Raw genomic sequence first — 143221 nt, 5'->3', positions numbered from 1 at the left:
GCCAAGTATGAAGAATACTTTGGGTACTCCTAGGTTTTTCTCTAGGGTGTCTAGAGAGGATTCTTTTCAAGGTTTTTAGAGAGTGAAAGAAAAGTATAAATTATTAGGAATTTAAATATATGAGAGGATATATACGGGGATCATGCTTGAGTGGGGATAACTCAAGGTGTAATTGATCTCACATGGTGAAAATTTTAATTTTCTCCATGGATACAAGTGAAAATTATGAAACCATGTTAAATCTTGTGTGAGCTTTCTAATATATTTTTTATTGTTGATCTCTGGGTTTATCCTTTTGGTTTTGAGTTTTCAATTCTGTCCCTCCCTAATACTCTCCTAGGGGTCATTGGTAGGCAAGATCAATGAAGGATATAAGGACATGTGGTTGTGGAGAAAGAAAGGTATTTAGTACAGTTCCATAATCAAACTTAATGTTCTAAATAGAGGAGGGATGAGAGAATCGAAGATAAGGAGAGAATAATGTTTAAGAGGGAAAAAGAAAAAGGGAGAAAACGAGAGGAAAAGACGAAGAAGATAAAAATGGATTGATATATATTTTTTATTAATATAAAAATGATATTATTAGTAATTTTTAAATATAGGATGTCATCCGATAAAAATAAATTGGGGAAGGGTGGTGGGACTTTTTTTCAAATAAATTATCCCTAAAATTTTATGTTATATATAAATATATATTACAACGTTTTATAGTATGACATATAGGCAATCATTAATATGTCACTTCCACTTATTCGACATATCAGATGAGACTCGATCTCACAAGGTTGGCAACATGGCATCAATGAGGATGTCAACTCGACCCATTAGGTTAGCTATATAACACTAATGGGAAAGTTGACTTGACAAAACTATTACTCCATAATTACTAGGCCCAACACATGATCTCACGGTCTATTGATTGTCAAATAATAAGTATAATTATTCATGATATTTATCAGAGCCTCAACCCAATAATCGCTCATCCATAATAAAAATGCACTTGTGGTGCATTCTTAAGAAGTTGCGCTAGCTGAATATACTCATAAACTTCGATACTCTACCAAAACTTTTGAACTCATACTGGTTTAAGCATCAGAGAGACTCTTTGAGCATGACTCTAACGTAGTTGTAGAGTTTTTAGCCTAGTCCCTCGATTTTCCAACACCTCAACCCAGGGTCTGCCGTACTGAACCGTACCGCCCGATACGGGCGGTACGTACCGGTCCGACAGGTTGTCGGTACGCGGACCGTCTGTTACCGGTCCGAAATGCACTGTAGCACTATAGCAGTGCTACAGTACTCGACACACCTGGGTGTACCGCTCGGTATACCGTACCATACCGGTATCGAGCCCAGGTCGAAATACCGGTACGATACGGTATTATGAACCTTGCCTCAACCTAAGGCAGACTTAGAAGTGGACCCTAGTTAGCTTGGGATCTTTCACCACCTCTCCCCTTAAGTAGTCGAGGAGTGCTTAGGATCTCAGGAGCTAAATACTTCCTTCGTCCTCTTCCTCCTACTCCCTTACAAGGATTCTTGATTCATTTGTCATTGTCGAGGACCCAACCTAAAGTCTATTTTTCTTCCTCAATTTAGGGATCGGACAACACCTTTCGTGGTTCACGGGCTACTCTTATTATTGTCGTTTTTCTCATTACTATTGCAACTCCTGTTATCACTTCTTACGCTTTCTCTTGTCGATGGTATAAGAAAGTCCACTAGTAAGATTTTTTTTTTTTTGAAAAGCAAAATTAAGAATAGTAACAACAACTAAAAGGATATCAAACTCATAAATAAAGGTAAGAAAGCCTTAATTACCAACCCTGGGGTGAGACGATGAGTTCGACCTCTATGACCTAGCAGACTTCTAGATGGCCAAGTAAGGCTAGAAAGCCATCCTTTAAAGAAACATAAAAAAAAAATATTTCCTCCCAACACTCATCGAAGCTCGAGGGCCCCTAAACATTACGTCCACTTCAAGCTAAAAGGATATAGACCACACACTTGAAGCACATATTGTAGCATATAATAGGATTAGTGTTAGGTTGATGTTGAGACCATGATATTACGAACATTATAAGATAATATCATAAGTTTGACACTATCTGAGTAGGAAAAATCTCTAAAACCTAGAAGATCTTGACAAAAATAAAGAGAACTTAAGCTTGCCTCTAGTGCATTTATATAAGTGCAGAATTAATGATTTGACATATAGGATCGATCACTAGATTGAGAAACTATAAGCTCAAACTTGAGTGGGATGGAGTACATATACCAAAGATGTTTCAAGTCTTCGAAATTGGTATCCGAGTCAATATTAAAGGAGTCATTTATAGACTACTAAGATCCACCATCCAAAGAAATCACACTTGGAGGGGCAACCTCCCTTGTCATAGCATCTTCGACCTCTTTGAGGAGAAAGTAGGGCTAGTAAGGATCGAAGGATGGGAAGGGATACACAGTAATTCGAGACCATGGAAAATAAAGAGGAGGACATCTCAAACCTTTGAAAGCGAAGGTTTGAGAGTTCACTAAACATTCTTAAACTTACATATCCAAAAGTCTTAACAAAAGGTTCATAAGAGTGCATAAAGTGAAAGGTAAAAAGTCATCATATATTTATAGAGACAAGGTGACTCTCAAACTCAACCCTTAGTTGAGAGTCGACGTGTAATTTTTTAATTGGACCATGAATGTAATATGTTAAGCAATCATTATAAATTTTTAAAAATCAAACCAAATTAGATCAGACAATATAATTAAAACATTACACCCAAAAAAAATAAATGCAATGGTGAAAGACCATAAGAGAGGATCTAAGTCATTGTAATATTTATTATGCAAGCCAAAGCCCCAAAGTGACAAAAGTTGGCAACGTGAGTAACATATACAATGAAGAGCCACCATGATATAGTCAAATCCGATATAAAGCATCCCTCGATGACAATATGTCAAATATAACCATGAAGTGCCCCTTGATGACAACATGGCCAAACCTGACTTTGAAGCATCATTCTATGATGACATGATCAAATTGACTAAAAAAGCTTTCTCTAACAACGATGTAGTCAAACTCGACTAAGAAGCATCCTTTGACAATGACACAATCAAATCAACCATAAAGCATTCTATAATGATGATACAACCAAATCCGACAAGGAAACAACCCTCAACGATGCGACTAGCTTAGCTATGGAATATCAATTAATAAGTATCTGATCACAACATATTAGCACATTGTGTCTTGATCCATTTCATATGCCCAAACATGATGTGGGCATATGATATAGGAGGCATGACATATAGGAAATCATTGACATGTCACTCACGCTTGAAGAACACGTCGTATGAGACTTGGTCCTACGAGCTCAGTGATGTACAAGGATGTCAACTCAACCTCATGAGGTTAACTACATAACGTTGGCTAAAAAGCTAACTTGACAAATCCCTTACTATGTAACTATCAGGTTTGACACATGACCTCATAATCAATATGGTTAAATGATGGACATAACTGTTTTCGACATTTACCATATCCTTAACTCAATATGCTACAAAAAAAGCTCCTAGCCCTCAAGTGCACTCTTAGGATACTCGACTAGCTGAACACACTCATTAACTTTGATGAATCATCTGAATTCATATTAACAAACATTAGAGGGACCTTATCAGGCAATCCCACGACAGTTTTTGTAGAGTCTCGATCTAAACTCTCCGATTCTCCGATATCCAAGTCTAATATAAACTTGAAAGTAGACCTCGATTGTTTTTGAAATCAACCTACATATCAAACAATAAGAATTTAAGTCTCTTTTTTCTTTTCGATATCATTATCTACACAAAGATGAAGAGAATGGATAAGATGCTTAATATTGATAATAACCTGATGTAGTTATGACCTTATCGCAAGTAAAACCTGATGTAGTTATGACCAATTCAACAGCTCCCAAGTGTGTTACAAACATCAAGGTGAAAATTTGAAATAACCTTGGTACAATTCATTATTAATATCGATAATGAAATTTGAAACCTAAAAATAAACAATAAATGCAATTTCAACATATTTTTAAAGCCTTTTTTTCTTCTTTAACTATATTGGAGAGGAGTGCTTCCATATAGTATACGGCATTAGATGTAATAAATAGCTGGAGTTGCATCAAATAGCTACCAGAGATAGCATGATTTGGTGGACGTTACTCTTTCCACCCTTTCTATTTCAGAAAAGGATTTATACAGTTATTGATATAAAATATCACAGAAAAAATAAATACAATCTTCACTTAATGAATAGAAACTGCAGACCAATCTCTGTTATTATTGAAGCTATATAAGAACATCTTATTCACAGCTTAATGTAATAAAAAGATATTAGAAAAACTGCAGACCTTAATTTCAGTCATATCCCATCATTGTTTGGTAGATCATAAAATGTAAATGAAATTGTAAATGTTTTCCAACCATGATAGACAGGAATCAAGACCTAATTGTGTAAGAGGAGAAAAGCTGGAGCTGCAGAGATCACTATGACTGAGATTGTTGTCTCCGCAGCAGCATTTTGGGAATACAACAACAATTAAAATATCCTGAGGAGCCAGCTACTTCATTGCTGATGAGCAATCCCTATGAGCAATCCCTAATAGTCCATGTTCCTTCTCGCAAACATATATGTAGTGTGAGTCTGGATCTTCAAGAACAAAACCTGATGGTAGCTGACCACATTTGGTAAGTGGGACAGGTTCCATGATCGACCTTTGCGAACTACACCCTCCATGGCTTTGGAATCCTGGCCTGGCTGGAAAAGAGCAGTTATATTGCAAGCAACAATAATAAAATACTTTTATGCAATTTCTTTGTCTTGGTGAGTTAGTAGATGCTGATGCATAAAACAAATCTTAGTATACCAACAAAGAAAAATATAAATCAAATGGTTAACTGCAGGGACACTTCTAGAAGATAAGAAAATGAAGATATTGTACACCAACTGTATATTTTACCCTTCAGATACCTGTGAAAGCAAATTTAAAAAGGTAAAAATATGTAGGCATGCGTATTGCACATTCTATTTGAAAATTCAATGTAAAACAGAAGGTAATACGATGTATACAAGGTAAATACTGAGTTGATAAGTGCCATTAATGTGAAGTCAAAAAGAGAACAGGATCAACTATAGGCAACATTATCTGGCACACTCATATATGCCCAAGAATTTACATGATACATATTTGCAAAAAAGATTAGGTAAGTACTTTGGATACTTCAATATGAATTTATGCAATATCGAAGATTTCCAACATGCAAAAATGCTTCAAGAATAGACTAGCTAATCCGGATAGGTACGAGTATGACAATAACGATCACAAGAGACTGCATGATGTATAGTTTCTCAAAGTGGCAATCCAATTTATAATGAGACTAATAGATAGATGTGGATCATAATTTCGAATCAGCAATCTACCACTAAAATAGCCGATCAGATCAAAAGCCTCACTTACACAATGGAAAAACTGCAGGTAACTTGGCTGTCAGTTTATATTTGAAAGAAGCACATCAAATCAGTTGATGTTGAGATTCAAAATTTGTACTATGTCTTGCTGAAAAGTTGAAATAATTCTCAGTCATTATGGAGATGAAGGACACAATAAAAAGATTCCAAACACAAGGAAAACAAGAGAGAGAGAGAGAGAGAGATGAAGTTTCATAGGAAAATATCTAATGATCTTGCACTAGAATAAAAATAGCACTCCACTGCAAGTGACACCCAGTTGAAATATCAATAAAGAGAGAAACGAGCAATTAACTATCCTACTTCATTTGTAACCAAAAATTGGAGTTGTATTGCTAGCTCAACATAAGCGGTTGCCGTTTGGCCAGGTTGAGGATGATGCAAGCTACTTTTGTCAGGTTTGGTGATGCTATTGATGACTTCTGAGTGTGTGATGATTATTAGTAAGAGCGATGGCCCCGCTCTAATTACAAACAATAACATGCATTTGGGAACACATTTGAAATGTGTATTGATGGCCCAATACAGATTTTAAATGTGAATTAGTGTTTGGTAAATTTTTTAAAGTTGCATCTGACCAAGATGCTATACTAGAAATGTTCAAATGTTGATGTTACATCAAGGTAGTATTAGCATTTCAACATTTGTAGGATGCTAATATAATTTTTCAAATTCCAAAAGTACTTTATGACTTTATCTAAAATTATAAGATTACTACAATGATTTAGTAAAAAACCAACATCATTTATATTTTCTATAATATGATATTTTTATTTATTTAGTTTTAAAGATTATTTATGATTATATTTTTTATATATTATATATTTGGGCCATACAAAATTTTTTTAAGATTTTATTTATTTATTTAAAAATATGTATTCATTTTAGAATAAATATTAAAATTATTAGAAGAGTAAATTTATCACAAAATATTCAATGAACTTTTGAAATATAATTTTACCAAACAACACTGACATCAATAGACATTTAAAATACAGTTTTCATCTATTGTTTACCAAAGACTCAAAGCATTCTAGAACCACATATTCACTCAAACCCCTTTCTTCAACTGCATATTAAAAATACGAATGTGTTTCTAAACACAACCTAAGTCCTTGTCAGACCCAATGCTCTAGTGACTGAAGTGCACAATAACAGCAACAACCTATCCAAGTCTTATTGTTACTATACCTAGATATACTAGTAGTGCAAGATACGAGTCATGGTTGATAATCAATAATACAAGCTAGGTTATACTAACCATAAACACACATACAATAGATATCAACTGATGTCCACGATAAAAATTTTCCCCACCTTTCATTTCTTCTCTCAGTTCTGATGTTTTCCTTGCTTTCACCCAGATATATCATTACTTCCAGTCTCCACCTGTCTTTGTTCTCCTTAAGTTTGTCAGGTTTAACATTTCAAAAGAAGGCACAACTTAGTCAAATGAGTCAAACCCAAACCCAATAAGGTACTCTTATCAGTCAAATCCATATTATAACTTCAAAGGTCAATTAAAATTTAGTTGCTCAACTTGAACCAGAAAGTTGAGAAAGATTTGGGCCTCTCTGCAAAGTTGACTATCAAATACACTTGGAAGATGTTCATATATTGTCTAATAGACATCACTGGGGACATGGAGGAGCAATGGCCTCAATCTATATTTCGCCTCATCTTACTTTTCTAAAGGTTTTTTTTAAGGTTAATTTAGTAAAAATATTTGAATAATATAAAGGACTTTCTTCATCAAGATAAAGGAGCAAATGAATGTGTGACTAAAAAATCTAGGTAATTTTCAAATTAACTAGTTCTAAGTATATTGGTTGAGGACATTTACTAAAACAACCAATCATCAAAACTTTAAAATTTGCCTTAAATATTGTTTTGCTTAAACAAGTTATGTATGCTCCTCATAAGGATGGTATTTATTTTCAATATTTTCAAACTAAGGAAAATACACAAAGGATATGAAATGCTCCATACCTTACAAGCTTTTGTAAATTTGTCTTAGAAATTATAACACAAACTGGAGTTAAAAGTAATAGCTAAATGAGATATATATATATATATATATATATATATATATATATATATATATATATATATATATATATAATTTTTGCCAATTCAAAGGGATAAACTGGTAGTCTATTCCTTTCTAAGGCCCTGTTAACACACCAAACTTCATGCACAACCAGAGGTCCGATACCATTTGCAACTTGCCTAAAAGTATAATAGAAAGAACAGAAAAAAAATGTGGACACAGACATTGAGAGGAGACTTTCGAACTTACGTATAATATACAATATAATATTCCAACTGCATCCTGGTTGGTTTAAACGAGGAATTCGAACTGATGGATCACCATAAGTTATCTGCCAAGATTAGCAAATTCTTATGCTGGATTCATACGTCATGCATTGGATTAAAACTGTCAGATGTACTCAAGAACCAGGATTTACCAACATATAGATCCCGCCAGGTCTGAGAAGCCTAACTTCAAGGAAATAACAAATGTCAAAGTAAATAAAACATACACACATAATATTGGATAAATATTAGACATTTTACAATGATTGAACTTGTAGAAAAAAAAAAAGAAACAATTGCTGGAGCCCAAACCTGTTCACTTCTTCTAGCATCCGGGAGGCACTAAGTGTAGCATCCACACCGCACTAACATCCAGATAAAATTACAGTTAACCCAAAGAATGACTGCCTTTTAATGTTTTTATAAAGCTTAACACAGAGCACTTACCATTAAAGAATCCAAAGTCCCTAAACAAAATCATTATGGAGATAAGTGACTAAAACAACAACAATTAAAAAGAAAATTTTGTATAATGTATTTAAACCTAACTAGAAATAACATAGCAATAAAAAGATAGTTTAGTACCTTTATCAATGACACAGTCAAATGATTCATCATCAAAGAAGCTCATGTCCCTTACATCCATTTGCATGTCTGTTGATCATAAGGATAAAAGACTAGATCCATCTGCTTATCCAAAATTACTAGCTGTGGTACATAGAATACCGAATATGAATAACTAAAAATAGGATACAGCGTAGTTGTGGAATATGTGTGTATTTCTTTCTCATCATTTCTGTCACAACTGATGAGATGTCAATGTTCATGATGTCTATGTAACCATCCTTCACCATATCCTCTGACATAACTGCAAGGTCAGATAGATAGATTGAATCAACTTGTCAGCAATAGAAATCCATGAAGAACTTAGTAAGTATCATATATAAACTAAATAGCATTTATGCTAACATGTCACATGAAATATTAGGCAATTCTTTATCGAATAGCATGAAAAAAGACAGAAGATATAAGCTATAACAAGCATGCAAACATGGTAAATAGTATTTATAATGCTTGCCTATGTGCATGCACAATGCTATATCTAGAAATGATGAACTTTGAATAATAATTTCACAACCACATGCAGCAGCTAAGATATTAGCTTTTTTCTTTATATGAAAAAAACAATTGAAATGATTGATAATTTACCAATTATTAACTACTTTGAATATCCTATACTATCTAGTAGTAAGCAGCTCATATATGTCACCACTATTTCCTGTCTTTAACCACTGGATGAGTCTGAAACGTTCCTCTTAGCTTAAAATGAAAATCCAATCTGTACCCTAACTAAATGAGCAAAATCTAAGTCAAACATGCAAAGGCTACAAAAAGGCCTAAATGTGCCTCTAGAATATGTCAATAACGTACAGGACACATTTAGATCCGATTGATCATCCAAACGATTGCAAAGCGTTCAATCAGCTAACAGAGTTTGAACTTGATGATCGAACACCCAGTACTAGCCAAAAACTACCGAAAGCTTTAAAACTGAAGATCACTATAATTATAGAAAAAAGTTCGAACCAGACCAAAAACAGGTACAATGAAGACGTATAATATGCAATTCATGATTAGGTTCAGCAATTCCAACTTAAATTCATAGCTCAACATTGACAGAACAACCTTTTTTCCCGTGATAAACAAGTCTATGAAGAAGAAAAATGAAGCATTCCTGCCCAGAACAATGAAAGCCTAACCTAAACTAACACAAAATCTAAAAAAAGGAACACGTAAAAAAAAGCCGACAAAATTATAAGTTTGAGCGAGACGTGGTTCTCGTTAATAAGTTCTCAATTTCGAGAAGTGACGACCACATGAATGAACCGGATGCCACACGGAATAACGGTAAAGGTGGGGGAGGAGGGAAGAGGAACGAACCAGCGTTGCCGCAGCCGACCATGAGGACGCCGGCAGAGACGGGGACGTACTTTCTGACAAAGGGGCGGAGGGCGGAGTAGCGCTGGTACCAGTCGAAGGAGGCGCTTCCGTCGGCGAGGTAGCGGGCGTCCCAGTAGAGGGCGTCCCCGTAGCTGTACGCGTTGCGCTGCGACGACGACATCATCATCGACTTCCGCCTCTCGGGTTCCCCTCCTCCTCTTCCTCCTCGCCCACTTCCCTACCTTTGTTGTCGTCATCGATCCTTCCTATCCATCGATCCATCGATCTCGTGCGTGCAACGCGAGGAGCCGCCGCGGCCCGTCGCCATCACGTCCCCCTTTTACTCTACCCGGCCTTCCCCTCCCCCACAAATGCCTCGAAAACGACTCCCGACGGAGAGAAAAATCGCGGTTCTTTTGTTTCAGCCGAACGGGCCCCGCCTGACGCTTGAAGGCAGAGGGGATTGCCATCGCTCAACCAATCAAGAGAGGGGTAGTATGCTCGAGTACTCTTGTCGCCGTGGTCTTCGTAGTTTTGCTGTACTATGCGGCACTGTTGGTGACTAAGGCGTACCACCCGGCCTAGCCGAGTCAGCCGCTGGGAGCTTCTCGGGTGACGTCGCCTCCAAGAAAACCGCCCGCCAGAGGGCATGAAGGCGGCTGTGGTCCCCACTGGACGGTTAGCCTCGAGCGAAACGACGTCTTATGACCGCAGCATCACCACACTGGGCGGCACTGTTGGTCACCGAAACCGGCCTATTGTTAGCCGAGTCAGCCGCTGGAAGTTTCGTGGGTGACGTCGCCTCCAACAAAACCACCTGGATGAGCTGGTGGGTGAGACCCATCACGGGAGACAGCCCGTCGACCGTGAGACATCACGGGGGTGGTTCGGTCCGACCGAGTAGCTCTCGTTGTCGATGCCAAAGCAGGTCGAATCAGTAAGGATGTGAACGAGACGGCAAAAGACGGTGTGTGCTTTTCCGATCCGACCACGTCTTATCCGCATCCTCGTTTCATTCCTAGTTTGAATGAAGCGGAGACGAAGACGAGGAATCTCCATCGGCGGCGAGGAACAATGGATTCTCGTTATTTCTCATAATTAATTTATTTTAAAAAATATCAAAACTAATTAATATTATTAAAATTTATAAATAATAATAATAATGATGATTGAATATTCGTTCCACACAGCCGTACTAATTTAATTAAATCAAATAATTCATAATTAATTTCTAATTAACTCGGTCACTATTTAATCTAATCTAATTTGAACCAAGCGGATTAGACGTTCGGGCTCACCCACATATTGATGGATGAGAAATGCTCTATTTGTCCTCGCCTCATATTCATTCGGAGAATAATCTCATGTTTAAACACTTTAAACTCTTAGCATGAGCAAATAACCTCTTTAAACTCTTCAAGCAAGGCCAACTCCATGATCACCAGAAACACCTCGTCCTTGCAAGGACTGAGAAGTGTCATGCAGAAACAAATCCTTGAATCGTGAAGGCCATGCTGTAGATCATTTAAAATGATATAACTCCACTCCTGACGATCCATCATGGCCTTACTCGAGCTTTGAAGTCTCTTCTGAGGAAAAGAGCATAGAGGAGTTCGTTCCATGCGTCAGGAACCCCAGGCAAGCACCAATGGCTGCAATCCTCCTTATGAAGCCTTGCATCGCTCAGAGGACCAACATGATACAGTGACTGATGCCCATCTGTTCTCTGGGCTGTCATCTCGGTCACGTTCAACACATCTATTTCTTTCAATGCAGATCGAGTTGAATTCTGCATGCGTTGTTCTGTGAATGGGTTCAGGAAATGGCTCCATGATTTTGATAAGGAATACGAGGATCTGAAATCTGGGACTGTCTCCGAATGACATTTTCCTCCACTCTTCCCATCACCTTCACTGCAAAAATGTAATGCATATAAAAGTTCCAGTAAGTGCGATCTTCGCATTTACCCGAAACATGCTGGAAACCGTGATGGTTTTGAGTCCTCACAAAGTAAATGCATATGTAATGCGTGGTTTAGTCTTAGACAAATGATTTGAATGAGTCTATTTGTAATATCTTAATTACTGATTTGAACCAAACGAAATCGATAAACCAGTTAACTCATCAAGCTCCAATCGTGATATCTACCATCATTAACTTGAGCTTAATGATCAATAATCTAAGTATATTGATTGATTTTTTTGATATATATATATATATATATATATATATATATATATATATTTTCGTTTTGCGAATTCTTCACTCCCCCAACAAAAATAATATGCTAAATAACAGTCTATGACACCAAGGCACTAAATTTGAAGATGTTGCAATGCGTGCAGTCATAAGATCAAACCAACCTGGAATGTGCAGGGGAAAAAGTACGGAAGACGACCTGAGTCCTGCTTGTGTTGATCTCCTTGTCAATCCAATCTAAGAATGTCTTCATCGATCTCTCATAAGCGCTTTCCACGCTCATCTGCAGCTCCACCTTCCCCCCTTCCTCGAAATAGCATCCACTTCACAGCACACAGCACAATGGAGGGCATTCAAAACTACGTTATTCTCCCGTAAACAAAAGCTTATTAGACATTGCGTACGTACCTTCCGATGGTCTTCTCATGGCTCCACCAGTGGCCGGTGTTGACGACCAGCACGTCGGCATCCCTCCACCCGGCGGACTTCCGGTCCATGACGTCCAATCTGAGCACGCTCTTAACAGGCGACGGCGCGTCAGGGGGTGGCCGGCTTCGCAGCACCAGGTGGGGGGCTCGGTAGTACTCCACGGTGCAGTTGTAGTCCCTGAACCGGAATATCAGGAACCCCTTGTGCTTGGTGATGGGCTGCCCGTTGACTTGGTACACGGAGTCGTCGTTCGCAGAGGCGGCTGAAGACAGCATGCAGAGGAGAGACTCCCACTGGTTTCTCCCAATGGAGTCGCCGGCAAAGACCAGCCGACGGTTCCGTAGCTTCTCCAGCATCAGCTTGGCATCGAATCTGCACGCATCAACGACAGATTGGAATTCAATGTATTAGATGGAGTTCATCGTGTCGACGGAATGGTGTTGACTCGGCAAACCATTCGTTGGCTTCCCTTCCACCCAAACCAAATCATTCTTCACCGTAGAGAGAGACGACCTGGGGAGATTGCAACGGGCGGGCTGCCACCGCCACTGTGTGTAGAGTCGATCGGGCCTTCCGTTCTCGGCACACCGGAATCCCTCGTCGATGAACGCACAGTTCTTGGATTCATACAGTGGGTAGCTCTCGTCCTGCACCCACTTTCCATCGAACAGATCGCAGCCATCGGCACCTCCTCCTCCTCTTGCTTCCTCGCCCTTCAGCACTTCCTGTACTCCCCAACCCTGCGACCTATCGCCGCCCACCAGGGCCCCACCGGCCACCGCCTCCCAGAAGCGGAAGCAGAGGGAGCACAACAGGAACAAAGACGAGGCAGCGAAGGCGGCACAGGCCAACACCACGAGCTTCTCCACGGTCTTCATCCACTTCTTGACGGCCACGTCCATACAAATCTTGCTTGTGGTGGTTTCTGCATGCATAAGCACAAGCGTAGCGGAGAAAACAAGTCGAGGGTGGCAGCGAGCCGGCGACGAGGAGCATATAGGAAGACATATCGATGACAGGATGTGGATTTATTTATACAATAGGAGCAAAAGCAAACTTATAATATTCTTAGTTGCTTCGGGCTTCAGAACGTTCTTATCTGAACAACTTATTTCTTAATATATCTAAACAATTTATCACTATAAAGTTTGATATTAGAAGGAAAAAAAAAAAGAACCATTTAAGGAGTGGCTCATATGATAATCGACGAAAATCAACTTATGTGGGAAAGTGACTAAAGATATAGTTTGATAAAGATACTATTAACTCAACCCTAAATATCATTTTACCAATTAGACTATTTGACATTTCCAAAATTTTGTAAAATGAACCCTCAACCTCTGACCTTCGAATTTGGTATTTCAGCTGTTAAAACACCAATCCGAGGTTTCGACTAAAGCTTTAAAGCAGGCACAAAAAAGCATTAAAAAGAAATTTTGGGAGAGAGAAAAGGCACTCAGTGTGCAACCTTATTTGTACTTGATGAATGACATAAATTAATTTTTTTTATAAATAATATATTTTTTATTTAAATTATTAATTTTCTTATTTGTATAGTATGATTAATAAAATAATTAAAATTAATTTCTTTAATCATATGAATAAGTTAAGAATTTTATCAATTAATTAAATTATTAATTAATTTATTTCTTAATGAATGATGTGATTTTTATTAAATAAATAGTTTATATTCCATTTTTATGTGTGAACCATAAGAAATATATATATTATATATCAATCCTTGTATATGAAAATAAAATAAAATTTAAATTATTACTTATTTATTCAGATTTTTATGGTGCATGATAATGTTTTAATTTTTAAAATTTTATGATTAATATATAATGATAATTGATTTGTGATGTTAAAATGATTATTTGATTTATAATGATCTCTTAAGCTTAATTGAATTTCAAGATTCATTTAATTATAATAATTTTTATTTTTGAATTAATTTAGTAGTTCTATTTTATTTAATTAGATATATTTATGTTTTATGAATTTTTATGATTTAATTAGTTTCAAATTTAAGATCATGAATTTAAATTATTTAATTTATAGATTTAAGTTATTTTTAATAATTTAATATATTAAAATCTAATTTAATAAGAGGAGTCTAATTATGGTATGATTTGAGTCAGGTTGATCGACTAGATCGGGTCGACCCAACCCTTGTGGCCAGATATGACCCATCCTATGTGGCCAAGCAAAACCTAGCTCATGTGGCCATGTACATCCCAGCCCATATTGTTAGGTGCGACCCAACCCATATCACCAAGTCTGGTCCAACTCATATGACCAAGTACAACCCAATCTATGTGGTCAGATATGACCCCAACTCATATGTCTAGGCACAATCCAACCTGCCAGCTATGTGTGACTCAGTTTAGATGTAAAGCTTAGCCCAATTTGTGAGGGAGGCTCATCCTAGTATGCGAAGTTAGGCCCATCCAGCTATGTGATTAGTGTTAGATATATCATCACTCCTCTATCCAACTTGGGACAAGCACATACGACGTACATGACTCATATAATACTCATGTGAGTTAGTTCAGTTTAAACTAGCATTATACGATATAGTTTAATTTGTTTTTAATTGATTTAATCAAATAGGTTTGAATGGTTTAACCTACTTTAGGGTAATTGCAAATCAACTTAACTACTTTAAGACCTAATCAAAATCAATAAAAACTAAGTGATTCATGATCGATTCTATAAGAATTTGATATTGATTCCGTTAGATCCTAATCAAATATTATTTGGGATAAGCATGTGCAGCGCACATGACTCGTCTAAGACTCTAGTAGGTCAATTCAGTTGGGCTAGCACTATATGATATAATCTAATTTTCTCTCACTTTATTGGTTTGAGCTCATTAATTCAAACTGGTTTAGGGTGATTCTAGACTAACTTGACTAGTTTAAACCCACTTGACATAATCAAAATCAATCAAATCTAAATTAGACTAATCTAAGGTGAGTCCAAACCGATTCTATAAGGATTTGAGATTAGTTCTGTTAGGTCCTAGTCGAATTGAATTTGGTTAAGTCAATTGGAGTATTTCAATTAGGGTTCTAATTGATTAAATACTATTGAGAGATTAATGTCTCATGTCTTACTGATTTGATAAACTTACAAATTTTATCTGAATGTTTCATTTTGAAAATGATTATTGGTTTTTTATTTTTTTTAAAATTTATGATATTGATATGACTGTTATCATATAATATATGCGCTTATACTAGTGGTCCACATTATAAGTGTAACTTATGAAAGGAGTTATGATCCATCACCCTGCAAAATCACCGAGGGACATAGTCGAGCGAATTATACATCAAACATGGTACCTCAGAATACTTTATTATACTATTTTTTGAATGTATGCGTGAATGAATGGATGAATATAAACGAATGATAATAGTTGTTTATGTATCCATGTCAAGGGCATATAGGGTGATTTCGAGGATTAGTGGGCCATCAAATGTGATGATTAGACAGTTCCTCCACTTATTGTTGTGAGGAACGTGTCTCCACTTGAGCGGATGAAGGATACCACTCCATCTGTTGTTGGGAAGAATCCATCCTGTGGAGTATGACATCCATTGTTGAATGAGTACACCATTAGATGTGATATATGTGTTTGTTATCTGATTATTATATATGTATTGCATCTGACTATATGTAAGATCTTATTTATTACATAAAAATTATAATTATTTTTTATACATAAGTTTTATAATAATTATCATTTCATATTAAATTATTAATATATATATATATATTTTTTATAAATATTAAATATTATTTTTATGTTGATATATATTTATATTATATTTATTTTTAAAATAATCTATTACTTTATAATAGATATGAGGTGTAGGATGAAAAAGATTTTTCGTCACTTATGATATGATTTTTTTAGTTAATAAAATATTTAATATTATAAATATAAAGATTTAAATTCATAAATATTTTTTATATAAATTATAAATAATAAAATATTTTTTTTAAAAAAAAATAAATCTGGGATGTAAAAGATAACATCCAAAAGAACACACACAAGAAAACAGCCTAAATACCTCCTCCTCGGCGGGTATTTAGGCTGTTTTCTTGTGTGTGTTCTTTTGGATGTTATCTTTTACATCCCAGATTTATTTTTTTTAAAAAAAAATATTTTATTATTTATAATTTATATAAAAAAAATTTATGAATTTAAATCTTTATATTTATAATATTAAATATTTTATTAACTAAAAAAATCATATCATAAGTGACGAAATATCATTTCGCCCTACCAATCCCCTGTTTAATTACAGCTGTCTGGTGGCTGAGAGTTCCCGGACAATCACTGGTTTTAAGAAAACCGAGTGACGGGGGATCAATGGATTCAGTGGCCTTAAGAGCTTCTTTGTAGGATTCGGTACTCCTTGAGGATATGTGGCTCATCCAAAAATTTGCTTTTCTATTTTGGATAGTAAGATTTCAATTCTTTGGAGTTTTTGATCGAGGTTTCGTGAAAGCCGTAAGGCTTCTTCTTCAATAAGCCTAGATTGCTTAGTTATTTCAAGCAACAGTTTCTGAACTTCAGTTTGGGTGAGAGGCTTATTTTCAACAAATAAGGAGGTTAATGTTTTTACTGAGGATTCAAGCCTTTTAATCCTATGCTCAAGGTTTTGGTTTTCTTCAAGCAGGAGCTTAAAGTTTCTTAGATTTACTCTACTTGAGAGACAAGTTCGGTCGTAAATAACTGAAATGTTGTGGGCTAGTTCCTTTTGGGTAGGTTTTGAAGTCTCGGCTAGATTTAAGTAATCAAGATGGGAGGTATGAGAGTCGGTATACCACTTCTGAATAGATTCTTCCCAAAGCTTAGACATATACTAGATATGCATGAGCTTAATTCTACTTACTTTCTTAACTTTAGAGGGCTTGCGTCAAAGGTCTTACTGCGGTTCCCTGACCTAATTGCCTTCCTCGGGCTCCTCACAAGTTTAGATTGCAAGAGAAATCAATTTCATGTATATATAGCATTAATATCATAAGCAAAGTAAGAGACTATAACAAAACGGTAGGCTCTGATACCAAATAGAGGAAGCGGAATAGAACTAGAACATGAAATTGCTTGAAATTGAACGAGAAGAAAACTTAAATTGCTTACAAAGGATTGCTGAAAGGCTTACAGATTGGTTTTTACTCAAGTAAGGCTCTGGTTTTTCGACCGATGCCTTGCAAGAGTCTGGGCGAGGGTTTATATAGAAAGGAAGGATAAAGTCGGGTGCTCATTGGGCCCCATCGCACTTACATCCATTCCTTTTATATTCCTTTGTCCAGCTGTTGCCAGCTTTCGAACTGAGCGGCTCCCCGAGGCTCAGCTCGTTTTGCTTAATCTCTAAGGAAAGTAAAATGCATCCAGCTGTTACCAGCTGGTAGACACTACGAGCGGCTCCCCGAGGCTCAGCTCTTTCTTACTTAAACACTAAGGAAAATAAGTACATCCAGCTGTTGCCAGCTGGTGGATACTACAAGTGGTTCCCGGAAGCTTCACTTGTCTTTATTTGGCGGCGAAGAGAAAGTGGATTCCTTCAGCTGATTGTAGGGGTCCGCCATTCCCTAAAGGCTGAAGCTGGTTGTTCTTTGTGAGACGTCTTTTACCAGAGATAGGGCCTCTTCCAGTTGTCGTTGTTGTTGAAGAACGACTGGTAACCAGTCTCTGTACCAGTTGTCTTTTCCACCGCTCCTTCTCTGATACTCTTTAGTCTTGATTAAGTGGATGTTGAAGAATTGTTGCAATGCCTCAAGTGCTTGTCTGGAGGCTTCCTTTTGAATTGCTCCGAGCCTCCTTTCAGATAATCCCATTTTGCTGAAAGAGAGTCCTCCACGTGTTCCGGATGTGAGTCTATCCATCTCCTGTTGGTATTGTAGGAGGAGGTCACTTGATTCATTAGTTGATTCAAATGAGTAACGGCCTTGGGGTTGGGTTTGGCTTGAACTTCCTGTGTCGCTTCTAGAAGTAGGCAGAGTGATTCGTTTGGCCATCCTGCAATCAAAATATTTATTAGTCGAGATAAGGAGTCGGCTAGGATGTTACTCTCTCCTTCAATGTGCTCGAATTTGATTTCAACGCCGCTTCCTGTTATGTAGTCTACGAAGGCCATCCATCTCACCCTAGATGGTTTGTTCTGAGAGGATTTGTTGAAGAAGCTTATGATTGCCTGGCAGTCAGTTCTTATGATAATTTCCTTTTTATCCAGGAAGTAAATTTTTAATGCTTCAAGGGTCTTCATAACCGCATGCATTTCGGCATCTATGGTGGACTTGATTGGGTTGTACCTTCCACTGGCGTATGCGCATATTTTTTCTGTATTTCTGGGGTCGTATTTCTGTTTCTTCCATTTGCAAATTCCTCCCCAACCTTCCATACATCCATCTGTTTCTAGGATTATGAAACATTCCTCAGGGGGTACTTCCAAGTCAGGAAGGTTCTGTACCAGGTTTTTGATCTTCCTGACTAGCTTCCAGTCCTGCTCATTCATTCTTTTCTCACCAGTTGGGCTTGTTTTTGAATACAGCGGGCCTAATAGTTTGCCTAGGTTGGGTATATAGCTTCTTGCGTAATTCAGAATTCCCAACCATGATCTAAGACCCTTCTTTATCATGAGGTCTTTTTCTTGATACTCAGCGATCCTTTTGATGATATGGGGTTGCAGCTTGATTTTTGAATTTCCTAGGACTGCTCCAAGAAACTCGATTTCTCTTACTGCAATCTTCATTTTTGTTGGGCTTAGAATAAGACCGTTTTCTTGACATATTTCCAACATTTTGGTGAGATGTTGCCCATGCTCCTTCTCATTTTTTTGAGAACACAAGTATGTCATCTATGTACACAGCAATAAATTGTTCTGTACCTCTGAAACAGTTGTCCATTTTCCTTTGGAATATAGCAGGGGCATTCTTAAGACCGAATGGCATTGCAAGCCATTCGTATAATCCTTCGGGAACCCAGAATGCGGTCCATTCGATTGAATCCGGGTGCATTGCGACTTGATGGAAACCAGATTTTAAGTCAAATTTTGAATAAATTTTGCTGTTACTAACCTTCTTGAGTATTGTGTTGATACCGGGAAGGCTGTATTGGTCCTTTTCGGTAATGTCGTTAAGCCTCTTGTAGTTGAAGACCATCCTTTCCTTCCCCTTTCTTTCTGCTCCTGTTATGGGGTCCACTGTAGTTCCTGAGTTGACAATTATAGCCGTAGTTCTATGCTTGCTTTTACTTGGTCTAATGATTCCGATCTCTAGTAACGCTTTCACATGTTTGGAAAAGGCTTCTTTTGCCTGTGGTGTCAGATGCCTAAGAGGTTTATCTTCTACCACAAAGTCTGGATTCTTAATTTCCAGCTTGCATGTTATTTTGTTCTTTTTCCAGTATTTGAGGGGATCTTCTCCAATATATCCTTGGGCCTTTAATTGATCCAATAGGCTTCCAAACTTGGCCTTTATGCTTTCATTGCTTTGTTGAGTTTCTGCTGAATATAGCACTGATTCCTGGATCTGGATATAATCATCCTCTTCCAGATCTAGCTCCTCTATTGCTGCGGCTGTTGAGATGTAGGGCAGAGTATTAATAGTTGTCAGGTTTTTATAGAATGTGACAGTGTTACCTTCAATCCTTACTCCTCCCTGCATTGCCCTTATGAAATTACAGCCTATTATCATTTGAATGTCATCCCCGAGCTTCATTGGAAATGCATAAGTGTATGGTATTCTGAAACTGTTATTTCCAATAGTCATCCTTCCTCCCCTTAACTTCTTGTTTGCTGTTGTTTTAGAGGTAATCCCACTGAAGTGCACTACATAGGGATTTTCCTCTATTGCAGCTTTTGGTACAGCCCTTTCGTCTATACAGCAAGTTGTAGCTCCTGTGTCCAATATAGCGTTAATTTCAAAAAGGGGAATATTTAGGATTTCCATATGTACCTTTAAGTTGAAGAGCATGTTCTTAGATTTTCTTGATCCTCCAGTTTCTTTTGTCTCCATAGAAAGAACCTTTTGAGTTTCTTCCTCTAAAAGAACAAGAGCTTCTTCATCCTCTTCACTTTCTTCAATTTTTACCTTCCCGAGCCTTTGTATTTCTCTTAGGAGGTCTGCTTTTTCCAGTCTCAACCTGTCTACTTCCAGGATTTCTTCTTCCAGTTTACTGTATTTTTCTTTTAGTTCCGATAGTTCATTTCTGAGGTTGAGATTTTCTTGTGCTATGGCTATGGATTGAGCATGTGCTTCTTCTAATTCCTTGGCCTTTTGTTGCTCGAATTCCACGGTCATTTTGAGCCTTCGTATCTCAGCTTCACAATGATTAATAAAATCTTGTTGTGTTTGAAGCAAGTTTCTAGGTTCATACCTCGGAGGTTCTTCCATCATGACAGGTGTTCTTTTGTCAAAATAGTATATACTGCACATTCCGCAAGAGGTGATTTTGCATAGAGGACAATGCCTCCTATGTCTCCTTTGTGATTTTCTTTTACAGCATTTGCATTCTTCTAGTACTGATGGTAGCTTTGTGTTGATTTCCCATATATGCCTGCATTCCGCTTGTTCTTGGGAGACTTGTATCCTTGCCCTGTATCCTGTCTCAGGACCTATCCACCAAGTTCTACTATCTTCTACTAGAGCAAAAATTTTGTGGGTGAAGGAGTGAATACCGTGTTGTAGGTCTTCCGCATCTTCTCCTTCAGATATTGAGTAGATAGCATCGCTTTGGTTTTCTCCTTCCTGGACAGATAGTATTTCATATTCTTCAGGGATATCTAGTTGTTCAAATATAGCTACCCTTTTGATATTTTTTTTGTCATTAGGACATTCTCTTGCATAGTGTCCTTCTTCCCCGCAGAGATAGCATTTGCATTTTTTATTTCTTATCAGATGCTTTCTCTTTTCGATTCTTGCATGAGATGAGTGGGGTTTGCCTTTGTATGTTGTAGATCTTTTCACCCCGTATTTCCTTTCTGGTTTACTGTAATATCCTGGGATAGGAATTTCACTGCAAAAGGATAAATCCTTTAATGCTCTTCTAAACGCAGCATCCTTGCATTCTGATTCCAAGTATTTATAGGAGAAAAGGATCCTTGGGATTACTCCTATAGTATTTCCTCTGTATTTTGCTTCGAATGCAGCTTTAATTCTTTTTCCCAATTCTCCTGGCATTTTGGACCATAGTTTTTCTGATAATTCAGGTCCTAAAAACATCCTTCCGGTTTTGGATGCTAACCTCATATAGTCATTTAGAAATTGAATAATATGCTTGAGGTTAGTACAGGATAACCTTTCAAGATCTCTGTAGGCCTCTTCTTGTGCTGTAGTTGATCCTTGAAACGGGTCTTCAAGTATAAAGATGGTCCTTAGTTGCGAGAGGATGTTTTGTGTTCCTCCTGTTCCATCTGCATTGGCAAGAAGCAGTTGGTATTCATCTGGGTAGGCCATTCGCCATTGAATCCACGCCAGTTTTTCTGCTTCTCCAAGTAAATTTTCAATAAACTCCATTTTTGCCAATGGGTCAGTAAATCCTTGTAAAGATACTAGATTTTTTGTTATTGATTCCCACCTCATAAATACCTCATCAAACATCCCTAATTGAGATGGGATGATAAATATTGCCCCCTGTTGTTGGAATGCTGAAGGAAGGTTCCAGGCTTCAGAAAAGTTTTTCGCTTTGTACTTCGGTTGTTGCCTTGAGTATCCTTCATACTCTGGCCTTTGACTTGTGGATTCTATGTTTACTGCTGGGGGGTAGTTTATTGGCCCCATAGTTGAGTCCGAAGGAGGCCTGTAATTTGAAATAGCAGATGATGAATATACCTGATGGGATAATTTTGCTAATTGGGGGTATTCCATCACTAATTCTTCTTCTAATCCTGCTGCGATTAGTTCTCGTCGAGGCCTTTGAGGATATGGCATTTCTACTTCCTCCCTTGAGCCATTAATATTTTGGAAGTAAAAGTTTAGATCCTTTTGTAGTTCTTCCGCCTCGTTTTCTTCATCACTGGAAAGTTGAATGTTGACGGCTATTGTGTGACTTCGTATCTCTTCTTCGTCACTGAACGTTTCATCGTCAACGTTGTTGTACTGGATCCTACTGGATGTTGATGCAGCTTTGTAATTTTCAAAACTGATCGAAATTCTCCCATCGATCAAGTTTCGGCTTCTGAGCTCAACAGGTTGCATGGGAATCGAGACCTGCGTAGGCCTGATCATCCAGTCTCTTCCTCGAATTTCTGTTGTGGAGTACCTCCTACCTGGCAAAGCTCTTACGCCATGGCTTGTTAGGTAGTCCACCACCCCTGAAATTTCATATGCAAAGGCGACATTCGGGGTATTTGAAAGTCGCCCTACCAATCCCCTGGTGATTAATAAATTGGCCTCTCCATTTTGCCATGTATCATAACCATGGGTTAGTATTGAGAGTTGTCCTCTCAATAGTGTATTGAACACACACAAGAAAACAGCCTAAAACAGCCAAAAGAATGACAATTTCATGTTCTAGTTCTATTCCGCTTCCTCTATTTGGGAAAAAGAAGGAACACTAGCACTATTGGTGTTCCGCGACAACAGATGGGCTGACGACAGGTCCATCATTGCAACTATGGAAGTAGACCTGACTAGAGGGAGTCAATTAGTCTACGTGGTACCAGACACCATGATGACGATAGGAGATTTCTACCGTAACATACAACTCTCAATACTAACCCATGGTTATGATACATGGCAAAATGGAGAGGCCAATTTATTAATCACCAGGGGATTGGTAGGGCGACTTTCAAATACCCCGAATGTCGCCTTTGCATATGAAATTTCAGGGGTGGTGGACTACCTAACAAGCCATGGCGTAAGAGCTTTGCCAGGTAGGAGGTACTCCACAACAGAAATTCGAGGAAGAGACTGGATGATCAGGCCTACGCAGGTCTCGATTCCCATGCAACCTGTTGAGCTCAGAAGCCGAAACTTGATCGATGGGAGAATTTCGATCAGTTTTGAAAATTACAAAGCTGCATCAACATCCAGTAGGATCCAGTACAACAACGTTGACGATGAAACGTTCAGTGACGAAGAAGAGATACGAAGTCACACAATAGCCGTCAACATTCAACTTTCCAGTGATGAAGAAAACGAGGCGGAAGAACTACAAAAGGATCTAAACTTTTACTTCCAAAATATTAATGGCTCAAGGGAGGAAGTAGAAATGCCATATCCTCAAAGGCCTCGACGAGAACTAATCGCAGCAGGATTAGAAGAAGAATTAGTGATGGAATACCCCCAATTAGCAAAATTATCCCATCAGGTATATTCATCATCTGCTATTTCAAATTACAGGCCTCCTTCGGACTCAACTATGGGGCCAATAAACTACCCCCCAGCAGTAAACATAGAATCCACAAGTCAAAGGCCAGAGTATGAAGGATACTCAAGGCAACAACCGAAGTACAAAGCGAAAAACTTTTCTGAAGCCTGGAACCTTCCTTCAGCATTCCAACAACAGGGGGCAATATTTATCATCCCATCTCAATTAGGGATGTTTGATGAGGTATTTATGAGGTGGGAATCAATAACAAAAAATCTAGTATCTTTACAAGGATTTACTGACCCATTGGCAAAAATGGAGTTTATTGAAAATTTACTTGGAGAAGCAGAAAAACTGGCGTGGATTCAATGGCGAATGGCCTACCCAGATGAATACCAACTGCTTCTTGCCAATGCAGATGGAACAGGAGGAACACAAAACATCCTCTCGCAACTAAGGACCATCTTTATACTTGAAGACCCGTTTCAAGGATCAACTACAGCACAAGAAGAGGCCTACAGAGATCTTGAAAGGTTATCCTGTACTAACCTCAAGCATATTATTCAATTTCTAAATGACTATATGAGGTTAGCATCCAAAACCGGAAGGATGTTTTTAGGACCTGAATTATCAGAAAAACTATGGTCCAAAATGCCAGGAGAATTGGGAAAAAGAATTAAAGCTGCATTCGAAGCAAAATACAGAGGAAATACTATAGGAGTAATCCCAAGGATCCTTTTCTCCTATAAATACTTGGAATCAGAATGCAAGGATGCTGCGTTTAGAAGAGCATTAAAGGATTTATCCTTTTGCAGTGAAATTCCTATCCCAGGATATTACAGTAAACCAGAAAGGAAATACGGGGTGAGAAGATCTACAACATACAAAGGCAAACCCCACTCATCTCATGCAAGAATCGAAAAGAGAAAGCATCTGATAAGAAATAAAAAATGCAAATGCTATCTCTGCGGGGAAGAAGGACACTATGCAAGAGAATGTCCTAATGACAAAAAAAATATCAAAAGGGTAGCTATATTTGAACAACTAGATATCCCTGAAGAATATGAAATACTATCTGTCCAGGAAGGAGAAAACCAAAGCGATGCTATCTACTCAATATCTGAAGGAGAAGATGCGGAAGACCTACAACACGGTATTCACTCCTTCACCCACAAAATTTTTGCTCTAGTAGAAGATAGTAGAACTTGGTGGATAGGTCCTGAGACAGGATACAGGGCAAGGATACAAGTCTCCCAAGAACAAGCGGAATGCAGGCATATATGGGAAATCAACACAAAGCTACCATCAGTACTAGAAGAATGCAAATGCTGTAAAAGAAAATCACAAAGGAGACATAGGAGGCATTGTCCTCTATGCAAAATCACCTCTTGCGGAATGTGCAGTATATACTATTTTGACAAAAGAACACCTGTCATGATGGAAGAACCTCCGAGGTATGAACCTAGAAACTTGCTTCAAACACAACAAGATTTTATTAATCATTGTGAAGCTGAGATACGAAGGCTCAAAATGACCGTGGAATTCGAGCAACAAAAGGCCAAGGAATTAGAAGAAGCACATGCTCAATCCATAGCCATAGCACAAGAAAATCTCAACCTCAGAAATGAACTATCGGAACTAAAAGAAAAATACAGTAAACTGGAAGAAGAAATCCTGGAAGTAGACAGGTTGAGACTGGAAAAAGCAGACCTCCTAAGAGAAATACAAAGGCTCGGGAAGGTAAAAATTGAAGAAAGTGAAGAGGATGAAGAAGCTCTTGTTCTTTTAGAGGAAGAAACTCAAAAGGTTCTTTCTATGGAGACAAAAGAAACTGGAGGATCAAGAAAATCTAAGAACATGCTCTTCAACTTAAAGGTACATATGGAAATCCTAAATATTCCCCTTTTTGAAATTAACGCTATATTGGACACAGGAGCTACAACTTGCTGTATAGACGAAAGGGCTGTACCAAAAGCTGCAATAGAGGAAAATCCCTATGTAGTGCACTTCAGTGGGATTACCTCTAAAACAACAGCAAACAAGAAGTTAAGGGGAGGAAGGATGACTATTGGAAATAACAGTTTCAGAATACCATACACTTATGCATTTCCAATGAAGCTCGGGGATGACATTCAAATGATAATAGGCTGTAATTTCATAAGGGCAATGCAGGGAGGAGTAAGGATTGAAGGTAACACTGTCACATTCTATAAAAACCTGACAACTATTAATACTCTGCCCTACATCTCAACAGCCGCAGCAATAGAGGAGCTAGATCTGGAAGAGGATGATTATATCCAGATCCAGGAATCAGTGCTATATTCAGCAGAAACTCAACAAAGCAATGAAAGCATAAAGGCCAAGTTTGGAAGCCTATTGGATCAATTAAAGGCCCAAGGATATATTGGAGAAGATCCCCTCAAATACTGGAAAAAGAACAAAATAACATGCAAGCTGGAAATTAAGAATCCAGACTTTGTGGTAGAAGATAAACCTCTTAGGCATCTGACACCACAGGCAAAAGAAGCCTTTTCCAAACATGTGAAAGCGTTACTAGAGATCGGAATCATTAGACCAAGTAAAAGCAAGCATAGAACTACGGCTATAATTGTCAACTCAGGAACTACAGTGGACCCCATAACAGGAGCAGAAAGAAAGGGGAAGGAAAGGATGGTCTTCAACTACAAGAGGCTTAACGACATTACCGAAAAGGACCAATACAGCCTTCCCGGTATCAACACAATACTCAAGAAGGTTAGTAACAGCAAAATTTATTCAAAATTTGACTTAAAATCTGGTTTCCATCAAGTCGCAATGCACCCGGATTCAATCGAATGGACCGCATTCTGGGTTCCCGAAGGATTATACGAATGGCTTGCAATGCCATTCGGTCTTAAGAATGCCCCTGCTATATTCCAAAGGAAAATGGACAACTGTTTCAGAGGTACAGAACAATTTATTGCTGTGTACATAGATGACATACTTGTGTTCTCAAAAAATGAGAAGGAGCATGGGCAACATCTCACCAAAATGTTGGAAATATGTCAAGAAAACGGTCTTATTCTAAGCCCAACAAAAATGAAGATTGCAGTAAGAGAAATCGAGTTTCTTGGAGCAGTCCTAGGAAATTCAAAAATCAAGCTGCAACCCCATATCATCAAAAGGATCGCTGAGTATCAAGAAAAAGACCTCATGATAAAGAAGGGTCTTAGATCATGGTTGGGAATTCTGAATTACGCAAGAAGCTATATACCCAACCTAGGCAAACTATTAGGCCCGCTGTATTCAAAAACAAGCCCAACTGGTGAGAAAAGAATGAATGAGCAGGACTGGAAGCTAGTCAGGAAGATCAAAAACCTGGTACAGAACCTTCCTGACTTGGAAGTACCCCCTGAGGAATGTTTCATAATCCTAGAAACAGATGGATGTATGGAAGGTTGGGGAGGAATTTGCAAATGGAAGAAACAGAAATACGACCCCAGAAATACAGAAAAAATATGCGCATACGCCAGTGGAAGGTACAACCCAATCAAGTCCACCATAGATGCCGAAATGCATGCGGTTATGAAGACCCTTGAAGCATTAAAAATTTACTTCCTGGATAAAAAGGAAATTATCATAAGAACTGACTGCCAGGCAATCATAAGCTTCTTCAACAAATCCTCTCAGAACAAACCATCTAGGGTGAGATGGATGGCCTTCGTAGACTACATAACAGGAAGCGGCGTTGAAATCAAATTCGAGCACATTGAAGGAGAGAGTAACATCCTAGCCGACTCCTTATCTCGACTAATAAATATTTTGATTGCAGGATGGCCAAACGAATCACTCTGCCTACTTCTAGAAGCGACACAGGAAGTTCAAGCCAAACCCAACCCCAAGGCCGTTACTCATTTGAATCAACTAATGAATCAAGTGACCTCCTCCTATAATACCAACAGGAGATGGATAGACTCACATCCGGAACACGTGGAGGACTCTCTTTCAGCAAAATGGGATTATCTGAAAGGAGGCTCGGAGCAATTCAAAAGGAAGCCTCCAGACAAGCACTTGAGGCATTGCAACAATTCTTCAACATCCACTTAATCAAGACTAAAGAGTATCAGAGAAGGAGCGGTGGAAAAGACAACTGGTACAGAGACTGGTTACCAGTCGTTCTTCAACAACAACGACAACTGGAAGAGGCCCTATCTCTGGTAAAAGACGTCTCACAAAGAACAACCAGCTTCAGCCTTTAGGGAATGGCGGACCCCTACAATCAGCTGAAGGAATCCACTTTCTCTTCGCCGCCAAATAAAGACAAGTGAAGCTTCCGGGAACCACTTGTAGTATCCACCAGCTGGCAACAGCTGGATGTACTTATTTTCCTTAGTGTTTAAGTAAGAAAGAGCTGAGCCTCGGGGAGCCGCTCGTAGTGTCTACCAGCTGGTAACAGCTGGATGCATTTTACTTTCCTTAGAGATTAAGCAAAACGAGCTGAGCCTCGGGGAGCCGCTCAGTTCGAAAGCTGGCAACAGCTGGACAAAGGAATATAAAAGGAATGGATGTAAGTGCGATGGGGCCCAATGAGCACCCGACTTTATCCTTCCTTTCTATATAAACCCTCGCCCAGACTCTTGCAAGGCATCGGTCGAAAAACCAGAGCCTTACTTGAGTAAAAACCAATCTGTAAGCCTTTCAGCAATCCTTTGTAAGCAATTTAAGTTTTCTTCTCGTTCAATTTCAGCAATTTCATGTTCTAGTTCTATTCCGCTTCCTCTATTTGGTATCAGAGCAGAACGAGAAGGAGGTATTTTTTTTGTCATTAGGACATTCTCTTGCATAGTGTCCTTCTTCCCCGCAGAGATAGCATTTGCATTTTTTATTTCTTATCAGATGCTTTCTCTTTTCGATTCTTGCATGAGATGAGTGGGGTTTGCCTTTGTATGTTGTTGGAATGCTGAAGGAAGGTTCCAGGCTTCAGAAAAGTTTTTCGCTTTGTACTTCGGTTGTTGCCTTGAGTATCCTTCATACTCTGGCCTTTGACTTGTGGATTCTATGTTTACTGCTGGGGGGTAGTTTATTGGCCCCATAGTTGAGTCCGAAGGAGGCCTGTAATTTGAAATAGCAGATGATGAATATACCTGATGGGATAATTTTGCTAATTGGGGGTATTCCATCACTAATTCTTCTTCTAATCCTGCTGCGATTAGTTCTCGTCGAGGCCTTTGAGGATATGGCATTTCTACTTCCTCCCTTGAGCCATTAATATTTTGGAAGTAAAAGTTTAGATCCTTTTGTAGTTCTTCCACCTCGTTTTCTTCATCACTGGAAAGTTGAATGTTGACGGCTATTGTGTGACTTCGTATCTCTTCTTCGTCACTGAACGTTTCATCGTCAACGTTGTTGTACTGGATCCTACTGGATGTTGATGCAGCTTTGTAATTTTCAAAACTGATCGAAATTCTCCCATCGATCAAGTTTCGGCTTCTGAGCTCAACAGGTTGCATGGGAATCGAGACCTGCGTAGGCCTGATCATCCAGTCTCTTCCTCGAATTTCTGTTGTGGAGTACCTCCTACCTGGCAAAGCTCTTACGCCATGGCTTGTTAGGTAGTCCACCACCCCTGAAATTTCATATGCAAAGGCGACATTCGGGGTATTTGAAAGTCGCCCTACCAATCCCCTGGTGATTAATAAATTGGCCTCTCCATTTTGCCATGTATCATAACCATGGGTTAGTATTGAGAGTTGTATGTTACGGTAGAAATCTCCTATCGTCATCATGGTGTCTGGTACCACGTAGACTAATTGACTCCCTCTAGTCAGGTCTACTTCCATAGTTGCAATGATGGACCTGTCGTCAGCCCATCTGTTGTCGCGGAACACCAATAGTGCTAGTGTTCCTTCTTCTTGTCGGTGGAGTGTTTGGATCCTTGCTTGAAGGATCCCTAGATGAATGTATCTCATCCCACTCCGGATCAGTTGGTCAAAACTTCGTTCTTGTATAAAAGCCCTGTCTTCCTGGTTATTTGTGACCAACATGGCTTCTTCAGACCTGTGTGTGTAGACCCTATGATGTACATCATCTCTTCTTGAATGATATAGCACCTCAGCAGGCGCTATTGTAGCCCTTTCCCTCATAGATAATTGTAGTTGTGCTTGAGGGTCTATCTGTTGTTCCAGAATTTGTATATTTGAGTCCGTATTTCTGGAGATAAGCTGCCCGAGTCGCCTTCTGGCGTTGAATATTCTCCTCTGGTTCCTCCGGTAATTCCTGATTTGGTCTTCCACAAGAGGAGTTGATGTAGACACCTCTTGAGTTATGGTAGTCATTTCCTTGCTTCTTGGAAAATTTTTATGGGGTCTTTAAAGACCAGAATTTTTCCTTTTGCCTCTTTAGGTCTTTCTGAAGGACCTAAGTTGAGGTTTGCTAGTCTGGAGATGAGTTCGTCCGGTACTACTTGGGATTGTATGGGTTTTGATTGTTGCAACTCCCGTATTGTCTGTAGTTCCGTTCGTATTCCTTTTATGTCCTCAGCTATCTGTATTAAAAGCTGTATTTGCACGTTGTGCTGTTTAATTACAGCTGTCTGGTGGCTGAGAGTTCCCGGACAATCACTGGTTTTAAGAAAACCGAGTGACGGGGGATCAATGGATTCAGTGGCCTTAAGAGCTTCTTTGTAGGATTCGGTACTCCTTGAGGATATGTGGCTCATCCAAAAATTTGCTTTTCTATTTTGGATAGTAAGATTTCAATTCTTTGGAGTTTTTGATCGAGGTTTCGTGAAAGCCGTAAGGCTTCTTCTTCAATAAGCCTAGATTGCTTAGTTATTTCAAGCAACAGTTTCTGAACTTCAGTTTGGGTGAGAGGCTTATTTTCAACAAATAAGGAGGTTAATGTTTTTACTGAGGATTCAAGCCTTTTAATCCTATGCTCAAGGTTTTGGTTTTCTTCAAGCAGGAGCTTAAAGTTTCTTAGATTTACTCTACTTGAGAGACAAGTTCGGTCGTAAATAACTGAAATGTTGTGGGCTAGTTCCTTTTGGGTAGGTTTTGAAGTCTCGGCTAGATTTAAGTAATCAAGATGGGAGGTATGAGAGTCGGTATACCACTTCTGAATAGATTCTTCCCAAAGCTTAGACATATACTAGATATGCATGAGCTTAATTCTACTTACTTTCTTAACTTTAGAGGGCTTGCGTCAAAGGTCTTACTGCGGTTCCCTGACCTAATTGCCTTCCTCGGGCTCCTCACAAGTTTAGATTGCAAGAGAAATCAATTTCATGTATATATAGCATTAATATCATAAGCAAAGTAAGAGACTATAACAAAACGGTAGGCTCTGATACCAAATAGAGGAAGCGGAATAGAACTAGAACATGAAATTGCTGAAATTGAACGAGAAGAAAACTTAAATTGCTTACAAAGGATTGCTGAAAGGCTTACAGATTGGTTTTTACTCAAGTAAGGCTCTGGTTTTTCGACCGATGCCTTGCAAGAGTCTGGGCGAGGGTTTATATAGAAAGGAAGGATAAAGTCGGGTGCTCATTGGGCCCCATCGCACTTACATCCATTCCTTTTATATTCCTTTGTCCAGCTGTTGCCAGCTTTCGAACTGAGCGGCTCCCCGAGGCTCAGCTCGTTTTGCTTAATCTCTAAGGAAAGTAAAATGCATCCAGCTGTTACCAGCTGGTAGACACTACGAGCGGCTCCCCGAGGCTCAGCTCTTTCTTACTTAAACACTAAGGAAAATAAGTACATCCAGCTGTTGCCAGCTGGTGGATACTACAAGTGGTTCCCGGAAGCTTCACTTGTCTTTATTTGGCGGCGAAGAGAAAGTGGATTCCTTCAGCTGATTGTAGGGGTCCGCCATTCCCTAAAGGCTGAAGCTGGTTGTTCTTTGTGAGACGTCTTTTACCAGAGATAGGGCCTCTTCCAGTTGTCGTTGTTGTTGAAGAACGACTGGTAACCAGTCTCTGTACCAGTTGTCTTTTCCACCGCTCCTTCTCTGATACTCTTTAGTCTTGATTAAGTGGATGTTGAAGAATTGTTGCAATGCCTCAAGTGCTTGTCTGGAGGCTTCCTTTTGAATTGCTCCGAGCCTCCTTTCAGATAATCCCATTTTGCTGAAAGAGAGTCCTCCACGTGTTCCGGATGTGAGTCTATCCATCTCCTGTTGGTATTGTAGGAGGAGGTCACTTGATTCATTAGTTGATTCAAATGAGTAACGGCCTTGGGGTTGGGTTTGGCTTGAACTTCCTGTGTCGCTTCTAGAAGTAGGCAGAGTGATTCGTTTGGCCATCCTGCAATCAAAATATTTATTAGTCGAGATAAGGAGTCGGCTAGGATGTTACTCTCTCCTTCAATGTGCTCGAATTTGATTTCAACGCCGCTTCCTGTTATGTAGTCTACGAAGGCCATCCATCTCACCCTAGATGGTTTGTTCTGAGAGGATTTGTTGAAGAAGCTTATGATTGCCTGGCAGTCAGTTCTTATGATAATTTCCTTTTTATCCAGGAAGTAAATTTTTAATGCTTCAAGGGTCTTCATAACCGCATGCATTTCGGCATCTATGGTGGACTTGATTGGGTTGTACCTTCCACTGGCGTATGCGCATATTTTTTCTGTATTTCTGGGGTCGTATTTCTGTTTCTTCCATTTGCAAATTCCTCCCCAACCTTCCATACATCCATCTGTTTCTAGGATTATGAAACATTCCTCAGGGGGTACTTCCAAGTCAGGAAGGTTCTGTACCAGGTTTTTGATCTTCCTGACTAGCTTCCAGTCCTGCTCATTCATTCTTTTCTCACCAGTTGGGCTTGTTTTTGAATACAGCGGGCCTAATAGTTTGCCTAGGTTGGGTATATAGCTTCTTGCGTAATTCAGAATTCCCAACCATGATCTAAGACCCTTCTTTATCATGAGGTCTTTTTCTTGATACTCAGCGATCCTTTTGATGATATGGGGTTGCAGCTTGATTTTTGAATTTCCTAGGACTGCTCCAAGAAACTCGATTTCTCTTACTGCAATCTTCATTTTTGTTGGGCTTAGAATAAGACCGTTTTCTTGACATATTTCCAACATTTTGGTGAGATGTTGCCCATGCTCCTTCTCATTTTTTGAGAACACAAGTATGTCATCTATGTACACAGCAATAAATTGTTCTGTACCTCTGAAACAGTTGTCCATTTTCCTTTGGAATATAGCAGGGGCATTCTTAAGACCGAATGGCATTGCAAGCCATTCGTATAATCCTTCGGGAACCCAGAATGCGGTCCATTCGATTGAATCCGGGTGCATTGCGACTTGATGGAAACCAGATTTTAAGTCAAATTTTGAATAAATTTTGCTGTTACTAACCTTCTTGAGTATTGTGTTGATACCGGGAAGGCTGTATTGGTCCTTTTCGGTAATGTCGTTAAGCCTCTTGTAGTTGAAGACCATCCTTTCCTTCCCCTTTCTTTCTGCTCCTGTTATGGGGTCCACTGTAGTTCCTGAGTTGACAATTATAGCCGTAGTTCTATGCTTGCTTTTACTTGGTCTAATGATTCCGATCTCTAGTAACGCTTTCACATGTTTGGAAAAGGCTTCTTTTGCCTGTGGTGTCAGATGCCTAAGAGGTTTATCTTCTACCACAAAGTCTGGATTCTTAATTTCCAGCTTGCATGTTATTTTGTTCTTTTTCCAGTATTTGAGGGGATCTTCTCCAATATATCCTTGGGCCTTTAATTGATCCAATAGGCTTCCAAACTTGGCCTTTATGCTTTCATTGCTTTGTTGAGTTTCTGCTGAATATAGCACTGATTCCTGGATCTGGATATAATCATCCTCTTCCAGATCTAGCTCCTCTATTGCTGCGGCTGTTGAGATGTAGGGCAGAGTATTAATAGTTGTCAGGTTTTTATAGAATGTGACAGTGTTACCTTCAATCCTTACTCCTCCCTGCATTGCCCTTATGAAATTACAGCCTATTATCATTTGAATGTCATCCCCGAGCTTCATTGGAAATGCATAAGTGTATGGTATTCTGAAACTGTTATTTCCAATAGTCATCCTTCCTCCCCTTAACTTCTTGTTTGCTGTTGTTTTAGAGGTAATCCCACTGAAGTGCACTACATAGGGATTTTCCTCTATTGCAGCTTTTGGTACAGCCCTTTCGTCTATACAGCAAGTTGTAGCTCCTGTGTCCAATATAGCGTTAATTTCAAAAAGGGGAATATTTAGGATTTCCATATGTACCTTTAAGTTGAAGAGCATGTTCTTAGATTTTCTTGATCCTCCAGTTTCTTTTGTCTCCATAGAAAGAACCTTTTGAGTTTCTTCCTCTAAAAGAACAAGAGCTTCTTCATCCTCTTCACTTTCTTCAATTTTTACCTTCCCGAGCCTTTGTATTTCTCTTAGGAGGTCTGCTTTTTCCAGTCTCAACCTGTCTACTTCCAGGATTTCTTCTTCCAGTTTACTGTATTTTTCTTTTAGTTCCGATAGTTCATTTCTGAGGTTGAGATTTTCTTGTGCTATGGCTATGGATTGAGCATGTGCTTCTTCTAATTCCTTGGCCTTTTGTTGCTCGAATTCCACGGTCATTTTGAGCCTTCGTATCTCAGCTTCACAATGATTAATAAAATCTTGTTGTGTTTGAAGCAAGTTTCTAGGTTCATACCTCGGAGGTTCTTCCATCATGACAGGTGTTCTTTTGTCAAAATAGTATATACTGCACATTCCGCAAGAGGTGATTTTGCATAGAGGACAATGCCTCCTATGTCTCCTTTGTGATTTTCTTTTACAGCATTTGCATTCTTCTAGTACTGATGGTAGCTTTGTGTTGATTTCCCATATATGCCTGCATTCCGCTTGTTCTTGGGAGACTTGTATCCTTGCCCTGTATCCTGTCTCAGGACCTATCCACCAAGTTCTACTATCTTCTACTAGAGCAAAAATTTTGTGGGTGAAGGAGTGAATACCGTGTTGTAGGTCTTCCGCATCTTCTCCTTCAGATATTGAGTAGATAGCATCGCTTTGGTTTTCTCCTTCCTGGACAGATAGTATTTCATATTCTTCAGGGATATCTAGTTGTTCAAATATAGCTACCCTTTTGATATTTTTTTTGTCATTAGGACATTCTCTTGCATAGTGTCCTTCTTCCCCGCAGAGATAGCATTTGCATTTTTTATTTCTTATCAGATGCTTTCTCTTTTCGATTCTTGCATGAGATGAGTGGGGTTTGCCTTTGTATGTTGTAGATCTTCTCACCACAAAGTGAAATTGCTGAAATTGAACGAGAAGAAAACTTAAATTGCTTACAAAGGATTGCTGAAAGGCTTACAGATTGGTTTTTACTCAAGTAAGGCTCTGGTTTTTCGACCGATGCCTTGCAAGAGTCTGGGCGAGGGTTTATATAGAAAGGAAGGATAAAGTCGGGTGCTCATTGGGCCCCATCGCACTTACATCCATTCCTTTTATATTCCTTTGTCCAGCTGTTGCCAGCTTTCGAACTGAGCGGCTCCCCGAGGCTCAGCTCGTTTTGCTTAATCTCTAAGGAAAGTAAAATGCATCCAGCTGTTACCAGCTGGTAGACACTACGAGCGGCTCCCCGAGGCTCAGCTCTTTCTTACTTAAACACTAAGGAAAATAAGTACATCCAGCTGTTGCCAGCTGGTGGATACTACAAGTGGTTCCCGGAAGCTTCACTTGTCTTTATTTGGCGGCGAAGAGAAAGTGGATTCCTTCAGCTGATTGTAGGGGTCCGCCATTCCCTAAAGGCTGAAGCTGGTTGTTCTTTGTGAGACGTCTTTTACCAGAGATAGGGCCTCTTCCAGTTGTCGTTGTTGTTGAAGAACGACTGGTAACCAGTCTCTGTACCAGTTGTCTTTTCCACCGCTCCTTCTCTGATACTCTTTAGTCTTGATTAAGTGGATGTTGAAGAATTGTTGCAATGCCTCAAGTGCTTGTCTGGAGGCTTCCTTTTGAATTGCTCCGAGCCTCCTTTCAGATAATCCCATTTTGCTGAAAGAGAGTCCTCCACGTGTTCCGGATGTGAGTCTATCCATCTCCTGTTGGTATTGTAGGAGGAGGTCACTTGATTCATTAGTTGATTCAAATGAGTAACGGCCTTGGGGTTGGGTTTGGCTTGAACTTCCTGTGTCGCTTCTAGAAGTAGGCAGTTACTCATTTGAATCAAGCAGGAGTAACTGCCTACTTGATCGATGAGTACGTGGAGATTCTCCACTGTGAGAAGAAATGCAATTGTCATATGGACTTCCAATACTCGAGTCTGATCATCCTGAAACAGAAATTACAATAACGTATTTTGGCGGATCAACAAGAACCAGAGTGCATACAAATTTGGAAGTATAAATCTTCACTTAAAAGATGGTTAGATAATTATGCAACTTAAAGATTTAAATTAGTGTCACACGATGTTTCCTAGCAAATGTTATTTAAGGAAGGATGATGTTAAGGGAACGGGAGATGATGTTATGTTGAAGGGAGAAGTCAACTTTGAAGAAAAGAAATCACGCAATTGAAAATGCAGACGAACAGAATAATAATCAGCTTTCAGCTTCTAATATGAAGTTTTGGAAGATGCTACTGACAATTTGCTTAAATATGATACTGACATTATAAGTAGATATAATATTATTACCTTCTCTACTAAATGCCCGATCAACAAAAATTGCTTGCGTACGAAGCTCGGATCCATCGAGTGTTGTAATTGTAGCTTGTGCTTCGTTGAAGCTCTCATTGAATTCAATAAAGGCATAACCCGAAATAAGTAAGCAAATTACAAACTGAACGTACAAAGACTTTAATTTAAAATAAGCTACACAAATAGTGAAAAGTAGTAGTGAAAAGTAATGCAAGCATTTTAAATGATTAATTGATTTTTATAAAGATCTCATTGAATTCAATAAAAAACCCTTTCTATCCACTCATTCTCCCTCCTTTGACTCTCTCTAACTCATCTACTCCTTATTCCAAACGTACAATTCAAATTCTAGAAACCTACTATAAGCTACTTCTCTCGAGAAAAATATGTATCGTTATTCTTTCTTAATTTAAATTATTTTTTTTCTAAAATTATACTAGATTTATATTTGTTTTTAACTTAAAAACCCTAATCTAATAATTTTTATTTTTAAAATTTTTTAAAACTATTATATACTCTTTTTTTTTTGTCAATATGTACAATCATACCAACACATGATATATTGGTAGAAACGACACGTACCATATCGTTGGCCGACCGACACACTAGTAAAACGAATCTTATAGCCAAGTATTGTTAATTAGTGTCAACTTCTATTTTGAGCATCAAGACATCTATTATTCGACTTCAACGAATCAACCAATTCACAATCCTTACCCTCAAGAATCACAAGGATATATATATATATAGCCTGTTCGTGCTTCATAGCCAGAGAGTACCCCATTGTGTCCGTTGTTGCACACTATAGCTCCATATGCCACTGTCAAATTTTGATTTAACTATCCGTCAGATCAAACGATTAAAAAGTTGAATACTGGTACATCCAATATTTATCTATATTAACAGTTATGTCTACAGAAGTATTATAGTCCCAAAACTACCAAAAAAAAAAAGTTAGTGGTTAAGCACTTTTGTTTTTATCTCCGGCAATTTTAAAGAAAAAAAATCAAAAGAGACTACATAGTAATATTTACAAGGATTAAACATGATTACACAATCACTGTTTTCACAAAGTTAATGAGAACTGTTATATTACCTTGACAAATTCAGTCACGGTCAAGATTTAGATGCAATTTTTGACCTGACCAAATTGACGAAAGGCATTGTGCAGATCATCCTCCTGTGCCCCTTCATGGACCCTGGTGACCAGTATAATCCACCCCTCAGTAGCTGTCACAACAAAAAGAAAAAGTGTTTGTAATACTTACTTTCCAATAATAGATTCATCCTATGAAAAATCACATATGGGATAGTGATTGGGGATAATATTAAGATATGCTAACATCAAAATGTCATGCATTACCAGAAAAACAAATACAACCTGTTTGACAATTGTGTAAGTTATTATATATTCTTCATGAAACCAAAATTAACAAACACAAGCAGCATCAAGAAATAATCTTCTAGCACAAGCTGCAGAGGAGACGGGCATTACCCAAAACAATTCCAGTACAAAATATGTAAAATATATAACCTGATATACAAGCATGAGATGATGAAAACCATATTTGGGATTCTTCCAGAAGCATAAAATCTCATGTCCAATTTTTATTACAATCGCCAACAGTTGCAAGAAGAACATACAAACTGTTTTTCTTGGTATGAGTTAGTTACATGATATGTTGCTCATTGCTGTTAAATCTCAGTGTTGCCGGCTTGTAACATGCAGATGGTAGTTTTTCTTTCTGTTCATGAGATCAAAGAAGATCAGCACATGTATGCTGAGCATTAAACTCTACATATATTTTACATTGGTTATAAATATCCAATCAAACTAAACAATTTCATGATAGGGAAAAGGTGAATACTTCATTTAGTGTAAATTTGAAATTTTCTTCCAAACTTACAACACTAAACATCTGTATTCAGCTTAATCATACATCCAGAAGCCCTCAAAGTATCTTCGACACTGCCGTAAACAGACTCTTTTTTCCTTGATGGAAAAGAGATTTTTATAGCCTCTCCAATCAATGGAGGAATCCCACATGGCACTAATGTGACAGCCAAGACGAGTGTTATTGCATGCACGCAAGGTGTGATATAAGTAGAAGAATGGTCCACTCATGCATGTATGATGTCTGAATTGTCAATGTGCATACATCGTGCACTACAATAGAATGGGTAAGATGACACTCTATGTTTCCCACTAAAAACACTTGGAATCCTCACAAAACACAAATTTTACTTCAAACAAATAAACAAATGAATAACTGATAAAATAAATGATAAGATAAAAACTGCTCACGCAACAAATTGTTTTTTCAAAGAAGTATCCTTGTTTAGTGAAGCATCCAATTGAAGAAAACAGAATGATTCAGGTTTTGAATTATGTTCCCTTCACCTAGACCTCAACTAGCCCTCATATAATATGGAACCAAGGGTCATCGCACCTTGGTGCATGCAACAACACTTGGCGCTACTATCTTGTACCTTCAAGTTTCACATGACACTCTTCCATTAATTGGAATAGGTTATAAAAGTCTATTCCCCATCCAGCAAACGTAGAAGAAAATCTAAGACAAATAAGAAGTAAATAAAGAAGGGAAAGGAGAGAATTTTGACTTCCAATCATTTTCTATATTAGGTTCTATCGATTTTTCAACTCTTTCACTTATTATGTTGTCAGTACTGAAATGTCTTCCGATTTTTCACGATCATGCTCGTAAAAGAATCCATCAGTGATTTCTCATCAGACATGCACAAGAAGACAACGAATCGCATCAACCCCATTATTGTGTTTAACAAAAAATCACCCAATATATAACTAGGTCAATTCTTCTATGAGGTTGATTCTTCTACGAGCACGATCGAGAAGAATCAAAAGCGGATCGAACACCAAGAGCATAATCAATGAAAGAATTAGAAAATTAAAAAATCAAATAGTAGAAAAAGATTAACTTAGTTAAAATTATCTCCTTTTTCTTTCTTTGTTTCTCTATGATATTCCTAAATTTTCTTTTACCCTTTTGCTGGATGAGGAAGAGACATTGGAGAAGAGTCATGTGGCACTTGTAAGACACTTGCATGCCAACAACAACGAGCATTGTTGATTGCATGTAAGATGCAACTGCTCCTAGTTTCATACTGTGTTTTAGTTAAATTCTTGGTCAAAGGAACGTAGTTCACTCTATTTCATTTATGATAGTTATTTAGATATTCATTGACTATACAGAAGAATGAGAAGCTTTTATTTTATCATTAATTTTATTTGTTTATTTGTTTGAAAGAAAATTTATATTTGTAGGGGATTATTAGAGTTTTTAGAGGGAAACACATATTTACCTTTCTACCAATGATACTATAGTGTGTGATGCAGGCACACGTATGGCTCATTCATCGTGCATGCATGAATGGATCGTTATGTCACTCGTTGACACTCCATTGGATGGACGAGGGCATAAAAGTCTCTTCCACATCAACCAAGAAGGTAAAAGAAATTTAAGGAAAAAAGAGAGAGAGAATTTTACCTTTTTATCTTCTTTTCATATTCAGTTCTTTTGAGTTTTCAATTCTTCTACTTTTCACACATCTTCTGATTCTTTAAGGTCATGCTAGTAAAAAAAATCCATATGGTTGTAACTTGAGTGGTTTCTTATTAGAGGCTCATACGAAACTGAAAAATATGCTTATGACAATGCTAGTGTGCCTTCGGATTTTTTTTTTCTAAACCTCATATTTTAATTTAAAATATTTTGAACCTATTTATGATTTCATTGAAGGATAATTTTTATATTATTGCACCAACAAGGATGTCTTAATTTATTCTATTTTAGAATTTTTAATTACACATAAAGATCATAATCTATGATAAACTAGGAAAATTTTGAATATAATAGTTTGTTAAGAAATAATTAAAAAACTTGAAAGAAACATGAATGTGTAGGCATTCATGAAGGAGTTGTTGGTTTATTCCTTGGTATCAAAATGGTCAGATGGAACAGACTGAAACCTATAGACTTTAAACATGTGGAGCTTCATTTTATTGATTTGACCATGTTGAGGGCTTGATTTGTATATATTGCTTCATCTCATAGAGTGAATAAGTTCAAATTTCAATGTTAAAATGATTATTAACAATGTCGCACATCCGAGTACATCGGACACTGTGGTCGCTTGGGCAGGAAGGAAATGCATGTTTCGCCCTAAAAACTCTTTAAAAATCCCACCTATAATTGTCATCATATATACACACAAAGTTGAAGTGTATGCCACCTACTACTGTGTAGATTACAAGCATAACATTCGACCGGGCATTTAACTACCAAACATGATAACTTCATTAACTCCATGTTGTTCCTTTTTTTGTGACATAGTTCTAATGACTACCAGCAGAATGGCAAACACTAAATCCTCAACGAAGTGTGAGTACCAAATCTCCTACTTCCATGAACTAAGTAAGTGTATGAAGATGATAAGCAAAATTCCAATAACTAAATAAAACGAAATCAAAATCGTCTACTTTAAACACAATGCATTGACATAAACTCAGATGAATAAACCCTAAAATGATCGAACTAACAAAACCTCCAATGCAACAGAAGCATAAAGATAAATAATAAAGAGAAACTCCATATCCAAAAATCCTAGATATTAAATAATAAAAGGGTTTTCTTCAAGCATGCACCGTTGAGGATCGGGACCGCCATCAGACTCGAGGGAATCGAAATCCCTAGCTCCGACTCGCGGAAGCCTCTGCCTTTGGTCTTCCTCGGGCCCAAGGCATTTCCGGCGATCGTGGATCGGAGCTTGGGTGCAGGCGAGGGGTCGGCCTCGGCAGCGCCGGCCTTCTTGTCCATGAGATCATCTTCATCGGGCTCGAAGTCTACCACCTCTTCGTCCCCTACCGCACCAACCAATTTCCTCTCTCTCTCTTTCTCTCTCTCTCTCTCTCTCGGATTTGAATGACAGAATAAGCTACCACCCTCCTTTCGAGGCCGGAGACTCGGAACGCGGCAGTATAAAACCTCCCAAAACAGTTTACTACCTCTATAGTGATAGGAGACGAGTCTCGGCAGGCATTCGAACATTTTGTGGGCGGTTTTGCTCCTATGGGCTCCACGTCTGTTTACCTCTATAGTGACGTACATTAGAAAGCGAATTCGCGAGAAATTTTGTTTTTTGTTTTTGTTTTCGGAAGATGTAGCAATCATACGAAATTAACTTTAACACCGTTGTCCGTTGATGTGGCAGCCATGTGGCACTGATATTTCCACCACACTATCTCTAAACAAATTTACTAACTTACAGAATGTGTATATCCATAAATTTTACAAGATAGGAGTATATTCTTAAAAAATTGTTACTAATACAATTTAATAAACCAATAACATTGTATTTCTAAAACATAATCAGGATGAAATCGTGAGCACATGCAATGAGAAATTAACACGTATGCCTTATTATTTACCAATGTAATCAAGTAAACAATTTCTCGATAAGAATTTACCTATTTATGTTGATAAAAATTTCTCAAAATCAAGAACACTATCGTGAGACTTATCTTTAGTATTGCTAGGAAATATCATGGCAACCATCATAATCCATCAGCTTATCACCATCGAGAAGTTGGCGTAAAAGACACAATGCCTAGGTCCTCTCCTCCACGATCGATAGTGGAGCAACAACCTGTCGACTATCGTAGATTGTAACTCAAAGGAGACAATATAGATTGGTTGTCGAGAGCAATGGTTCGAGTCGACCTGTGCCTCCCTTAGTTTGTCACCCGCGAGAAATTTTTCGACTCAACCCTATTAGGTGTCAGGGCTTGTAGGTAATACTCCCTAATCATTCTTTATCGATAATGCATTGTTGGAGGTCGTACAAACCAACCCCTCACATAAATGGGCTACAAAAGGTTGTAGAAATATGCTACTCGTTGGATGTGATTCATTCATTGGTTTTTTAAGTATAAATATCAATCCCCAATACCTAAACAAAGACCGAAGGTTAGACCCAAAAGCCCATACTATTTTTATTTCACAAAACTAACTTGATTGTTAAAGAGGTTGAGTCAAAAAAATCTTTCTTGATTTTGACGGTTGTTGTAAGACCCTCGAGGAGACGAAGCTTACCCAACCTAGCCTCAGAATGATATCGGAGGCTCAAAGATCACTTCGGGACCGCTCCTACTAGCTTATACTCGACACTAACCACCATAAGAATCTATCAAGTCAATCTTATATATTCGAGATAAGACTAAATTGCATCGATTCCCAATTCACGGTGTAAAAATGGTAACAAGTATCAAAGATGATTTTAAAATGCTTATCGGTAAATGGTACCACTTTGTAGGCTTACTGTAAGAAAAATATAATGTGACCTTTTCCAAATGACTAATCTCTCTTGAATGTGAATGAAATGACTTTTCCATCCGTAAACTTCCAACAATCTTGCAAAATTTTGCTCGTGCGAGTTGATCAAAGTATGAAGGTCAAAAAAAAAATTCAAATCGATAAATATTTTAATTAAATAAGGTAAAGTCAAATACGACATAAAATATACGGAGTTATTAAATCACTATTAAGATGGGCCCGATGAAAAGTCCAGCCCGTTATAGCCTATTGGTCTCTGAAGTTTATCATCGCAACACGTAAAGTTTCTAATGTACGTCACCAAACACGTGAGAACATAAACGAGGACGCATCCCATGCTCGTTTCCCTTGCGAGATATTCTTCTACAACGTTCTTTTCCCACCAGTAACGTTTACCCGATAAAGCGACCGCCCGTTTACTGAAAACAACGAGGGGGGGTTGATGAGACAGTGACTCATTATGGGCCCCACCCAATAATCCATTCACAGGGAAGGTGGGAACGAGGGTTGCGTCGGGACGGGTACAAAAAGTATCGCCCTTCGTTCTATCCCGACGGCTATTAATTGCCCCCCAACCTCCTCTTCCTCTCTCTCGACCGACTTCTCCCCTCTCGACCTCGATAGGCGCTCCCTTTCCCTTTCCTTTTCCTTAGCCGTCGTCGATTCGAACCCTAATTTCGTGAGATCGCAATCCCCCGATCTCCCACAGCAAAACCCTAGGTCCGTTGGGCTTCAATTGATTCTGCCTTCCTCGGCAATTTCTCTTTCGCCGGAACCCTAGATCGATTGGGGCCGCCGATCCAGTCGTTCTGAGCCCTTCAAGATGGGTAGCGGCAGGGTATACAGAGGAGGCACCTCCTCCCGGACGTCCTCCTCGTCTTCTTCCCACCCCTCGGCGCCTAATCAGCCGCCGACGGAGACGGCGTCGACGTCCATCACCGACACGGTGAACGGCTCCCACCACTTTAGGATCTCCGGTTTTTCGCTGCTCAAGGGGATGGGCATCGGCAAGTACACGGCGTCGGACACGTTCACGGTGGGGGGCTACGACTGGGCCATCTACTTCTACCCTGACGGGAAGAGCTTGGAGGACGGCGCGGCGTACGTGTCGCTGTTCATCGCCCTCGCGAGCGAGGGGACCGACGTGAGGGCGCTTTTCGAGCTCACGCTGCTGGATCAGAGCGGGAAGGAGCAGCACAAGGTTCATAGCCACTTTGGGAGAACGCTGGAGGGCGGTCCTTACACTCTCAAGTACCGCGGCAGCATGTGGTGAGTTGGGCTGGCGTGTCGTGTGAATTATGCTTTCGATCGTTTCTTTCTTGTTGGATAACTTATTTATGATTCTTGGGATGGTTTTAGTTTGATGTATTTTTTCTTTGCTTTGGGATCTTGTAGATCGTTCTTAAATATGCAGAACACATCTTAATAAAATTGACATAATTAGTTTCTAGGGATAAGTTTTTTTTTCCTTCTTTTAACTAGGCTATCGATGAGTCGTTAGTGATTACCTTGGTTGTGAATTATAGTTTCATTTATTTAGTTTGTATCCGAAGAAGATGGCTGTCTGAGGGTGGATGTTATCAAAATGTTAATTACTGAATGAGGTAGCAACACAAAAGAAAGGATGCGTTGATTCTTGAACTGATTAGTGCATGGTGAATTTGATCGATTTTATTTGTTCACTTGTTTTCTTATTTGGACTGTGTGCTTGGAAATTCTTGCAGTTCATGGTTCTGTTTGAGGCATCTCAGTACTTGTGCACTTCATTCTTTTAAGCTCAAGCTATGACCAAATAATTGTTAAGTGAAAATTTTGTCTTGATGGTCATGGATGTTGAATTTTTTCACTGTAAAAGATGATCATGAGTTTAAAAAAGTAATCCTTTACTTTTTGAAATTCTGACAATGTGAAACATTTATATTCACATGACTTACAGGTGAAAGTCTGTTCTGATATAGGAAAAAGTGTGGTTTACCTGATTAACCTAAGAGGTGTTTGCAAGTTGGAAGGTTCTAGTAATCTGTTCATAGACTATATTTTTTTCTGTTCACTTTGACAATATGCCCTTGTTTACAGGTGAAAGTTGGAAGGTTCTAGTAATATTTATATTAGTTTCTGTTCACATTGACAATATGCCCTTGTTTGAATTTCTCTTCACTTCGCCAGAAGTCCTTGATATGTTTAAACTCCCACTATACTAGCGTTTTATTCTTATCAGTGTTAATGCATTATTTGAAGAAAATTGGTATGAATAATGTGCTCTGTTATATGATTCAACATCTGGCTTTTTAGTAACAATTTCACAGTATCAGTTTATCAGTAGAATTTAGTTAATGATCATGGTCTTTTTTGTTAGGACTGATGCCTCCTAAGAGGTGCCCCTTTCATTTGAGCTGAAGTAGGGGCCTCCAAAGAATAAACCAAGGAAAAAAACTATCACTGGTAAATTGCAGGAGATTAATGTAAAATTAAAAAAATTTCAGTCTTGACCTTCTTTTAGGGTTCTTAGGCTTTCTTTACTTATACATTGTCCCATACCCAAACCCTACTTTGATTCAGATAATTATTAGGAGTATTTTGTTGCAAATATCTTATCTCTCTGCCCCCCTCACCCCCTTCTTCTTCTCTCTCTCTCTCCCTCTCTCTCTCTCTCTCTCTCTCTCTCTTTTATTTACTCACATTACTATTCTGAATACCCATCCTCTGAGTTTTCTTAAGCAAAAACAAAAAAGAAGGCTTAGGCCCTTGTCTGGCTCTATTGGGATTAGTATTCATGGCTCCATCAGATTAGGCTTTAGGTAGATATGTTGTAGGTCATCATGGAACATGGTTTCCAAGGTCATATGACATGCAAGTTGTGGCTGGGTGCTGAACATGGGAACCGGTGCAACACAATGCATTGCTGATGTAATGCAGGTGAGGTGCGGAGAGCGAGGATTGGTGTTTGGTATAGACAATCAAGAAATTTGGTACGAAGGATTCAAATACAGTTTTAAGTTTTTGACCCTTTTGCCAGTCTTACCAAGCTTGCTAGCTGGATGTTTTTCATTGTTTTTATAATATGATATAATTCAGTCAGTTTTAAGGGTTTTATGGTTCTAGTTGAACTACTTAACATTAGCATATTTTGGTGATCCATTTAAAATAGAAAGAGTATGCTATTTGATAGCTCGTGTTGCTTTGTGTGGAAAATGTATGGTAAAATCTGGTGGTCTCACTAATTGTCTGATCTACTTATCCTTTACTCAACAATTTTATTGGATAAGATGTTCTTGTCCTTTATCAGTTTCTGCGTGGAAAATGTCCATGGTTATAAATTAGGGAGCATTGATTTCACAATGACCTAATTATGTTCTTGAATAAGATTTTTCTTAATCATCCTCAGATGTCCTTGTACTTAAATTGTAGAGAACGGTAATGCTCATAAACTGAGTTACTTAATATTAGTATTATTGTCATCATAATGACTTAATTATCTGCTTGATTAAGATTTTCTACCTCTTAACTCAAATGTTAAAGATGGTAATGCTAAAAAATAAGTTACATTAGCGTGAAGTTGGTTAGGTTAGAAATTTTTCCTGAAGTCTGTATTAAAGAACTATTCCATCTGAATAATTTTTGATAGACATCTGAAAGCTCCATATTAACAATTTGAAGCTTCTTTTAGGTATTAATGTCTGGCTGGCTAAAGATATAACTAAGTCAAGCATGATCAGTGTTCGTTTTGTCAATTTTCTCCTTTTTATCATTTCAGATAATCAATGATACATTTTTTTCATCTTTTTCAAGAGAGAGCTTTTAATAAGGTAACATGACATTCTTTTAAGGGCATAATTACATTTCTTTTACATGTTCTGCAATATAGCACTATGTGAATTTTATACAGGAATGCAATAATTTATACTATGAATGCCCATTTACAATAATATTGCATTTGTTGTGAATGATGCAGGGGTTATAAGCGTTTTTTCAGAAGAAGTGCTTTAGAGTCATCAGCATATCTTAAAGATGATTGTCTCTTAGTTAATTGTAGTGTTGGCGTTGTTAGATCGCACACTGAGGGACCCAAAATTTATACCATTGCAGTGCCATCTTCTAACATAACTCAGAATTTTGGCCAGCTTCTAGATAGTGGAAAAGGAACCGATGTAAGTTTTGAAGTTGATGGTGAGATTTTCAATGCTCACAAATTGGTCCTTGCAGCTCGTTCACCTGTTTTCAGGGCTCAACTTTTTGGTCCGATGAAAGACAGGAACATGCATTGTATAAAGGTTGAAGACATGGAAACTCCAGTTTTTAAGGTAGGGTATTTATGCTTCTTAATTTGGATTTGGTGTTGTCACATTTTGTGGTTCAGATTCTTTCGTCATTTAACTTATGCATTATGGCTAATTTGAATTCTTGTTTACTGGATTTCTCTTTTCCCCTTTATTTAAGAAGTTATTGTAGTTTCTTTACTTCTTTTGATCAAGTTCAAGCTCTTTCTAGGCCTTTGGTTAATGGAGTAAATGCTGTCTTGTTGCACGTCTTAAATTACATACATAGTAATGCCAGTTTACTTCAGTGCAGGCTTGCCAGTTGTCTCTTGGGTTTGTGGCAAGCCCCTTTATCCAAAAGTTACCTTGAGCGACAAGGGAATAACTTCTGAGGTTAATGTCAAAGTTTCTGTTGCTCGTAGAAGCTTTATGTTTTGATGAAGCTACCTATGATAGTGGCATCATAATTTGAGGTTTAAGGTTGAACTTTATATATAGTTGCTACACAAAAATGACGGTTCTTCTCAAGGGCATGAATGAATTTTTGTCTTGATAGGTTTATTGATATTCACAGTCTGCACAGATGAATTACCATATGACTGCTTTTCCTTTGGATCTATGTTAAGAAGGAATATGCAATTAATGATAAAGTTATATAATTTACTTCGTCAAACATTATCACCTATACTTTTCTATATCATTTGGGTGAGTTCACATAGTGATTGGCTAGGCCGCTTTCTTTCTTTCATACTAGGTATTTTTTCAGGATTAATGCAAGGTAAGATAGTACCATTGCTGAAGCTTATGTCTACATTTATGCCACTTGCAATACTACACTTGATTGATTATAAAGTTATTATTTATGTTACTGTTGACACTTCAGAAGGGTTTGATACTCCTATATTTTGCTGTTAAACCAAGAATATACTCATCTGCACTTTTGTCTACCTTGTGTTTGGTTATTTCTATGCTAATGAGGTTGACTAAAGATGACATTGTACTATATTGCTGTAACATGGGAAGTTTCCTTAAGATGAGTTATGATACAAGAAAATCCAATTACACAAGTGCTTTCTGATGGATCTTGTGTTTCTTACTTATCATAATCTCTCCCTAAAAGCAAGTGCAACACTAAAATCCTATATATGACATTTTTCTAGTTGATTCTTTTTTTGTGTGATATTGGTTGGATGAAATACTTTTGACATACAAGACAACATAAATTTTATTCACAAGCCTTATTAAGTGACAAGAAAATTTAATCAATTTAACATGATCACCATTGACAATGACATAATCATTGTAGTGCATAGTTTGTTCCTTATTTTCTGTGCAGCATGCATTTGTGTGGATAACACTGAAAACATATGTTCGACAATGATATCATACTACACAGAATATACGCATTTTGTGTAACTAATTTTCATACAATCTTGGGCTTGCCATCTTACTGTAGGCTTTATCTTCATTTTTTAATCTTTGCATGCACAAGGATTTGCTATATGTGATTTATAATTAATTAGACAAAATTAATGATTAATAGTTTAATACTGTATGCTACAGTGAGAATGTGGAATCTGTGTATATCACATTTGTTCCTCATGCACGTTAGTATTGTCATTCTCTTTGTAATCATACCAATTGAGCTTTTAACAACTTAAAGCAAAATTTGCATATTGTTGTGTTTTCAGGCTCTACTCCATTTCATATACTGGGATTCCCTACCTGCCTTGGAAGAGCTAGCTGGTCTGAATACAAAATGTGCTTCCACTCTAATGGCTCAACATTTGCTTGCTGCTGCTGACCGCTATGCATTGGATAGGCTTAAAATACTTTGTGAAGTCAAGCTGTGTGAGGATGTCGCCATAAATACTGTGGCCACTACTTTAGCACTGGCTGAGCAGCATCACTGTTCTCAGCTTAAATCTGTTTGTCTCAAATTTGTTGCTTTGCCAGAGAACTTGAGAGGTATGACTAGTATTCCTCTGCTAAATGTATTCTCATGGTGACATCTTTAGGACAAAAAAATTAAGGACTGGTCAAACACAACATGGGTGTCTATTATATATCATTGCACATCTGTCACCTGTTTGTTCCCAGTGCTGGTTTTCGATCAGCAAGGTGTGGCGTGAACTTCAAAGATAATTGTCCATTGGAGTAATCATTTCCACAGGAAGATGACATTGCTCTTCTTTGAAAGTTCTGCTTTCCATCTCTTAACTATAAGACTATTTTATTCTTACAACACTGGCTTTAGTTCTTTCAGCAAAAAAACTGTGTATTTTCTAATTTATGTGAAGATTAGTATATGCATCTAAACATCGGTAATAGGATATTTGAATGTTTTTGCTTGAATTTTTTCAAGCTATGTACAGATGATTTTTTTGAATCAAAATTCAGTCATTGTAATTCAGTACGTTCTGCTATCATGATTTCTGAGGATCATGCTATACAAGTGCTATATCTGAAGACCAATGTACTGTTACTCGAATGACAAATGTTGTGAATGCTTGTTACTGATCAGCGTAGCTATATCAATCGCCCTAGATGTCAATTCCAGAATTGTATGGTGTCTATTAAGTTGTTTTCCTGTACATCTTCCTCCTTGACATCTCAGCGCTTTACTAAGAGGACATATCTTGGTCAGGTTCTCATTTTCTCTGTTTGCTTCTGTTTTCAGTAACCAGACAGTATCGTCTTGCTTTCGATGTCTGTTCTCATGCATTGGCACATCATGATTTTGTTTCTTCTATCTGCAACTCTATGAAGCGCCGAGTGTTAGATCTAAAGATGACATTTGATTTAATTGTCTAGTCATGTTGATTCTTGCTCACATATTGGGTGATATTTAAGCAAACCACTGTACTGTTTCTGTTGTAGTTTATCCTTATTTCGCAGCATAACTGTAAATTGAAATGATATCACTGTAAACTTGTCTCTGCAGAAATGTCTCTTGCATTAAACATATAGTTGATTATTTAACCAGATTCAAAATATTTGTCGATGACCTGATCTTTTTGGTGTTTTGACCTTGAGCAATTCTACAAGATCTAGTGGTTTTATCTCTTAATAGAGCATAGGGTAGTAGGCTGCAGTCATAGTTAACAGGTTAATTGCCATTTATACTCCTTGTGATCTTGCTGAATTTGATTTTGTTTGTATGGTCTTTCTGGTGATATCTTGTTCTTAGTATGCATTGTCTCTACTCTCAGGTCTCAGTTATTTCATGTAGATGGTGAACCATCTAATGCATGTTAACATTGATCATGATGGTTTCTTCTTAACATTTTAATATATTAATTGGAATATGGCAGACATTTTATTTGAACTTCTACCTATGAAAAATTATCGTGTCTGATCTCTGATCGCATCTTATGTGATTGCCATGCGAAAGTGCTGTATAGTAGGCAGTCTAACATGTGACACGGGTTTTGGGGTTCACAAGAAAGCATCTCTCTCTGCTTGTAGGAATAACATTGCATATGTTGGCTGTACTTAAATCGGCAGTCGTGCCTTGTCTGCCTCTGTAAAGAAAATCTCAACTAGTATCTTAGATAACTTGTGTTACTAGACCTAACTGTTTTTTTTTTTTGTTCTAATGAATTGTGCAGCTGTGATGCAAACTGAAGGATTCGAGTACTTGAAGGTCAGTTGTCCATCTATTCTGATTGAGCTTCTTGCACTCGTCGCTAGGATCGGAGAAAATTCACTAACATCCAGCGTGTATTCAAGTGATGCCCTCCTTGATGGGAGTGATGCAAATGGAAGACGGGTGAAGCCCCGGATATGATATTTGCTGCAACAGCAACAGTTATTCCATTGATGAAAGTTCATTGCTTCCTGCCCTGTACTTGTTTCTTGTCAAGTTATAAATATCCTAGTTTGAAAATTTTCCATGTCCATGTGCCTTCTATTGACTACTGTCAGCAGAACTGAGCTAAGGGTTTCCTGCAATGTTGTACCATGCCAGAACTGAGGTTGTGGGGAATGAACTTGCGTGAATAATTGTGGAGCGTTTTTTGGTCGTCATCTTCTTCTGTTCGTTTATAGTTTTGCATTGGGTAGAATCAGACAGCACTCTGGCACATCTCTTAACTGGCTGCATCAGTTGGACTACCTCTCTTGCTTTGGTGACAGTAGTCCCGCCATATCCTCACTGAACAATGCAATGCTTGTGGTACGTGTGTAACGCTTAAACTCCCGGGCGGGAGGTTGTGAAATAGCCTTGTGTGGATAATTGTGTAGCATTTTGGATCATAATAATTTCGTTTTCATTTTTATTTAGTCTCTTGACTGGCGATTTGATTACATTAGCTGTAATGGGGGGACGCAGAAATATCTGAGAAATATAAGGTCAACTATTAAGAGGTCCCTTGTGATCAATTTCTTTTTCTCCTCGATCATCCAGTTCCTGATTTCGTTATATTCAATACAACTGGTGGAATGTTTTGATGGAAGTAATATACATATCTGATCTTGGACTCACCAAGGCAAGTATATCCTGTTGTAGACGGTCAGTTTGAAAAATGAGAGGAATGATTTATTGTGGCCTATTAATATTTACACTATGAAACGACCACAGTAAAAGAAGTAAACATCAATCTTCCCTTCTGTAAACTAAGTTGGGATGAAAAGATAGCTTGGGAAGAAAGGCTATATATATATGTATATATAACTGGTCTTAAATAGATTAGCAGAGAGGCAGATAGCGTATTAGTCGCAATAAGAGAAGTAGAGACCAAAAACCTTATAGCTCGATTACATGGAATAGTGCAATGTCCGTCGGTTCAATGGCTTAATTGTCGGTTCGATTCCATTCTCTTTACAACCAATGCCCATGATTTTAAACAATTAGTTTGATGATGACCACAAGTTTACCCAAAAACCAAATTTAATACCTTACAAAGACAAAGGGCCAAACTGTCATGGACTTAGCAGGTTTTGCCTAAGTTGTGCGGTACCATTGCGTGTTCGTCCGCAAAGATCAGCCTTCCCAAAGCCTCCTATGGTCCCTTAGGACCCACAAAAGAGAAAACGGGTTAGAGAAAATGCCTCACTTAGGATCCACAAGCAAACATTTCCGAAAACAACACTAGGCAATGCAAATTACAAACAGACTTTACAAGCTCTGAACAATTACACAACAAAGGGTCAAAATGGTCAACTACAGACCGAAAATCTCTCACAAGTGTCCACATTACACAACCTTTATTTACAAGCCTAAAACGACCACCAAACCCAACTAAAATGTGACTATTAAGCCTTCGGCCATCCCTCTACATGCTGTGCAAATCATGAACATACCAAAAGACACGGACATACATAAACATTATATCAAACATCCTGTTTAGAAGTTTGTCCGTGATATTCTCCCTTACTTATTCCTTTGACGTCCTCGTCGAAGCCTTTCACCGACACTACAACTCATCGCATTTGCTAAGTCTTCAATCTTCTGCTCCAACTGCAATGCATCTCTTGGCTCCCAACTACTCTCCGTTGTTGTTGTTGAGTAGTCGAACTTTTGATCCTTTATGCTGTTTCAACTCGCCAATGACTTTGACTCTAGTGTAGGGTTGGCTGAGTTGTGTTGATCCTTGTTGATTCCTACGGATCCTCTAGATGAAGGAAAAGACCATCCTTATTATGCGCTAGTCTCTCAAATACCACATGCTGCTTGAACTGGGTGGATGCTTGTTGGAGCTTTAACGAGCATCGCCTCGTAAACTTTCGAAGTTTTGAGTTATTCCTCCACAAAATTTGTCCATCGACTCTTCTTTCACTTAGTTGACCATTTCAAGTAGGTTCACATCACTTCCGCTTTCGATTGACATTTTGTTAGGAAATGAAGCGGACAATCTATTCTCAATAGCATTGATCACCGTTGGTGAGGTTTCGACAATTATTGTCTTCTATTATCTTCGAAGGGTATTTGAACCCGTGCAAAGCTCCTTTGCTAGATAGATAAGAGAATTGGGATACTCGGTTTCGCCCATTATCTTAAGAGTTAAGAAGGCAAAGGTTACTTGACTTCGCCCCCCTTCTTGAGGTTGTACTCCATGCATCGAGCTGGTTACTGGCCTTCACCTGCTCTTTGCTCACACTTTTGAAACACTTGAAGTGTTTGCACTCCTTGCGTTGAGTTAGTTACTGTGATTCACCTTCTTAATGCTATCGAACTTCTGGAATGCAGGAAGTTTTCACCCCAACTTGGAGTAATTCTCTAATAGATTTGGTTGCCTCTGGGATTGTACCGTCTTCTCCATTAACCCTGCCGCATACTCCATTGAGTAGCAAAGGTACAGCACCGCGTACTGCTTACTTTGTTCCTTGGTCGTGCACTCTTACTTGACCCGAAGTCTTTCACTTTCGGCTATCTTGATGAGAAGCTCATTGACATCGGTCTTACGAAGTTCCTTGGCCTCTGCCCTTCAGCCTTGTCTCGATACTTATAGTTTGCCTCTGCATGCTCCACCTCCTCAGCCCCTTTCACAACCAAGCGCTCTCCCTCCATGAGAGCAAGGGATCACTGACTTTCACAGAAGTCCCGCCTCTATGGTACCATGGCGTTGCCATGCCCATGGCCCTACTATCCGTCGTCTCGCATCTGCATCCCTTTTCTTCACGATCAATAGATATGTCTCTGTGACACTCCTCCGAGTCCACATCCATTCTAACTAATGCTTGATTTTGAGTAGCTAAGTCCCTCTGGACTCGTTGTCGCTTCCTCGCCCCTTTCGACCCCCTACTTCAACACCTCTGTGTTATCCAAACAGCTCCCTTTGGTCGATGGAAAGACAGACTGTAACTCCCATGCATGGCCTCTGCCATCACCTTGTAGAATTTGCACTGATTCTATTTTCCTTAGCTTCCTTGGTAGCAACGTTCGCTTACTCGACCTTGTCCTCTGACTTGCCGGGCTCTCTTAAGAGAATATGGGCTCTAGAGCAGTCTAACTCTCCAACTGCTTCGATCATACCTCTACATGATCAAGTCCCTCTTAAAGGACTCACTGGTACTTACATTTGAATTTTTCCCTTGGTGGAACACAACCCCCATATGCTGATGACCAAGGCTTTCATCCGATACATGCATGAAAGACCTACCTCTACAGTACTATGACTTTCACTCCTTGAATCCATAGCCCTTCTTGTCGTCGTGTTGTTCACCGAAGTAGAGCTTTCAGTAGCTCCTGATCAGACCTTCGTATGATCTAGTCTCTCACGGGACTATGTCGTGTGTATCGCATTGTCACGAACTGTTCCACTATGATCCGCAACACCATGTCGCCTCCTAGTGATATCTCTATTGCATTCTGATCCTTGTGGGATGAACTCGAATTGTGATCCCTCCATGTGTGGCCTCTGCCAATACATCGCAGGGTCTCTTGCACCTTCAATTTTGTTCGCTCATTTGACAATCGACCTTCATCCACCCACTCTTGGGTCACACTTAGATGAAGCATCGCTCTAGGACAGTCTATCACCTAGTAGCTCCCGAAGTCCATCGACTTCGCTGTAATTAGTGCACCATTATTTGGATCCTAGGCCTCTGCCCCTACCAACACAATCTCCGCTGCGCACCGCTTCCTTCATGGCAACTTGAATGGCAACACTGTTGCATCTTCTTCAAGAGTACCCGCCTCTACGTCCTCTTGCCCCGTGCCAAGGCCTTCTGAACCCAACTTCGCCTCCGCAAGTTGAGTCACCTTAGTTCCTCTATCAAATGCTTCTCCGAGATAAGGTGCATGTGCCCAGAAGCTCCCTTCATCTTTGGCACCATGCAAGATGAGTCCGCTCCGTCAGAATGAAGGACCCATGGAACAACATGATCCTACTCTTGCATCTGCAAAAGTTCATGTCCTTGACCTCTATCCGCTCTATGTTCCATCTTCTATGCTGGCTCCATTCATGTGGCTTGGGTACTTCACCAAGTTATACCGAAGTTGCTTCGCTCTCGTTTTTGTATTGAGTTGATGGTGGCCTTCGCACCCACCATTCCACGGGTCTGCCCTCCCTTGAGTCCGATCTCCATATCAGCTCTAAGTATGCCTTCATTTGTGTTGCTTTGGGTCGCTCCCTCACTTGATCTCGCAATGCATCCACCAATGCATTCTCTCAAGTGAGATTATGCGATAACTCCTCGCCGCTCGCTCGATCTATTGAGCTTCGTGGAGTTGTTATTTGTTGAGGTACTCCTCCTCAACATGTGCAGTCTGTTGCACATGATTCTCCCTCTAGAGAAATCGGGATCTATCCCTTATGGATAACTGTCCCATCGGAGCAACATTTTTCTTTGTTTCGGAGACCACCATCCCCTTGGACTACTCCGATTTACTGAACAAACTATGCATTGTTCTGCCTCCTGCAAACGCATTTGCTAAATTACTACTCCACGTCAATACAGCCCCCGCTGCACCACTCAAGGCCTACTAACATGCTGAACTCGCTACACACTTCAGCCTCTTATGGATGTATCCTTCACATGTCGAAGAGAAAGTTTTAATGCTCCATGGCGTCGAGTTTCGGTCGCCTTGGGATGGCCATGAATATTCCATTGTCCGCATACAAGCCATGCATGAGTACCGAATTCCTCGAGTTAACAATTCCCCTCACCTCTGTGAGCTTTGCATAACTCTTTCGGTCGCTGAGCAACTCATTCGATCTTGCATGGTCTCATCCTTTACCAAGCGTTTTGCTTGCCTTGAGCATCATCAAGTATAGTTGTCAACGTCGAGCCGTAGCTCAAACTCAGCCATCCCAACCTTTGTACGCTCCACATTCTTCCAAGCTTCTTGTTCTCGTGGTGTCTCTTGCGCGAAGGGTTGCCCATTCCTCTGAATGCCAATCTCAGATGTCCGCTCCTCCGAGCGACTCCTTTTCCCTACATCTCCATGCTCGTTTTCCCCCAAACGGTCGTGCGTGTGCTGACTGCTCTCAACGCAGCCCCGCTAGGTCCCAACGTTTGCATGTCAAGTGTTTCTATGAGTACTTGTCCCGCTCTGATACCATCTGTCATGAACTTAGCTGGTTTTGCCTAAGTCGTGTGGTACCATTGCGTGTCCGTCCATAAAGGTCAACCTCCCATAGTCCCTTAAGACCCACAAAAGAGAAAACAGGTTAGAGAAAACGTCTCACTCGGGATCCACAAACAAACATTTTCGAAAACACTTCATAGAAAATACAAATTATAAACAGACTTTACAATAATTACACAACAAAGGGCCAAAATAGTACATTACAGATCAAAAATCTCTCATAAGTATCCACATGACACATCAACAAACTTAACTAAAATGGAACTATTAAGCCTTCGATCGTCCATTTACATGTTGTGCAAAGAATAAACATACCAAAAGATACCGACATATATAGCATTATATCAAACATTCTATTTAAAAGTTTACTCGTGACACAACGGTGAAAATTTTTTTCCATTATGACCCAAAGATGAATCCACTCATCAACATCACCAAAATGGAGGAGAACCCTTACTTTTCCCACCGTCCCAGCCAAATCAAACAATAGCTTCCAACATCCGTGTTAACACAAATAAAAGTGTGCGCGTATCCAATTACCACTGTATAAGTCAACCAAAATCCCATCTTCATTATTTACCTTTTGCAAAAGTAGACAATAACCTTCATGACATTTATGTGTTGCTTCAATCTATCAACTTGCCTAATACCGTATCAACCGTAAAGATATATCTTCATAAGACCAACTTCCCTAATAAAGATATCTTTATTCCCATTGGCGACATCGGTCATTCGCATGTCAACGTCACGCTTACGCTTCCGGTAAGCGTACCCATCGCACCGTAGGTGGTCTGCGGCAGAAGTCGGCTCATATCAACCCCACCTCTCTTTCTCCTGTAGCTCGCAGCGTCACATCCTTGTTCCAACCCTAATACCAGCTCGCGGCGTTCGCCGATGGCGAGTCTTGCCTCCGTCTTCTCCGCGATCTGCGTCTCCCTGCTCCTCTCACCGGCCTCCGGAATTGACTTCGACTACCCGGCCGTCTTCAACTTCGGGGACTCCAATTCCGACACGGGTGACCTCATCGCCGCTGGCATCGGGGATCCCCTTTTGCCGCCCAACGGGCGGGCCTACTTCTCCAAGCCGGCTGGGCGGTTCTGCGACGGCCGCCTCATCATCGATTTCCTCAGTAAGTTCTACTCTGTCGCCGAATCTATGACCTTTGCCTTAGGCTTTCGACGAGCTGGCTTCGCCTTTCCTTTTAGGGGAATACAAGCAAAATGGAAGGAATTGATGCATTCCAAGGACAAGATAATTATGATAAAATTTGACTGCTTATCCAAACTGTAATTCGAGGCTGAAATGTCGAAGTTGGGATGGTTGTTCTGTCGTAATCTGGTGTTTAGAAGTCTGATTTCAGGTTAGTCATAGAGATTTTGATTGGATCACCATAAATCTCACATGCTTAAGCTAAATGACCTAAAATATTTATAAACCTTGACACCCCCTCTCGCGCATTCAGGAAAGGCCCAATATATTTATGTGTTTTGACAATCCTCAACAATAGAAGCCACTGCTACCTTTCAGCTACTTAGCCAAGAAGAATTTGCAACTCATCAACCAGTTCAGCAACACAACTAACATGATGGAAGTTTCACCCTTTTATGGAGAAGAAATTTCAGTTTTTTTTATAGGCTTTAGTATCTAGGAAATGTCAGCCAGTTCACTGCTGAGTTTGTTAGGAATTCCAAGTTTGGTAAAATTACCAGGTAAGGTTTTATATACATTGAGTGCTAGAGACATTATGTAGTTCAAATTGAAGCATCTTAGAGGAGAACACACTGGATAAAAAAAATTGGGCAGACTTATGGCCATGTTCAAGATCAGATTGGTGCGGTATATGACCCATACGCTAGGATCAATTTGATGCTCGATGAAGCATGAAATTTTAAATATCCATAATTTTTTTGAGTCATTTTAGTTTCATAGTTGCTAATTTTACATGCAATTTCATTGAAGCCCTTCTGTAGTCATCTATTGTTGGATAGTTTTGCCACCAACTTTCATTTAATAAAGTATTGTTGTTGATCTTTGCCCGATTATTGACCAAACATAGGTTGAGTGTCCTCGGTTAATGTTTCTGAATTTATTTTTCCCATCTTGCTATATTAGATTTTATACTGCAAGATGTATTCTTTGTACACTGTATTTTGTTGCTTCATCTTATTATTTTACATTCTTAGTGCTGCAGTGGATGCTATGGATATGCCATTTCTTAATGCGTACTTGGATTCTGTTGGTGCACCTAGCTTCCAGAAAGGTTGCAACTTTGCTGCAGCTGGGTCTACCATTCTTCCAGCAACAAAGTATTCAGTCAGTCCATTTTCCTTTGGCATCCAGGTTGCTCAATTTTTTCGGTTCAAAAACCAAGTTCTTCAGTTACAGACCAAAGGTACGTGCAAGTGTTCTTAACTCTTGCACCATAACCGACTGATTATCAATACATGCTGGGTTAACATATTTCAGAGACGCTGAAGTTTTGATTGGAAAAACATTGCTGATTGTAATAGGCTAGTAGCTGTGCAGTTTCAAATTTTCAATCATAAATTAATATCATTCTTCTTGCTTTTTCATTTTGTTTGGTCGATATCCTTGTGTCCATGATCAATTGTTAGCTGAACACAGTGAATAAGAGATTTGGTAAAAAGAGAAATTGAATGGATCCTTTTTTTAGTCACATCTATCTTTAGTGGAACATTAAATAGACGAAGCGAAGGCCTAAGAAACTAACTTTCTAGCATGTTCAGGTCACCAAGATTTCTTAAGCATTTCTGCATCTTTTATTTTTTCATTTGCAGGCACAACAAGCACAATTAAGAATGTGACAATTGTCATTAAATGAATTGTGTTCCATTGTCCATTAGTTAATTGAGGTATGAAAAGGTATCTTATAAACTTTATACATAATGAGCAGGTTTCTGTAGCAAGGAAGTCATATATACAGTTCATACACATATTTTAGATTAATCGAAAGAACAGTAACATCAAGTGCCAAATGCTCAAGGATGGCTAATTCTATTGAACTCTGCCAAATCTGTTGAATTTATCAAAAAATGTCAAATTTTTGGATAATATTTTAGCAATCAGTTACAAGTGACGCTTGACGTTTTACTGTGGGCAGCTTGCAAATCTCTTAGTGGATATGACTTGGAACATAATTCTCAAATTTCTAAGAAGTTGAGGAAACACACACTTAAAGAAGTCAATCTATCTCTAAGAAGGTGTTCCTTTCTAGTAATCAAATTATGTTTGGCATCACAGGTTCTTTAAGTAAAACTTTTTAATTTAGCTATACAGCCAATAGTACTTGTCATTTAATTGTTGTTGCATGATTAAGTTTTGAAAGGTTTTGTCTGAGATGATAACTATGTCAATTTCCTGCAATCTTCCTGGTGGACTAGATTTGGAAAACTGGTCCAATATCATGGTCAGGTGGAAGGTTTATTCAACACTTTCCTAAATCAAATCAATACATGATTGCTTATTTATTCTAGGCATTTATATCCATGCACATTCTTTTGTTAGTTGACATAGCTACATTTTTTTAACTTCTAAAAGAAATATTCCTTTTGTGTGATGAGTTGCAAATTGCTTGCTTTAACATTCTGTTGAGTCCTTAGAACCTTTAAGCTCTGGGTTTTGTAGGTTTGGGAGCAGAAAGAAAGAACTATCATCAACCCTAAATACAAACGCATAGAATTTGAAGTTAGTAATTTACCTAGCTAAGCTGCACTGAACATGTAGCATAACAAGCACTTATTTTATAATTTCTTGCAGGGAAAAAGATCAGGAAATCCATTCCTCAAGCGGATTACTTTGATCAGGGACTTTACATGTTTGATATTGGCCAAAATGATCTTGCTGGTGCCTTCTATTCAAAAACTGAGGAACAAGTCATTGCTTCTATTACAAAAATATTATCAGAGTTTGAAAGTGGATTAAAGGTGCCATTTATTTTCTGTTTATATCAAGAACTTAATGAAATAATTAATAAAATAATTGTTGTCAGATAGTAGTTTTTTTTATTATGTGAAATGGTCTAATACAGGAGCACTCTTTTGAGATTGTATCATTAAAATTTGATTTTGAAGTTAGAAAAGCTAGTCTTATCTCACTAATCAACAGTTAAAGCTATGAGAGTTATCGATTTATGTACTTCATTTTATGAGTTCAATATGCTTGATCTCTAAGGTATATGATGTAGTTTCTCTACAGTAGATTCTTGTGGTTGTAATAGTTTGACCTAATCTTCTGTGGTTATGCTTCCAGAAATTATATGATCAAGGTGCCAGGAAATTCTGGATTCATAATACTGGTCCACTTGGGTGCTTAAGTCAAAACATAGTCATTTTTGGTAAAGATCCATCAAAACTGGACAAGTTTGGATGTGTGAGTTCTCACAATCGAGCTGCTAAACTTTTCAACATACAGCTTCACACACTTTGTACAAAGCTGCGAGGTGTATTTGCTGATGCAACTATTACCTACATTGATGTGTTCACCATAAAGTTCAACCTCATAGCGAACTTTTCTCGATATGGTATGCAGAAAATTTCTCTTTCAAATGCGGTTACTTGTATTGAAGTTTTTTTTATTGGAACTTGGAAGTTGATTCAGGAAATAATTACTTGCTATGTCATCTGGCGTCAGTCCTTTGAGATGACCTGTTGTTATAAGGTTATCTCAGTCCTTTCATTTTGGCTTTCTTGATTTTTTTATTTCTGTTTGTCCCTTTTTTTTTTTTGCAAAAATGCATGGACAATTCTCACTTTTGACACGCTTCGAGCAAATGATCTTTTATGAATGTGAGCTAACTTGATGTTACCAAGTGAAATAAACACTGCTGGAAATGATGAAACCAAGGAATGAACTAGGAACTTTCCTCCACAACCTGTTTCATACTGGTCTGGGTGAAACGGAGGACATTGCTGGAAATGATGAAATTGTATCTACATATTGTACACGAGTAAGTTATCTTGAGGAAAGCAGTAATGCCACCTAGGGGTTGGGACTATATGGATAGACTCTGCTAATATTTCCCATAGCTAGCACTACTTCCCTTGTTTAAATCACGGAGAAGGCCACCAAAAAAGTGGACTGGGATTAGAGTGTAAAACATGGACACAGATGGAGGAAAACAAGTTCTACCTGCTGCCACATTGTGACCCTTGTGAAGTTAACTCTACGGTGGAAGTATGATTACATAGAGATGGTGGTACCTTTATATCTTGGTAAAGAATCAAACCTTAAACCAGGGTTTTGAATACCGGTCCGTACCGACGTATCGTGCTATGCTCGGTATGGTATGTACAGTATGTATTGTCGGTACATCAGGGCATACTGACGGTACACCCTAAAACCTTTAAAATATCGCCACCTATCATGCTAGAGCGTACCGATCAGTACGCCTCGGTAACGATTGAAATTTGGGGTAGTACTGGTCGGTATGCTTCGGTACCGCCCGATAGAGGGTGATCCGCATATTGGTATCCTCTCGGACTGGTACGTATCGGGCGGTACATATCGAAATTGAGAATCCTACCTTAAACCACATTTAACATTTTGTAGGAAAGGAGGCATCACATGTAGTCTTAAATATTTACTAGGAGAGGTCTTAACATTATGCGAGCTATCTGAAAATACACTCAAAACGGATAACTGCAATGAGCCACCAGAGACAGTGTAGGATAGATGATGCCAACAGAAACATTGTGAAGAATTAGATTTGACACTGTTTTGCACCATTAGGGAGAGATTCCACTACTTACAAAATAAATTTAGTGGTAAATGTCTGAATCTAGTGTGATCAATTATTACAAATGCATTAGTAGTTTGCATTCAATTTTTTCTTGCTTTATTCAACTTCAACTTTTTCCCTTAGCCATCTTAAATGCTTCAAAGGTGCATCTTCTTGTGCATACCAAATGTGATGGAGGCCTAGGAATGTATGATCCATCCCAAGACAAACTTTAACAGTCTCTCTTAACGAAAGTTGATACATACAACACCTAAATAATCTGTGATTGGTATTTGCATTCTGGGTTTACCTCATGAACTAACTCCTTATAGTTCCAAACTATATTGTATTTGATTCTGTGCTATACTTTTATGTTACATTTCGATTCAAACAATTTGTAATTTGCTTCACAATATTTTTCAGGATTTGAGAATCCAATTGCTGCATGCTGTGGATATAGCGGACTGCCATTGAACTACGATCCTCGAATCGCTTGTGGACAAACAAAGGTTCTGAAGGGACGCTCAGCAACAGCTAAAGCATGCAATGATGCCACTGAATACATCAATTGGGATGGCATACACTATACAGAGGCTGCAAATCTTCATGTATCGTCCCAAATACTCACTGGGAGATACTCCGATCCACCATTTGCAGACCAGATGCCGTTTGCTCTCAAGTTGAAGTTTTAGTTACACTGTTTTCACTAGATTTCAATGTATAATGTTCATTATCAAAAGAGTTGCATGTCAACCAAATGTAGATATGTACAAGTTACATCAATATATGCATGTTTATGTCCTTTATTCTTGCAAAGCAGTCAAATTTCTTGTGGTTAGAGATCATTGTTATTTTGTGGATTCACATTCTGAGGCTTGTAATTAGTAAAAGAGTAAAATTGCTTTTTACTTGATTAGAATGTTGCTTTAGAAAATTATTGTTCAATAAATATTATATAATTATTATAAAATTAGTTATTTATTTTTTTACAAAGAGTAAGTGACGAGGATGAAATTTTAAATCTAGAATTTTATGATAAATAATTAAAATTTTTATCAATTAAATTAGTTGATATATTAAAAAAAATTATAGTTCTCATGGCAAGTTCAAATTGCCAGCTCCGGTTAATATTACTCGTCTCAAAATCTACACCCAAAATTTCCTCATCTTACCTGGTTCTCTCACAGACCTGATGCGCTTGCCCAAGAAGGTGAGCCACATCGGATCGGATGAGAAGTGTGGATCGCACGCGATCGGAGATGTGACTTTCTCGTCTCACACGGGGACAGGTGGCCGGGCTCACCAATCTCCTCTGAGATGCCAAACAGGGAGGAAACCCTATTTTTGAGCTTGTTTCTCTGCATATCCATGTGGGGCCCTTCGAATGAATTAATGGATAGCCGAGTTTTCCTGCTCGGCGACTCAGAAAAGACACAGGGCGGCCACCAGGACTGGAGCTGTGCGCTTGAACCGGGCTATGCGATCAAGCCAACCAAACGACGTCAACGGTGAACCGGCTGCGGTTAAACCTCTGCGTCCTTTCTTGGGGTTTCGCAGCCGAAACCTTCCGCAGCCTTCGATCTCTCTACGGTTACTTGGAGCTTCCGGCGGCGGGAGAGGATGGCCTTGTCGAGATTCTATGCGATTCGGCGCTTCCAGCGGTCATTTCAAACTCCCCATCTTCCCTCGGAGTATTCGATCTCTTTCGGCTCTTTCCATAAAACTGATGCGATTTACTCCCACTTCCCTTGTAATCTCTTCACTCCTCGATCCTCTTCACACTTCCTCAGTTCAGGACTAGAAGGTATCGTCCTTATATCTCTATCGTAAGCTTTTAATCTTCTTGTACGCTAGGTTCTGTAAAAATGACGCGCCTCATTTTCACAGGGTTTGTTCTCCGAAGAAGCATCGTGAGTTGTTCTTGCACGATTAGCAGCATCCTTCGTCCGGATGCTGCCAGAGATGGGAGCGGTTTCACGTCACGGTCATCCACGAAGGTGAGGGAGTTCGTGTTGGAGTGTGTTTGTTGTTTTTAGTTGTGTTATATATTTATATCTGTAGTTTCTTTTTTTCTGTTTGACAGGTTGCAGAGTTCACTATCTGTTTCAGTGGTTCTAGATCGATGTCCATTGTGAAAGCCCCCGCTGGAGCAAGACAGGTTGTTAAAGGAGTAGCTTTTCTTGATCGTTTTGTTGTTGTTTATTAAAACGTAGTCAGCCATATGGATATTTAGTAGAAAATGAATTTTAACTAAAATCTTTCTTGAATAAGTTTTCATGAAAGGTTGTAGGGGATGACTCTCTATTGAAGTATCATTGAATACCACAATTCTGTGATGTTAATGAGAGAGCAAAAAAGAGTGTGTATCTAATGTTCTTCATTTTCATGATTAGTCTTCATATTCCCATTTAGTTCTTGCTCTTTCGCTTAGGAATATATAATTTTTTCTCTTGTGTTTGCTTAAGATGACTATGCTCTTCACTCCTCGATCCCCTAAGCTCATAGGCTTAGAAATTCGAATAGAAAATTCCTTTAACCATGCGGGGATTAAAATGCTTAGGCAAGAGTTACCAGTAGTCGACCTAATGACCCTTATATATTATCATAACCCTCTTTCTTACTTTTTGATGCAAGACCAATGATATATCACAATCTCCCTCAATAAATGGCTTGACGTCCTCATCGTAACCTACACATAGCTTGTAACTTAAAAAGTTAAAACCATTATGTAGCAAGGTTTGCGATTTCGAATCGTATTGCTTGTGAACCGGTACGTCGACCGCCCACTACTGGGCGGTCTGCTTGATATAGCGGCCTGGCTGCGGCTAGGCTGAGGGAGAAGCGTCGAAGAAGGAAGAAGAAGGAGAGAGTGTTCGAAGAAGAGGGAGAAGAAGAGGAGAATCGGGAGAACCTCGACGCGAACTTGTTTCCACGCCCTTTCTCGATCCCGATCCGATAGCGCCCTCCCTTGACGATATCGATCCAGGAGGTAATGACGAGGAGAGTCGTAAAGAGGAGGATCTGGAGACACGGGGATTAGGGGAGGTAGCGGTCTCCTTCATCGTCTCATCTGTAACTCTGTGGCCTTTTTCTTCGCCACGTTCTTCACCGAAGGCCGGAGACGTCTACGGCCTTCGACGTCTTCACCGCCTTCTTCGTTGAATGCTGTAGATGAGGCAATGAGGAGAAGAGGAGGAGGCGATGTCGTCGAGGCTACGTATGCCTTTTTTTTAAAATATTTTTATATTATATATATATATATATATAGGCATACCGCTTGGTATGCCCTAGCATACCACTTGGTACAATGTACCGTATCGTACCGAGCAAAGCTCGATACATCAGTATGGTACGAAATTTCAAACCTTGTGTTGTAGCAGGCGACAAATGAAGTCCATGCCCTAGTGTTGACTCCACGTTTTTATATGACTTTGTACCATCCAAAGCTAGTTCTTTCATCTTGGGGTTAGCTCTTTTCTTCTCTGAGCCTCTCATCCTCACATTTATGATGCTAGGCCTGCTTAATAATGATTTCCATGATCCAGTATGATATGCCCACTATTTGAGAAACCCAAGTAGAACTGGCCTTTAATCAGATAGCCTACAATTCTTAAGCTTTAATTGCTAGTTGTTAGCCCGTTGGCCCTCATGTACTAGTGTAACAGCCTCTTCCTTTCCATGTAAAACTACTTGACATGATTACAGTGGAAGCACATAGTTGGCCCTCATGTACTAGTATAATAGCCTCTTCCTTTCCATGTAAAATTGACATGATTACAGTGGAAGCACATAGTTCCTTAGATATGTGGTCAGAGGATATGGTCAAATTTAATGGCTTTAAACAAATATGATGCCATTAGGTAAAGTTTTGTGAATCCCTTGCTCTTACATGTTTTTTCCCTCTATTTGGGGTGCAAACAGCAACAATGATAAGGATAGTTGTTGTGATGATAACAGTGGTGGAGAGACCTTTGTTCTTGTCATTTGGTGGAGAAGGGCATTGCACTAATATTGATTGGTCAATGAGAAGTAGAAAAGAGAGAGGCAAACTGGTTATGACTACGAAGGGATGAAACACTGATCAATACTATCCTGAAGAGTACAAAGACTGTTCGTACCTTGTGGTCCTAACTCCTAATTATGATCGGACCATCTTTATTTTTGATGCCTCATCATTATGGTTCCCCAATCTTACTCTACATCAACCTTATCATTATGTCATCAGTGGTCAGGTGCCAATGCAAGTCAATATCATGATCCTATACATTGTGCCTTTACATGAGGCATTTCTGAGAGCAGTGGTGATACACTTTAGTTGTCATATTGTCAGCATTATCTCATATCGCAACATAAACATATTGTACACTAGTAGGACAAAATGTACACACCCTCCATGGGGAGATGAGAGCATTGTAGTTGCTCTAACAATCATCTAATGTACCCTATTTTCTGTTGGTGTTACATCACACAATGAATGGTGTTTGCAATGTGGACAAGGAAGTCATGTTGTTGATTTGAAAGGTGTTTGCAGTATTCCTTTTCTTTCCACTAGTTGCTTCCTAATAATAACCTAACAGTCAATCAGTAACAATATCCTGGAATAGTGAGCCTATGAGCCTAGTTGATCAAGAAACAGCCTTTCTTGATGAAGATTTTTTTTTTTTGTTTTTCATGGAGGCCAACATTGGACACACATGGCACATTATTGTGATGACTGATATCACTCACTAATTATGATGGCTCCTGAATAAACAATTGTGATATAAGCTGGAATATATGCATTTTTACAGTATTTATAACAATCTAAACAATTTTGATCAAAGGCACCTGAAATAATTCAGGTGCAACCTGGAATGATGAGAAGAAATAACAAAACCATGTATGTGCTGTTCAAGTTGTTGTTTGGCCATCATGGATAGATGTTCTCACACCTAGCATGGCAATGAATGCGACACATTTTTGGCAGTGGATTACACACACAGTGGCGAACCTCAATCCCATCCATGTCTTTTCACACGTTTACGATTTATTTTAGTACAATCTGCTGCCAATGCTGTATATATTTGCAAGTATGTAATAGATGTCTCAATTGGATAAGTCAAATTTGGACATTACCAACAACTGATGCATTCTTATGTTTATTTAGATTAGATGTGGACACACTAGTTTGGAACATATGTGGATAAAATTAGAGTGTCCACTCTTCATCTGAATGCATGTCTGCATTTCATTGAACAAAGTGGATGTTGATAAGAATATACCAGTGTCGATCTATGTTCAACACAACTGTCAATGATACCACTGTACAGTGTCTTTCACCATACATAGTCAATAGGTATCTTTTTTCCTTACTTAGATAGAGGAACTTATTACTTGCCGTCTTCTTTAAATTGACTAAGGTCCATCTTTTGTGAAATGGTTCTTCATTTTCTTACCCTAGAAAATTTTTACATCCATATTCTCCTCTCGTGCTAGCAAACCTGCATCCCATTCTCTTGTAACTTCTCACATTTGTATTGCTAAAATCCCGTCTACACTTAACAGAGTAGTGTCATAGACTTAAAATATGACTGTGAAGTGTTTACTGGAATCCAGGGTCAAAATATTAGCTTTCCTAGTGAGTCTTGGTTAAACCAAACTTAGGGAAATTCAGATTGTTAGGAGTCAATTAATTGAAAAGACCTTCCCAGTGGCTGGAGTTAAATTCCCTCTTGGATAACCTTAGTCTTTGTACACCTACACTCACCATCTCTTTGTTATTGCAATAAAGTTAATTACTATTATAAGGTCCTTATTTTTTAATTCTGGCATCATGGCCTGGCCTATCTTTTATTATGACATTAAACGTTATAAACTTGAAAATGCTAAAACTTCTTTATTCATGAACATGATGCTGTCCATTTAGTAAGTGTACTCCTACTGATGGTATATTATGTGTAGGTGTCTTTGAAGGTGACCATGCTGAGCCCAGGATTTGTCTATGAACCATATACGCCTCGAGAACCTATTTCCTTTTGGAGAAGGTAGATAAACTAACTTTATATTCCTCTCTTTGGTTTAAGCTCTTTGATTTTCTGATTGATGTGGACATTTTGTCATTCATAACCATCATAGGAGAAAGTGTTCTTAATTCTTTAGAAATTGAAGTTTACACAAAAGTTGGAGTTGATGTAAATATTATAATGTAAAACTCACTTTGTGCAACTATTATGATAGCCCAGACAGTTTCTTTTCTATTAAAGATTGCCATTAATCTTTCCATGGTACCACCCAAAGAAGAAACAATAAGTTTATGTTTCTACTTAATAATATATGCACATTTTGAGATTGTGTAGTTTTAGGAAAATGGAATTTTCTTTTAAATATCATGTGGCAATGCTAGCCAATTTGCTTGCATGCCTTTATCATGAGTGCCTTTTTGTGTCGTTATATTCTCTAGGTCGTCTGTTTTCAGCAATTACATTTACAAGCTTGGAATATATACAAATTTGCATATGTGATGATAGAGTTATAATATATTGTAAATCAGATGGTTCACGCGAAGTGGTTGGAGAAGAACTAAAGAGGATTTAATTATGGAGGTACTTATTTGCATGCTGATTTGAGATTACGCCTTCCACAGTGCAGGTTCTTGTATTTGATCTTTCTTAACATAGATTATTTATCATTTATCTTTCCGAGGACATAATATATTTACATTTTTTGTTACAACTGAAGCTTCTCTCTGTTGTATGATTATTTTACTTGTCTTGTTCACTTATTTGTTATTATAGTGCCAACCATGTGTTGGATCTAGTCGTTCTTATGGTATTGTATTTTGTTAGTAATTTATATTTTGGAGCAAGGGTCAACTTATCGGTTTGAACCGGTGTATCGGTTGATCAGTGGTACGGTGCATATTAATGTATTGTGTGTCGGTACGATAGGGTCTACCAACGGCAAGGAAAAATGGTCAAAAATAGCTCCAAAAATTTCTGAAAAATAGAAAAAAAAATTATATTAGGGTTTTTAAGTTTGAAATAAATATAAATATAGTATAATTTTAGCAAAAATAATCAAAATTAGGAAAGATTAGTGGCACATATCTTTTTCGGACTTTGAGGAGTAGCTTTTATGGTTCAGACCGTCCTTTCGTTTATATTGAGTTATCTACAAAGAAATTATTTGAATTGTTAGATTATTTGATAAACAACTTAAACACTAATATTTAAATGAATCAAGTAATTGATAGATGGATATACTTGGTTCTACCATCAAAAAGAACGACGGGACTCCACAGGCGGTGGATTGGGATCCTTAATCCTATGTATCTGTATATCAATTTAATATATTTGTCGAACCCATGAAATTGATCTCACGACAGAGTATACTAATACACTGTATGCCATTGGTGCATCAATGTGGTGATGGTCGTAGTTTGATCATCGTGAACCACAAGTGTCCGAGATGGCTTCTGAAGCAAGTACGATTATGACATGTACTGGTACGAAGCATGTAGAATGTCGGAACTTCTACTTTCGCCACTAATATGTTGCTACGTATTATAAGATCGATCACCGTATTATCACGAACGGTCGTCGCGCACCCGCAACAACTCCGTTCAACGAACCGTTCGTCGCTTTCATCTACATGTACAACTACTTGGCAGCTTGTTTTGCCTTGGTTTTGAGTCATTTTGCTTGTAAAAATGTAAGTTCGAACAAGCTGCAGCGTTACAAAGCGATCGCTCATCGAACCGAGCAAAACAGCCCCAAAACAGCCTAAAACAGCTTCGTTTTCGTGTACCACGGGCTGATTTCTGGAATCCGCCTCCACTCACCAAAACGTCAGCCATCTCAGCCTCTTGGAGCCCCCCGGGTGGCACAGGGCTGGATGGGGCTTCGGTATAGTACCGGGCGTTGAACACTCCTTCGCAAGTTCGCACGTTGCCTTGACGGGAACTTGTTGTCGCGCCCGGGACTCGGTGAGCAGCTGTTTGTGGGCTTGCAGCTGTTCATTCAACCTTCTAAAGCCCTTGTTTTCCCCCTCTCCCTCTTTTCTCTTGTGTACGCAAGGTGCACGCTGAATTACTTGTAAAGCTTCCCCTTTTCGCGAGACTTCGGGACTTGTCCGTCACTCGTTCTTTCGAACTAATCAACTTTCTCTTTTACAGGTCCTTCGGGACCTGCGAGAGATTGCAAGTGGGCTGATCTTTGCGGAGCATTATCGCAAGGGCGAAGCGCGACTTAGGCAACGCAAGCTAAGTTCGCGTCTTGGCCGCAAGGGTGCCTCACGCGTTAGGCAATTCCAGCTAAGGCCGTGACAGTATGGTTACTCAGAGAAGAATGACTAACTATTACGTCGAGTTCCATGATCTAAATCTTGGGTGACATGCGTAAAATATTGCTCTACGGTCCATGCACCACCTTCAAACTATGTAAACGGGACCATCAACTCCTTGGCGTTGTTACCATCGTCGATCGAGACACTGCTATCCACATCATTGCTATCTTCAAACTGAGCGGGTAGCTGAATGTGATTGAGAAGTTGTCTACATACCTTTGATTAAAGAGTTATTTTTCTAATTTAGGTGTTAATCCTTCCTAATTAGCCTCCCAAGCTTGATCCAATCTACAAATCGTAGCTTTGTAAAGCCTTAAGAGAGTGCAAATGTGAGAATGAGAGAAAAAAGTTTATGAGAAAGAGATTGAGAGAGTGAAAGGGGGTGAAAGAGGGGGAGAAAAGGGTTTGAAAACCCTTTCAAATGGATCTGACCGTTTGAAAGGGGCAGATCTGAGTTGTTTGTCGGTAATGGTTAAAATTCATTTGTTATCGACCGGTACAGGTCAGTAACAATTGGATTTCGACTGTTATCGAGCAGTATATGCATTGTTTTAGCAATTTAAGTAAAGCAATTTAAGTTTTTCAGCTCGCAAGTTGTACTCACTATTCAGAGCTTGTGTAATTCTGTATTTAAGAATGGTGAATATATTCATTGTTTTAGCAACAAGAAGGATAGTTATCGTACCACTAAGGAAAGGGGGATTTTTTTTTTTCTTATCAGATGACATTGGTAATTATAATAATATTATTCATTGTTCATTTTTCTGCTAGGAACATCCTTGCAGAGCAAGCAATTTTTAGTCGTGTAGTAACACTAAACAGGTATACTAAAAGCTAACGTAGCAACAGCTAGCTGCCACTTTTTGATGCATGGTGAAAACTAGTTGGCATTTTCTTGGTGTAGAATTCCTCAGGGTGTCTTTGGTGTAACAGAGTATCAGAAAATCTTTTACTTAAATTTTGTTCTTATGGTAACCATACTTAATAGTTACTAGGAATATTGAAGAATAAATTACAATTTAGTGCATCTATCTTGGGACACACACATCAGGGTCCAACTGATTTTGATCACACCCAATGGTTGATGTGATATGAAATATTATCCTATTGCTGAGCCACCATGACTATATTTCATCTTAAAAGATCCATCCCCCTAGCATTTTTTGTTGTTCTACATCTGATACAAAATTCTATCAGGACTGGGCGTTCCAGGTTTAGATTTAATATATTCTTTATAATTAATTCAAAATTGTTCAAAATTTACCTTGATGTTCTTTCATAACCATTTTATGGACTTGATTCTTTTATATTCTCACATATCCAGAAAAAAATATTTACTCTCCACTGCTGATACATGATTCAAATGGTTAAGTTATGCCTGATTTGCAGATGAAGAGTGCTTATGCCATCAACAGGTTGAGAAAAGTAGCTGGATATTCGAAGAAGCTTTTTTATCAACACACCTTAAGATTGTACAAAGAGGTATGTTGTGATTTCATCTGATTGATTTGTATCATATTGTGGACCTACATTCTCTCAGTAATCTGCAAGATATCTTTATGAGTACTATTCAAGGTGACATGATTATGAATTTGCATTTGACTATGTACTTACTGATTACAGGGTTAGTTATCATATGCAAACTGATCCATGAAAATGTTAATATTGCTTGAGAAGATAATTATCCAATTGAACATGAAAAGAATAAATTTATGAACAAAGTTAGAAAACAATAACAAATATCATATATTACTTGCTGCCATAGATGGTGGAAAAGTATTAATCACTGCTGGTATTGCCTCAAATGGCAAGAATACTAAGTGGCAAATTTTGTTGCTTCTGATTGCAATGTCTACTAGTGTATATTGTAGAGGGTAACTAGTATCTTTTTGCTGCTGATGTAGCATTTTCGATGCACTAGTGTGGCAACTAATTTTGTTGCTTCCATATGCTAGTATTGGAATGATGGGTTGCCATCAAGATGCTCTGATATCATTCTTTCAGCAAAAGGTTTTTTGCTTATGACAGTTTAAGATCAATTTCATGCACTTTTGAGAATTTAGAAGGTTGTTCCGTGTTGTCACGGACTTAGTTGGAATTGTCTAAGTTGTGAGGCATCCTCGTGGTAAAGTCACGAACTTAGCTGGAGTTGCCTAAGTCGTGAAGCACCCTTATGTCAACTCCTTGTACTTAGCTGGGATTGCCTAAGTCATGAGGTGCCCTTGCGATATACGCGTCCGCAAAGGGTCAGCCTAGTTGCAACCTCATACAGGTCCTGAAAGATCTACGAAACAAAAAATTGATTAGTTTGAAAATGAGCGACGGACAAGTCCCGACGTCTTGCGAAGAGGGAAGCTTTACAAGCAATTCAGTGAGCACCTTGAGTGCAAGAAAGAAACGAGAGGAAGGAGAAAACGAGGACTTTATAAGGTACAACGAACAGTTGCAAGTCCACAAACAACTGCTCACTGGGTGCCGGGCACGAAGGTAAGTTCCCGTCAAGGTAACGTGCGAACTTGTGAAGATTGTTCAATGTCCGACACTACCCCGAAGCCCCATCCCCCCTGGTGCCACTCGAGGGGTTCTAGGGTGCTGAGATGGCTGACGTTTTGCGTGAGCCTATGATATGCAGAAAACAGGCCGTGACATACGAAAACGGAGCCATTTTGGGGCAGTTTGGCCCAGCACGACGAGCAGTTGCACTGCAGCGCTGCGAACTGTCGTTGCTTACATTTTTCAAGCAAAAACATATAAAATCAAGGTAAAACATGCTGTCATGTATCTGTACAAGTAGGAAAAGTGACGAACGGTTCGTTGAACGAAGTTGTTGTGGGTCCGCGACGACCGTTCGTGACAGTGTGTTCTTATAATTTTTGTTGATCTTTGTTACCATAAGCTTCATGCATAGATTTGTGGTGAGTCTTTTGGTGTTTGGATTTATGTTACTGTGTTTCATCGATTTATGTCTTGGGAAGTTTAAGATCTGGTGCTGTCAGGACAGACCCTGTGGATATTGTATTTTACTATGACAATTGTGGATGCATGTCTAGTATCTCTTCATTTATGCTTAGATCAATTTAAGTTTAGTCAAGGTGCAGCTATCATAGTGAAGTGCTTGCTGAGTCTTAAACAGGTGGAGGGAAAACTGGAGAGAGGGAGAGGGATGAGGAACAGTCATTATGAAGAGCTTCAGATTGATGCTTAATGTACTAATGTGGTTTATCAGATCTCATAGGGCCTGCAGTTGGAGGACTTTCGTGATTTTCTTGTCTAGAATCTCTGTATGACTTTTAGACAGTTGGCAATTTAACACTACATAGATGGTTGTAACACTTAAGCAAATCTTAGCCTTCTCTCAACTTTGAGTCGTGCTCTCTAAACAACTTTTTGATGAGAACGGCTAAGATGATGTAATTTCTCTTCGCATGAAAGCTCGTGAAGCACCATTTAGTTTCTTCTAGACTTGCAATGATTATCATTGAGGGCTTGAAAGATTCTTTGTAAGTTTTAGTTAAGCACCAATTCCCTTCCTTTATACAGCTAGCTTTTATTTGGTAATTTTTCTCCATTGGTTGCAATCTCTTCTTGCTTATTCAATTTGACGACTAATATGTTGCTCATTGGAAACGTTATAAGCCTAGTCAAACCACATCCAAGCAAGCTGGCAACGGGCCAGGTTGTGAAGGCTTGAGGTTCGCTAGTAAGGACCTGAACTCAACCTGAACTATGAACCCAAATCCTAGCATTTCAGGATTCCTGGACTCAAACAATAAACAGAGTGAAATTAGGATGGTTAGTATGGTTTAGTTGGGATTTATGATGCTTTCTATTAGAGTTCAGATCCAGTTAGTTAGGTCAAGCCCTGAAATTGAGGGACACTATGCTTGAAGCTGACATGACTTGCTACCAGCATGTCAAGATTGTCTCATCTAGACCTAAGCGTTGGACTTCTTGGATCTGCCAATTCCTATTTATAAGATGGTGACTTGCATCATGACCAATCTAATTGTTTCTGAGTTTGTGAAAGTGAAACAACCAATTTAATATGTGATATTTCAAATTTGTTCACAAGAGTCACTATTGCATTAAGGAACCTAGGTTTTAGTATACTTTTAGTTCCTTGTAAAAATTTGATCTGTACAGCAACAATCTCATCAATTTCATTGTAACTTTTTTTATGTTGTTTGCTGGTATGTAAGGTTGTTTATTTTTAGCAAATTTCTTTCAAGTGTCACTGTGCAATGTCAGGTTTTTTTTTCCCATAATGACTGGCAACAATGTAGCAGTATCTTCCAATAATTTGTGGCTGACCATGCAGTTCTTCTACTAAATGGAACTGATAAGTTATGGCTTCAGATATATAATGTCTTGCTGTGTTTGTTTTTTGAAACTTCTTTTTTGTTTTCATTTAAAAAGGAACTGTATTATGGGTGAGTTGAAGATGCATGCCCAAGGACATTTTCGCTTCATAATTGGGTTGACTTTGAATCAACTTTTCAGATTAATACTTTGTTGGCAAAAGGAGACACTTCATCTCTAAGGAAAGTTGTCACCGAAAAAATGTATTCGGTAAGTTTCCCTTTTTCTCCTTCAGATCCTTAAGTAGTTTTGAGTTACAAATTCTCTTGGTTAATTGTTTTTCTACCATTGAAGACCTTGAAGAATGAGCTAAAACGAAGAGAATCAATGTGGAGTTCCGTTCACTGGGAATTGGTTGAACCTGTGGTTAGTGTCCGAACATTGCGGGCTCGAATGGTGAGATTTTGTTTGCTTCGTTGGTTTATCTAACAGTTGGTTTTCATTTGTAATTTATATGATGTTTTTAGAAATATTCAGATTTGTTTCTTTAGTTATCCTTTCTCTCTGTTTTGTTTGACTTCCAAGCAGATTGCTTTGGACAAAAATGATCTTGATAAGGCTTTTATACAGATGACACTTGAAATAACTGCAAAGCAGGTATATTCTGAAAACTATATTAATTTAATTATATTTTGCTTTTGATGTTTTTTCTTGAAAAATAAAATCATCCTAAACCTTTCTTTAGCATAACACATTTCTCCTGTTTTTCTTCATTTTCTATTATGCATAAGGTTAGTTATTCATGGTATGTTCCTAAAATGCTCATAAATTTATTTATTCTGAATAAATTTTATGCACAGCTATTGTCTTCATTCCATTGAAATGGCTCTTATGTTAATGTACACAATGTATAAACTTTCTGTTGATCTAAGTGTTTTGGTGGCTTGATCATAAAAATTAACCTTCAAAAACCGTTGTTGTGAACTGTATTATCCATTAAATATGATAGTGTTTTATGTTATTCGGCAAATGGTGACAAACTATGCTGTGTGGTGGTCATATGCATTCAAACCTTGACTCCTTTCATGGTTGACTCTTATTGCAAACATTACTTCTGATCACAAGCATACCTATGTAGCTTTTTTGCTCAGTATTTGTGCCATTTTATAGCAGTAAAATAATTAGCTAAACTAGGCCTCTGAAGATTACTATTATTTTCTATATCTGATTGTTAGAAAGACCAAGTGTTTTGTCATATTTCTTGCCTTCAAGATTTTTCTGTTTACTAATATTACATAAAGTATCAATCTTGCACTCTTTGGTGCACATATCACAAATGAAAGTTGTAAGACAGCACTCTATGCTATCTTGTTTTTTGAAAGGTTAAACAGACCCTGTAACAGTTTGGGTTGAGTTAAGATGGAGTGGATGGAGTGGTAAGGGCATATAAGGGTGACAGTAATCCAACTTGATTTACAAGAGGACCAAGATTTCTTGCTCTGGATCCAACTCAATAACTATTGATTTGGTCGGGTTGGCATAGGTTAGCAGGTCAAGTCAGGATTTACAGGATAAAATTTGGGTTGATAAGAGTTGAATCCAGTGTCATAAAAAGCTGCACCTAGAACAGCAGATAGGTCTGTAGACCCACATGCTAGTTTAAGATACCTACCATAGTGATCTTGGTTGCTACAGTGACTGTCACACTACAGGCACGTGGCAGTTGATTCAACTGATTTCACCTTTCACTAACTCAGACCTTTTCCTTATTAGATTTCCCTCCAACGAAAAGTTCTAGTGTGGTTTATATTTTTAACTCTAATATAAATGCAAAATGAAGATAAAATAAAAAAATAGCCCCAACACTCAATATTTGCTTCCCCATCCCACCAGTCTCTATCTGAACAAGACCATCATCATTTAAATCCTATTAATAACCTTTTACCTTTTGTCTGCGTGATCAGTTTTATGCCTCATTGTTTTGACTATGATGTAGTATATTGATTATTTTGATATAGTATATATATTGTAGACAATCATGTTGCATTTTATTTTGAAATTTGTGACATCCACTTATGAAGTATGAATATTTGGTGTTCGGATCAAGGTTTGAAACTGATATCACTACCTTTGTTGGATTTTAGTTGGACTAATATGGTACTAATATATGTTAGGATTGATCCTCCTAACTAGGATCTTTTTTTTTTTAATTTGAGGAGAAAATGCCTCCAAAGCTATCAACTGGGAGCTAAACTACTAAGATAATTTGATCTTGTAGAGAAAAGAAAATAACATCCATGAATCTTTCAGGCTCAAAGTTTTTACATGTACAAGTTTGTAAGTAAAAAAGCTAATGTTATCAATTTGCCCGAACATGTGTCTAGAACTCTCAAAGTATGATAACTAGTAGCAAAGTAATTTGCCATATCTAAACTAGACATATATTGGGACTCTTATACACCAGCAACTTAAAAGTCTAAAATCTTTCTAATAGATATTAATATTGTTGATGAATATCAGTCCAACAATAATAGAAAAATAGAAACCAATCCTGTTACTAATAGGAGTTGGTGAGAAAACTTGGTCAAGCCTTTCCTTTCCTTTCCTTTTGTTTCATTTCCTAATTTGACTATGAGTTGCATGGGAATATCATTTCCATGCCCATTCCTTTGTAAAGTTGGATAGGCCCCTTGTCCTTCCCGAAATGATAGTGGTTAGTACTCTTTTGTCTGAGAAAATGTTGTACCGAGCTGGACAAGGCTTATACTATGTTTGACAGGCTCTTTCATGGATTTAAATGCCTGTCCAATACTGGTTTTGGTAACTTACCAGAACAGTATGAACCGGTATTTAAACCTTGTTCAGAGCCTACTGAATTTTGCTGCATTGATGGATTGAACCAATCTGTCCTTGAATCGTGCTGATTGCCTATATTCATCTCTTATAGTGATCCAAATGCTACACTAGGTCTGAAAACACCTTTGCTAATCCAGGGCCAAATAACCTTTTGCTATGTTTCAGGCTCATAGGAGAGGGTTTGGGTTGGACCACATTATAACAGTCTACAAGCTATTAAAGAGAGAAAGAGGGACATACTTGAATGGGGACTCTGCCCTTTCAGTAACATTCATCTCCTTTTATTCCTCCTCTTTTTTTCTTCTCTAATCGCCTCCTTTCTTCTAGATTGTGACATTGCTTGAGGAGCAGAAGAAAAATTAAATGATTCTTGACCTGTAAACCCTAACTTAAATATAGACCACAGTCTGGTTTAAAGGTTGAATGGACATCTCTCAAACTTTGAACTTGGTTCTGACCCTTGACAGCTTGAGAAAAGGTTACTTGTTTGTGCTGGTTTGATGTCTGCTGCCTGCTTAAACTGTAATACACCACTTGCACTAATCCATGCCCAGACTGTTATACACCTTCCACATAAGATTATTACAAGTTTTAAAAATACGGTCTGGATATTTCTTATACTAGATAATTAAATTTGTTTTGATAGTACAAAATCATGATTTTGTATTTTGGACTTATAACCATTTTAGCACTATTCACCAGAGAAATGCTGCTTCTGCTTTCTACCGACAAAATTTATAACTTTGGTTGAGCTAGGCAAAACAATAACAAGCCATAGTGGGTGAACTATTTGTGTTGGCTACATGGGTACAAAGTCCAAACCATACTATTGGTTGAGATTTACCATAAAGAAATTATATGCTTGACCTGAACCCAACCCAACCTTTAAATGAGTTAAAATTTCTTGACTTGGAACTGACTTGTGAGCCCATTAGGTAAACAGGTCCAGTTCAAGTCAGGCCGATTGACTCAATGGGTTCTAGACTGGCTAAGTTGACAAACCACTTTTTGGGATAACACGATACTTGGAACAGGAATATCAGGCCTTGTTGACCAAATATAAAATACTTTGTCTTGATTGTTCTCCCATATGCTTGATTTCTAAATTTATCTGCATCCGTCTGTGAGGAGCTAAGCACTCATAATACTGAATGGAACCTAATTATCAAAGTTAAAGATCAAAGCTAAGGCCTTGTTGGCCAACAAAACTTGATTTTTATCCCATATAATTTTAAGTTGTCTGCATTGATTCCTAAGGACCTAAACACTTATAATACCAAATGGAATTTTATTGTCTAAGGTAAAGTTCAAACTCTTATTTTTAAATCTTTTACTATTGCTTTGTTAAAATTCAAGCCTGAGCATGTTTAAGAAAATATAACTAATATGTATGATGATAATCATCCTAGTTTGATCTTGACAAGACGATTTCTTATACTAGATAATTAAATTTCTTATAACTAATATGTATGATGATAAAATATAACTTTTATTTCTTATACTAGATAATTAAATTTGTTTTGATAGTACAAAATCATGATTTTGTATTTTGGACTTATACCCATTTTAGCACTATTCATCAGAGAATTGCTGCTTCTGCTTGCTACCTACAAAATTTACAACTTTGGTTGAGCTAGGCAAAACAATAACAAGCCATAGTGAGCCAACTATTTGTGTTGGTTACATGGGTGCAAAGTCCAAACCATACTATTGGTTGAGATTTACCATAAAGAAATTATATGCTTGACCTGAACCCAACCCAACCTTTAAATGAGTTAAAATTTCTTGACTTGGATCTGACTTGTGAACCCATTAGGTAAACAGGTCCAGTTCAAGTCAAGCCGATTGACTCAATGGCTAAGTCGACAAACCACTTTTTGGGTAACACAATACTTGGAACAGGAATATCAGGCCTTGTTGACCAAATATAAAATACTTTGTCTTGATTGTTCTCCCATATGCTTGATTTCTAAATTTATCTGCATCCATCTGTGAGGAGCTAAGCACTCATAATACTGAACGGAACCTAATTATCAAAGTTAAATATCAAAGCTAAGGCCTTGTTGGCCAACAAAACTTGATTTTTATCCCATATAATTTTAAGTTGTCTACATTGATTCCTAAGGACCTAAACACTTATAATACCGAATGGAATTTTATTATCAAAGGTAAAGATCAAACTCTTATTTTTAAATCTTCTACTATTGCTTTGTTAAAATTCAAGCCTGAACATGTTTAAGAAAATATAACTAGTGTGTATGATGATAATCATCCTAGTTTGATCTTGACAAGACAATTTTCCCTTTTTTTTTCTTGATGAACTATTATGTTGTGGCATGGGCCACTATTGAGATAATTTTCCGCTGGTGTCATATTATAATTGAATGAGAAACTATGAACTATATTGTTTCTCTTGTGACGTTCTAACTATGTGTATTAAGCCATCTATCAAATGCCTATTTTTGATGTTTGAATATTTGCATATAGATATTTGTAACAGTGATTAAAAAGCGCTAGGCGCCAAGGTCCCAAAATTCCTAAGGCACTAGGTGCTCGCTCGAGCAAAGTGAGACACTCTGAAATATTAAAATATTAAAATATATAATATAATTAATAAATATATTATATAAATAAAAATACAACATTAAACTATTGTTAACTGTAGCTAGAGGGGGAGAAAAGAACTGTTAAGTGGGGGAGAAAAAGTCATCGACAATGGAACTTTCGGACGATAGCGACGGTGGTGGAGGAAGTTGCAGACGACAACAGCGACAACGATAGAGGTTGCGAATGGCGACATCGTGAAGAGGAAGCTGTAGTCCTCTCCCTCGACGGTGGAAGGAACTACATGGAAGCAACGGTGATGGAAGGAAGCTGCGGACAAAGGCTAGGCCGTCGGACCTATCAGTTGGCGATAGAGGAAGCCTCAGTCCGCTGTGTCTGCGGCGGAGGTAGCGGTAGAAAGCATCAGCGACGGAGGAAGAAGCTGCACTAGGGTTGATGGCTCGGGGTCATGCGGGGGTGCGGGGAGTGGCTTTTGCAGGTAAGAAAGTGGCTAGTTGGTTCAATCGAACCAACTAGCCACAATTGAATTGAACCAGACTTAAAAGCCTGGTTCAGTTGCTTCGTTTGAACTGGACGCTCGCCCGAGGTACTTAGCGCTTGGGTTCAGGCGACGCCTCACCGAAGCATGCTACCTGGTCCACCCTTGAGGTGTTCATGCCTCGCCTCGCCTCGCCTTGCTCGAGCGCCTAGGCGAGCGTTCGGGCACCTATTTAAACCACTGATTTATAATTTCTACATTTGATACAAACTGACAATGGGGATACTTGGTGATGAATTGTGTATGTTGGGTTCCCTTTTAATATCCTTTATTTCCACTTTTGGTTTTGCATGTAATTGTGGATCTTCTTTTTAAACATAAGGAATAGGTTGGTCAGCTTTGTAATCTCTCTAATATATTGAGGTCATTGATGTTACTCCAAATGATGCTCAATATGTTTTCCTGAGTTCTCTTGACCTGGTTGATTCTGTTTTCCTTGTAGAGGTTTGAAGCATATAATGCAAAAGGTGCTGTTGTTTCTGGAGACAAAACAAAAGAGGTAAGTGATCTCATCCTACTTTGTAGTGCTATGTCTATAAGTAGTCTATAAGAGTTGCTGAAGATTAAAAACTCTGCAATCTTGGTTGCTTGGTTTTAAAATAAATGATATTGTCCACTTATCTATCAGAAAAATAGCCTTACTGTATCAACAAGATATTTAGCACATAAAAAGATTATTTATAGCTGCCAATCAGCATTCACAAAAATAATAATATCATGTTCGGGTTGTATGGAGAATTATCTAGTGTGTTGGACCTTTTTTTTATCACTTAACTCTGCTTTGTGGTAAGTGCTATATTTTATCCAATACCCTTCATTGGCCCTAATTTACAAGCATTTTATTCCAAACTGTACTTAATTATATTAAGAATTCTAGATTTTGAATTCTTTGGTCATGAATTCTCCTTATATGTGTTGAGCATGTGACCATCCATCAAAACAATGAGGCATGGCTTGATGTAGACCCATTTGCCAATAGTTTAAGGCACAAAAATTGTAGCTGTACAATATTATGTTCATTTGTTTTTGAATGGTTCAATGCTGCTTTGAACATGTGTACATAAATTCTAGTATTCGTCTTGCTGGCCTATACATGACAGCTCGTTCAGACAACACAATTGTGCTTGCTTTGCATGATGAACCAGGACAAGATGTGTTCCATCTCCAATTTACATGGTCACTGGTCAGCTAGATGCCTGACTAATAAATCTTACTAGGATGAAGATGTAAGTATGCACAATCCAGCATGCTAATCTATGTTATAGATGAAAGAAGAAAGGTACCATCATATGTAAGTATCATCATACTACTCTATCGATCATTCATCTTGTTCATCATTTATAGGTCAGCATTCACAAGCTAAAGCCCCACCCTTGAGTATTCATGAAGCATCTCTAGATGTTTTTAAAATATCTTATCATTATTATTGCTTGATGATTACATGTCCTTAAATCATCCGACAAGTTTTTAATTTTATAGGAATAAACCATACTTTTACACTATCAATGTTGTGGATGTTTCAAGATTCTTTGGAACGATCCACTCGAGCCTTTTCTACAAGAAGTGTAGTTTGGTAGATGCTGCTTAAGTCAGCATTGGACAAGTCCATGCTCCAAGCATGAAAGATGGCAGCTCAGTCCTCTTCCCCCATGGAATTGCTGGTAGCCTCACAAAAAATAGCACGAACAACCTCAACTCAGTAACATGAATAGAATTTTCTTTTAGCAACACCCGAAGGGAAAAAAAAGCTCATGCACTGGTTATTTTGATTTATTGTCTAGGTAATCTTCTATATCATTTTAAGCTAGCTCTAGAATCTCAGTCCATACTGGGTTTTGATACCTTGTTGGACCGGTATGGTACTAGTTTTCTGGGTGGTATGTCAAACGATGCTGCATGGTATGGCTGAAAAATGTAGAAGGATGAAAACAGACTCTTCATTGGAACCTTCATTTCAGGCATGTTATGTACCAGAAGCATCAATATCCTTTGCTGTTAATTCAGATGCTCTCTTCTGAAATGCCAGTTGTAATGATTTTTGATGTTTAGGAGAAGACTAGCTTAGTGGTTCTTGATGTATGATAATCATGTAAACATTATCATTTTTCCTTGTTATAGGTACTTGTACGAGACATATGGGTGTTTGAAAGATCCTTATTCCATCCTAGGGCAGACTGGCGTCTTTGCGCACGGTTATCAGTATAAGATCTCTGGAGGCATATTCAATTATATGAAATGGCAAATCGGCCTCACGGTCCAAGTGCCAGTTTCAATTGGCCTGTAAAATCCGTATGAAGATATGAGGATTTGTCTTGTCTAATTTCTCTGGCAGCATGCATTTTCATAATCAGTTAACAGGATAAAGTTGGTCTGGTCTTGTCATTCGAGCATCATACATATCAACAGAGCTTTAGACCTTGTGATTAGAACTATTTTTCAGAATTGGATTTATTTCTGATCTTACTAATTTTCTACTGAGTCAGCACTATCCTTTTGCTTGTCATTATTCTATTTGTATTAGAGACTGCTCCAAATAATACATTTCGAAATAAAGATGTGTGAATGGAAGCATGCCACATCCTTGCTGAGATCTTGAAGTTTCAGAACCATGATGGAACCTGAAATTTGTATAAATGTGGCTCAATTTCTGATATTAAGGTACACACATATCTTGCTTCATATTAGTCTTTGGTCAATGTATTTTAGTTTATCTAGCAATGTTACTTTCAGCTGGTTTTTCCTAATTGTTGTCATATGAGTAGTTGCCTAAATTTCATCCAATTTGAGTTTTAGTTCTAATTGGATGCATATCTGGGATTCAACAATGAAATGTGATGTGTTAATTATTTATTTTTTCATACTTTCATCTGTAATTACTATATCATATAGCACTAGGGTTATGCATGTCAATGAATTCGGGCTGGATTTGACTGTACGCCCAACCCAAGGTCATAACCAGATGAAATCAATATTTATGATCTGTTTCTAATAATTCGTATAAGATGAGCTTACGATTCGCAGTCAACATTTTGACCTATGCCTACTAGGTGTTATTGCAAAGAAACATTGATATAATTGTTTGGAGTTGATTATATATATATATATATATATATATATATATATATATATATATATATATATATATATTCTGTCATCGTTAGTTCATCATATTTTTTTCAAATTTTAAAATTTTATTTTCAATAATTCTATATATGATTATAAAAAATAAAACTATAACTATATTTGTTTTCTTTTTCTATTTCTTCCAAGTAACCTAGAAAGGATTATGTTTTGTTTTTCCTACAAATTTGGAGTTGTCTCTTTATCATGCTCACGAGGATGACTTATAGGGTTCATATGAGGATGGTCTAAAAGGTTGGTAAAGTATGAGGTGTTTCTCTGGTACTAACATTTAGATTCGTTCGTGTAACATCTTACTTCCACTCATATCTTATATGCATGATTAAAGTAGAATATTTATTAGCTTGTACTTTGATTCTCATGATATTTTCTTGATTAATCCCAAGTGAGTCATACTCTATTTGTTAAGCATAAGAACATCAAATAATAATAAGAAAATTAATACAATTCAATTCAATTCAATTATTAAAGCTGAGTAGTGCATCATATTATGACCTGAGCTCTGATACCATGATGTTACGGTCCGACTGTTGCTAGGCAGGAGACCAAACGGATCTCCCTATATGGTAATCTTTAATATGATTGATTCATCCTTATTGTAATTAATTTCACTATATCGCCTGCTGCTGATTAACTATAAACGGACCCTTGTCATCACAAGGATTCGGAGGTCGTCCGAGCCTTGAGATGGGCACACGATCACGATGATGCCATTAAGATCCGTGCAGGTCCCCCGTGATGGCGGGAACGTTGGCCCGCCCACTTCTGTGGCATTACCCGCCGCCACCTATTTTAATGCCACGGCTTTCACGGCATGTCTTCGCCTCCACCTCCCCATCTTAACTCTTTTTCTTATTAAGAGTACCAATAAAAATCATTATTTCTTAATTTAATAACTTCGTCACATACTCTTTTAACTATGGAGAAGGATAACAAAAAGGTCACCCTGACATCGCATTTCCACGCACCCACCCACCCACGCAACTACCCGCTGTCACGTTAGAGCTTGATGGAAAGAGGGAGAAACGTCGAAGAGCGATACCGCAGGCTTACCTGCCTTGTGAAGTCAAAGACAAAGGGGGCCCAAATCGATGGGTCCCACCTGGACTGGACCTGGCAGGCCAACGCCACCACCCCCGCCGACGTGTCGGTGTGGGCCGAGGCTCACGTGACCCTCGCCGGCTCGTCTGTCAACGGCCTCCCTCGCCGAGCCACCTGGCTCGGACAGCCGTTTATGACACCGGACCACACCACGGTAGGTAATATAATAAAAGAAGAAGAAGACAAGTGAAATAATCATTAAAAGAAAGAACGCGATCCTTCACGTCTATACTGCACAAACAAGGCGAGAGGGTCCATTGCCTCCATCATCTCACACGATCGCTCATCAGACAACAAAGTAAAGGAAGAAGACGAAGAAGAAGAAGAAGAGCTAAAGAAGCCATTCACGCACCCCCCCCCCCCCCCCTCTCTCTCTCTCTCTGCAGTTCCGCCATTAAAGCGCTCACGCCCTCCCACACGAGAAAGCAATCACCCAACCAAGAAAAGCTGTAGCTCCCCTCCCCCCACCTTTCACGCACACCCACATCCCATCACCCCCCCCTAACTCTTTATTAGCCCCCCCCTTCTTCCCCGCTCTTCTTCTCTGCTTCAGGAACTCAAACAAGACTCAAACAAGGAAAGCAGAGGGCGATGACGACGACGATGGAGTGCCGCTGCTTACTGAGACCTCGCCGCCTCTTGTTGGTCTCATTGTGGTCGATGGTGTTGGCGTCGGCGGGCGTGGTGGGGATTCTTGACCCGGTGGACTTCCTGGCGCTGCAGGAGATCCGGAAGGGCCTCGAGGACATGCCCGGGTCGAGCTTCTTCGCGGCGTGGGACTTCACCGCCGACCCCTGCACCTTTTCCGGGGTCTTATGCGACGGGGACCGCGTGGTGGCGCTAGCTCTGGGCGACCCCCGCGCGGGCTCCCCGGGTCTCCAGGGCCGCCTCGATCCCGCCCTCGGCCGCCTCTCCGCCCTCGCCGAGCTCACCCTCGTCCCCGGCCGCGTCACGGGCCCCGTTCCCGACGCCCTCGCCCGCTGCTCCGATCTCCGCTTCCTCGCCCTCAGCAAGAACCTCCTCTCCGGCCCCATTCCTCCCACCCTCGGCGCCCTCACCCACCTCCGCACCCTCGACCTTAGCTACAACCAGCTCACCGGCCCCGTCCCCACGGCCTTCGCCGCCGCTCCCGCCCTCTCCAACCTCATCCTCTGCCACAACCAGCTCTCCGGGCCCCTCCCGCCCTTCCCGGACTCGTCCAGCGCCCTCCTCCGCCTCGACCTTAAGCACAACCAGCTCTCGGGCCCCGTGCCGCCTCTGCCGCCGTCCCTACAGTACCTCGCCCTCGGCTCCAACGCGCTCACCGGCGCCGTGGACGCCGTCCTCCCCTGCCTCACCCGCCTCAACTTCCTCGACCTCAGCTCCAACCAGCTCCAGGGCCCCATCCCCGGGAGCGTGTTCGCGCTCCCGCTCGCGAAGCTCCAGCTGCAGCGGAACGCCTTCTCCGGGCCGGTGGCGCCCGATGGGGACGTGATCATCCCGGTGGTGGACCTGAGCTACAACCGGCTGTGGGGGCGCCTGCCGCCGCAGCTGGCCGCAGTGGGGCGGCTCTACCTTAACAACAACCGGTTCACCGGTGAGGTGCCCAGCCGGCTGGTGCAGGGGCTCACCAACGGGATGCAGCTGCTCTACCTCCAGCACAACTTCCTCACCGGGCTCGAGATCGGCCCTGCGGCGGCGGCCACCATCCCGGTGGGGGCGTCGCTGTGCCTGCAGTACAACTGCATGGCACCGCCCTTCGACGCGCCTTGTCCGCTCAAGGCCGGCAATCAGAGGATGCGCCCCGTCGACCAGTGTCCCGACTGGAGAGGCTAATCGCTATCGCAGCCGCCGCCGCCGCCCGAGAAGGAGACGAAGTAGAAAAGAAGTCCTTTTTGTGTAAACGTTGACAACATTCTTTGATTAGTTTTGTGAGTTAAGGTTTAGGTTGAAGAACTAATGATGCAATGTAGACCGTCAGTTGAGCTCAATTCTTTGGATTGAAACCTCAATCACCAACTTATGTTGAGGCTCCAAATCACAAATCAACTCTTGGTAAGTAGGAAATGCATCAAGCGAAGAATATATATATATATATATATATATATATATATATATATATATAAATAAAATGAATTGACTTTGATATGACCAATTGAATTTTGAATAATATCAATTGTTTTGATAATTAATTAAACAAGTCTAATAAGATCATATCTTCACACACTCTCTGTGCAATTCATTTGTATATCTTAAATACATAGAATTTATTGAAACAAGATTCCTGACCAATCTCTCTCTTTCTAAGCCTCTTAACGAGTTAAAGAAGAAATGGTCTAAAAGAAGAAAAAAAAAAGGAAAGAATGAGAGTTTCCTTTCTTTTATATATATATATGAACAAGGATGAACCCAATCCACTGTGGGTAGAAACTCCTATACACAAAATTGCATGCTTTAATTGAATCTATCCTCGATTGAAGACATTGCAAAGTTTGACATGCTTCTTAGAAGTAAAGAGAGGAAGAAAGGAGGAGAAATTTAAGGTAAAGTGCATCAAGAATTTGCAAGGGTACTTTCACTTGAGATGGTTCTGCCTCCACTGAACAAGGATTGACCAAGAACACAACAAATGTGCTTTCATTGCTGAGCATGAGTTGAAAGGGAGTAGTTATGATGGGCATGCACATCTATTTACTTTTCAATCAGTGGATGTCAGCACTGTGGCAGTGGATTCTGCACATTCATTGTATACATCCTGTATCTTAAGCATTATTGCAGAATAGTAATAAGAATGATCAGAATTGACCCACAAAACACATAACAAAATGTGCTTTCACTGCTGAAATGAGTTGACAGACGGTGATTCTTATGATGGGCATGTACATCTTTTTACTTCTCAATCAATAAAATGTCAGCACAAAGTGGCACTAGATTCTGCACACCCATTATATCATTCTGTTTACCAGTTGGCTCATCCTTAGTCATATCTTAAGCACTCTTGTAGAATATAGTAATAATATTAGCAAGGAAAAAAAGCTCCTCATCATAAGAAAAAACTCATGTTGTTAAAAGATAGCTGCCTTGATTGCCAGCTTAATCTGCTGCCAAGGGTTGAAACCTGAATGACATGTTCTGCAGTGCCTGATGACAAACTTATTTATTTGCTAAATCATGGGTATGTCTCAGTTTATGCTGTTCATCTCATGATGCCCACACACCATATTAGGCTCATTGCAGGAGCCTGATCCATGTTCAAACCTAGTAAAAAATTCATCTGTTAAAAGATAGCAGCCTTGATTGCCTGCTTAATCCGCTGCCAGGGGTTCAAACCTAAATGGCATGTTCTGCAGTGTCAGGATGACAAACTTGTTTGTTTGCTAAATGATGAGTATGTATCAGTTTATGCTGTTCATCTCATGATGCCAACATGACATATTAGTTTCACTGCAGGAGCCCGATCCATATTCAGCATGACTAAAGATTGCTAGGAATTTGATTTGTTGGTTAATTGATCATATTTTCTTGGGTATATCTATTTGTAATAGCTATCTTCATTTTATGTTCCCACATTAAAAAAAAAAAAAAAAGGATGTATCCGAATTGGTTTTGTCTATGTCTTGCAACACCCTTGTATGTCCATCCGCAAAGGGTCAGTTTCTCCAAAACCTCTTATGGTCTCTTAACAACTTACAAAAGAAAAGACAGGTTAGAGAAAACGTTTAACTCAGGATGCACAAACACTTGATAACTAATGCAAATTACAAACATAGACTTCGCAAGCTCTGAACGGTGACATGGGCTCCAAGATGATTTACCACATACCAAAGTCTACGCTAGCGCCCAGATGACACTGCTGCGGAACAACGCAGCGAACCATACCCCAAAGGCCCATCCATCTATATACCACCCAGGTAGTTCCTACGTGTTGTACTGACTAACACTCTACACCATTCTATGAAGCTAGAAAACCCCCAAAATGACAGTCTGGATGGCATATTTCTAGGCAGTTTTGCCTCTACGTGATGACTGCAGATAACTTACATTTACAAGCCTGAAACGACCACCAAAGCCAACTAAAATGAAACTGTCAAGCAAACTGCCAACCCTCTACATGCTGTGAAAAGCATGAACAAAATCGAAAGACACAGACATCAAACACCTCGTTTACAGCTTTATTCGTAACATTCTCCCCCACTTATTCCTTCGACGTCCTCGTCGAAGCCTTTGTGGACGCTGTATCTCCTCGCCTTTCCTGAATCTTCAATCTTTTGCTCCAACTGCAAAGTGCCTCTTGGCTCCCAACTGCACTCTGCCGCTGTTGTTGAGTAGTCGAACATTGATCCGCCATGCTATTTCAACTCGCCAATGACTGACTCTAGTGTGGGGTCGATCGAGTTGTGCTAATCCTTGTTGGTTCCTGCGAATCCTTCAAATGAAAGAAAAGACCTTTCTTGTTATGTACCCATCTCTCAAACGTCTTATGTTGCTTGAACTGAGTAGATGTCTGTTGGAGCTTAAAGAACATCGCATTGTAGACTTTGAAGGTTTTGGGGTCTTTCCTCCATAAAATTTGCCCATCGATTCCTCTTTCACTTAATTGTCGCCTCTAAGTAGGTTCGCATCACTCACTTTTGATTAACAATCTATTGGTAAATGAAGCAAAAAGTCTACTCTCGATAACATCGATCACCATTGGTGAGGATTTGACCACTATTGTCTTCCACTAAGTTTCTTCGAATGGTCTTTAAACTTGTGCAAAGCTCGTCTACTTAATAAATAAGAGAATTGTGATACTCAATTTTGCCCATTTTCTTAAGAGTTGAGAAGGCAATGTTACTTCGCGCACCTCCTCGAGGATTATACTCCATGCATCAAGCTGGTTACTAGCCTTCACCTACTCTTTACTCACACTCCCGAAGCACTCGAAGTGTTTGCACTCATTGTGTTGAGTTAGCTACTACGATTCACCTTCTCACTATCATCGAACTTCTAGAATGCAAGAAGTTTTATCAGAAAAGAGCAAAATTTTGCCCTAACTTGGAGCAAGTCTCCACTAGTTTTGATCGCCTCTGGGATTGAACCGTCTTCTCCATCATTTCTACTGCCTAATCCTCCGAGTAGAAAAAGTACAACATAGCATACTGCCCTACTTCGTTACTTGGTCGAGCACTGCTGCATCGACTCGAAGCCCTCCACCTTTGTCTATCTTGATGAGAAGTCTGTTGACACCAATCTTACGAAGTTTCCTATCCTCTACCCTTCAACTTTGTTTCGATACTTGGAGTTTACCTCTATATTCTCCACCTTCTCGACCCCTTTCACAACCAAGCACTCTCCCTCCATGAAAGCAAGGGATTGATGATTTCACATAACTCTTGCCTCAATGGTACCATAGCGCTACCATGCCCATGACCCTACTATCTGCTGCCTCGCATCTACATCCCTTTCTTCGCGATCGGTAGATCCACCTCTACGACACTGTGACACTCCTCCAAGTCCACCTTTATTCTAACCGATGCTTGGATTTGGTAGCTGAGTCCCTCTAGACTCGTTGCTTCCTCGCTCCTTTTAACCACTTGCTTCAACACCACTATGTCTTACGAGCAATTCCCCTTGGTCGATGGAAAGACAGACTACAACTCTCATGCATAGCCTCCGTCATCATGTTGCAGGGCTCGCGCTGATTCTGTTCTCCTTAGCTTTCTTGGTAGCAATGTTCGCTTACTCGGCTTTATCCTCTAACTTATCGGGTTCTCTTATGTGAATATAAGTTCTAAAGCAATCCAACTCTCCAACCGCTCTGATCATACCTCTGTATAATCAAGCCCTACCCATGAGACTCAATAGTACTTGCACTCGAATTTCTCTCTCGATGGTGCATAGCCCCTATATGCTGATGACCAAGGCTTTCCTTCGATACAACATTCGATGCACGCATGGAAGACCCGCTTGTGCGGTACTATGACATTCACTCCTTAAATCCATAGCCCTTCTTGCCTTCGTGTTGTTCACCATAATAAAGCTCCCAATAGCTCCTGATTATACCTCTATATGATCCAATCCCTCGTAGGACATCTCCTACTTATGTCGTATTGCCTCGAAATGTTCCACCACGATTCGTTTTACTATGTCGCCACCTGGTGACATCTCCATTGTATTCTGATCTTTATGGGATGAACTCGGACTGCGATCTCTCCATGTGTGGCCTCTGCCAGCACATTACATGGCCTCCGCCACCTTGGATTATGTTCGCTCCTTTAGCAATTGAACTTTGTCCACCCGCTCTTGGGTCACACCCGGACGAAGCACAACTCTAGGACAGTTCGTCGCCTAGCAACTCCCGAAGGCCACCGATTTCGCTTAAGTTGGTGTGTCATTGTCTGGATTCTAGGCCTCTACCTCCCCTAGCACAATCTCCACTATGCACTGCTTCCTTTGTAGCAACTCGAATGGCAGCACTGCGACATATTCTTCAAGAGTACCTACCTTCGCATCCTCTTGCCCTGTGCTAAGACCTTCTGACCCTAAATTCGCCTTCGCAAGTCGAATTGCCTTAATTCCTCCGTCAAATGCTTTTCCGAGATAAGGTGTATGTGTCTCGAAGCTCCCTTCGTCTTTAGCACCATACAAGATAAGTTTGCTTTATCAAAATGAGGGACTCATGGAACAACATGATCCCGCTCTTACCTCTGTAAGAGTTCATGTCTTGACCTCTGTCTAGGGAAAGCTTCGTGCCTTCGCTCTATGTTCCATCTTTTATGTCGACTTCCTTCATGCGACTTGGGCACTTCACCAAGTTCACCCAAGTTGCTCCATCCCTCGGTTTGCATTGAGTTGATAGTGGCCCTTATGCCCACCATTCCATGGGTCAACTCTCCGTTGAGTCCGATTTCCACACCGGCTCCAAGAGTGCCTTCATCTGGTGTTGCCTTGGGTTGCTCTCCCACTTGATCTCGCAATGCATCCACCAACGGATTACCTCATATGAGATTAAGTGACGACTCCACGTTACTCACTCGATTCGTTGAGCTTTGTGGAATTATTATCTTAAGGTACCATTTCTCAACATGTACAATCCGTTGCATATGATTCTCCCTCTTTAATATCTATCTCGTTGGAACAACTTTCCTCTTCGTATCCTTCCCTCTAAAAGTTTCGGAGACCATCATCTCCTTGGACTAATCCGCCTTGCTGAACAAACTATGCATTGTTCTACCCTCACAAACGCACTTGCTCGATTGTGACTCTTCGCCAATATAGCCCCCATTTCACCTCTCACGGCCTAACAACATGTTGAACTTATTGTACACTTCAACCTCCTACGGACATATCCTTCTCATGCTAAAGAGAAAGTTTTAATGCTCCATAGCGACGAGTTTCAGTCACCTTGGGATAGCCACAAACAGTTTGTCCCCGCATACAAGCCCTTGCATGAGTACTGAATTCTTCGAGTTAGCAATTCTTCTCACCTCTGTGAGCTTTACACAACTCTTTCGGTCGCTGAGCAACCCATCTTACCTTGCACGGTCTCATCCTTTGCCAAGCACCCCTTTTGCCTTAAGCACCGTCAAGTTTGGTTGCCAACGTCAAGTCGTAGCTCAAACTCAGCCATCCCAACCTTTGTGCACTACGCATTCTTCCCAGCTCGTTTGTCCTCGTGGTGCCTCTCACGCGAAGGGTTGGACATTCCTCTGAATGCCAATCTCGGAGGTCCGCTCCTCTGAGCGACTCCTTTCCCTACACCTCAACACCTGTTTTCCCTAAACAGTCGTGAACGCTGGCTACCCTCAACACAACCCCGTTAGGTCCCCTACGTTTGCATGTCAAGTGTTTCTAGGTGTGCTTGTCCAACTCTAATACCATATGTCATAGACTTAGCTGGTTTTACTTAAGTCGTGCAGCACCCTTGCATATTCGTCCACAAAGGATCTCCCTAAAATCTCTTATGGTCCCTTAATGACCTACAAAAGAGAAGATGAGTTAGAGAAAGCGTTTGACTCGGGATCCATAAGCAGTCGTTTCAATAAATACTTGATAGCCAATACAAATTACAAACATAGACTTCGCAAGCTCTGAACGATCGCATGACAAAAGGTCCAAGATGATCTATCACAAACCAAAGTCCCCACTAGTGCCCACATGACACTACTACAGAACAATGCAGCGAACCAACCCTCGACAATACTTGAAAGGCCCATCCAGCAATGTGCCACCCGAGTAGCTCTTGGGCGTTGTGCTAGCTAACACTCCGCACCATTCTACGGAGCTAGAAAACCCCTAAAATGGCAACTTAAATAGCATGTCTCTAGGCAATTTTGCCTTTACGCGATGATTGCACACAACCTGCGTTTATAAGTCTGAAACGACCACCAAAACTAACCAAAATGGAGCTATCAAGCCTACTGCCAGCTTTCTACATGTACATACTGTGCAAAGCATGAACAAAACCAAAAGACATGGACGTACGTAAACATTACATCAAATACTCCGTTTACAGCTTTGTCTGTGACACCACGAGACTCTTACTCATGCACGATCTGGGACAGTCAATGTATACAATTTTATCTCTAACTCCAAAAAGGTTGTTTCCATGAGTGGCACTGGTCTCCCAAGTGAATATTCTAAGAGAAATGCATGGTCTATTAAGGCTACTATGAAATCTTTACTTACGGATGGAGCACAAGCTCCATCATTCTTGGCTGTATGATTCATCTTGAGAAGATGGAGCTCAACCAAAATTTAACATTGCCTATTAAGGCTACTATGAAATCTTTACTTATGGATGGAGCACAAGCTCCATCATTCTTGGCTGTATGATTCATCTTGAGGAGATGGAGCTCAGCCAAAATTTAACATTGCTGGGTCACATCAACAATTTAAACCCCCCCTTATTTAATACTTTGCCCATATAGATTTATCATAGCCAACAGTTTAAATAACGATCAAATAACTATTTCTGTAACTTAACAAGAATGAAATACTGATCTACATCATCCAAATATCATTAAATAAAATAATAAAATGAATAATATATTGACTAATGTTGAGTTATGTGTTTCAATATCAGTACTTGAGCAGATCCATGAATACAGTTTGAAACATATTTGATCCTACTGGTATTTATAACCTTAATTGGAAGTATATTCTCAAATTTCAACAATCATCTTGTGCTTTTAGGTAGTTCAAAAAGGGAAGAAAAAGGACCAGCAGGGAAATCTTTTCCCCTGATGCCTTTCAGGAGTTGACAGCAGAATCATTTTATCTGAAACTAAAACACCTGTTTTCGTTAACAGGTTATTTCATCTAACAAATACATTTTGTCACTGAAACTGTACTCCTCAATCACCAAGAATGATACTTTCAAGAATTTCATCACACTGTGCTAACCAACTAATCTGAACATGAATAAAATTGGCATTTAAACATTATCCACCATAATCAGAATGCCCAAGAAAATGCTCATACCGTGTCCCATTGAGCATCTTGGAAACATCTTCCCAGTTTGTAACTTGCTCTGGTAGGGGCCTGGTGTGAATCTTCACTTGCCGACTCACTAATTTCCTCTCAGGAACACTGAGAAATTCTTGTACATGAGATAAAGCCTGCACAAAGAGCAATATTAAAGTCAACCAACAAAGACTCAAAACAAGCCTTATCATAGAAGATTTTGTTTTTCCTGACATTTTGATTGCCGATGATCTCTTCGTAATACAATACAATGTGGCGCATGCTGCTAAAGAAATGCAGGCAATCGGCTATCGTCCTCTCAACATAGCTGAAATTGGCCATCAGAACTGCCACATTGATTGTGGGCTTGAATCGTGCCAGAACCTCAGCCTGCAGGTTGCATTTGAGGCATACAACAAATATTAGGAATGTGGTTTATATGAAGTATTAAGAGGTCAAGGCTTCAAATATAAGACAAGTTTGTAAAAGAAAATTTTAGATACACATAAAATTTAAGATTGTTAGAAACACTACATCAATGAATTAACTATGGATAACATCTAGGACAAATAAATCAAATTCAAATGTCAAAGTCCAATCTCTAATTTATACCTTATCTTTTTTTTTTTTAATGTAATTTGACATTTCACTTTGCTTTTCATTTTTTCTTTGGTTGGAACTAAACAGAGAACCAAACTCAGCAGAGATGGCCAGTTTTAACCAATTCTAGTAAGTTTGTCAACCTTTTAAAGGGAAAGGGTAAGAGGAGAGATAGTAGGCTGACAAGGTAGCCATATGAGAGGAAGAATAAGAAAGTAGAGGAATATGTGTGTGTGTTGATGTGTGTAAAGGATACATGTCTGTTACTTTCAGATACTCTCAGTAGCTAAAGAAAAGAGCAATTAAGTAAGATCTTAAGTCATGGAGACTCATGCAGTATCCATTACTGAGAAAGAAATTGAGGACAAATGAAGCAAATATTATATCACATATAGATGACAGTGGCATGATAGAGAGAGTGAGACCTCTTCTGTTGAATGAACATGTGATTTGTGAATACCATTTAGCTGCTTTGCATATCTATCGTAATCATTAGCGAGCAAAGAAATAAGCCTTCGTAAGATGTTCCTCCGAAAAAGAAAAATGATAGAAACATGCTTCAACTTGAAATAATCAAGTATCTCTTTGTGATGATCCATGACTCCCTGACACATCATAAAGCAATAATCATACATGTAAATCATCCAAGTCAGCATTACTGTATTCTAAGCTTGAATAGGAAAAAGTATTTGGCAAACATATCTAAGCCTCATAGTCAAGTTCATAAAGAATTTAAGTTACATTTTGAAATGTGGATAAGTTTGTTCCTCAAGAAGTTGCATTTTTAATTGAACTACGTGACATTTATAAATCACAAACAAAATTAATTCAAAACAGTTGCCTAAATCAAACTTACATGAAAACATAAGAACCTAACGAAATGCATATACTATATGAAAAGACCCCTTGCCTCTAACTGACATGGAATTCTTACACAGACCATAAAAAGGTTATATGACAGTCAAGACACTGCATATATGGAACTGGTCACACAATGATGCAAGGTTGCTTCGATGGCATAAGGATTCTTAATTTTTATATAGGGAATCTAGCTATGGCAATACAGAGCAGGCATAATATTACAAATTAAAATGGATATCTTTCATCAAAGGCCTCATTTAAATCCCCTCTAGGTTATAGTGATAACAGTCAGGTACATTTCTTCAAACTAGGGTTAAATTCCTACTCTAGGAAGGAAAGTAGCTCCTTGCTACTTATAGGATTAGTAGTATGATTCAGGTACATCTCAAGCTGGATTATCAATTAACTTAATCTTGCATGATAAAGTTTCCATTTAGTGCAAATATCCCTGTAAATCACTCTTCGAGTAAATAACACTGTAAATTTGGTTTTTTCGCCTCCATGAGACCAAGGTTATTCAACCCTAATTAGATGTCATACAAGCAATAATATTTTTAGCATGAAAATTCTGAAGCATCCCTTCTGCAGCATTCCTAATAGTATGAAATTTCAAAGGGTCTATAAGCAAACATACTAAATACTCCAGAATAAAATTTTACCTTTTACACAATAGTCAATAAAAAGTCTCTTATATCTTGAAAAGCCAGTGAATAACACATCATTTATCTTTGAACCTTAGGTAGCATACTATACCAAGGCTGACACCAATTCTATGGTTGTTGAGAATTACTACTATAGCTACTCTTGCCATATCACCTAGACCCATTTATTTTGAGAATTGTGCTAGTCAGGTTGCAAACAATTTGGTCTTACATATACCGAAGACAGGTTCTCACTTTTCCTAATATAATTATTATATTGCAACTTTGGATTAAGGTGTTATGCTATTTCTGTCTGCATTCATTCTCGTTTTCCATTAAATATTGCACTCCATGAACATTTTACCTCTAGCATTTTTATATCATTTCATTGGCATGGATACCTGACATTCTAAAGTTCTGATCAAGTCACAGGATATCACTAGGCACCAAACTTTTAATATAATTTCATTAATACCTCAGGTCACCCAGATCAGCAAAGTCACAACAAAGGAGATGATAATAAATACGGCAAGAAATATCCAGACCTGATTCAGCATCCACTTAAATCCCACTGCAGCAACACATTCATTTTTTGCAGCACTACTAAACCAGTCCAAGGAATACAATTTATCTAATGTGTTTATAATGGTTGAGATATTATTTCTTCTTCTTGCGGCAGAAAAAATCTCCCCATTTGAGCTGATATTTGGATGGCTGTTTAGCAATGTCTCAAACCACCCACTGCCGGATCTTTGCATGGACAAAATAACAAAGAACCTTACAGGAGTGCATGAGCATTCATCCCTGATTACATCAGCAGCATGCATTAGACTAAAGGATGATCAAATTCAAAAGCAGTATAACAATGAAAAGTGCACCTGCTATAAGTTTTTGGTTGTGGAAAATGCACACAAGGGATCTCCTCAGGTGGGATGGCATGAATCTCGCATTGATTTCGTGTAACTATGGTACCAAATAGCATACTCTTTGATCTTTCAACAGAAATCTGATTCAAACAGATGTAGCAGGTATAGGCACCAAACATTGTGACAAAGAGGACAAGAGCCATCCTAAGTGGAAAATGTAAACATGTTGAAGTCTTAATTGAATATGCATTCTGCAAATGCATCATTGACAGTCAGGTAAATTTAATTGGAACAAAATTAGCATCAAATCAAACTACCATTATGGGAAAATGAAAATACCATGTCTTGCATGATCAAGAAGAATCATAACTATGTTATGCAACTTCTTGTCCTGTCTCTTGCAGATAATCCATCAACTCCAATCATGCTTGTCGATAATTTCACAATAACAGCTTTGATCAATATATGATATTGCATAAGCAGGGTGGAGCAAATGCTATATAAATATTGAGAATGATTCCAGGGCACCGATAAGATTCTGTTTAAAAACATATAAAAGAGCCATAAGTGACAAATTAGATCCAGGATTATGTTCTTATATCACATTTGATTTCGCCATAATAGGTGGGAAACAAGAAACAGAAGATTCTACAAAAAAAATCAGTGGGAAGGAGGAATGCGAATATGATATTTCAGCGTTGCTTGTGAAAGATAGCTAAACTTCTCAAGATCACTCCTTTGCCCATTATATGAATTATGGTTTGAAATTTAATTAGGAAGATCCGAGTTTTACAACCATGGCATACTGTGCCAGCACTGAAGTCTATGTTGTACCAAGGATGAATCTCTGTACTCTGTCATACTAAGGATGTATCAACAATTCATGCATATTGTTGGCTCATCTCAGCTAATAACAGATGTCATGCCCTTCCATCCCAGCATGTCACAGGCACAGGGCATGTCAACAAAAATTACATTTTTGGTGCAGGCCAGCAATGCTCAAGTATTTCTTTGCACTATGGAAAACTACTCAGTATTAGACAAGATAGCAAATGGATTTTTCTTAGAAAGGAATTTTTTTTCTTTTTAAAAGCAATGACAGTGGAGGATCTTTGCTAGCATAACTAGTTGGATAGATCTTAATACAGATTAACAAAGATTGGAACAAGCATATGATGCCAAAGAAGGAAACCTATGATTTTATCATGTTTCTTCATGGGGCCTTATGCTAAAAATGTTTAAGAACAAATGCAGAAAAGAATAAAATCCAATTGGCATATAATGTTATCTAATAGCTAGCTGACAATCACTCCTTCCTAGCCCAAGGCCCGAGAACTAACTTCCATTCCCATCCTTTTTCTTCCCGTCTTCACATGCAGACACATTATCACAATAAAAACTCCAACATCATCCCAAATCGATTTTCCTTTTCCCCTTTTTTATCGTTCCCACCTTCAAATATTAATCAGTTCTCGCAACCATCCATATTTTCTCTGCTTAATACGACACAGAAGATCCACAAAATTCATATCTTTTAACTGAGAAATAAAGACCTTATCATGCGACATCCCAAGGAGTACCGCTTGCTCTTACTGCACCTTCCTGTTGATCAGACTGTTGTGTTCTGTAAAAAGACAACATTTTTATGTTCGTGTGCTAAAGATAACAGCAAGCTCCCGAAGAAAAGGTTCACAATGACAATAATTGCTGCTTCCAGCCATCAACCCACATTCGAAGCTCTACTTCTAGCTAAGCTCTACAAGCACCAGAATCAAAGCACAAGCTCCGCTCCCAAAAGCCGCGCTTTCGTGGTTCGCAGAAAAACTAAAAGGAGTCAACAAGAAGGAATCTAACTTGGGATCCACATGAGACGTGAACTGAGCTCGCACGATCAATTCAAGAAGAAGACGGGAGGCGAGAATGGTGGGTGGGAGGCAGGGATTACCTGAGCTACAAGGATCGGCATTCTCGAACTCTCCGCCTGCTCCGGTTGCAAGAATGAGAGGAAGGTCAAAGGTCAGAGCTCTCGTACGAAGTACGGGGAGGGTTTTCTTGGAGAGAGAGAGAGAGAGAGAGAGAGAGCGGGACGGGGCGTGGGAAGGTGGATTGGGGGCCAATGGGCTGTTCGATTTCCGTGGTTATCCGGCCCGGACCGGTCCGGTCCGTCCCGTCGAAAAAATAAGACCGAATTCTTGACGGGTGCGGTTTGTTCATCTGACAATACGACATTCTAATATTTACAATTTATCAGAGTATTTTATTTTAAAAACAAATAAATCTTTCTTATAGTGTACATTATCCAATTCCCCCTCTTTATCCCTTTCTTTTCTAATTTTTCTTTTAATTTTATTCCTTCCAATTCACATGGGTATCTCTTCAGATAGTATAACCACTCCTATATATATATATATATACATATATATATATATATATATATATATGTATGTATATATATATATGTATGTATATATATATGTATGTATATATGTATATATGTATGTATATATGTATATATATATATGTATGTATATATATATGTATATACATACATACATACATATATATACATATATATATATACATATAAATATATGTATGTATATATGTATGTATATGTATACACACACGCACATATATATATATATATATATATATATATATATATATATATATATATATATATATATGTGTGTGTGTGTGAATATATGTATCTATATAGTATATACATATATGTATATACATATATATACATATGCATACATATCATAATTTCTCTCTATTTTTTGGTTTCTTGTTGTACAAAAATATCATAATTTTCTAAAAAATAACATAATTTTCTCACTTTTTGATTATGCAATCCAAAATATTGAAATCAAAGTTAATAATATTCTATTATCAAGTCCTTATAAAGAAATCTTAGTCTATTGTAAAACTGAACTAGGTTATTATAATCTCATAGCTTGATGTCGAATCCTAATATAATTAATGCATAGGAAATCTACTGAGTTAATCGCTCACTAGGTTTGATCTGATTGGATGACTAATCTATTAAGTTGGATGGACATTAACTTCGATGGATCTATAACCAAATGATCCAAAATTTGTAAGCTTAGATTAATAATATTGAAATCATCAAATTTTATAAATTAATTTAAGTCTCTTTTTTATTTTCAATATTTGACTGAATTATTTAAGCTCGGATTATTAATAGTGGATTCATTAAATATTTATAAATTAATTTGAGATTTTTTTTTTAATTTTTGATGTGGGACTAAACTGAATGTATTATAATCATATATATACTTTCAGTGTAAACAAATTGTATTGAAGTGCTTGACTTAGGGATGAGTAGGTGAAGCAAGAGTGACAATGATCAGCTAAAGATTAGCACTACTAATAATAATTTTTTCATATTGTCATAATATTATCCGATTATACAATTGACACATTAACTTATTAAACTTAAATAATTGGTTTAAAATATTTAAAATTAAATTAATGATAATAGATTCATCAAACTCTTGTAAGCCGATCCAAGATTTTTCATCCACGTGATGTATAAGTCGGTTCTATTATCATTTACTGATATAACTAACCTAATAAGTTTAAGTCCGAATTAACGGTAGTAGACTTCTAAGGAAATTCAAAGTTCTTGATCATTTTTATTGTGAGAGTAAATTGGATATTATGTTTATTAACCAAGTTGATAGTGTACACAAAGGAATAAGATAAATCTTGGAGGATTTGTTTAGATTAGGATATTTGGATGATATAACTGGCTATATTCACCGATACATTTGAACATATTTAATATGTGATAATGATTTTTGATCGGTACGAAAATTATAAATATAAAATTATAATCATGCTATTATACGAAATAAATTTAATATCAGAATCTAAAATCATTAGGAGTTCTTATCTATTTATATAGGAGAATAGATAGCCTAGAATAGATAATTACGAGATTCCCTCTATTAAGGTCATCTCTTAATAATCTTATCATAAATAGATTTATTTTATATTGATCAATAACGATAATTAGAACTCAATCAAAAACCATAATATATCTTATCTAATTGAATAGGATAATATAATCTAACATTTTTTGACTTGATCCATTAATTGATAAGATACAAGAAAGAATTAAAAATTAAAATAAATAAAATAAAAATTATTCAAAAAATAATTATATTTAATTAGATTCTAAAAATTTTTAAAAGTATTTTACATATGGTCATGAATTTTTTTAAAAAAATCAATAAATCTAATTAATATAATAATATTTTATTAAATCCAACTATCAATGCGAGTCATGACAGTTGTATATCATCAATATCATATTCTCTTCTATGTACCATTTTACTAGACTTTTCTAATATAATCTATAATGACCCTTGTAATTTATCTTGTCAAGACAATCTTATTATTATGTTTAAATATTATATGTATATATAAATATAAATAAAATAATAAAAATAAAATAACTTTAATTAAATAAGTAAAAAATCAATAATAATATTCATTTAAACATGCCGACTCAATATTAGTAAGATCTCATCATTTTTTTAGTCATAATTCTAGTCCTCATATTCATCGGTATATTTGAATATATTTAGTATGTGATAGTAACTTCTGACCACTAAAGAAATTATAAGAAGATCTTGATGCTTATCTTTTGATATTATTCAGAATATTTTTATTTGATTCATAAAACGTACTTCGCAATTGATACGAGAACATATCAACACTTATCTACAAAGAGAACTAGACTCGTATTCTATTTTATTTTTATCTTTCATAGGATTACTATAAATAATGTAATAAAAACTAAAGGAAGATAAGAATACATCTGTAATCTCGATTGTGTCATGTGTAATATGGTCTTATCTATTTATAACTAAAAGTAAAGGGTCTAAGATAAGTAATTAAGAGAGTTCATTCGATCAAGATCACCTCCTAAGGAGTTCTACCATAAATAGACTTCTCTTATATTGATCAATGAAATAGGACTATATAATTTAATATTATCTTACTTGATTTGTTAATTGATAAGATATAAAAATAAAATAAATAAAAAAAAATATTTAAAAAATTTTATTAATTAGATTCTAAAAATTTAAAATTTTTTTTTTACACATGATCATGAATTTTAAAACAAATCAATAAGTTCAATCAATATAATAATACCTTATTAAGTCTAACTATAATCATAGGGATTATATATCAATGTAATACTTTCTTTTTTATGTACCACAATACAATTAATGTTTCTTAATATAGTCTATAATGACTCTTATAATTTATCTTCTTAAAATAATATTGTTATCATATTTAAATATAATATACATATACATAAATATAAATAAAATAACAGAAAATAAATAATTTTAATTAAGTAAATAAAATAATTGAGCCTATGATCACTAATACATTTGAACATATTGACAGTGACGTCTGACTACTGCCTAAGCATCACTGTTGAGACTAGCGAATGCTTTGGGATATCCTTCGCTAGTGTATCATCAGTCCACCGATACATAGAAATTGAGGACGAGGCACTGAGACTTTGGTTCAAAACTTCATGTGAGTTGTGATCTTCTAGAAACATTGTGTTTACCCAAGGAGAGTTTAGGTTTTTGGTGTCATGTTTGACATGCTGCAGATCTTCTTGATTGCATCCATCAAAATGGCTATTGTAAATGCATAGCCTGCTTAGAATTCCAGAGACAAAAGGCATGAAGATCTTGTTGAGTAATGCATGATGTAATCACAGCTAGTAAAAATTGAAACTTTGAGTTATGATATAATTTTCTTTTATATATTTATGTTGTGATAATCAATCTAATATTATTCATTGTGAGCAACTTAAATATAAAAAAAAGATTATATGTGAATAAGATTAGAGTACATGAATCAAAAGTCTACATTATATTAGGATCTGATTTTAGATTATAAAACTTATGGTACTCCGATTTAATTCACTCCTAGTTTAAATTTAAATATCTTAAATTAGTGATTGGAGTTTAATAAAATTATTATACTAATTATCTCATCAGATTGGATAATAATATAATCAAACCTCCTTAACAGAAGTACCATATATTATAAAACCTGCTTAATCCTTGTAATTGATTGATTAGAATAGTGTTCATTCCTTGTAATGGAATGAGAAGACTACCTGTTCTCTCCATGTTCCCACAGCCTTTATTTTATTTGGCCCAACTGCTTTAGTTTGTAGTGGATGCTTCCTTTTGTACCATTCATTTCCTTACTTTAATGGCTTTATTCCATTCCAGAATGCCTTGTCCTACGCTACTTGTTTATGCTGGTTTCCATGGCATGGCATCATCTCTGAACAGTAGAATTAATTAGAGAGACACACTCTCCTTCTTCAATGAATTCCCATAACAAGTGGAAGCCAATGTGATAGAATAATTGATCTATTAATTTATTAAATTTCTATTAAGATATTTTTTTTTAATTTTCTTTTGCTTTTTACCTCAAAAAATATTTTTATTTTTCTCAAATAATACCTCATATTTTGAATAATAAGGAAGATATCCTCACCATGCCTAATGGTACTTTTCTTTTTCTCTTCAATTTTATATTATTATAATATTTTTATTTGGCTCATTTATAGTATTTTATTGAGGTGCAAAAGATATCATAAAATTATTAAACAAATACTATAAGTAACTATTATAATAATATTTTATTTTTATGATTGTTCATAGACTATTATAATACTGAATTTTTAGGACTATAATTGGTTTGGTTAAGATTAGGAGTCCACTTGAGTTATTTACAGTAATTATTTTTTAAGTAATTCTTATAATATTTCTATTATGATAGTAAAAATATTATAATAGACCAATTTTTTATTCTTATTTGGGTGATGGTGCTCATAAGCTATTATAGATACATATATTATATATTAGTATGATGCATAAAATAGTTCCTAGTATATATTTTTTAATAGTATTTATTGCAAGGTTTTTGTTGAGGTATTAAAAACTCTATAAAACTATTAAGAGATATTATAAGTGACATTACCTATGGTAATTGCTCATACACATTTAGGATACTAAGTTTTTAGACCAAGTATTATTGGTTGGGTTATGATTATGAGTCCACATGTATTATTTAAGTACTTTCAAGTAGGTTTTATAATGTGTTTGTTACAGTGACCAATAATTCATTGTGATAAGTCAAAACATCCACTTAGACTAAAACTGATAAAAAAAAATATGTGGTGGGGTTGGTGAGGTATATTTTTAGTATTATTCAAAATAGGGGCATAACTTCATATAAAAAAAAAAAATAAAAAAAATGAAGATTATTTTCAAGAAAATCATTTATCATATCAAATTTATTGATATAAGGTTAAGCTATGGGTGCCACAACCTTCTTCATTTAAGGATTTAACTTTAGCATGAAATATATATAGTCTAATATTGACCTCACATAATGATATTTCTAATCTCGTGAATAGTTATTTCCTACCTAAACCTTTAATCATATACAATATTATGTCAAATTTAATATCAAATATTATGATTTGATTCGATGAGATAACTAATATGTTAACTTGTCGAGTTTAGACTTAAATTTAATTTAATAATAATAAATCCATCAAGTTCTTGTCACCTAATCGATTATTTTCTATTGTTGATATGAGATTAGGCTAAGGGTATTAATCAGATATCACAGCATCCACTCCCTGCGTGATTTCGAAGAACTTAGAATGCCTGGTTTGTGACGAACAAGGCTGTGTACAAATGCTACATTATCACATGAGTGATGACTCCTAAGGAACTCATCTTCCACAATGCCAAGTTTCTTCTTTTCTTTTCTGAGCTGTTGTGTTCCGAGGACTCGAGACACCTTCTTTTGAGAGCTAAACCATCATCAACTGCTTCTTCTCCATCAACTTCACCAAATTACCAAGGTGGGTAGAAGTGAGTAAATGATGTTCTCCAGTCTCGACAAGATCTTGGCGTAGAGACAGTGCCTTCATTTACGGGTGCCAAACCAAGATAAATGATGAGGATTTTTCTTCTTTGTCTTTTTGATGATACGTGAATCAGGTTGGGAGTGTGTAACAATAATTCATATGATTTGGAAGTCAGACAGAAGGAAAGCAAACACAGGGCGATAAAATAATTGTGGAATGACGCATGTTGATGGATCATATCAAAAGATGACAGCTTTTGACCTAAACGATGCTTTGGCTGATGTGAATTATTTTTGACTTATCTTCAAAAAAAAAAAAAAAAGATAGAATAACGAGATAGAAGTGTTGTAAGTCTATTGGAGAAATATCGATCCGGATTTAACTAAGAACGGGTCAAACTTAATTAGATTTCCATAGAAAACCTAAAGTGATATTTTTCACCCTCATTAAAGAGTTGATTTCTCTGTAAATATGTCGAGGAAATGGGTTCGACTTAATTCAGAGTTATGTTTCAGAATGATCGTAGGTCGTTTGACTTATAAATCTGATGTCGAGTTATGGGTGGATGATAATATTACTGATATAATATCTACATGAAAATTAATTGAATATTGATGTGTGCCAAATTGTATATGTCAATAGTTATTTTGAAAATTTAAATCATTATTGATGTTCATATACACAAAATAAATATGTATATCCATTAAAGTACTAATTTTTTTTAAAAAAAATACACTTACTTTTCTAAAATTGCATATAAAATGAATAGTCAAACAACTTTCAAAGGAGTGACATATATACATAATTTAAATATTTGTAAAAAAAATTTATATAATATTTGAAATAATATATATGAAAATTTCAAAGGATAGTTATGCACAACCATTCTTATTTATGGGCAGCTAAATGACAGGCTGTGAGTGAGACACAAAACCCAAACTACCAATGTTTTGACATGGTAGCAATTCCTCCCCCATGACACAACACAAGGCGAAGGAGCTGAAAAAGGCAAAGGAAGAGGAGGATTCCTTCACCACCTTTCCTCATCTTCCATGACATTCCTTTTCCTCCTCCACTTCCCACCCTCTCTCTTCAACACCTTCCACCTTAAGCAAAGACCGCCATGCCTCGAAGGTCTTTGAAGCCTTTGTCCACTCCAGTCCATTGCTGAACCCTTCCTTGCTCCTCAATTGTTGGTGCCTCCCATCTATCCGAAATATTCCTCCTTTCCTCCTCTCTGCCCCTAAAAGTTGCATCTTTCCTCCAATTTCCTCCCTTCTGTCCCCCATCTCTCCCAAAGCTTGTATTTTTCCTTCCTTTTTGCTTCTTTGCTAATCCTTGTTGGTTGTGAATCTTAGTCTTCTCTTGGGATTGCTGGTTTTTGTCATCAAGATGTTCCTTTGAGTGCCGACAACTTCAGTCTGCTGTCCAATTTTTCGGTATTATGTTTCTTTGGATCATGGAATTTGGAACTCGATTCTAAAGTTCGGTCTTTGGCAAGTTTGGATCTCGTTTCTGTCACTGGGTCTTGGTTTCCATGGGTCTTTGCCATGGAAAACAAATCCAAAGCCCTGAAATACAGGAAGAGATCCCCAGCGTTGAGGAACCTTCTGAGGTTCCAGGGATCCCCAGGCAACCCAAGTTCCCCTTCTACAGCCCGAGCCCCCTCCGAGGTTCTTACAAGGACTCACCGGCCAATACGAGTCTGAACTCAACACCACTGCGGTTCCTCAAGCGGCCGTTCCCTCCTCCATCGCCTGCGAAGCACATTAAGGCCCTACTTGCTCGCAGGCATGGTTCGGTGAAGCCAAATGAGGCGTCGATCCCCGAGGGGAGCGAGGTTGAGCTTGGCTTGAATAAGAACTTTGGATTCTCGAAGCAATTCTTCTCAAAATTCGAGCTTGGCGAGGAGGTTGGGCGTGGGCATTTCGGTTACACTTGCACCGCGAAGGAGAAGAAGGGAGATATGAAGGGAGAGGAGGTGGCCATCAAGGTTGTTCCGAAGGCAAAGGTTGGTGTTTGATGTATCTTGATGTCTGATGATCTTGGTCTTTTCTAGTGCATAGACTTTGTACCTAAACATATTCATTTTTGCTTGCCATGTTTTACTGACAGTCTTGAAATCGTATATATCATGCCTTCTCTTGGCACTATCGATTGATTGATTTGTGAATATGTGATGGTGAACATGGTCAACAATTTCTAATAGAAGTTCAAACCGTTCCTATAAATTTCTTAAAATCTTGTCATTGTCTTTGCAAACTTCATTGTTACTTATTTTCTTTACTCTACAGTTACTATTTTTGTGATTTTCTCATAATCATGACATATATAGTATGCTTAAATAAAAAAAGTTGTTATTTGTTGCTGTCTATCTTGATGTGCATTTTCGTTTCTTTTTTGCTGATACATATCATTTGAGTGTTTCCTTTTCTGTTGGTATAATTCATGTTTGCGGTTTGTACATTCATTTGCATTCTTTCTGTCACTTCTTTTAGGTCTCCATGAATGCTTATTAGTATCTATAGTTTCACAGTTTATGATGTTACAATAGCTAATTTCTAATGAACTTTCTAAAAATGGACGTACCCAATGAGGCTTCCGCCAATGCGGGGTCTGAGGAGGGTCAATATACGTAGCCTTACCTTTAAATATTTAAGGAGGCTGTTTCTGTGACTCGAACCCTGGTCTCTCAAGTTGCATAGGAGCAACCTTCTAATGAATTTTCTGTTGTTTAAAATATTTTTACTATCTGACCAGAATATCTGGAAATGGTTTGTTTCTGACATAGTCGTGCTGGATATTTTTGACATGTTATTGAATATAAAATATAAAGAAGGCTGTTCTTCTCTGCACTATCAATCAGAATTAATATAAAAGTTAAAAAATGGCTTAGATGTTCTTGCAATATTTTTTATATCTATTACATGATATATACCATGTCTGAATTATCTTTATGCTACACCATTCTAGTTTATTATTGGTTTATACAGTTTTCTTGTTCTTAGATTCCTTTGTTTTGAACTTACAATATTACGCTCAAATATTGCTTTTCAGGTTCCTAGATACTATTAACAATTTGATGTACTAACATACATTTTTTTAACATGTATCCGATTAGCCAGTAACTCGAATAGGATGTCCCTTTCATGACGTGGTCCAAAATGTTTAAGCATAAATTATTAGTAATGAGCCCATGTAACCTCATATACCAATGCAGCCTATCTGTGTCTAATTGGGTATACAAGTTTTCCTGCTCAAGGTTTGATGTCCTTTTGAAGGTAACAACTTTGGCCCAAATTTAATCTTTAGGGATCTGATGCGGGTCTAGCTTGTAGAAACCCCATTCTGTCACATGTTAACCCACATGGAGTAGCCTGCAGAGTTGCTTCAATCACGATTATCATGACCCATCTTGAAAGACTCTAACTCAAATGGGCTTCCAACATGTCTAAATTGCCTATGCGCAGTTGCTTCTAGTAAAGCCCATTTAACCTTATTCGCCATCATAATCCGCCATCACTTTGTTGTGGATCTAATTGTGGCTTCACATTTGCAGCATCTTTCTGTATGTTGTCAATCGAACATGGAGTTTTAAGAAAACCTTTGTTTATTTAAACTTATATTCAAATGCTTGATATTTTACTTTGTATCATTATATAAACCCAAAAATCGTGTTAATTGTCCAATGTTTCAAATCTATTAATTTTAGCAAACTATGGATTATGATTGGCTATATGGATTATCATTCATCTCTTATTCGATACATGGTAATTGATAAATTTTGATGAAGGTATATGCAGTTCCTGTTGTATAGGAGCTTTGTTGTTCATGCCCTTCAAATTAGGTCAAGAAAATACAATAAGTTGATGAGATGAATTTCTAAAAAGTGCAGTCTGGAGAATAATATGATTTGGTGAAATTTGAACAGTGATAAGATGTTCCCCTTTTTGCATTTTGGGAATCTCTCTTCCAATAAATGAGCTCCTAGGTTCCATGTTCTATTGGTATTTTATTGCCAACTGGCATTTTATTCCAGGATCTCCAAATGTGCATTTCTTTTACTTCTCTACTTATTTTAGGGATCTGGATAATTTTTCTAAGAATCACTGCTTGGAAAGAGAGTGGAAACTGTTGTTGTCCTGTCATGCACTTGATAATTTTGCATGATCTTCTTCTGGCACTAGGTATGTATTTTACATAATCTGTGTGCAAAATAAGATTTCACATTTTTTTTTCCAACCCACCGGACAGTGCTTTTGGAAAGGATGAAGATTCAAAAAGGTAAATGGCTTCACAGTTTCTACAGTGGAAGCTATTGTTGCCCTTTCATATGCATGAATAACATGCATTCTCCTCAAAATGATACTAAGACTGTTTTTACATGGTCTATATAGGAAAACGTTTTTCATAAATTTTCCCTCTGACATTGGATTGTCTTTGAAAGAATAAAGATGTAAATTATGTATGTGCAAGTAGCACATATTCTCTCTATCTTTATCAATCAGCTTTCTCATGCATCATGGCTTTCAATATAAAGATGTACAGTAAGAGCAAGTAGCACAGATTCTCTCTGTCTGACCACTTTAGTCATGCATGCTAACTTTAAACAAGTAAAGATGAAAAGTATGTAAGAAAAAGTAGCACAGATTCTCTTTATCTAAATCAATTGCTTTATCATGCATGCTGGCTTATACAACTCGGGTCAGACTTAGGAAATACATGAATGCAGCTTACTCTTTTAGTTAATTGTCATTTTGTGTATGACAATATTTTGTTCTGGTTGTTTGGGGCTTGGGGCTTTTGACTAGGTTGTCCCTAAAAAACAAAATGGCGAAACAGGATTTATGTGATCCACCCTCGATAGCGGGGCCAAAACTTGTTATTGCAATCTTTTGTTGGATGACTCATCATATTGTCTTCCTATGATACCATGGTCAAGAAATTTTCTTGGGTATGTTTACTCAGTAAATAGAACTTGAATAATGTCACATAATTGTTCAATTCATGTACATAGTTTAGTAGAAAATGCAAGCATCCTCAGCCCAGTCATGTGTGTGAACACTTTGCAGATGACAACTGCTATTTCTATTGAAGATGTGCGAAGAGAAGTGAGAATATTAAATTCTCTCACAGGACATAGGAATCTAGTGCAGTTCTATGATGCTTATGAGGATGAAGATAATGTGTATATTGTGATGGAGTAAGTGTACGCTTCTTTTCACGCTTTAAAAATCTAGTGTTAGATTCATTCATCTTGTTGTGGAAATCTAGGGGGCATTCATTTTGGCAGTGGCACAGGGACATGCATGCATAGTCATGAGAACAACTTACTTTATATTTCAGAAGTTCTCTTATTGGATGAATAAGACAGTAGTCAGCTAATTAACTTAATATGGGCTTTAACTTGTTGTTCCTGAGATTTGTTTAGCTGTCCAATATTTGTAACTTCGGATATAGTAGGTGAAGATATCACCTTTTTGGATTAGCAATATCTAGATATTATCAAAATTAGAAGTTGCATGCAAATGACTTCCGGTTCCCTTTCATCTTGCCTTCATTATGCAACACACTGGCATATAATATAATTAATTTGAGTATAAATCAAATAGGCATCACAACATGGCTAGTTAATAAATTTTCCATTTGGTAGCTATCACATATTGGTACTCCATGTTGCATTGTAATGCTTATAGAGACTGACTGCAAAGTGCAAAACACATGCCCAGAGGGAGCATAGTCTCAATTACTGTGTATAGCTCATAAACTATAAAGCTATCTGGGCCTTAGATCAATTGTACTTATAGAACTGACTCTATTTGCAACAGGTTATGCAAGGGTGGTGAATTACTAGAAAGAATTCTCTCAAGGTGCTTCTATATTTAGAATTGAATCTGTCAATTGCCTTTCTGAGGATGTTGGTGTTGAGATGATCTCTTCTGCAGACTGGGATGAAATTTGGTTAGTGATAATCATTTTTTTTATTTATAGGGGTGGGAAATATTCAGAAGAAGACGCAAAAGCTGTCATCTTCCAAATTTTGAGTGTCATATCGTTTTGTCATCTTCAAGGTGTTGTTCACCGAGATCTCAAGCCAGAGGTAGTTGCTTCATCAAACTGAAATATCTTAATTTTTCAAGTCGTGATTTCTAAATTTGACAAATGTGGTATAATGATTTTGTGATCATTTAGAGTTGTGAGCTCTCTCCATGTGTCTAACTCATAATTTAGGAGACTCATGTTTGTACTTTGTTGATCTAGAATTTTCTTTTTCTAACGAAGGACGAGAAGTCTACCTTAAAGGCCATAGATTTTGGCTTGTCAGACTTTGCTAAGCCAGGTTGGTCTGATAAAATTATTCTAGCAGGCCGTTAATTCTTTGCTTCCAGATGTTTCGTAATTTTTAATTTCAGTTTGTAAAAGAATGATGTTAACACCACTGATCCTACAGACGAGAGATTGAATGATATTGTTGGAAGTGCATATTATGTGGCTCCAGAAGTTCTTCATAGATCTTATGGAACTGAGGCAGACATGTGGAGTATTGGTGTAATTGCATATATTTTACTCTGTGGAAGCCGGCCTTTTTGGGCCCGCACGGAGTCGGGTATATTTCGAGCAGTTCTGAAGGAAGAACCAAGTTTTGATGAAGCTCCATGGCCTTCTTTGTCTTCTCAAGCTAAAGATTTTGTTAAATTATTGCTGAACAAGGACTTCCGCAAGAGAATGACTGCAGCACAGGCCCTTTGTAAGCTCCTCATTATCTCGATACTGTTAAGAAAAACGGAATAAGCCAGTTGATAACTAGAAATCTGATAAACTGACCTTAGGTCATCCTTGGCTTTGGAATCCTGAAGAACTTAAGATCCCTCTGGATATTGTAGTGTATAAGCTTGTAAAAGCTTATATATGTTCTTCTTCTCTAAGGAAATCAGCATTGAGGGTATGCTTCCTCTACTTATTTTAAAATGAAGAAATTGATATCCCTCGTATCTTTTCTGTCTTGTCACTGTGCACCATTTTAGTTTCTCTGCATTTCGTTTCTCTGTGTACCATTTGTTGTTCTGCATCCCATACAGAAAAGAGCATATACAACAGATAACTGCTTTTTCTCTAATCTATTGGTTGTTTTGTATGTGACAGGCTCTTGCCAAGACCTTGACAGTAGATCAGCTCTATTACCTGCAAGAACAGTTTTCTTTGTTAGGGCCAAACAAGAGTGGCTATATCTCGCTTCAAAATTTTAAGATGGTTAGTTCTTTTTTTTTTTTTTTTTTTTCCACTTTTTCTGAAATGAGCACAATCTTTCTTTCCGGTGAATATTTATATTTGTTCTCACTTTTTCAGGCCTTGTTGAGAAACTCCACAGATGCAATGAAGGACTCGGGAATTCTTGATTTTGTTAACATGGTATTCCTTTTCAGAATCATTCTAATTAGCTTAAGAAAATTCTTTCTGATACAATTACAAATCCTAATAATTCTTCCTCCATTGATTGTTTTGGACTCAGGTGAGTTCTCTTCAATACAGAAAACTAGATTTTGAAGAATTTGCTGCTGCAGCCATAAGCGTACATCAGATGGAAGCATTGGATGCTTGGGAGCAACATGCTCGTCATGGTTATGAATTCTTTGAGAAGGATGGGAACAGGCCTATCATGATCGAGGAACTTGCGTCGGTACGAATCAAATATAATCACATGTCCAAAAATCAATCTACGTTGGTATTCCCAACTGTTCCTTGTCGACTGGGCATTGAAATCTTGATTCAGCTGCAACAATTTTTTCAAGCACTCTTAAGAACTAGCTCTTGTTATTCTTTGCAACTTCTATGATGTTATTTGATAGTTATGCGCTTGCCACAGGACCTTGGGCTAAGTCCATCAGTTCCGGTTCACGTTGTTCTCCAGGACTGGATAAGACATTCTGATGGAAAACTCAGCCTCCTGGGATTTGTTAAACTTCTTCATGGTTTTTCTTCACGCACAATTCCAAAAGCTTAACATAGTTCAAGGACAAAGATGTGCAGCAACGGCTTATGGCCTAAAGATTCGAGGAAAGTAGATACAAGACAATCCATACATGTGCCTAATCGAGTCAACTGAGTAGGGCAGATGAACCAAGACAGCAGCAGCCGCATGTGGTGATACATTCGGCAACTTACTCTTTCATAAGATGCTTTTTGTTTAGCCATGTCTATGGTTAGCATGTCGATGTTGTTAAGAAGAACGTACAGACGAAAATAGCAACATGTAACTTGAGGAGGCTGAAAGGAATTGAGGCCTCCAAATAGGGTTCAATAACTTGTAGTACACGGTCTTTTTAATCCGAATAAGATCCTCGGGCTGTTACATGTGATGAGAAGGATTGTGATTATCAGGGCTTAAAATACTGTCCTTCAAATTTTTCTCCAGACATGAAAGAATATGTACTTCTACAATGAATCCTTCCAGAAGTCTCTTGGTGTTTCTAAATGTGGTTCAAGCTATAAGATTGCAGATACTATCTTACTGATTGTTGCTTAGTTGACAGTTTCTCCAAACATATATCATTTATGGTTTTGGCCTCTTGATGTCAGTCACATTGAGAGTGGTGAATCCACCACCTTGATGATAAGCACTTGGAAAACTTATGGGGGTTGAGTTAGGTTCTTCTTCAATGTTTAAGCATTGCTTTTTATCACACTTCGAATTAAAATGAATAATATCTAAAAACAGCTTAGATTTTGATCATATGACATCTCAAGTTAGAATTACCGTATAAATTTCATCTGCATTTCATATTAGAGGGTGTGAGTTCAAGGTTTGAGTGCTTAGATGCTAATAGTATTAGAATCAAGAATGCTTAATTGAGATGTCGAACTCACTATTAATTACTGATGGGTTTCTCCCCACGGAAGAGCATTCTTTCTGAAGATGATATGCAGCTGATAGATACTTTAGAAACAATCATGACTTATTACATAGATTCAGAAGAATTGTTCTTCCAAGCTCATCGGCGTATGAGCCTACTCGAAGCTTAGGAAACAAACATACGAGTAAACTGCAGTTCGATAAATACCGCGATTCACATTCTTGCTTAAACTGAGAATGGTAAATGCAGATGAAATTTATAAAGTTGGGTGACATTATGAGATTGTTCTAAAGGTAAAGTGACATGCTTTTTAATTAAATGAATGGATGCTAATTCCTAATGTTTGATGCTCAACGTCCTCGATTTGCATCAAAGATTCCAACTTTTGAGTAGAAAGTTGATGCAAAGATGACTTGGCTTTCGAAGACAAAAACGTGTAAACCATTGATATCTTTATAAATCAATCTTAATCTTTATTAATTTTGATATGAAACTAATTAGAAGTGTTATGGGTTAACTAGTCAATAACTTCGTTTGGTATAAACCATTAATTAAAATAGTTTAAGTTAAAATTAATATAATATACTCATCAGATTCTTATAAGTCGATTTTAATCTCTATCCATTTTCGATGTGCAACTAATTGAAAATATTACAATATAAAGATTTATTTCAAATTAGAGTAAATTTATATCCATCCTTTCCAAGGCAGCCATCCACCCAAAAACAATATGCTCTCTTTCAATACTCTTCCTCGGGTGGGGTAAAGGAGAGGAAAAAATATAGACTATACTTTAGAGAGAGAATAATCTATTATTAATAATATTATTATTTTTGAATGTCGATAGTCGATCGATCAATAAGGATTCTTATGAAAAGATTATTTATGCACTTTTAATTTAAATCTTTCTTGTTATTTATTCTATTGGGAATTTAATTTTTCGCTCCCCATCGTTTCTCTCTCATGTCTTTTCTTGTATCAATATTCTTACTTAAGTAATTAAATTATATATTCATTTTTTTATTTTTAAAGATTATCATATATGATTTAATTTAAATAAAAATATATATGAATATATATTGGTTGATGATATTATTTTCATCATATTCTATAACATCTAATAATTAAATAATGGAATGGTTCCAACTAAAACTAAATTTGAATAAATGTCCAAATAATAATGATAATAATAAATTTGAATCCCTTCCTCTTCAAATAGAAGTAAATTTAATCCCTTATTCTTTAAAAAAGAGTAAATATAAAATTTATGAACCTAATTGTACTTAACAAATTGTGTTGGCTTGGAACGTGGTATAAATAGGAGCGAGAGCGAAGGCCTCTCTCCTCTCTCTCTCTCTCTCTGTCTCGCTTGGGGTCGATCGTTGCTGAGGAGGACGAGGATGGCGGAGCAGCTCACCGACGAGCAGATCTCCGAGTTCAAGGAGGCATTCAGCTTGTTCGACAAGGATGGCGATGGTGAGATCCGTCTTTCGTTTGGTTCCCTCTTTATTGATCCGACATCTTTGGTGTCGCAAAGATCACGCTGCCGATCCCTTTTTTCCTCCTGTTGGGTGGGCGAGACTTTTGTCTGCAAAAGGAATTGTTGACGTTCGGTTTCGGACGATTGTTTCTTTTCATGGATGTGGATCCTTCGTTGCTGTTGTCATGAATTGGATGGCTGGGTCTTCGATCCGTGCTTCGGAATCCGATCAAGAATCGCATGGGCTACGAATGCTTCTTGGAGAAATTTCTGTTGTTTGTCCTTTCTCGAATGGAAAGGAGCGTTAGGTACCAGTACGGATTAGGGTTTGTATCGGACGTGTCTGGGAACGATCCTTTCTTTTGAGCCGTAGAGAATCTTCTTCTCCTCTTGATTTGGGTAAAATACATGATACGGCGTACATTAGCGATACATGTCTCACAACTGCATTTCTGATCGTGCTGAATTCGTGATGGTACACATTATAATTTCTAGTTTATGATAGATTATCGAGATGAAATTAGATGGTGGTGACTGTTCTCCATTGTGTACTTTTTGGTATGAGGATTTGAAATTGTAGAACTTCTCCAAAAACTTCAACTAGGAATCCAAATTCTGAGTTGCTGAAATATTTAAATTCCAATTTCTGATTAAAGTTTGTTGTTGGTCGGGTAATTTCAAGCAATTCATGCATAGTCAGGGCTTTGTAAATTCTAGGATTTGGAAACTACATGGATTGTTGAATCTGGAAGTTGGAACCAGAAATTGTGTCTGGCTCAAATCCCTATGAACTTTCTGTACTACAATGAGTTTTGTAACTTGAATTAGAGTGAGATTTGGATTACAATGAAAAGGGCATATCTATTTGTTATAACCCATCATGCCTGTTAAAGACAGTAGTAGACACCATGAACATAATGTTGGAAGGACATGTGCATCTTGTGCCTGCACTGATTTTGTTTGTACTTGTAACATCCCACCTGACTATACTCACCATTGAACCTCTTTTATGTTTCAGTTGGAGGTTCCATTTTTAGTCTGGTCTCTTGGTTCTTCAGCTATTTGAAAGCTGATAGACCTCCGTGTGCAGCCTACAAACTCATTTATAATCCTAAACTGCAGTTGCATGGAATTCTAATTATTTTGATCGCTAACCCTTTTTGCTTCAAGAGATCGTATTAGTTTTTAGAACATTGGCAAAAAAGATGAGTTTTGGGTTTGAGTCAGCAAAAGATATCGTGACCTAGAGTTGTCAATAAGTGCAGCAGCAGGAGAAAGGATTACACTACCATATTGTGTGGATGCTGTTTGTGTTGGGTCAGCAGGTATCTGGTATGAGCATGTGTAGCTATAGAAGTCAGCATGACCCATTTTGACTCAACATTTCATGATGTGTGCACATACCATGGTGTTGGTGTGCCATGCAGGCCAAGACTAACAAGGTTGTCAATAAGTGGTTCAACGTCACCTGATAAAATGAAAGTGGAAAACCAGTTCCTCCGTGAAACTAACAATCTGTTTTCTTGACATGTAACTGTTACCACAGTTTGTCTTCGGAAGAACTGACCCAAGCAAGCAATTAGATGTGCTGGTAATTTTTATTTTGATGATAAGCTATTCATATGTAGTTGCTTTTTATTTTTACAACTGTTTTTCAAAATGCTACATCAGCTGCTAATTTTTGGAAAAATAGGATGTAGTATTAGTTGTTCTATATTCATATGTGATGATCCTGCATATCTGTTTGGATTGTGTAATGCTTGCTGACAAGTTTGTTTCCTGTACGGTTATCCAATTGTAAGAGATTGAACACCATTATTAGGCTATGTACTAACTACATCGGCCGCTTCGACTTTTGTGCTCTGATGTATTAGGGATGCTTTTTACGAGCAACTATAGTAAGTTTTCTTTTCTTAAAAACTACAATGAATAAGACATATTACACTCTTCCTAGTCAATATCTGATTCTGTTAATCTATAAGATACAAAAATTAAAAGATGGATAAAGGATTTTCTGTAATCATCAAAATTGTTTCAAAGTATATTAATTGCTTAAGTAGTCGATTTAGTCTAGTTCATTATATTGGGACATAAATTTTGTGTTTTGTTTTTTATTTATAAAGACAAACTTGTTAAAAATTTTACTATCAGGTATGCCAAGTTTTGTAGCACATTGTCACGGACTTAGTTGGTTTTGCTTAAGTCGTGTGGTACCCTTGCGTGCCCGTCCGTAAAGGTCAACCTCCCCGAAACCTCCTATGATCCCTTAGGATTTATAAAAGAGAAAACGGGTTAGAGAAAGCGTCTTACTCAGGATCCACAAGCAAACATTCCAGAAAACACTTCATAGCCAATACAAATTACAAACAAACTTTACAAGCTCTGAACGGTTGCACAACAAAGGGTCAAAATGATCCACTACAGACCGAATATCTCTCACAAGTGTCCACATAACACAACCTTTATTTACAAGCCTAAAACGGCCAGCAAATCCAACTAAAATGGGGCTATTAAGCCTTCGACCGTCCCTCTACATGCATTGCAAAGCATGAACATACTAAAAGACACAGACATACATAAGCATTATATCAAACATCCTATTTAGAAGTTTGTCCGTGACATTCTCCCCCACTTATTCCTTCGACGTCCTCGTCGAAGCCTTTGTCGACATTGCAACTCCTCGCCTTTGCTGAGTCTTCAATCTTCTGCTCCAGCTGCAATGCGCCTCTTGGCTCTCAGCTACTCTCCGCTGCTGTTGTTGAGTAGTCGAACTTTTGATCCGTCATGCTGTTTCAACTCGCCAATGACTTTGACTCTAGTATGGGGTTAGCTGAGTTGTGTTGATCGTTGTTAGTTCTTGCGGATTCTTTATATGAAGGAAAAGACCATTCTTACTTTACGCCAGTCTCTCAAATGCCTCATGCTGCTTGAACTGGGTGGATGCTTGTTGGAGTTTTAACGAGTATCGCCTCGTAACTTTTTTGAAGTTTTGGGTCATTCCTCCAAAAAATTTGCCCATTGACTCTTCTTTCACTTAGTTGTCACTTCCAAGTATACTCGCATCACTTCTGCTTTCGATTGGCTTTCTGTTGGGAAATGAAGCAGACAATCTACTCTCAATAGCACTGATCACCATTGGTGAGGATTTGACAACTATTATCTTGCATTATCTTCGAAGGGTCTTTGAACCTGTGCAGAGCTCCTCTGCTGGATAGATAAGAGAATTATTGTACTCGGTTTTGCTCATTCTCTTAAGAGTTGAGAAGGCAAAGGTTACTTGACTTTGCCTGCCTCCTCGAGGTTGTACTCCCTGCATCGAGATGGTTACTGGCTTTCGTCTGCTCTTTGCTCACACTTTTGAAGCACTTGAAGTGTTTGCACTCCTTGCGTTGAGTTAGCTACTGTGATTTACCTTCTCAATGCCATCGAACATCTGGAATGCAGGAAGTTTTCACTCCAACTTGGAGTAAGTCTCTAATAGTTTTGGTCGCCTTTGGGATTGTATCATCTTCTCCATCAACCCTGCTATCTACTCCACAGAGTAGCAAAGGTACAACACCGCGTATTGCCTGCTTCGTTCCTTGGTCGTGTATTCTTGCACGACCCGAAGTCCTTCACTTTTGGCTATCTTGATGAGAACCTCATTGACACCGATCTTACGAAGTTCCTTGATCTTTGCCCTTCAGCCTTGTCCTAGTACTTGGAGTTTGCCTCTGCATGCTCCACCTCCTCGGCCCCTTTCACGACTAAGCGCTCTCCCTCCATGAGAGCAAGTGATCGATGACTTCACGGAAGTCCCGCCTCTGCAGTACCATGGCGCTGCCATGCCCGTGGCCCTACTATCCGTCACCTCACATCTGCATCCATTTTCTTCACGATTGGTAGATTTGCCTCTGTGGCACTCCTTCGAGTCCACCTTCATTCTAATTGATGCTTTGTTTTGGGTAGCTAAGTCCCTCTAGACTCGTTGTCGCTTCCTTGCCCCTTTCGACCCCCTGTTTCAACACCTTTGTGTTCTTCAAGCAATTCCCCTTGGTTGATGGAAAGACAGACTATAACTCCCATGCATGGCCTCTGCTATCATGTTATAGGGTTTGCACTGATTCTATTCTCTTTAGCATCCTTGGTAGCAATGTTTGCTTACTCGATTTTATCCTCTGACTTGCCGGGCTACCTTAAGCGAATATAGGCTCTAGAGCAGTTCAACTCTCCAGCTGCTTTGATCATACCTTTGCATGACCAAATCCCTCCCATAGGACTCACTGGTACTTGCATTCCAACTTTTTTCTCGGTGGTACATAGCCCCCATATGCTGATGACCAAGGCTTTTATCCGATGCAAAATTCGATGCACGCACGGAAGACCCGCCTCTGCGGTACCATGGCTTTCACTTGAATCCATAGCCCTTCTTGCCGTCGTGTTATTTATCGAAGTGGAACTCCCAGTAGCTCTCGATCATACCTCCATATAATGTAGTCCCTCACGGGACTATATTCGTGTGTATCGCATTGCCACGAACTATTCCACCACGATCCGCTGCACCATGTCGCCTCTTAGTGACATCTCCAGTGCATTCTGATCCTCGTGGGATGAACTCAGATCATGATCCCTCCATGTGTGGCCTTTGCCAACACATCGCAGGGCTTCTTCCACTTTCGATTTTGTTCGCTCCTTTGACAATCGACCTTCGTCCACCCGCTCTTCGGTCACACCTAGACGAAGCACCACTCTATGACAATCCATCGCCTAGTAGCTCCCGAAGTCCACCGACTTCACTGAAATTAATACACCATTGTCTGGATCCTGGGCCTCTGCCCCTACCAGCACAATCTTCGCTGCACATAGCTTCCTTCTTGACAACTTGAATGGCAGCACTATGGCATATTCTTCAAGAGTACTCGCTTCCGCGTCCTCTTGCCCCGTGCCAAGGCCTTATGAACCCAACTTCGTCTCTGCAAGTTGAATCGTCTAAATTCCTCTGTTAAATGCATCTCTGAGATAAGGTGCATGTGCCTCGAAGCTCCCTTCATCTTTGGCACCATGCAGGATGAGCCTGCTTCATCAAAATGAGGGACCCATGGAACGACATGATCCCGCTCTTGCCTCTGCAAGAGTTCATGTACTTGACTTCTGTCAAAGGAAAGCTCTGTGCCTTCGCTCCATGTTCCATCTCCCATGCTAGCTCCCTTCATGCAGCTTGGATACTTTCGTCAAGTTACACCCAAGTTGCTCCGCTTCTCGTTTTACATTGAGTTGAAGGTGGTCCTCGCGCCCACCATTCCACGGGTCAGCCCTTTGTTGAGTCTGATCTTCATATCGACTCAAAGTGTGCCTTCATTTGTGTTGAGTTCGATCTCCATATCGACTCCATATGAGTGTTTGTCCCACTCTGATACCATTTGTCACGGACTTAGCTAGTTTTGCCTAAGTCGTGCAGCACCCTTTACAAACAGTACTTAAGTCCGCAAAGGTCAATCTCCTCGAAACCTCCCATGGTCCCTTAGGACCTACAAAAGAGAAAACAGGTTAGAGAACACGCCTCACTCGGGATCCACAAGTAAACATTCCAGAAAACACTTCGTAGCCAATGCAAATTACAAACATACTTTACAAGCTCTGAATGGTTGCACAATAAAGGGTCAAAATGGTCCACTATAGACGAAATATATCTAAAACGATTAGCAAACCAAACTAAAATGAGACTATTAAGTCTTCGACCGTCCCTCTACATGCTGTGCACAGTATGAACATACCAAAAGACACGGACATACATAAGCATTACATCAAACATCCTGTTTAGAAGTTTGTCCATGACAACACGACAGTTTTAGAAAAAAGAAAAAGAATCAAGAATATCCACAATCTCACACCTTGCACCATGAAGTATACATTCATGGCATCAAATTCAATGGCCAAATTACTTAAACATTCATTATGTTGTGTTCATTCTTTTCACCTTATTGATCTGTTTTTTCAAAGTTGGATAGTTATTATTTGGGGTCGGTTACATTGAGCTTTTTTCGCCATTGAGATTTGTGAAGAGCCATATCTTTAGTTATATTAAGAATATTTAAATTTTTATTTATTGTTTCTATTAAAGTCCTTTTAAGTCTCCCTCTCTCTCTCCTTATACTACTAATAGTAATAATTTCATATCTTCTAACTACCATATTTGGAAGTCTCCTGAGCATACGTCTATACTATCTTAAACAATTCTTTTTTATTTTATCTCTATCAAAGCGGCACCTGATTGTTCACAAATGAAAACATTCTAATCTTAACAACATAAAATTTTTATTTTTATTTTTTCTTAACTGTTCAACACTTAGATCCATCAAAATTGTTGGTCCAACACTTAGATCCATCAAACATTATTGGTCCAACAACTGTCTTATAAATTTTTTTTTTAATCTCAAATGTATAAGATTTCTAATGTCCCTCGCTAGTTATTATGAAACTTTATTTGGTAGTAGGCTAGCTAGCTGAAACTAGAATTTAGTGACCTTGATATTCTTTCCTGTAGAACATTACTTATGATTTCTTGTTGACCTAAAAAGCTCGTGAAACTTATTATTGATTCTTGAATATGAGCTTTACATATTCAATAAGAAAAATTGTCAAATGTTTTGAATTGCAGAGTCAAGAGAACTGTGTTATTCTTGAACTTCTTTAGCAGCTTTGACATGTTGTGTGTTGTTACCAATCTATGATTCTTTGCTAAAAGAATCATATGGTTGGTATATGAAACATAAAGTCAGTTTGCTAGGTCCTAGATACTGCTTACACTTCATATGGTCGGTATATGAAACATAAAGGATTTTGTATGTAGAGTGTGATTTACAAACTTGATCAACAATTCGAGGTAGTTGTTTCTCATTTCTTGTAATTCTACGGATCCCTTTTTCTTGTCCCCCGTGTAATTCATTTGGTTCTTGTTTCAAAACCTCACATATAGATGTGTTCTGTGGCAGGTGAATCTTTTGTTGTTGTTATCTTTTTATGGAACATATACTTCATATCGGGCTGTCATAGTTTTGTTGCATTGTTAAGTCAGATAATAACTAAAGGCAAAGAAACATGTTTTGCTTATGATTTACTGCACTTTCCCGCATCCAGTCCTAATGCTTAACCTCGCATTTTCAATTATCTACCTCAAGATTACAGGTTGTGCTTATGCTTTCCACAATGTAAAAACAATAAAGGTCTAAAATTCTATTAATACTTGTGCTATTTGTTTGATTGTCAATACATTGACATGAGGAACTCTGTGATGCATGGATGTTTAACGCGCATTAGAGTTATGAGTAACTTGTCCATTTGGTTCAATTCACAATCTGTTCAAGGGTCATAGTTATATGGACACTCACACTGTTCTCGTTTTTACCTTGTAATCTTAACAGGTTGCATCACAACCAAGGAGTTGGGAACCGTGATGCGTTCTCTGGGTCAGAACCCCACGGAGGCTGAACTGCAGGACATGATAAATGAGGTTGATGCAGATGGCAATGGGACAATTGACTTCCCAGAGTTCCTCAACCTGATGGCACGCAAGATGAAGGATACCGACTCAGAGGAGGAGCTGAAGGAGGCCTTTCGGGTATTTGACAAGGATCAGAATGGCTTCATCTCTGCCGCTGAGCTCCGCCATGTCATGACCAACCTTGGCGAGAAGTTGACGGATGAGGAGGTCGACGAGATGATTCGAGAGGCTGATGTTGACGGTGATGGCCAGATCAACTACGAGGAATTCGTTAAAGTCATGATGGCCAAGTGAGAGCCCTCTCCTCTGCAAGGTGAAATAAGAAGCCGGGGGGAATTCATTGCTGAAGGTAGGAAAACTTGATTCTATCTGTTCTCTCCGCTGCTGGTTATAGTTGTGAACGACGTGAAGACTTGTGCTCTTTTGGTCTCTCTTACAGCCGGCGGTTGTGTTTCATTAGACTGTCCTCTTCTCTGTATTCTCAGAGCAGTAGGGTTCCGCTTGGATCTATCTACATTGTCACCATTTTGTTCTTTGCCTCTCATCATTCTAACATATGCAAAACCCCCTTTGATACAATGGAGATGTTTGTCCAAATTCTTGTCTTCTAATTTTATTTTAGCAGAGAACTTTCTAAATAACGAGGTTCTTACGAAGTTGGGAAATAGTATATTTGTCCTCAATTTTGATACTCTAATATTCTTCACATGTTACGATAATGTTTTGATGTTCAACGAGGTTGGAGATTCAGAGTCAATCGAGATTCACTTCCGGAGGGCAAACAATTAGGGTTGAGACCCTACAAGAATTGCATCAGGGGCATAGTTGATAAGCGATCCTTCAATGCTTAACTTAATTTGGATTTAGGAAATTTAGCCAAGTATCAAATATAAAGCACTATTTGTTTGAAAGAGAGAAAGGAAGAGAACCCTACCCTACCTACGGGTCAACATAACCATTTAGTTGATGTTATAATTAATTTCGAGAATGGTTATGTTCACCATCCGACCATAAATGGGGTCATACAGTTGTGTTGCATTAAACTTGGAGGATAGAGTAATACTTTCCATGCTAGAGTTTGATTCGTAGGTTTTGATCTTTCATAACATGTTGATCGAATAAGGTTAGCATGTTCGTCATGTCGAGATGACATATCGGCTTGGTGTCGGTCTATGTCAATAACTGTTCAATATTCATCTTATCATTTACCTCTTGTACACATGAAATACGACTATGATGTTTTATTTAACAGGTTGTCGTATCATGTTGTTTGGACCTCTCATTGGTTACCTCATGGCATTCGTGTTTATCATTATCGTGAGATACTACTTCATGATCAATTCAACTATAATATGACACTTTATGGCTGATTTGGCCACGTTGCCAGCATAAGAACCTTTAGGTCACTTTATGATTGATTTGATTACATCAGCATAAGATACACACTTCATGATCAATTCGGTCAGTAGATGCTTCTTAGTCGATTCTGTCGAGATGCTTTATTGCTGAGTCGATAGTATTATCATCATATATACATGTATATACATATATATACATGTATATATATACATATATATATTTATATATATGTATATATTGGTGATTTCTGTTAATTTGAACGAATTGGCTAAAACTCACTGTGATCCTCCATTTATCGTCAAATTTAATAAATATATTACGTGATACCATAATAACTACGAAACCACGTCATCCGTAGAAATGGCCTCATATATGCCAAACTCAGCAGATCAATTAAGTGGAAATAATGATGCCACCTAAGCAAAGAAAGTGTACTTTCTTGTAAAACATTTTTGAACGTTTGAAGACAAGAATTGAAGGCAAAACACATAAACATAGGTCCCAATGTAATGTAAATGACCTCTTTCTAAATCACCATTACTCATGGAATACGTACGATTTGTAGATTCTGCCCACTATGACCCGAAAAAAACAGCTTCTTCTTGGCACTCGGTCAACTGTTCACTACAAAAGAAAACAACACACGCCCATAGTTTGTGGCCTCTTCTGACGAAATGCTTCGACATGTATGTAATCTTCGACACGGTAGAACAAAGCTAAGTACAACACAAAGACATGTAGTACAAAGCGGATCTCAGGGTCAGCCTACTCTATTTGAGATCGTTTGGTACAATGATCTAAGCTGAGTGTTCCACTTGTCTATGGCAGCATATTTCTTCATTCCCTTGGACCTGTGAAAGTTGTGGTGGTTTCAAACTTGGGTCCTGCATCATGCATTCAAAATCTAAAAGAAAGAGAGGAAAGGTGTGAGACCTGTCGCTTCTCTCTAATAGCTTGTTGACTTGATCGATGTGACCTTGAATACGATTGTCCAAAATCAATGAAACTAGGAGCTGCTCCACATCTTTCTCAGGCACATTAAGTTCCTAAAAGCAAGCAAACAAATTCAGCCTCATTAAAGATGGAAAATTAGTTTACCAGGGGTCTCACACCCAATTAAAACTGAAAAATGACACAGCAAGAATAAATTGAACGAAAAAAAAAGGTACACGCTAAAGGACATAACACACATACACCACAGGAAAAAAGGTTGATTGAAAAAAAAAAAAAAAAAAAACAGATGACTAAACAAAAAAATCAGCTGGGGTGTATTCAGAAGGTTGAGCTTATACCACAGCACAAGTGGCTCAAATCATCAAGTAAAGATCGAACCGACCATATCTCCACTATTGTATAGTTGAAACAACAAACTGCCAAGAGGCACTACATAAACCTCTTAAAATTTATCTCAAATAAGCATGTTCTCTGTTCATTACTATAAAAATTTAGCAAATTCAAAAGGGGTAGTGTGGTCTTCCAAAATGAAAACCCTTTTAAGGGCTAAATGAGGAACTGAATTCCAGGGGAAACCAAGTCTTAACCAAGGACTACATAATTCTTTTCCCCAAGACTATGATATTGATTTTAAATAATTTCAACATCATGTGCACATTGCACATTTGTTTTGAATGGTTAGTCAGCAAGTTAATATGCAGCTTAAGTGAACAAACTAATAAAGGAAAAAAAGGATTACCTTTGAGATGAATGGAATCCTGATTCGTGTATAAGGTTTTATAAGCTTCAGGAGAACTTGAGTTCTGATATTTTTCAAAAGATCTTCAATATAATTTCGGATGAAAGGATCATCCATAATCGTTCTTCTGTTACTCTGTAAAAAATATTTTCAACATCAGTAGGTTGGAATACAGGGACATGATTGAGATTTCAATTTAAAAGGTTGACATAGCACAAAGTAATAACCTTTAAGATCTTCTCAAATTCTAATATCTCATTTCGTTGATATGCTGCGATCAGATTTGTCATTGCCAAAATTTCGGGATCATTCTTGTATCTGCTTAAAGCACACAGCTAATATTTACAGGTAAAAAAAAGGCAAAATAAAAAAACATTTATGAGCCTCTAGAAAACCTACGGCTTTGCCTCTTGACCATCAAATGGATTTACTTCAGATTCCATCAGCATGTTGGCAAGAACCAAATACCTGAAGTAAGATCCGATGCATTAAATTGGCATGAGTTGGATAAAGGGAAATATGCCTTTAGTACAAAATGTGGCAAAGAAAGAAAATGAAACATCTATATACTTGAGACATTGGATACGACGCTGGTTTCCAGCTTCATCATAGTTCTTGAAGGCTTCAAAAAAATCAGTGGCAGCTTCTGCCCATTGTCTCTCAGCCATGTGCATTTTCCCTCCACATTCATGAATTATACCCATGATTCTTGGATGAGGTATTGCTGACTTTATGGAAAGTGCCTTCTGATATAGTTGCTGTTATACACCATATGTTCAGTTCAATATAGATAACACAGTACAAAGCACTTAAAATTAGTAGCAAAAAGTCAAGTAGCAAGTATTAGCATAAATAATAATAGCTATTGCATCTAGATATAAGTTTAAGACTACGTCAGATAAGACCTCAATTGTTTTTTTTTCTTTTTTTTGCAAGAGAGGAAATTTCTTTCAACATTTAGTGATTAATAATTGTTTCCTCTCAAAGAAATTTCAATGGGGGTGAAAGATTGAAACTAATTCGCATGGTTCACCATATCATGCAACCAAGCATATCTTTCCCTTGTCACACCTGATGTAACTGTACATGGGTACACACTGATAAACTGAAAAAAGGTCAAAAAATGGATGAAAGATTGAAACTAATTCAGTAACTAATAGAATGGTTCACCATATCATGCTGACCAAACATATCGGTCCCCTGTCGATTGGCACAGATGTAATTGTTCATGGTTATATATCAATAAACTGAAAAAAAAGGCTAAAAAAGGGCAATATTAAAAAAATATTTCAGGGCTTTTATCCTAATTTATTGATATATAAATTAAATTTGATACTTAAGTATGCATTAATAAGCCTCTAATTACCCATTCTTGTAATGAATGCAAGAAGTCAATATATGATCAATCTAAACTAATTACTTAAGTACCACCAATTAGGTCTTAATTAATCGTTTGTCACTAATCAATCAAGAATTCTTCCTCTAATTACATGACACGATAAAGAAAACATAGAAAGATGCTAAATACCTTCAATTGGAAACAAAATCCACCTAACCTTGAGTTCAAGTCCCTTTTTTATATAAATCAATTGGCTGATTTCCACTAATCGATGATTAGAGATATTAAAAAAGTTTAATGAGAGTGAGAATGCATGAGAAAGAGTGAGAAAGTGGGAAAGAATGAGAATGAGGGTGGGTGTGAGTGAAAGGGGAGGAGGGAGGAGCTTTTATGAGTCCAAAACAGCCTCCAACAGTCAAATAAGGAAGGGAAGGCTTTTATAAGTGCAGAACAGACCCCAACAGTCAATTTGACCGTTGGGCGGCTGCTGTCAATTGAAATGACACCAATACAGTTGTTATACGACCGGTATGCCTCACAATTTCTATGTACTGGTCGAAATGGGCTGGTCTGCATCTCTGCCAGCTCTTGGACCAGTGCATATCACCCATTTCGTACCGTACCAGGCAGCACCGCATTCCTTCATCTAAACTTCAGATAAGAACCCAACATACAGAAATTAAACTATAGAAAGCAATTTTCTTCATTTAAGCTTTATCCTCCTCTCATTTCTACTTAAAAAAGTTGAATACTATGAACTTGCATTCTGGAATATAGTCTTCAGCACAAAGGTCTTATTCTATCTTAATTTGCACTTGGTTGAATGGTCAACCATCATTGATTTTTAATCCAGTGCAGAAGTTCTCAATCCATTATTCCACTAGGATAATAGTTGTGTGTTTTGCAAGCAATGAACCTTAGCTTTTCATACAAAATAGCAGTGAGATTGGTATAACTACAATTTTGATGGAAGTTTATTATCTTCACCTAGAAGAGATGCACCAAAACTTTGTTGGCCAAGAAACTGCTCTTGAATACCAATGAAAGCTAAATTTCATTAAAAAATCAAACTATTACAAAATGTTCAAAAACATATTCATTCTGCATTGTGCACTATACTTCATATTCTTCCTGAAACCAGTTTACAATGATTTCGAGACCTAAATGTCAATAATTCTATAATCCAAGGTTTTGAAAATAAGAACCAAGAGCATGACCTTCATTTCTGAAAAAATTGGGATTAAATCTGGATAGGGTGACATGGACTGGCAGATCGGTTTTTAAAAAATTAATATTAAACTCAACATAAATTAAAAGAATTCAAAAGTATAAATAATAAACATAAAATTGTAAGTAATTTTGTAGTTTTCAGTGTAATTATTTTACCTAAAATCTGGATCTAATCAATTAAAATTAGAAACATTTATTTCTGCTAAATCAGCTAAAATTTACCAATATATAGTTTTAAAGTATAAACAAAAAATAAGACTGTTGAAACAAAACTAAATTAGAATAGGCAACTAAATTAGTGTAGGCAAGATGTTAAATAAAAGGAAAAAGGTACAAACATGTGGACAAAAAGTCAAAGAAAAAAAAAGGTGGAGGAAGCACTAAGGCCTAGATACACCACTACTGGGACCACGTAAGCCTTAAATAGGTAGACAAAGAAATTTTTAAATAAAAACAGAATAAAGCAATCTTAAAGTCTGCACTCCACTCTTGTTGAGAAGCAACACTCTCCACCCTCCACCCCTACCTGTCCATTTCCTTCTGGCACCTCCATCAAGTTGGAGAGTCCACACTGGCCTAGAGCTGCCAATCATGCTGATGCAATGGTTCGCCATTGTTGGCAACATTTTTTTTTCATTTTTATTCTTATCTCCTCTTCTTTCTCCTTTTTTCTCTCTTCTCCTCCTTTTCTCCTCTCTTCTTCTTGTTCTCCTCCTCCCTCCTCCCTCACTTCTGTTCATCTTAGATTGTCTGATAGAATTGGCAAACTCCAACTATTCCTTACCCACTTCATATCAACTGTAACCAAGTCCAATCTGGCCAGTTTTTCAAACCATGATCATTGCGGTACCGGTGGCAATTTCGATGCAAAATCAACTTAGATGTATATAGAATTGAGCAGCTTCACACGAGTAATGTGAAAAAAATTGATTGAATAATTAATTACTTTTAGTTTCTAGCAGTAAAGTTTTGTAACTCCAACTATTCCTTACCCACTTCATATCAACTGTAACCAAGTCCAATCTGGCCAGTTTTTCAAACCATGATCATTGCGGTACCGGTGGCAATTTCGATGCAAAATCAACTTAGATGTATATAGAATTGAGCAGCTTCACACGAGTAATGTGAAAAAAATTGATTGAATAATTAATTACTTTTAGTTTCTAGCAGTAAAGTTTTGTATCTCACATTTCCTCACCACAGATAAAAGATGAAGTTCTACATCAATTATACATAAGCACAGTACAAATTTACTTCTGAAGGCAAGATTAATCAAACATTAAGCTGTGGCAGAAAGTACAAAGAATTACAAGACATAGTGAATAAATTTCAAAAAGCAAATTCGATTACTAATCTGAATGTAGAGATTTAATAACTAAACGAAAAATTAAAAGATAGATTATGAGACAAAATGGCACAGATTAACAGATAAACTACATAAGTTCACCATATTTTCCACCGTCATATTCATCATTCAAGATGAACTTTATTAATAAAGGCAACATTTTCTGCCTAGCCATCAAAGTTCAAGCCTAATCCACAAGACATAAAATAGACAACACTAATTCATTCAACAATTATTATTAACATTAACATATTTAATAAAACCAACCTTTAGTTTTTTGTTATTCTTAGTCTGTGTGTACATTTGAATCTCAATAGCATAGACCTCCAGAAGTTGTGTGCCTTTCTTTTGATCATCAGTACCATCTTCTCGCTGGCAAGATTTGTGGAGTTCTTTCAATATCTGGATGAACCAAAGGATCACTTAATACATTTCAAATCATGCACATAAAGCAAGCAACTCTATGACATAAAAAGTGCTATCTAGAGAAACAAAAATACCTTACTCATTCGTCCATATTCACCAATGTCGAACCAAATCGTGCAAAGCTTAAGATTCGTTTTAAACCAAAGTCTCTGCCGAAACACATACGGTCTAGTTGGCAATCCATCAAACACAACGACAATTGACTAATCATAGACATGACCGTGAAAAAAATGTAAAGTTGGCCAGTAACCTCATTCTTTGCTTCCTCAAGTGCCTTCAGCGTCGTCTCATAGAACTCCTGTAGAAGACCAAAGTTCTGACTTGCGGAACCCGAAACAAAGTCCATTATGTTATTTATACATTTTTCACTATAGTTACGTGTAACTGCTGATTTGATATATGTCAACATCTCCCTGTAAGCTTCCATCATCTCTTTATACTTGCCTAACCTATAATAAAGCTTAACTGTTTGTTTTAAAGCTTTGAATCCCCTGTTCAAAATGAAAACAAATAAACACTCAGGCACGGTTTTTTTCCTGATACCGAAAACCAAGAAGCAACAACTTAAAACCAAATAGTAGCATAAAATCACATAATTCCTACACGCTAAAGAAAATAAAACTGTTTTTAAGAACTTGTCCAACATTTGAGCAGATGCAGCAACCAACATTTTTCTTAATCTTATAACTCCAAAATAAATGTGAGACAAAACTGGCAAATAATGAATAGAATTGGTAACTCGCTCCTGTTAAAAATTAAAACATTTCAGACAAACAAAATTGGTGGAAAGTATGGTTCTTGTAAGTTCAGGATAAATATGTTTCTTGTGATCAATTATATTGATTCTTACTAACATATTAAAACGAAATGTGAACTTGTGCCGATTGCTTATTGCAAAACATCTTTGTATCATAAAAACATGCATTATATCAAGCATAGTCTCCCATTTACCCATAAAAAGAGCAAATTTAGATGTGCATGCATGGATTTTTCTTATTTTTACACATAACACTATCTTATCTGCTTATCCCAGAGCATCTAGTGTCCATGCATTACATCAAGAAAATATTTGTACTCCACTGAGAAGTAGTCACTCATCAACAACAAAAAACTCAATTCTGAGTTTCCAAGAACTTGCAACCTCACACATTCCATATTGCTGTGTGAAAAGTCATTGCTCCTTTACTGTTTCATGGAGTTAATTTATGAAAAGGATAAATGTGTCATATGAATACAAGTGCAACCTAAAGCCATCTCTCTAGTACTGGGCAGTTATATAAAACTCCAGATGGTTACCACTCGGCTTTTTCAGGTTCCATGCGCACTACTTCAGCAAAACCAGCAAGTGCTTCCTCAGGATCAGTTTCCACTAACCCTGTAAGATGAAAATTAGATACGAAAAGCTCGCTCCAAAATTATGCACACTATAATTAAATAACATGGCAGGAGATAAATGATCTTGAACGTTTTACAGCAAAAGAAAACCCATACAAACACAACCAAAATAACCAGTAAATAGAATAAGAAATGTCGCTTCCCTAGCTCTCATCAATTATGCCCTCATCATAACAACCAAATTACCTTTCGAGTTGTAGTATTGGTTCTCAATGTCGACGTCCTGCTCCTCCGGTTCCTCATCAGAGTATTCAAACCCATAGTCCTCCATATCAGCATCTAAAAAAACCAACAAGAAGAGTTACTTCTAAGTAGGGGGAAAAAAAACCCTACAAAGAACATTAAAAGCCACTTGTTTCCCATCTCCCAACTACGAAATAGGAGTTCATCGAATAACCCAAAGACCAACATGAAATGAACAAGATCAAAAAACCCTAACAGCACCAAGTGAAGATCTACTGAACCGTCAAAAGCAGATAACAACCATCCAACAAGGAAACAAGAAATACTCATTTGATCTAAAGTGAAGATGAGAAATCAAGAAAAAGAAAAAAAAAAACAAAAAAGGAACAAAAACGAAAGATCGCTTACCGGAACCCATGGCTTGCAAATAGCGTCCGATCGCGGGGAAGGATATCGAGCTTCGATCGGAGGGGGGGTTATGGCTAGGGTTATGGAGAAGGATAGGGCGATCGAGGCGAGGGAATGAGCAGGCAGCGGACGGAGAGGTATTCGTTCTTCGAAGGGGAAGGAAACGGGCTGTCACGAAACGTAGTTTGGATCTCGCCTCCCCGATTGATCCTACATCATGGGCTTATATTGGGTTCAACAGCGCCGATAAAATGGAGCCCCATAACTTGGACTTGGTTGAGCTCAACCAGGTCCGGATTCTCACACGGTCGTGAAATAAAGCTTCGTGTATTGGAGCTCGGCTCCCCCAATCGATCCCAAATCTTGTGCTTACATTGGGCTCAATCGGACCAGCTAAATTGATCCCTAAATCTTGGACTTGGTTGGGCTCGACCAAGTCAGCAGTTCTCACACTGTCCTAAAGCTTGGACTTGGTTTGGGCTCCACCGAACAGCATCAAAATATCATCCGCCAAAATGCTTAATAAGTTAATATTCATAGGTAAATTCCAACTAATGTTTTTTTTTTTATATATTTCCTTTTTCTCGTATTTTCAAAATAATAAAGGTACATTTATCTTCTCCTTTGTTTTTTTTTTCTTTTCCTTCGTCTTCCTCACTTCTCAAAACCAACACATTCTCTTAAATTAACTCAGTCAATCAAATTGATTTAATTGACCTAAAACTTAGACTCATCCAATAAATAATGGCCAAAATTAAATTATTCGTAAATTTTCTTGTGTTGGTTCGAATTTGGATTATATTTATTGGATGAATCTAGCCCTCGAAGAGAACCCTTACTTTTTTAGTGGGACAAAAATATCTCAAACCATTAATTTGTTTCTTTTCTTTCTTTCCCTCCTTTTAAGCTAAATATATATGGATTCGTTTAATTCATATATTAAATATAATAATAATAATAATAATAATAATAATAATAATAATAATAATAATAAAGGTGTAAGTCCAAACCATATAGGTTTGACTATATGGATCTTCATTATTATTGAGATATATAAAAAATATATATTTAATTAAATTTAAAATATATAAATTTTTATTTATAATTTTTAATAAAATGTTTTTAGATCTTTCTCTATCTCTTTTCATATCACATGCTCATAATTCACGAATAAAAATATTTTTTTTTTATTTTTAACTTCACACATATATCTCAATATTCTCATCTTAATAACATAAATTTTTTGTATATATTTTTTTCTTAACTATCCAATACTTAAATTAATAAAATGATATTTGTCTCATAATTATTTTTATAAAAAATTAATCTTAAAGGTATCTGATGATCACATAAGACTCCAAATATCACTCGTTATTTTGATCATCTTATTTTCACTCTATAAATAATATATTTATTGATCTTTTTATTTTATTAAATAATTAATCCAAGATGTCTAAAATTTTTTATTTAAAGGATTTTTTATTCATCCAATTTAACTATATGTTCTCTTATCTACTTAATCTAAAATATTTAGTTCCTAAGACTTGTCTCAATAACTCAAGGTTATAATTAATACCACTTAGTCATTCATTGACTAAGATAATATGATCAATAAATAATATAAGAAAAGTTTATTATGTAAGTGATTAGTAAGTACATTCATCATCAATGTTTAAAGGGATGGACTAAATATGGATCTTTGGTGTAATTCTATACTAATAGAAAACTCACTAGATATACTCTATATAGTTCTGACACTTATAGCTATATTATAATATATATCCTTAATAACATCAATATAATTAGTAGATATATATTTTTTTTAAAATCATTATAATAAATCTCTAATAATTATTTTTCTAAGTCAATAAAAATCACATATAAATCTTTCTTTTTCTCTTCATACTTTTTTTATTGATTATCTTAATAAATAACTTCGATCTTCTAACCATAAAACAAAATTAATTTTTAGATATATATGTTTCAAGGCATATCCTACTTTAATAACTCTTTCCCAAATTTCGATATTATTTATAAATTGGCACTAACTCTTTCTCCATTTATCAAATATTTTTCTGAATCTCATAATTTTGTTAAATAAGTTTATTAATCAAGCTACTCCTTTATCTCTTAAACTTTTCAAAACCTGATACTATCAGCCTTGCACTCTTAGCTATTTTTATTTATTTTAATATATCTTTTACTTCATTAGCTCTAATTTTATGAATAAATATATGATTATTAAATCTACTACTATTATTTATCGTTAATTCTAAATCATATATAAAATATTTATTAAATAATTTATAAAAATAATTAATCTATCTTTTCTTAATCTTGTTATCACTAATAAGTTTTCTTTGATATTCATCTTTAATTCATCTAATATTACCGAAATCCTTACACTTTTTTTTCCTAGCTTTAGCAATTTAATATATATATCTTTTTCACCATATTTAGTACCTAATTTATTATAAAAATTATTATAAACTTTAAATTTTACCATATAATCTCTTTTTTAGATTTTTTTAATTTTTTTTTATTTTATAATTTTATCAATCTTTAAAATATGATATTTTAGTAAAAATTATTTCTACAAGCTCTCTTTTTAAGGTCATACCTTTACTTATAGTTTAGAATCTTTTTTGTTAAGTTCATAATTTTATTAGTCATTATAGTCCAAATAATATTAATATTATTATCATGTAAATTATAAGTCGCTTCTCTTTTTATCTTATTCTTAAAAGTATTTATATTATCATCTTCAAAATTCCACCATCTAGTTCTATTAATTTTTTCTACTTTTTTTTCTTCTTTTATTTTTTACTATAAATATATAATACCATCAACTTTTATTTTTTCTTCTTTGATTCTACAAACTTTTATTAAGTATAACTTTATAATTCTTATAAATAGCTTTAACTACTTTTCTAGTAAGAAAAAAGTCTGTTTGACTATAGTTATAACCATTTTATAAGTATTTAAATATTCATCTCTTTTTTTAAGTGAGTATTTATAATCATTATGAAGTTGTAAAATATAAAATCATACCACCATCTTTATTTCTCTCCCCCGGTAACGAAGCCCCTTTGTACCACTTTATATTCACCATATGTTTTCCTATATGACTATTAAATATTCTCTTAGTAAGTTTTTTTATATACATTCCTTTAATGATATCATGTAAGCTTTTCTAAAATTCTTTTTTGGTTTGATTAGCCAAGTTGGTTTGATAAGCACTAATAACATTAAAAACATTATATTCTTTCATAAATTTTAGAACTATATTCTATCTTCGAATCTTTTTATATCTAAAATATTATTTTTGAGATCTTTATCAATAATAATTCTTGCATCATTTATATGTTTAACCTTTTTGGTATACTAATTTTTAAACCTAGTTCTATATTTTTTCTCTACTCACTTAGTCTCTCATAAGCCAAAAAAAAAAAAAATCTTCTTTTAATCGTAGTGTCTACTAATTCTAATTTCTTCCTTAAAAGTATTTATATATTTCAAATTGCTAACATAATCTTATGTTCTTGGATTAATTTTTTTATTCCCATTAGTCCAAGATAATAAGAACCCTTATCTATTTGGCACTACATTCTATTAGGATCAAGAGCAACACTAAGAGAGGGGGTGAATTAGTACAGTAGAAAACTTTCACGATTAAACCTAATTCTGAAGAATATTTATTTCGATTCAATTCGTTTCGGAGAGAAATTGAATTTGAAAGCTTTCGTAAAAGTGCAAAGAGAAGATTAAGGAGGTTTATAGTAATGTAAAATGCACAAATAAAAAGTAAACCAAAATTTAGAGTATTTCGGTCGTTGTGACCTACATCCACTTTCGGATTCCTCCTCCTTCGAGGTCACCGGCGTCCACTAATGACCTTCCTTCAATAGACAAAGACTAATAACCTTTTACAACACTTTCTCCTTTTCACGGGCTTAGGAGATAACCCTTACAAGTTTCACACATCTCTTGAATGATCTCAACACTTAGAAAGGGAGGAAGAGGAGTCTAACAATTTTTATAACACTTTAATACTCAAGAATTCAGGATTATGTCAATGCTTTTTGTGTCCTTTCATGCAGAAAAGGGTGGAGTATTTATTGGCCCCAATGGGTTCAAAATTGGAGCCAAAATATATCATATCCCCGGATTTCGGGATACTGGCGGTACCACCGCTCGACACCTAACACTGGACGGTACTACTGCCTAGTCTGAGAAGTATGACTGCTTGATAGAGCTCGGAGACCGAGCTCTAGCGATACCACAGCTTGATAAGGATAGTACCATCGCTGGCAGCATTAATTACCAGTGGTACCATTGCCCAAACCACCTAGGAGACTGAGTCCCAAGCGGTGCCATCGCCCCAGTATAGCGGTGCCATCGCTAGATAGGGTCCAGCATCCTGGTTGGGCCTTGAATCCGGCCCAAACTAGCCTAACTTCGGGCCCAATTGACCCCTAACAAAGTTGATGAGATTACCTCCCAAATCAAACTCTAATTATATGCTGACTATAATTTTTAAGATATATTCTAAGCAAATTAAATCTAATTTCTCTTGATTTCCTCTAGCGAGCTTCTAGCGTTCTTCTGGTGAACTTCCGACGAACTCTAGGTAATGTTATGGCAGACTCCCGGCAAGCTTTTAGACTTTACGATGATCTTCTTGGTGAGTTTCGATAAGCTTCTTTGGCAAGTTCCTAGACTTCTCGATTGGTTCCGGCAGAACTTCTAATGAGCGTCCAGACTTCCAACGAACTCTTGAACTCCCAACGAGATCTCTATTTTGACTCTAGCATAACACATGCTTTATGTTTTACTACTATCGTAGTTAATCCTGTATACTTTTCTCAACATATGAATTAGATCAAACAATTTATAATTGATTTATCATCAAAATCCGAGATTCAATAATCTTTCTCTTTTTGATGATGTCAATCAATTGATAGTAGAGTTAACCTTAATTCTCCTTATCTCCTTATCTATATGCCATACTAAGAGAAAAGAAATTATTGAATTCAAGGCTTTTGAATTCAAGTATCAAACCGATAAGTTAAGTTCATTTAAACTTATCAACTTGCACATTATGATTCTTATCATGATTTACCAATCTCAAAATACGATGTCACGTATTTATCAATAGAAATAATGTGAAGGCATGACATCCATTTTTAAGTTTAACATAGAAAGATGATAAACAATCATCATTTTTATATATGATAGAAATTTCAAATATGAAACTTTCCAAGATTAAAATTTTATAAAAATGATGATTCATCAAATCGAGACATGATTCCAATACGAAATAAAGTATGGTAATCATGATATACATTTATCATTTGATACGAAATTAAGCATGATACTAGGAATTAAAATATTTGTAAGTAATCATGCCATATTTCGATACGTTTCAAACAATATTTGATATTTGTATTTGACGATATCAATCATATTTTAAGCATTCACAACGCATACAAGTATTTATGATAAGCATTTGCGATAGGATACATTGCATACATTTACAATGCCAATTTTGTCATCAATTTAACATATCATTTCTCCCCCTTTGTTATCAACAAAAAGAGAACAATTTAACAATGCAAGTATGGTAAAATTCAAGCATGGATTTCATTAAAATTTAACAATACACACTAACTTATTCAATTGATACTACATCGTTGCATGGTAACATTCAAAAACATTAAAAGTTATCAATATTAAAGCGATAGATTCCATCAAAACATCAAAACTTCTCCCCCTTTATCATCAAAATATTTGCATGAAGGAAAGGAAAGTAAGGAGGAAATCCATTAAGAACGAAATTTGTGAAGTCAAAAACACTGAATAAGTTTTCATTAAAACATGCTTTAATCAAAGAAAAGGGATTCATGAAAAGGATTATACGAAATCAAATCTCCATTCTTACAAGTGATTATCACGTACTAAAATTTATCTTTCAAGGATCAAGATATCTATTGGAATTTATAAAATTAATCTTTCACGAGAAGAATAAGGAGATGAGCGTCATATGAAAAAGAAATTTATAAGTCAAATCCATTTCTCATTAAAAATTCACAAGAGATAAACCCATGAGAGATATATTTGTTAATGAAATCCATGAAGTGATTAAATATATTAAAAATCATTAAGTGATAGAGCAAGGGTATGAAGTGAACTTGATACCAAGGAAGATAAAAACAAAATAGATTCATGAAAGCCCCATTCATGAAATACATTAAGAGAAGGATAATCTGGAAAAGAAATACAACAAACTCATGTAATCGGATAATTTAACATTCATAACTCTCTTCTAATAAAATTAAATTATTTTTCACTTAAAGGTTTTGTAAAGATATCGGCTAATTGATGTTTTGTATCAATAAACTCTAAAATTACATCATGATTATTAACAAGATCTCATATAAAGTGATGCATAATATCAATATGTTTAGTTTTAGAGTGTTGAATATGATTTTTTGTTAAACATATTATACTTGTATTATCATATTTTATAAGAATATTCTTAAGGTAAATTTTATAATCTTCCAATGTATTTTTCATCCATACAACTTTTGCACAACATGCACTAGCTACAATGTATTCAGCTTCAGTTGTGGATAATGCAACTGAGTTTTATTTCTTAGAAGACCAAGAGACTAGTGTGTCCTAAATATTGACACGTTTGGATACACTTTTTCTATTTAATCTACATCCAATAAAATTCGCATCGGTATAAGGAATTAATTTAAAGTTCTCCGATTTTGGATATCATAATCCTAGATTAGTGGTTCCTTCAAAATATCTAAGAATTCTTTTAACTACTTTAAGATGAGATATCCTAAGATTAGATTGAAACCTAGCACAAAGTCCTACACTAAACATGATGTCTGGTCTAGTTGCGGTGAGGTATAGTAAACTACCTATCATACCCCTATAAGTTTTTTGATCAAAATTTTCTCCACTTTCGTCAATGTCTAACTTAGTGGAGGTATTCATAGGAGTGTTGATAGCTTTTGAACTATCCATATTAAATCGTTTTAGTAAGTCTAATGCATATTTTGTTTGGCTAATAAAAATATCATTATTAAGTTGTTTGATTTGTAAGCCTAAAAAGAAGTTTAGTTCACCCACTAGACTCATTTCAAGCTCTTGACTCGTACTTTTGGCAAACGATTCACATAATAATTCATTTGTGGAACAAAAAATAATATCATCAACATAAATTTGAATAATAAAAAAATTATTTTTAAATTTTTTAATAAACAATGTAGTATCGACCTTACCTTTAGAGAAATTACTTTGAATAAGAAATAAGCTAAGTCTCTCATACTAAGCCCTTATGGCTTGTTTCAATCTATAGAGAGCTTTAGTCAATTTAAACACATGATTAAGGAAATTATCATTCTCAAATCCGGGATATTGTTCAACATAAACTTCTTCGGAAATAAAGTCATTAAGAAAAGTACTTTTAACATCCATTTGAAATAACTTAAAATTATTACTATTAGTATATGCAAGGAGCATCCTTATGGCTTCTAATCGTGCCACAGGAGCGAAGGTTTCTTTATAATATATACCTTCTTATTGGTTGAAACCATTGGCCACTAATCTAGTCTTGTTTCTAACCACGATACAACTTGTGTGCTAGGTACCTGAACAGATTTGGGCTGTGGAATAGTGCTTGAGCTAGGTTCTTCAACCTTGCTCAACTTTATCATGCTCCCACTATCTCCGTCAAGAATATGTTCATTCTCAAGGAACACCGCTCTCTTGGCTACAAATATTAGGAATGACTCAGCACTAAGAGGGGGGAGGTGAATTAATTCAGCGATAAAATCATAGATTCAAAAAAATTATTTTGTTTCAATTAAAACTAATTTCGACGAAAATCATTTCATAAATATCTTAACTTGAAACACATTTGTAAATGTATTGGATGCAGTAAGTAAGTAAAGTTTGTAGTAAAGATAAATTGCTCAAATAGAAATGCAAATCGAGTTTTATAGTGGTTCGGTCATTGTGACCTACATCCACTCCGTCGATTCCTCTTCCGTCGAGGCTACCGGCATCCACTATCGATCTTCATTTAATAGGCAAAGATCAACCTCTTTCTTACACCCCTCTTCTCTATTTCATAGGTTTAGGAGACAACCTTTACAAGCACTCACTCCTCTCTCAAATTATTCTAACACTTAGACTAGAAGAGGAGGATTCTCATAAGAGATTACAATAGCGTTTTTCCCTTTTTAAATTCTCTGTGCTTGTGTAATTAACCAGGGATGAGAGGGATATTTATAAACTTCAAGTTGATTTAAACTTGGAGCCTAAAAAGGTCTCATCCCAAGGTTTCCTGAGTACTGGCGGCACCACTGTCATTCCTGGGTAGTATTACCGTCGTAGGATCTGTCACTAGGCGGTACCATTGCTTGACAGGGGTGGTACCACTGCTAGCAGCATTCACTACTAGTGGTACCACTGCCCAGAATACCTGGGGTGCTATTCCCTAGGCGGTGCCACCACCGGCCCTAGTGGTGCCACTACTGGCCAGGGTTTCAGTACCTTGGTTGGGCCTTGAATCCAACCCAAATCAGCCTAACTTCGGGACCAGTTGGCCCCTAATAAAGTTGATGGGATTACTTCCTAATCCCATCTCCTATTATGTGTTAACTATGATTCCTAAGACATAATCTAAGTAAGATAAGTCTGGTTTCTTCCGGCGATCTTTCGGCGAACTTCCAACGATCCCTCAGCAATGTTCCAGCGGTCTCCCGGTAAGCTCCTAGACTTCACGATGATCTTCTTGGCGAGTTCTGATGAGTTTCTTTGGCAAGCTCCTGGACTTCTTGGTTGGTTCCAGTAGAACTTCCGACGAACGTCCAAACTTTCTATGAACTCCCAACGAAATCGTATTCTTGACTCCGGGACTTCATTTTGCTTTATGCCTTACTATCGTAGTTAATCTTGCATACACAAAAACATACTTTGATCTAGACAATTATTACTAAGCATAAATCATGTTGTCTGGCATGTCATTAGTCCATCGACGCTTCGTCCGATTCTTCGGCGAATCGCTTGTTCTTGCGGCCTATTACCCAATCGACCAATTAATCTCCGCAACTCCGATATCCTTAGCGTAATATCCATTCTTCTTGGTCCGATGCCTGAATCCATGGCCCGAAGTCTTCTGTCGATACGTCGACCGATCCTCCAACCCGACGTCTAATCTTCTGACACGTTTTCCTCCGGCCCAACATGATTCTTCATGCTTTAATTGTCTCTCCCTGATCGAAGCATCCTGCGTCACTCAAAACACAGATCAAATCATAAATACTTATCAATTGGTTTCATCATCAAAATATAAGATTCAACAACAAAGACCTTTTGATCCTCGGGATAACAAAAATAATACCCATTAGTTTCCTTGGGGTATCCCACGAATATGCATCATTCCGTCTTGGATTCCAATTTGTTGGGGTTATGTCTTTTGACATGGGCAAGGCAGCCCCAAATCTTAACATCCTTAAGATCGGGCTTTTTCCATTTCCATATCTCATATGGAGTAGACACTATCGATTTAGTTGGAATTATGTTCAGAAGGTAAATTATGATCTCTAGGGCGTATCCCTAGAATGAGACGGGGAGGTTGACGAAACTCATCATGGACCGCACCATGTCTAATAATATGTGATTCCTCTTTTCGGGTACACCATTGAGTTGGGGTGTATAAGGAGGTGTCCATTGGGACAGAATCCCATGGTCCTTGAGGAACTGGGTGAACTTTGTACTCAAGTACTCACCTCCTCGATTTGATTAAAGAGTCTTGATACTCTTTCCAGTCTAATTCTCCACTTCATTCTTATACTCCCTGAATTTCTCGAAGGCCTCGGACTTATACTTCATCAAGTATACATGTCCATACCTTGAGAAATTATCAGTAAAAGTAATTAAGTAGGAGTAACCACCTATGGCATGAGTTGACATGGGTCCACATACATCACTATGTATGAGTTTTAGTAGCTTAGTGGCTCTCTCTTCGATTCCACTGAAAGGAGAGTTGGTGAGTTTTCTATGAAGTCAAGGCTCACAAGTTATATATAACTCATAGTCGAATGGATCTAAATATTCATCATTTAGCAACTTTTAAATTCTTCCCTCATGTATGTAACCTAGCCTACATTGCCACAGGTATGCACTGTTCACCTCATCACGTTTCCTCTTGGATATGCTTACATCCATGATAGTATATGAAGCTTCTCTAAGCTTTTATTTTGCCTTCTCTGTAAGGTACTCTTTGTAGTTTCTCTTCCAGTACCCATCTTTGCCCAGTGGAAGTATTGACCTTTGTCTTTTGCTGGGTCTTTCTTAGCAACCTTTGCTTTATTCGATCTGCTCTTGCCCTTGCCCTTCTTAAGGGACTTTTCTACCTTCCTTTTCTTTTTGGTCTCTCCAGCATAAAGAACTAGCTTCTTTTTCTTGATGGTCACCTTAACATATTGAGGAGCTCCAGGAGAGTCACCTCAAGTTTGTTCATATTAAAATTCATTATAAACTAAGAAAAAGGAATTTGGTAGGGACTGAAGTATAAGGTCTATACACAGGTCATCCTCTAGGACCATTCCTAGACCTGTGGGTTTCTTTATCCACTCAATCATCTTTAGGACATGGTTCTGAGCTGGTGTCCCCTCAGTCATCCTAGCATGGAAGAGACTCTTGGATATCTCAGATCGTTGAGTCCTTCCCTATTCCTTAAACAGTTTGCGAACATATAAGAGAATGGATCTGACATCTATCATTTTATATTGTCTCTGTAACTCAAGAGTCATGAAACCCAATATGTAACACTAAGCAACAATGGAGTCATATATGTACTTCACGTAGTGAGTGATCTCATCCTCGCTTGCCCCCTTCTCAAGCATAGGCATCACTATATCAAGGACATACGCATTTTTCTCCGCCGTGAGAATTATTCTCAAGTTGTGGAGTCAATCAATATAATTTGGACCAGCGAGGTGGTTGACATCAAGTATGTCATGTAAGAGATTTGAATGCAACATATTTTTGAAAATAAAGATGTAGCAAAAATAAATAACATATAGATTTT

At 37.6% G+C, this 143221-nt stretch overlaps 10 protein-coding genes and 1 pseudogene across 20 annotated transcripts; 6 read left to right on the top strand and 5 right to left on the bottom strand.

Moving 5' to 3' along the window:
* Positions 1–4287: 4287 nt before the first annotated feature.
* On the bottom strand, positions 4288–10124 carry LOC135676738 (uncharacterized). 2 transcript variants are annotated; one of them, XM_065188246.1, is made up of 8 exons: positions 9764–10124; positions 8577–8690; positions 8408–8476; positions 8270–8289; positions 8135–8187; positions 7975–8005; positions 7806–7887; positions 4288–4795 (listed from the first exon to the last, which is right to left on the bottom strand). In XM_065188246.1, the coding sequence occupies exons 1-8, from the start codon at positions 9948–9950 to the stop codon at positions 4599–4601; spliced, it is 753 nt and encodes a 250-aa protein (XP_065044318.1). In that variant the 5' UTR covers positions 9951–10124; the 3' UTR covers positions 4288–4598. The 2 variants fall into 2 exon arrangements, with proteins under 2 accessions (XP_065044318.1, XP_065044320.1); XM_065188248.1 differs by having other exon boundaries at positions 4288–4791.
* Positions 10125–11179: 1055 nt separating this feature from the next.
* Positions 11180–13293, bottom strand: LOC135677505 (protein trichome birefringence-like 11). The gene is made up of 5 exons (XM_065189863.1): positions 12905–13293; positions 12371–12763; positions 12127–12285; positions 11334–11676; positions 11180–11230 (listed from the first exon to the last, which is right to left on the bottom strand). The coding sequence occupies exons 1-5, from the start codon at positions 13291–13293 to the stop codon at positions 11180–11182; spliced, it is 1335 nt and encodes a 444-aa protein (XP_065045935.1).
* Positions 13294–35603: 22310 nt separating this feature from the next.
* LOC135677503 (uncharacterized) lies at positions 35604–41431 on the bottom strand (annotated as a pseudogene).
* Positions 41432–43298: 1867 nt separating this feature from the next.
* Positions 43299–51000, top strand: LOC103988910 (BTB/POZ and MATH domain-containing protein 1). Its single transcript, XM_009407591.3, has 4 exons — positions 43299–43984; positions 46668–47016; positions 48663–48939; positions 50583–51000. Exons 1-4 carry the CDS (start codon positions 43539–43541, stop codon positions 50759–50761), a joined length of 1251 nt encoding a protein of 416 aa, XP_009405866.1. The 5' UTR covers positions 43299–43538; the 3' UTR covers positions 50762–51000.
* Positions 51001–56798: 5798 nt separating this feature from the next.
* Positions 56799–62543, top strand: LOC135676737 (GDSL esterase/lipase At1g54790-like). Its single transcript, XM_065188245.1, has 5 exons — positions 56799–57134; positions 58197–58397; positions 59783–59949; positions 60275–60545; positions 62166–62543. Exons 1-5 carry the CDS (start codon positions 56900–56902, stop codon positions 62432–62434), a joined length of 1143 nt encoding a protein of 380 aa, XP_065044317.1. The 5' UTR covers positions 56799–56899; the 3' UTR covers positions 62435–62543.
* Positions 62544–63124: 581 nt separating this feature from the next.
* Positions 63125–82910, top strand: LOC135585185 (uncharacterized). Of its 5 annotated transcripts, none has more exons than XM_065188240.1 (11): positions 63125–63546; positions 63630–63739; positions 63826–63900; positions 67683–67765; positions 68272–68323; positions 71454–71546; positions 74565–74633; positions 74718–74819; positions 74952–75020; positions 80765–80821; positions 82441–82910. In XM_065188240.1, exons 1-11 carry the CDS (start codon positions 63363–63365, stop codon positions 82525–82527), a joined length of 981 nt encoding a protein of 326 aa, XP_065044312.1. In that variant the 5' UTR covers positions 63125–63362; the 3' UTR covers positions 82528–82910. The 5 variants fall into 5 exon arrangements, with proteins under 5 accessions (XP_065044312.1, XP_065044315.1, XP_065044316.1 ...); XM_065188243.1 differs by having other exon boundaries at positions 63183–63492; XM_065188242.1 differs by lacking the exon at positions 82441–82910 and adding an exon at positions 81468–82411 and having other exon boundaries at positions 63185–63546.
* A 2019-nt stretch (positions 82911–84929) lies between these two features.
* On the top strand, positions 84930–86549 carry LOC135676736 (leucine-rich repeat receptor-like kinase protein THICK TASSEL DWARF1). The gene has a single exon (XM_065188239.1). The coding sequence runs from the start codon at positions 85156–85158 to the stop codon at positions 86377–86379; it is 1224 nt and encodes a 407-aa protein (XP_065044311.1). The 5' UTR covers positions 84930–85155; the 3' UTR covers positions 86380–86549.
* A 7235-nt stretch (positions 86550–93784) lies between these two features.
* On the bottom strand, positions 93785–99041 carry LOC135676735 (uncharacterized). Of its 3 annotated transcripts, none has more exons than XM_065188236.1 (7): positions 98904–99041; positions 97298–97496; positions 96971–97209; positions 96638–96896; positions 95016–95195; positions 94225–94380; positions 93785–94145 (listed from the first exon to the last, which is right to left on the bottom strand). In XM_065188236.1, exons 2-7 carry the CDS (start codon positions 97307–97309, stop codon positions 93969–93971), a joined length of 1023 nt encoding a protein of 340 aa, XP_065044308.1. In that variant the 5' UTR covers positions 97310–97496; positions 98904–99041; the 3' UTR covers positions 93785–93968. The 3 variants fall into 3 exon arrangements, with proteins under 3 accessions (XP_065044308.1, XP_065044309.1, XP_065044310.1); XM_065188237.1 differs by having other exon boundaries at positions 96971–97162; XM_065188238.1 differs by lacking the exon at positions 97298–97496 and having other exon boundaries at positions 96971–97162; positions 98904–98921.
* Positions 99042–105854: 6813 nt separating this feature from the next.
* Positions 105855–113272, top strand: LOC135676734 (calcium/calmodulin-dependent serine/threonine-protein kinase 1-like). Of its 3 annotated transcripts, none has more exons than XM_065188233.1 (11): positions 105855–106926; positions 109988–110118; positions 110744–110785; positions 110907–111015; positions 111177–111255; positions 111367–111663; positions 111746–111858; positions 112059–112166; positions 112263–112325; positions 112426–112593; positions 112780–113272. In XM_065188233.1, the coding sequence occupies exons 1-11, from the start codon at positions 106453–106455 to the stop codon at positions 112915–112917; spliced, it is 1722 nt and encodes a 573-aa protein (XP_065044305.1). In that variant the 5' UTR covers positions 105855–106452; the 3' UTR covers positions 112918–113272. The 3 variants fall into 3 exon arrangements, with proteins under 3 accessions (XP_065044305.1, XP_065044303.1, XP_065044304.1); XM_065188231.1 differs by having other exon boundaries at positions 112426–112638; XM_065188232.1 differs by lacking the exon at positions 110744–110785 and having other exon boundaries at positions 112426–112638.
* Positions 113273–115086: 1814 nt separating this feature from the next.
* LOC103988904 (calmodulin) lies at positions 115087–123324 on the top strand. The gene is made up of 2 exons (XM_009407580.3): positions 115087–115243; positions 122648–123324. Exons 1-2 carry the CDS (start codon positions 115168–115170, stop codon positions 123019–123021), a joined length of 450 nt encoding a protein of 149 aa, XP_009405855.1. The 5' UTR covers positions 115087–115167; the 3' UTR covers positions 123022–123324.
* A 1172-nt stretch (positions 123325–124496) lies between these two features.
* Positions 124497–132299, bottom strand: LOC135676733 (COP9 signalosome complex subunit 2). Of its 2 annotated transcripts, XM_065188229.1 has the most exons (12): positions 132106–132299; positions 131701–131793; positions 131416–131494; positions 130370–130610; positions 130194–130268; positions 129961–130095; positions 126350–126537; positions 126179–126247; positions 126007–126097; positions 125780–125914; positions 125020–125132; positions 124497–124937 (listed from the first exon to the last, which is right to left on the bottom strand). In XM_065188229.1, exons 1-12 carry the CDS (start codon positions 132113–132115, stop codon positions 124847–124849), a joined length of 1320 nt encoding a protein of 439 aa, XP_065044301.1. In that variant the 5' UTR covers positions 132116–132299; the 3' UTR covers positions 124497–124846. The 2 variants fall into 2 exon arrangements, with proteins under 2 accessions (XP_065044301.1, XP_065044302.1); XM_065188230.1 differs by lacking the exons at positions 131416–131494; positions 132106–132299.
* Between the last annotated feature and the right edge of the window lie 10922 nt (positions 132300–143221).

This window comes from Musa acuminata, chromosome BXJ1-6 (genome assembly GCF_036884655.1).
Source record: "Musa acuminata AAA Group cultivar baxijiao chromosome BXJ1-6, Cavendish_Baxijiao_AAA, whole genome shotgun sequence".
NCBI classification, from domain to species: Eukaryota; Viridiplantae; Streptophyta; class Magnoliopsida; order Zingiberales; family Musaceae; genus Musa; species Musa acuminata.
The sequence above is the reverse complement of the archived record's forward strand: the minus strand, read 5'-3'. Positions and strand labels throughout refer to the sequence as shown.

What these genes read in the sequence shown, in the direction of transcription:
- LOC103988910 (XM_009407591.3), top strand. Translation starts at nt 43,539, where the DNA reads ATGGGTAGCGGCAGGGTATACAGAGGAGGCACCTCCTCCCGGACGTCC. An exon ending in AAGTACCGCGGCAGCATGTG is followed by an intron (nt 43,985 to 46,667) that starts GTGAGTTGGGCT and finishes TGAATGATGCAG; the next exon opens with GGGTTATAAGCGTTTTTTCA. An exon ending in TGGAAACTCCAGTTTTTAAG is followed by an intron (nt 47,017 to 48,662) that starts GTAGGGTATTTA and finishes TTGTGTTTTCAG; the next exon opens with GCTCTACTCCATTTCATATA.
- LOC135676738 (XM_065188246.1), bottom strand. Translation starts at nt 9,950, where the DNA reads ATGATGATGTCGTCGTCGCAGCGCAACGCGTACAGCTACGGGGACGCC. An exon ending in GGTCGGCTGCGGCAACGCTG is followed by an intron (nt 8,691 to 9,763) that starts GTTCGTTCCTCT and finishes CTGACCTTGCAG; the next exon opens with TTATGTCAGAGGATATGGTG. An exon ending in TGACTGTGTCATTGATAAAG is followed by an intron (nt 8,290 to 8,407) that starts GTACTAAACTAT and finishes GATTTTGTTTAG; the next exon opens with GGACTTTGGATTCTTTAATG.
- LOC135676734 (XM_065188231.1), top strand. Translation starts at nt 106,453, where the DNA reads ATGGGTCTTTGCCATGGAAAACAAATCCAAAGCCCTGAAATACAGGAA. An exon ending in AGGTTGTTCCGAAGGCAAAG is followed by an intron (nt 106,927 to 109,987) that starts GTTGGTGTTTGA and finishes AACACTTTGCAG; the next exon opens with ATGACAACTGCTATTTCTAT. An exon ending in GACTGCAGCACAGGCCCTTT is followed by an intron (nt 111,664 to 111,745) that starts GTAAGCTCCTCA and finishes AACTGACCTTAG; the next exon opens with GTCATCCTTGGCTTTGGAAT.
- LOC103988904 (XM_009407580.3), top strand. Translation starts at nt 115,168, where the DNA reads ATGGCGGAGCAGCTCACCGACGAGCAGATCTCCGAGTTCAAGGAGGCA. An exon ending in GTTCGACAAGGATGGCGATG is followed by an intron (nt 115,244 to 122,647) that starts GTGAGATCCGTC and finishes TAATCTTAACAG; the next exon opens with GTTGCATCACAACCAAGGAG.
- LOC135676737 (XM_065188245.1), top strand. Translation starts at nt 56,900, where the DNA reads ATGGCGAGTCTTGCCTCCGTCTTCTCCGCGATCTGCGTCTCCCTGCTC. An exon ending in AGTTTGAAAGTGGATTAAAG is followed by an intron (nt 59,950 to 60,274) that starts GTGCCATTTATT and finishes TTATGCTTCCAG; the next exon opens with AAATTATATGATCAAGGTGC. An exon ending in AGCGAACTTTTCTCGATATG is followed by an intron (nt 60,546 to 62,165) that starts GTATGCAGAAAA and finishes AATATTTTTCAG; the next exon opens with GATTTGAGAATCCAATTGCT.
- LOC135585185 (XM_065188240.1), top strand. Translation starts at nt 63,363, where the DNA reads ATGGCCTTGTCGAGATTCTATGCGATTCGGCGCTTCCAGCGGTCATTT. An exon ending in CCTCAGTTCAGGACTAGAAG is followed by an intron (nt 63,547 to 63,629) that starts GTATCGTCCTTA and finishes TCATTTTCACAG; the next exon opens with GGTTTGTTCTCCGAAGAAGC. An exon ending in TCACCGAAAAAATGTATTCG is followed by an intron (nt 74,634 to 74,717) that starts GTAAGTTTCCCT and finishes CTACCATTGAAG; the next exon opens with ACCTTGAAGAATGAGCTAAA.
- LOC135676733 (XM_065188229.1), bottom strand. An exon ending in CCAATACTACAACTCGAAAG is followed by an intron (nt 131,495 to 131,700) that starts GTAATTTGGTTG and finishes TTCATCTTACAG; the next exon opens with GGTTAGTGGAAACTGATCCT. An exon ending in GGATTCCATTCATCTCAAAG is followed by an intron (nt 125,133 to 125,779) that starts GTAATCCTTTTT and finishes GCTTGCTTTTAG; the next exon opens with GAACTTAATGTGCCTGAGAA.
- LOC135676736 (XM_065188239.1), top strand. Translation starts at nt 85,156, where the DNA reads ATGACGACGACGATGGAGTGCCGCTGCTTACTGAGACCTCGCCGCCTC.
- LOC135676735 (XM_065188236.1), bottom strand. An exon ending in CAACCAAAAACTTATAGCAG is followed by an intron (nt 96,897 to 96,970) that starts GTGCACTTTTCA and finishes TGATGTAATCAG; the next exon opens with GGATGAATGCTCATGCACTC. An exon ending in TTAAGTGGATGCTGAATCAG is followed by an intron (nt 95,196 to 96,637) that starts GTCTGGATATTT and finishes ATGATGTGTCAG; the next exon opens with GGAGTCATGGATCATCACAA.
- LOC135677505 (XM_065189863.1), bottom strand. Translation starts at nt 13,293, where the DNA reads ATGGACGTGGCCGTCAAGAAGTGGATGAAGACCGTGGAGAAGCTCGTG. An exon ending in GCCCGTTGCAATCTCCCCAG is followed by an intron (nt 12,764 to 12,904) that starts GTCGTCTCTCTC and finishes TGATGCGTGCAG; the next exon opens with ATTCGATGCCAAGCTGATGC. An exon ending in CATGAGAAGACCATCGGAAG is followed by an intron (nt 12,286 to 12,370) that starts GTACGTACGCAA and finishes TGTGCTGTGAAG; the next exon opens with TGGATGCTATTTCGAGGAAG.